The sequence below is a fragment of the Pomacea canaliculata genome, linkage group LG14 (assembly GCF_003073045.1).
Source record: "Pomacea canaliculata isolate SZHN2017 linkage group LG14, ASM307304v1, whole genome shotgun sequence".
Taxonomy (NCBI): domain Eukaryota; kingdom Metazoa; phylum Mollusca; class Gastropoda; order Architaenioglossa; family Ampullariidae; genus Pomacea; species Pomacea canaliculata.
This window is the reverse complement of record NC_037603.1, coordinates 972,374-1,116,552: the sequence shown is the minus strand read 5'-3', so window position 1 is coordinate 1,116,552 and position 144,179 is coordinate 972,374. Positions and strand designations below refer to the sequence as shown.

The following is a 144,179-nucleotide window of genomic DNA, read 5'->3' as shown; positions in this document are numbered from 1 at the left end:
TCTGTGTGTTGTGAGTCTGCTGTTTGAACACAACTTTGTGCTTGTGTTCTGTATGTGAACACTACTTTTAAAAGTTGTTTTTGTTTGTGTGCTGGTGTGTTTGTGTGTGTGTGAGAGAGAGAAGAAGAGAGAAAGACGTCATAACGTTTGCATGAATGTGTGTTTACAAATTTTTAAATATGTTTTCGTCTGATATTACAATACAAGAAAACTTGAATAAAAATTTATGAAATAATTAAATTCATTATATTTCCAATACAAAAACAATTTCTGCTATTTATTAACAATAAAATATATGGCAACATTATTGTGTATAACAGTATCATTCCAATAACTGGATTTAATGTCCTCTTTGACTGTACATGTAAACATCATTTTGGAAGATTGTAGATCCTTGCAGAAAGCATTTCATGCCATGGCTGACAAGGAAGAATGTAATATTGATAACAACAAAATTTACCAACCAATCAGTAATGTATGGCAAAGTCTGAGAACTCCGCAGATGGCTCTGACCATAAAAACAAATTAAGATGTCTGCACACAGTCTTTTACTCAAAAGCTTATCTCCTACCTTGAACCCTTTCCGATATATTTATTTAATTATAACCTTGTCAAATGTTTCATTCTCATAGCGGTGATCACCTGATATACTTTTGCTTTAAAGTCATCATCATTATTCAAGTAGCATGTTCAGTATGTCTTCAGTTGCTTATCTTGAAAACTGTTGTCTGGCGTCTAATATATACAAAACATCTTTATTATCTATTTCTGTTTAAAGCAGATATAGAAATTTTTCTTTGTTTGAAGCTCGCAAGCAATAAACTAAACAACATACAGTCGCATCATACACACCAGTACCATTAACACACACACCTCTGAAACAGACAAACTTGTTGACACTTGTTGTTTTGTAAACAGAGACACGGACTTCGTGATGTAAAAATCTGAAATGACGTCATATCTATTGCATCATAAGGTGATGACGTAGTGATAGACTGAGAGTAGAAGAGGACAAACACTAAAAGACAATTGTTGGTGTAAGAGACTGACACACGACTACAGCAGGTGACAGGTGTGTCAGTGTCAGTGTCAGTGTCAGTGTCAGTCACCTTCTAGCGGCTTTTCGTCAGGGGAGACAATCACAAGTTGTGACGTACAACGAGACATGAAGTCAAGTCGGGGAGAGGTAAAGTTGTACAGTTGTACCAACTTAGGTGTCAATAAACCGTAATCACGGTCATCCAGACAGACGACGACTTTTCTCTCCAGACCACGAACACGATGTCCACCCGCCACCCACACCACGTCACTGCGAGCCGTGGCCACGTCCTCGATGTCATCATCCTTCATCACCCGCACTGGGATACCCGCTTTTTGCAGTCCGGCGACCGAACCCGGGTGATCACTAACGTCATCCAAGTACAACACCAGCACGTCTCTCCACTGTAGACAGGGTGGTGTTGTGGCGCCACTGGTAGAGGTCAATGTTGTAGATGTTGTTGTGCTTCTCCCTGTGAACATGGATATAAACAATAGCATCGTGACGTCATCACGTAAACTGAGAGACACACGTGACTACCACAGTCTTATTTACAAGACTGTTTCTTATCTGTAAACAACGTTACACTACACAATACACACACCTACCTGTAACACCAACACGGAGACTGTGTAGGACGCTGGCCACCTCACGACCGCACGTCACACATTCACCTGGCCTGAGACCTGAGTGACCCTGACCTCGGTGATACAGTCGTGTGACTGGCGGGCCGTCTGTGTGGTCGGGCACACCTCGCTCACTGTACGGCAGTACAGTGCGGTGTGTAGCGATCCTCGTGTCCTGCTCGACTTCCCTGACGACGGCCGGAGGAGTGCGGAGGGGTCTAGTTAAATATCCCACTTGCCAGTCGGCGGGTGTGTAGTCATGGTAACAACTTGCCGCCCACAGATGGAGACGAGGAACTCGTGTCAGCAACAACTCACACAAAGTCTGGAAGATGCTGATTCTGTAGTCAAGTCTGTAACATAGGATGTAGCTACACGCGTTACACTGTGTACTATTAATAATGTGTGATTCTGTTTGTGTATCATGTGTCACATTGTTACCAATGATGTCATCAAGTAGTTGATGTCACAATAATGACACGTGTTGCAACACAATCTGTGTAACAGTCGATGCTTCAAAACAAATCTATGTTGACAACACAACACCTCCATCAGGTGTCACAACTGTTAAACACCAAATAGTTGTAATCCAGTAAATGCAGACAACATCTACCTGTGTGTCTATCATCACATCACATGCTGTACAACTCACCTATGCTCACTCGCTACTTCATCAGCGATGACGTACAACGACCCTCCGCTCGCCGCCTGTGACAAGTCGTTGACGGCCTTCTCCACGTCTTTACCGCCATTCAGCTCATACTGCAGGAGGTGAGGCTGACCGGGTGATACACCTGCTGACTGTTGTGTCTTTACTGTCTGCAGCAACAGGTGATACAACATGAAGCACGCTGCACGACTCCCCCTCCATGTACTGACAACGTAGACGTGGTGACCACATCGCAGCCACTCTATGGCCATCAGCAGCAGCACCACAGTTTTACCTGTACCGGGCGGTCCGATGACAAAGAGTGTGGGAGGCGCCGTGTGTAGCAGGTGAACTTGCTCCGGGAAGAGAGTTTATACAGCAGTGTAGCACTCTCCTGTCCACCACACGGCCTCACCCAGGGTCTTGACACTCACACGTGGAGGACATGTGCATGGCACAGTCACTGTTGTCGCAGGACCACAGAACCTACAACAAACGAATGTTGGATACTTGACCTCATCTTACTATTAAAATGACAAACCATATATATATATTGAATGATTTACATTATTTACTACAAGTGGCTTGTTACATTCAGTAATACCTTTTTCTGTCTTGAGGTACTCACGTACTTCTATCATAAGAAACAAAAAAAATTTGGAAGTACTAATTTTTGTCTCTATCTCTCTGTCACTAACGGTCTACTGTCCACTAAATGTTTTACATGTCGCGGTGAAGTATGACTTCTTCTCTCTAACTTTATTCTCTTCACCAATAAATACTGTCACCTCCGCAATCTAAGGCCAATCGGGAACAAATAGCTGTTGTTAACTCTGTGAAAATAGTTTAGCTGAGTGAATAAACAAAGTAACCTCACATAACTATTACAAACTGTACAGAATCTTCATAAAATATTTACAGTAAAACCTCGATCTCACGTTTCTCAAGGGACCGCCATAATAAACGTGACATACAGGAAACACTTTATTTGCTTCACGTGACATCCAGACATGGAGAAAGTATGACAGACACCGCATGTCACAATCCTGTCTAAACATATTACGATGTCAAAGTCCAACAGGTGAGCAGCAAGGTTGTGACCGTGTGTACACAAGACTTTATGTCGCCGTGGGGATAAACTCATCCAAGGTGGCCTGTCCTGTGAGTTTTGCTCGTATTTACAACATCACGTGTCCCAACATGTCGCTGCCCCCAGGGGCCTGAAGGCAAACTTCCCTCACGTGTCCAGCGCTGTGAGGGCTTCGGACACTTGTTGGTGGTGGACCTGTTGATTCTCAATAGTCGTCGTCACTTCCATCTCCACTGTGTGTCACAGACGCAGCTTCTTCGCAAAGTTCGTCAAGAGAAAGTTCACAGCAAGTTTCCAAGCTCTTGTCTCAGATAAAAAATAATAGTCGAAGTTGAATTTAGATGCACCAGAGGTTACTCCGTCCCAGTCGCCTCGGTTGATCACATTCTCGATACCTCTACCACTCACGTCGACATTTACCGCGTGCTCTCACACTGAACTGCTTGTTACACTTTTAATTAACTCGTCGAGCCCCTAGCACGCTTAACCCAAATAAACCACACAAGGTAATTTAGTATATTAAAGACAGCTATTAATCATTGAGAGCATTATACAAATTAATAAATGATTTAGGAATAAGAAAAGAACATGCAAATATGCAAATGAACTAATTCCCTATCTCGGCTAGTTATCGTGCCCCGTTAACACTAATTATTCTCCTTACTACTAATCCAGATTTCTAGTGAGTCAACTAATCTATTCTCAACTACCATACTCACAATGCTGTACACTCACTCACTCCATACAATACACATACACACACCACTCAGCTTGACCCAAGCGCCATTGCTGTGTGGTGTGTTAGTATCTGATGGACACACACAACTGTCACTTGAGATTTAGCACAACGGTTCTTACTGTATGGAAAGCTCTCAGACACAACGAAGAAAAGAAATGCTGGCCGATGACTTGGGTCTTCTGTTGTCCGGCACCGCGACGAATTCTCAAACGAATCGCCCCCGTGCACCAGTGTGCACATTGGTTCCATCACCATCAGGCCTGAAGTTTCTCCAAGTAGAAATCAGCACCGACTCTTGTGACCCGAGCAACTCTTCCACTACGCAACCAGGAGTTAGTCATGGATTCGGAGCGACAACAGTCACTCTCCCTTTGTGCTCAAGTTTGTTTAGCGGACTTTCATCTTCTTGGTCTGTGTCCCTGTTGCAACGTCTTCTGTCTGACTGGTGATTGCTGACACACGAGGTAGCGAGGACTTTAGTTGCAAGTTGCAACATCCTCTTCGATTCTTAATTTCCAAGGATCCCCAGCGACAAGCTTCGAACTTGGGTCTAAACCCAATATTAAACTCTGGCTTGTGGCCGTACTTGCACGCGATTGGTCAGTCGTACCGAATGACCGGCCACTACAACCAATCACGCACCACAGCTAGGTTTTTATAGTTCTTTACAAGCTAACCTTTCAAGTCCCAAAAAGCTTGATTAATGATCTTATCCTCGGCAGACACAATGAGGCAACAAGCGATTTTAAAGTAAAGAGACCAACAGAGCCAATGACTTCATCACGACCCATGTTGTTTTCTGGACAACAAAATACTTACAGACCAAAAATAATAAACTTTTTTTTATATCATATCATATATTTCTACATCTCACCTGGCTACCAGTGTCTTGTACACGTCACGTGTCATGTGACTGTCAGGTCCAGCCCCAGCCACACGTCGCTGCCACCAGTGTCCGAGTTCCCTCAGCACGTGACTACTGACGTCACACGGTGTCTTGGGGTCAGACAACTGATCACAGCACAGACACAGACCTGGGATGTCGGCGGGGTCTGTTGTTCCCAGACACAGACACAGGTCCTGTAATACAACCACGTGATCAACAGAGCGTATTCTTTGACAGTTGTGGTGTGTAAGCTAAGCAGCTTTTTGAAAATTATAGTATCATCTGATGTCACCAGCCAGGGCTATCCCCCTTGGCGGCTTGTAAGTGTGTATGTGTGTGTATGAGTAGCAGTGAGCACGAGTTAAGGAGGGACGTGTAACGGAATACAGTGTTCACTGAAGTCCAGGATAATGTGTGAACTTGACTGCTGCAATCTCGTATAAGCCAGCGTGGCCGAAGGACATTGTGTCGAAACTAAGAGTGAAAGATACCGAGAATGAGAGAAAATCCCTGCATCAACAAGGTACTGGTTGCAATAACTTAATTTTGTAAAAAGTTTCCAGAGGAATAAATTGATATGCTTTCCGGATATTTTTAAAATCATTAATTCATCAAATTACAAAATTAAATTTTACAGGGTTCAATTTGGACATCAGTTAAGGAGTAAACGTGTAAAGTGGTTTCACCGTTAGTGAACACGGAGAAGGAAAGGAGACCAGGTGCTCCTCCCTTACTAACCCTTTTTTGATTTTTGCCTAAGATTACCACAGGAAGTTAAAGTGTTGTCCCCATAGCCGAGGTGCCTGTCTAAACAGCACCAGCTCCCTTGCATGACAAGGGAGATAATTGTAAAAGAATGTGAGAGAAAGAGATGTGGCCATATCAGATTACTCCACAAACTCACTCGGGCTACTTCTGAACGTAAGTCGCTTACGAGTAAAAAAAAACTGTATTTAATTGGTCTGTAAAAAAGTGAAATGTACACAATATTTTAATTTCATGATGTGAAACAGTTTTTACTTGAGCTATGTTGGTGTCGCAGGAGATGGCCTGTTGAAGTTGACGAGCCGTGAGGTTGGGGAAAGCGATGGTCTTAGTGATGCGCAGACCGGGAGCGATGTCGGACACCAGGTGAGACAACATGGCCTCCGCTTTGTTCAACTGTGACACGGCGTCTTTAAGCTTTTTTCTGGTCTTGACAATATCCTCCTGTGACATTTTAAGGTCGTTTGTGATGTCACCAAAAGACATCACATTGCAGACGACAAGACCGTAATGTCGGTGAATAAGAAGCACATCAAATTTTCCCTGTTTCCAGTTCTGTGGCAAGTCAGGAGGCAGGCTGGAGGCTCGGGGTAACTGGGCAGCCGCCACAGTAAAACAAGGTTCACTCAGATATTGTCCGAAGCGGAGTCGTGTGATTCCAACTAACACTTCTCCTGTCTTTTCTGACCAGTTCTGAAGACATAAGAGAACTCGCCTCATGGCCGCATCATATCTCAAGTCACTGTCCTGAACAGCAGCAGGTGGAGAAATGGAAGCCGCAGCAGCCCTTTCACGTCGAAGCTTTCTTTTAAAAAAATTCAACATAACTGTGTCTCCTAGTGCTGGCAATTTTACTTGAAATTCCTGACCAGCAACTGTCTCTTGTGACAGAACTACGTGTACATCCTGACCAGCAATGGTCTGTCTAGTCATCGGCACGCGGTTGAAGTAGACAGGAGGCAGGAAGTAGGCGCGAGACTCGAGGTCAGGGTACGCGGCCTCAACCCACTGGAGCCAGAATGTCTGAACTTCTTCTGTGAGTATTGCCTGCACAAAGAGGACCTCAGTTTGTCTCACGGCAGTAACTTGCTTTATTTTACTTTTGCATTTTGTTACTTAGTCGCAAATAGCAAAAATGTTTTTTTTTTAATTTCTTAGCGTTTTGACGATCGTGTTACTTTTTTCTGGCAACTTGTGTTCACTGAAGAATAATCTTTGACAATTTATTTTAGTTTTTGCGTTATTTTTGCTGTCGATCACTTGTATTGTTATTTACTGTAATTATTGTTATGCACTAGAACAGCTCGTCATTAGTTGTTATTTTTGATTATCAGTTGTTATCATTCAATGTTACTCCTACTCACTCTTGCTGCCTGCTGTTGATTGCAGTATCTACTGTTTAGTGTTGATAGCTGTTTGTAACTCTCTGATTATATTGTAGTCACTACTGCACTAACCTGACTACCAGTCATCTGCCTGATGAGCCTGACGACCTCCTCGATCTGAGATGGGACACCGCGGATGATGACAATCTTCATACCTGGTACAGGTGACGGGCTGGGGTCAAAGTGTACATCAGCGCCTGTCTTCTTCTTGACCTCCTCCAGTGGACGTGCGTTCACTGTAAACAAGATTATTTGTCATCACTGTTCTGTCTTTACATCTTGACCTAAAACGGTTTACCTGTCAGTTACTGATTCTCTGACCACATTTAAGCCCAAACTCAAGACACAACATTTGAGAACGATTTCACCGTTACCCTGTCCTGACCCTACTGTATGAGTGTGTGTGTGTGAGAGTGAATGTTGTACAAGTGTGTGTGTTTCTGTCATAGGGAAGATGTGTGCGTGGTTGTTGGTTATTATGTTTAGTAAATCACTTCTGTAAGCACTGTGTGCATATTGTTGCAAAAGTACGATTTATATGCTCACTATAATGAATTATCTCAGTTATCTCCACTCTCTGACATTTGCTGTTGAGGTGGTGAGAGGACGAACTGTCTTACAAACGAGGAGAGGACTTATCGTCTCGTGCAAGACCTACCCACATCGCTAAAGACAGACACGTGTGACGGACCTTAACTACGTGTTTATCCACGTGTTGCACTAGCGACCGTTACAAGTATTGGGACGAATAAATAAATAAAACATTGCAATGAGCTCCACATGGCTACATTGTATTATCTTCTTAACTTGTTTTGTGTCTCCTCGTCATTTTCTTTTCTGCGTCCTTCTGTTGTTACTTTAGGAATAACACAATCTAAAGATAGAATGTACCTGTATCCATAAGTAGCGCAGCCTGTTCATCGGTCACGGCGTGTAGGTGAACTATGACCCGGCCACCGCCTCTAGAACCTTCTTGTCCACCTCCACCATTCCGGGGCTTTGCCTGTGATGGTGGTTACACAGTTACAGGTGAACATCAGAGAATGAACACCGTACACACAGCTTGTCAGGGTAAAAGGTACACAAGAAGACATGACAGAATTTTGTATAATTCATCTTTCACATTGATGATGATTGATGATTGATGATGATGATGATGATCTCTAGTATATCAATAGTAAAAGGCTCATTGTGCTGTAACAGTGACACACCAAATATTTTTTCACGTCAAACCGTGCACTCAACACACGCAAACACCAAAACCTCTTCTCGCCTACATTATCAATCACAAACACTAGTAAGTAATTTCTGTTTTTAAAATATAATTTATATCGTTTTTATAAAAGCTTAGGTTTAATAGCGTACCTGTTGCGCTCAGATTGTATGAAATAAATATTTGATCATTGTTATCTCTTCAGGAACAATTAAAGAAAGTCACGTGACAGAATTAAGCTGAATATTGTGCGTAAAATTAACGATGACTGATGACAACATTCTCAATGACAACACTGACATCACTGCCCTGGTGTGTGACAGGCCACATACTGACTTGTAAACGTGATTAAAGAACATTTGTAACTTTGGTACAAGGATTGACCTCCTTGACCTCTCTCCGCCTCACCCCTCCCCTAATAGTAGGTGTCTCCACCTTGTCTCACCTGTTGTGGAGCAGACGGTTGTTTGTCAGACATGGTTGACAGTGCTCTCCTCTGTGCAGGACCAAGTGTCTCAGAGGAATCGTCTGTCGTCTGCGCTTTCCTCTGGACGGGAAATAGACTGGTGTGTTCACTCAATGTGAGAATCTGGCTGTAACACAAGATTACACACTTGGTCGACAATAATTGTGTTCATATATTAAATATGCAAGATTATCCTCGGTGAGAGCGCCACCTTTAGAGGCAACTTACGTGGCTTAAAGATTTGCTTTGAGGTAAATTGTTATTGTTGTTATTGTTATTATTATTATTAATGCTGTCAGTTGCCCGTATCTTGTTTTTTTCTTTTGTACATATTTTTCACTTGCATACATCTTTTTAACGCTACACCTGATAACGAAATTATTTTTAACTTTTATTTTGTGAGTCGATGACCTTCACATGTTCAACTTGCCCATTGGGACAATTAAAGTTGGTCATTGTCATTACCTGTATACGTGCACGTATACAACAGGTGTTGATGTGTGTACAGAGAAGGGCCCATCATTTCCTCTCTACGTAATAGGCACGTAGCTGTCACGATAGTTACTGGCTGCTTAATAAACTTAATAAACAGTTGTTGCAAAGTGGGTCTGTGACGAAGGGAATCGACAACTGCTGATGACGACGATGATTCTAAGGACAGTAATCGTGGTCCACAATGTTGATAATCATAGGGATGTGCCCACTGGTGTTATTGATGTGCTACTGGCATGATGGCCACAGTCCTGACTACACACCCGTCAATAAAATCAGTTATCTGCTTTATCTACAGTTGTGTATGCATGACTATCATGATGATCTCAGTACTGACTACACACCTGCTACTAAAGTTTGAAATCACTCCATCCTTTTTACAATAGTTGACTACGTAGCTGTGTATTATTTCGCTCATTATCATCGAGTAACAGTTTGGGTTGACTAAAAAGACTTGAGTGTTGAGTGTCTTGAGCAAATATTAAATACTTACTCCTCATTTTTAACCACTACCCCTCCTCCATTACATGTAAAAGTAATTGACATAAATTATGTTAGATTAACAAATACATGTTTCCTCTCAGTGTTTTAAATATGAACCTCCTCTGTCCTTCAAAATCCGATTTCTAATATTTAACGCTGCTACATGAGAGCTTCATTGTCTAAAATAAACAGTTCTCGCTGTCACGCAAATCACGAACTTTAAACAGCAAAATCTTACAAACTAATAAAGATAGAGACTCAGGTTTTGTTTTGTTTTTCTTACAATTTGTTGTCGTTACATGTAAACGTACAAATTTAATCATGAAGCGAAATACTTCATTTTGTGTGCCGGTACTTATTAAAAGGGAAACAGCTGCATGCCGACCTGGACAATAGAGTAGGTTAGTGGTCGGCACGGATAAACTTATACACAGCTTGTCTCATAAAAATACGCTTAAGAGTATATTTTACAATAATTTTTACAAATCGTTAAATTTCTTTTTACCATTAAGTTGTTACCTCTTTCACCTTGACCCGTCTAACCCCAACAGACTCATAGTCCTGAGTTGACTACACCTTGTCTCACCTGTTGTGAAGCAGACGGCGGGGGACCAGACATGGCTGACAGTGGTCTCCCCTCAGCAGGACCAAGTCTATAAGAGGCAGCGACTGTCGTCTGCGGTCTGTCAGGACAGGATACAGACTGTCATGTCCTCTCTGTGCTTGATGATGGTAGACAGCTAGGATGTCAAACATGGGCGACACTAGATGTAGTGAGATATTTATTGTCCAAGGCATTCCACATTGTTAGCGGCACTTGTCAAAAGCACAATTTGTACAGGTAGAACTTGATCTTACTGCCAGCCCTATTAACCCCCTTTCTGTCCGTGTTGACTTTGTAAAGCAAATGTTAAAACAACCCGTAGTACATCCAGAGCTCTGCCACCCCGACCCTCACCCTACAAACCTCCTCGTCCACCAAAGCTGGCAATACCTGAGACCTGAAATCTCACAATGTGTCAACTGTGTTCTGTCGCCTTTGTCTGTGGTGGTGGTATCCTACTATACAGGTACATGGATAGAACTACAAGAAATAATATACACCTTTCTTTAAGTGAATGGACTGGGTTGTGTGTATAATATTCCGTAATTGTGGCAATATCTGACTTACCTCTGTTGCTCTGGTCATAAAAGAAAATGGAAAGATGGCGGATGAAGTCATTTCTACTCGATGTTTCTTCCGGGTGTCAACGAAGTCTACCGTAGCGGGTTGTTTATGCTTAATGTTCGTGTGATTTATGAAGTATGAAGCTAGCGTCCAATATCTATGGGACATTGTGCAGAGCATAGGCTCTGTGATTACCATAAAAAAGTGTATAAATTTGAATGTGATATATAAATTTTTTACATCGCACATGCTGACATTGCACCTGACACTAAAATGTTCTTTAAGTACGTACCGCCACACAAAATAACCTTTTTTTTAAATAAGTATTTTATGTTCACAATAAAGTAAAACAAAATGCAAAAAAACACAAAACAAAACTTGAGTCTCTATCATTATTAGTTTGGGAAATATTATAATATATATAAATATATATACTTTGTAATGTCTAATTTACTGAAAAGATTGGAATCAAATTTCAGACGCTAATAGAAAACACATGTATCGGTAATTCTATTTTAATTTATGCCAATAACTTTTACATGTAGTGCAATGGAGGTGGTTGTGGTTAAAAAAAAAGAGTATTTGATATTTGTTCGGGACACTCAAGTCTTCTAAGACGGAGACTTAACAAATAAACAATTTTATCAAATGAATGCCTCACCTTGTCAGTGTAAACAGTTCACTAACTTTTTTTTCACAGTAGAGCAAGTCAACACTCAGCGATTGCGGTTGATACTGTCAGACATGGTCAGACGTTCACAAGACACTGACAGTGAAGTCTGCTCCCTTAGCGACAACATAAACTTTCCCGTCGTCTACATGGTCACGTGAAGCCATCCATACACAGAGCTCAATGTGTCATTGTTAATACAGCCTTTCACAATACGACAGTTGAGCAACAAGTTACTTCGTGAAATTCAGTACAAACAGTTAGACATTTTGTGTGCCATGTGTAGATGTAAAGAATATTTAGCAAGAGTCCATATCTCGCCCACCTGCACTGTCTTGAAGCAAACTCCTGCTGTTTGTATCAAGCTCCATATTCAGTCTCTGTGAACACCCACCCTTAGCCTGTATGAAATACATGTTCAGTCTGCATGAAACACGCCTCGTGTTCAACTAGTAGTAAGTAACAAATGTAGTCGTTGTCAAACCCTAAAGTATATCGCAGGTTCACGCTGTGTCACATGACTAGTGAGCACACACCTGCACGTGAGTAGAAGGTACAGTGTGGCTGGTTTATGCTGCGTTGTGCACCCCTCAGCGGGTCAGTCGGGGTCACCTCCTATAGAGACTGTTACACAGCAACCACGGCCGCCAGGTAAAAATGCTGTTGGTGCTATTCGTTGCTTCCCGTCAGGACAGACATCAAAGCGTTTGCTTTGTCTGAAGTGAACATGCACTAGATGCAGAAATATTCGTGGAAGGTAGAAGTAAAAGACAGTAATGTTGATGACATTAACCTGTAATATCTTCTTTTGAACATTGTGAGTGTCTAAACCTTTCATCAAAACACTAAAGCTATCATCAGTGATACATTCACTAAGAGGCAGACTACTGACAGTGGGGTATACACGCGCACGGAGGTGATTGATACAAAGACCTAAAGAAACGTGCATAGGGAGCTTGAGATAGAACAGGTCCATAAAATAACAGCGTGTTGTGACCTCATTGACTGTCATCAGTAAATGGTGCATGATTCACCTGGTCGACCTCTGGCACAGGTAATTGTTCTCTGACCTGCAGCCTCAGAACTTGTGTGATGTGTGTTGAATGACATGTCACGGTAAAAGCATAGTGTGTGTTGTGACAAAATGTTAGCAAACTGTAACAGTGTCATGTGATCGTGGCGTAGGTATTGTATCCTGTCATTGCTATTTACTGGTTTATTTGCTGTCTGCTGTATATTTATATTGTCAGCCTGTTATTTGACTTTGTTGAAACAGTGGTCACGTGGTGCCTGTGGGTGACATGACTGTTAAAACTATTTTAACCACTTAACAACAGTCTGTACTTGTTTTAAACTAACAACAAAATTCTTTATTGAAACACTCATTGTAAAACGTGGGGCGACATTTATAAACGATTTGAAACAACATTTGTACATCGTGTGAATGTGTTTGTGCCCAACAGTTAAACTTGTAACATGTGTTGTATAAGTGAGCCGCTAGTGTTTGTTGTGTTTACATCAATAAATCTCTTAACTCAATGAAACGGGTTTTGATGGACAACTCGTGTCTGTATTTAGTCTCAGAGTTCTGTCCCCTTGTTTACCACTGGCAGTAAACAATATCAGACTGAACACTTTTGTGCACGACATTACACTAACATTACAGTCTGATGAGGCACAGATAACTTTGCCCTTTGACAGCACGTGTACAACCTCTTATACACACAGTGACACAGATATCACACTGGTAGACTGACGCACGAATATGCTGACACATTAACACACAGACTTCTGAAACAGACAAACTTGTTGACACTTGTTGTTTAGTAAACAGAGATAAGCACCTATTGATGTAAAAAATCTGTATTGACGTGATATCTAGTACATCTGACGTGGTGATAGAGTAGAAGAGGACAAACACTAAAAGACATTTGAACGTGTAAGAGACTGACACACGACTACAGCAGGTGACAGGTGTGTCAGTGTCAGTGTCAGTCACCTTCTAGCAGCTTGTCGTCAATGGAGACAATCACAAGTTGTGACGTACAACGGGACATGAGGTTAAGTCGGGGAGAGGTAAAGATGTACACTGGTAAATACTTAACTAACTGAATCGTAATCCGGATTCTCCAGACAGATGACGACTTTTCTCTCCAGACCACAAACACGATGTCCACTCGCCACCCACACCACGTCACTGCGGGCAAGACAATTGTTGGTGTAAAAGACTGACACACGACTACAGCAGTAGACAGGTGTGTCAGTGTCAGTGACTTTCTAGCGGCTTGTCGTCAGGGTAGACAATCACAAGTTGTGACGTACAGCGGGACATGATGTCAAGTCGGGCAAAGGTTAAATTCTGCGGTTGTAAAGAATATGTCAATAAGCCGTAATCAAAGTCCTCCAGACAGACGACGACTTTTCTCTCCAGACCACGAACACGAGGTCCACTCGCCACCCACACCACGTCACTGGAGGCCGTGGCCACGTCCTCGATGTCATCATCCGTCACTGGGATACCCGCTTCTTGCAGTCCTGTGACCACACCCGACTGATCAAAAACGTTATCCCAGTATGACACCAGCACGTCTCTCCACTGTAGACAGGGTGGTGTTGTGCCGCCACTGGTAGAGGTCAATGTTGTAGATGTTGTTGTGCTTCTCCCTGTCAGCATGGATATAAACAATAGCATCGTCACGTCATCACGTAAACTGACAGAAACACGTCACTAACGCAGTCTTATTTACAAGACTGTCTCTCACCCGTTCGTTATTTATCACATAGGTAAGTGTTTAACTGTAAACAACGTTACACTACACAATACACACACCTACCTGTAACACCAACACGGAGACTGTGTAGGAAGCTGGCCACCTCACGACCACACGTCACACAGCTAACTGGCCTTTCACCTGAGTGACCCTGACCTCGGTGATACAGTCGTGTAACTGGCGGGCCGTCTGTGTGGTCGGGCACACCTCGCTCACTGTACGGCAGTACATAATTGTGTGTAGTGATCATTTTGTCCTGCTCGACTTCCCTGACGACGGCCGGAGGAGAGCGGAGGGGTCTGGTTAAATATTCCACTTCCCAGCCGTCGGGTATGTAGTCATGGAAACAACTTGCCGCCCACAGATGGAGACGAGGAACTTGTGTTAGCAGCAACTTACACAAAGTCTGGAAGTAGTTCATTGTGTAGCCATGACTGTAACATAGGATGTAGCTACACGCGTTACACTGTGTACTATTATTAATGTGTAATTCTGTTTGTCTATCATGTGTAATATTGTTACCAATGATGTCATCAAGTAAGTCACATCACACTTATGACACGTATTGCAACACAATCTGTGTAACAGCCGATGCTTCAAAACAAATCTATGTTGACAACACAACACCTCCATCAGGTGTCACAACTGTAGAGGAAACATCACCTGTTAAGCACCAAACAGTTGTAATCCAGTAAATGCGGACAGCATCTACCTGTGTGTCTATCATCACATCACACGCTGAACAACTCACCTGTACTCACTCGCGACTTCATCAATGATGACGTACAATGACCCTCCGCTCGCGGCCTCTGACAAGTCGTTGACGGCCTCCTCGTAACCGTCATCCAGGTCATACTGCAGGAGGTGAGGCTGACCGGGTGATACACCTGCTGACTGTTGTGTCTTAACTGTCTGCAGCAACAGGTGATACAACATGATGCACGCTGCACGACTCCCCATCCACGTACTGCACGTAGACGTGGTGACCACATCGCAGCACTCTATGGCCATCAGCGCAGCACCACAGTTTTACCTGTACCGGGCGGTCCGGTGACAAAGAGTGTGGAGGCGCCGTGTGTAGCAGGTGAACTTGCTCCGGGAAGAGTGTTATTACAGCAGTGTAGCACTCTCCTGTCCACCACACGGCCTCACCAGGGTCTTGCACTCACACGTGGAGGACATGTGCATGGCACAGTCACTGTTGTCGCCGGACCACAGAACCTACAACAAACAAATCTGACCATGTGATGTTTAAAAATTCTGGATAACCAGGCAATCCGCGATTACTTTCACCTTTTTCTTTAGTATCTCTCTACACATTTAGTGCTCTTGGGTTATTTAACCCCTTGAGTAGACATTCCTGAAAGTTAGGAAGGGGTGACTTTTGGCAAACTTTCATTTTTTAGATAATACTCCTCACTTAGTTGCAACTTCTCTTACAGAATAGTGTTTACATAAAAATTAGCGCTTAAAAACAAGAACCAAACACAGCATAAGAGGGACAGGAAAACAAATAGCATATTAAGCAATAAAAATAACACACCCACTGCGAAGAAAAATCATAAGAAAAACACAAAGAGGCAAAGATAGAAGGGTGTGAAAGGGACTACAATTATGGGAAAGGTTGTTACAAGTAATGTTAACCGGAAGAGGTGTGTTTTCACGTGTAAAGGATTCAATAGTGGGTACGTGGCGGATATGGAAAGGGAGAGAGTTCCGTTGTTTCGCTGCAACAATAACTAAACATCCTGTGACCCATAATTAAGTGTCAAGGCGGCCATAATATCAGTGCTACAGGTCGACGCAGTACGACCAGGCTTCTGGCGTGATGGTTGTCGCTGTTTTTTAGCATTGAAGACCTCTTGCTTCGTGCTAATGATGCAAGGTGCGTGATGTGTGTCACTCGGGACAACACTCAGGGTAGGACTGTTTATAGGGCTACCTTGCATGCTGGTTAACGCAGAGACAGAGACTAAAACTGTTGCTAACACAAAGGAATAGACTGGCCACATTAATGAGGACCTGCTAACCGCTGCTCAAGACAGACCTCAGTCACTAGCCGCTGTGTCTATCCAGTAGCTACTCCCAACGACGTGTAGCGGTGACCAGCATAAGCTTTCACCTGCCCATAGGACAGGGTATGAATAAAGGAAAGAAAGAAAATGAACGAATTGACACTGTTTCAGATCCAGCAGTATCTGGACAGACATCTAAGATCCACTCAAGCTTAGTCACGTGATTAGCTCGACGGGCGAAACCATTTGAAAACACGCCCACTTCGACATCGGCCTTTAAGGGTACCTCTTAATAACAGCGTCACTTAAGGATCTTTAGACCTCCATACACGTAGTCATGCCTGAAGACCTACTGGTAAGAGAACACAGACATATATCTCAATATCCATAGAAACCCAAAAAGCTTGATTAATGATCTTATCCTCGGCAGACACAATAAGGTAACAAGCGATTTTAAAGTAAAGAGACCAACAGAGCCAATGACTTCATCACGACCCATGCTGTTTTCTGGACAACAAAATACTTACCAAAAATAATATACTTTTTTTTATCATATCATACATTTCTACATCTCACCTGGCTACCAGTGTCCTGTACACGTCACGTGTCATGTGACTGTCATGTCCAGCCCCAGCCACGCGTCGCTGCCACCAGTGTCCGAGTTCCCTCAGCACGTGACTACTGACGTCACACGGTGTCTTGGGGTCAGACAACTGATCACAGCACAGACACAGACCTGAGATGTCGGCGGGGTCTGTTGTTCTCAGACACAGACACAGGTCCTGTAATACAACCACGTGATCAAAAGAGCGTATTCTTTGACAGTTGTGGTGTTTAAACTGAGCAGCTTTTTGAAAATCATAGTATCATCTGATGTCACCAGCCAGTGCTATCCCCCTTGGCGGCTTGTAAGTGTGTATGTGTATGTGTATGAGTAGCACTGTACTATTCCACCGCTATAGTGGAGCGCCTTTCCCAGCAGCGCTGACCACAGAAGAGGTCATCCAGGGCATGACGATAGATTGTCATTAAGGGAGATAATTGTTAAAGTATGAGAGAGAGAGAGATGTAGCGATATAAGATTACTCCACAAACTCATTCGAGCTACTTCTGAACGTAAGTCACTTACTAGTAAAAAACAAAAAAAACTGTATTTAATTGGTCTGTTAAAAAAGTGAAATGTACACAATATTTTAATTTCATGATTTGAAACAGTTTTTACTTGAGCTATGTGGGTGTCGCCGGAGATGGCCTGTTGAAGTTGACGAGCCGTGAGGTTGGGGAAAGCGATGGTCTTAGTGATGCGCAGACCGGGAGTGATGTCAGACACCAGGTGAGACAACATGGCCTCCGCCTTGTTCAGCTGTGACACGGCGTCTTTAAGCTTCTTTCTAATTTGATTATCTATTTCCTGCTGTGACATTTTCAGTTCCTGTAGGTTGTCACCAAATGTCTTCACCTCAAGTACGACAAAACCAAAATGTCGGTGAAGAAGAAGTACATCAAAGTCTCCTTGTTTCCAGTTTCGGGGCAGACACGAACGTAAGACTGAGGGCTACAGGTAACTGGGCAACTGCCGGCTGAGTAACAAGGTTCACTCAAGTACTGTCCGAACTTTAGCTGACTACAGTCCTACCAAACTTCTTTGTTCTGTTTAGACATTGTCTGCAGACACATCAGAACCCGATTCAATGGTGGCATCGTCTCTGGTATCAACTGTCCTGAACTCCAGTTAGCTTTGAGGTCTGGAGCCTGACCAGCAGCAGGTGGAGTCATCGCTTGTTTGTTGCACTGACCGGCCTTTCCAGGTGCTGGCTGAAGGACCACAATACTCTCATCAGCAATGGACTCGCTGGTCATCGGCACGCGGTTGAAGTAGACAGGAGGCAGGAAGTAGGCGTCAGAGTCGAGATCAGGGAACGAGGCCTCAACCCATTGTAACCAGAATTGTCTGGGCTTGTTTCTGAATAATGTTAACTGCATCAAAGCCGCTGTAGTACATGAAACTGAAAGCTTGACGTATTACTATAAGTCAGTTTATTTCAACTTTTGGTTGACAAACCTTTATCATTTACTTTTGCATAAAACTATTCCAGTTTTCGGAAAGGAAATATTTGTTAAAATTACCAATGGCATTATTGTTTACCACTTAGTACAGTTTATGTTCAAATCGCTTTTTTCCAAATTGACACTTTTGCTCATATAGTTCTTATTTAAATAAAAGTGTAAAAAAACAAACAAACCTTTTTATTGATGAGCTTGACTGCTTCGTCGATCTGAGATTGAACACCACGTATGGTGACAAACTTCCTACCGAGTACAGGTGACGCGTTGAGGTCAAAGTTTACGTCAGCGCCTGACTTTGTTCTCACCTCGTCAAGTAGACATATGCTTTCTGTAAAAATAATATATTTTTGATTGTTGTTTTTTTTTTTACAAAAATCTAGCCCTCAATTGCATTTCAAACTGTAATTAGTACAGCAAACTAAGTGGTAATTATAGTTTTAATGCCATGGGCGCCTAGGGCATGCGATAGAGAACTTTACCATTGAATATGGTGTCGTCCACACAATTTATCATACACACAATGTAGAAGACCTCAACGACCGCGACAATTCTGAATAGCCTAATGGCAACTATCTCTGCCCCGACAGTCATAGTCCGTCAAGGGCGCCCCCTAGTGCTTGAGTTTTTCAACATTTTCGGGAGAAAAAAGGTGCGCATGCAAAAATTTATATCCAGAACGTACATCTAAAAACATAAAAAGAATTGCCCTTTCTCTCTCTCTATCTTTTCACTCCAGGAGGGACAGAACTGTAGCGACAACAGTAACACACACACTTTGAAGAGAGCTGGAAGGTTAGCTGGAGGGAGGATGTCAGCTTTAAGGCATTTAGATTGTAAGTGTAGGTGTTTAAATTATAGTTATTTGTTTGCAGTGAAATTCATAAAGCAGTGATGAAGGAAAAGCAGTTTGCATGTTATTATTCTTGGTTTTTTATCACCTGCTATCTTCTTCGCCTTTATCTGTCTGCACTCAGTCTTAGACCGTACTTGCCGACATAAGTAGAATAAAGGCATTTGACATTTGTCTGAGGAGAAAACCAAACTCACCTGTATTCTGAAGTAGTGCAGCCTGTTCGTCGGTCACAGCGTGTAGGTAAACTTCGACTCCTGCTCCGCCTCTAGAACTTTCTCCTCCAGGGCCTCCTTTCCAGCATTGTCCCTGTAATATTTATTACAAATTTACATGGTAACATCATTGACTGAACTCCATATACACAGCTTGTCTGATAAAAATACGCATAAGTGTATATTTTACAGTATTTTTTACAAATCGTTAAATTTCTTTTTACCATTTATGCAAGTTGTAACCTCTTTGACCTTGACCCGTCTAACCCTAACAGACTCACAGTCCTGGGTTGACTACACCTTGTCTCACCTGTTGTGAAGCAGACGGCGGGGGACCAGACATGGCTGACAGTGGTCTCCCCTCAGCAGGACCAAGTCTATAAGAGGCAGCGACTGTCGTCTGCGGTCTGTCAGGACAGGATATAGACTGTCATGTACTCTCTGTGCTTGATGATGGTAGACAGCTAGGATGTCAAACATGGGCGACACTAGATGTAGTGAGATATTTATTGTCCAAGGCATTCCACATTGTTAGCGCCACTTGTCAAAATATATCACGTGACTAACTGTAGTAATTAATACAGTTCCCGTGTACCTACACCTATACAACAAAAGTCAATAGGTCTGTACAGCGCGACACCTAACAATACTTCTGTACGACAGGGAAATAAGTATAAACTCCTGGTTTGCATGTAATAGTACTGTTTATACCTGATTATAACACAGCAGCAGGTGTTATAGCGGGACAACACAAAGGTAGATAATTGACTTACCGCCTGTACAGGTGAGACGGCCTCGCTCTGTCACTAACGGCGTCTACACCATTTGTACAGGTAGAACTTGATCTTACTGCCAGCCTATTACCCCATTCTGTCCGTGCTGGCTTTGTGAAGCAAATGTTAAACCAACCCGTAGTACATCCAGAGCTCTGCCACCCCGACCCTCACCTACAAACCTCCTCGTCCACCAAAGCTGGCAATACCTGAGACCTGAAATCTCACAATCTGTCAACTGTGTTCTGTCGCCTATGTCTGTGGTGGTGGTATCCTACTATACAGGTACATGGATAGAACTACAAGAAACAATATACACCTTTCTTTAAGTGAATGGACTGGGTTGTGTGTATAATATTCCGTAACTATGGCAATATCTGACTTACCTGTGTTACTCTGGTCATAACACAAAATGGAAAGATGGCGGGTGTCAACGAAGTCTACCGTATCGGGTTTTCCCAAATCATACAACAAAACTATAAATATCTGTGGTGGTTGGGTAAATAGGCAAATCTGCTGAAATGTTGAGCTAGAAATAGAAACATTAACGGAAATATTATTAACAGCGGGTAATTTCAATATGGAATAGTGTGTGTCCTTTGTGCAGGAAGTCCTTTAGAGCTGCTCAGGCTGATTAAAGCAGATGACTGCTTATGGCCCGAGAATGAAGTTATTAATATCAAAATTGCCCATAGAGGGAAACAATCAGGGCCGCCGAGAGCCAGCCCGGGCCCCGGGACAGACGACCTCTCCGGGCCCCTTGTACTTGTAATCGTAAATTATTTTCCCAGTATGTTTACAATTCGAATCTCAATATCTACACTTCATTCAGTAATGAAATATAGACTGCAAACATTAGGACAAGTGCACTAGGATCTACATCACTACTTGAACATAAAGTTGTTTAATGCGAGTGGTTAGTAAATGAGGACAAATGATGTTAAAGGATCAGACTTGTAGCACCCGCTCCACAGACCCCCCCCCCCCTTAGTAAGGACTGTTACGTCAGCAGCGATGTCAAAACCTCGACAGATTAGAACAACTGCTAGAGGTATCACATCGCCTTTTGTTCTAAGTGCTGCGAGTTTGTACTAAGCTCACTGACGTGCAAGGAAATGTTCTCTATGTAAGTGATTATACTTCTACATGTAAAGAGGAAGAACCGAAAGAAGTAAATGCCTAAACAAGTCTTCATCGAGTGTCTTAATAACCTCATTAAAAAAAGTGTTTGCTGCGACGAACAGCAGAGCACATCAGTATCATTTTATCAACTTACATAACAAACACGCAGACCTATCGAAAGTCCCTTCCTATATTATTCCTTTAGCAAACCGCACGCGCGGCGCACACATCACACACACAATAACTACACACACGCATGCTGGTTACACGTAAAACACATATCTGAACTGAACTGTCGCCTTCAGACTCTTTAAAGCAGAAATTTTGAATTCATCCAACTTTTTACGAAGCATAAACTCGGTCGACTTCAACCGCCATCAGTCACTAGCCGTTAAAATACCTGCTGAGTTTTAGAAGACAAAGCAACTGTTTTTAAAGACTAGTTAGCTAGTAAGTGTTAATACTTTTAATATTTACGGAGATTAGAAGGTTTTGTAAAAAATGACAGAAAATAGAAATGTTTAGCATATTTTAGCTGAATCGTAATAGTTCATAGAACAAAGTTATACAGTACTAATATTGTCATTTTTACCTGCTGACTAAAAACTTTATGAGCTTTCTCACAACTTCATTATTGTCAGTCAATTTGAGACGCTAGTCACTCTCATTGACACTGATGTTCCTGCCTTGTCAAATGTTATTTGCCAATAAACTCGATTATTATACTGTATGGTAGTGTGCGACATCGCAGTTAGTGGGGATGGAACATAGCACGCACACAGGGAGGCTGGCAATGTGGGATGGTCGCTGGCCGGGTGGCAGTCACGTGACAAAGGGAGAGCTGGAGGGAGTCTGTTACGACTGTAGCGGTAACTTGGCTCGTTTAAAGATCTGAAAATCTGCGGTGTCACACTTTCCTGTACAAAGTCACTTCAGTCATCCGTTGAACAGAGAATAGAACACGTATACAGCGGCTCACACTGTAATATTTCTCAGTATTATTTCAATGTTCAACAACTCAACGTTATAACCACATAATCAGCGGACTGCCACACAGGCTACTTACATTCTCTTACTTCCAACTCACACAGAGTAATTCCAACTCAGAAAAAATCGAATAACGACCACCTAGGTCTACCCCAGCATTTTTTATAGATCCCTTCTAAAATGCTAAAAAATACAAAATAAAAAAAAAATATTAAAAAATATATAAAAAATTAAGACGCAGTACGCCCTGACCTTGACATCGCCACTTCCGCCAAGGCCCCGTCAAACTAAGAATACTCAATTTCGTAACAGAGTCGACTAGCGACAGGATGCAGGTGCGCGGATGTGGTTGGGAGGGGTGGAGGATGAAGAGGCGAGGGGGAGAATGAGAGGAGACAGCTAGCGCCAGCCGACGATTCTTGAGAGCATAGGACTGACAAGTAACTTGAGCAAATAAAGCCGTTTGTACGAACCCTCGCTACTATGCCACTTTTGCTCGGTCCCGGTAGTAGCGAGATTTGACTGTATACAGCATCATATATGACAGCTTCCTGAAGACAACTAGCGCACAATAAGAAAGATTCCGAGGTGGCTTTGGGACGGATGGTGGGTAGATAGTATCTCCTTTTTACCGGGGGCTTTGTCGGCAAAGAGCAAAAGAAGGTCGGAGGCCGATGTGTTGTTACAGGGCGATGCTGGTACATCGCCGGATGTCGTGCGATCGTCCCACACCTTTAGTTACAGTAGTCCGAGTCCTCCCCTTTCCGGTGACATAACTCTCCTCCCTACCTTTATCCGGGCCATCCACCCACCGTGCGAACACTGTCTCTACACTTAAATTACCTTTCTCATGCTAGCCTCCTCTTTATCATCCTCCTCTTTATCATCCTCCTCCAGCTCCAAACTTCCCGCGACACTACCGTGATCAATTTATAAGTCTAATATTTGCGGGACAGCAGTTTTTAAAATGTTTTGCAATAATGTGTTCTATTTTGCTGGCTGCGATACGTATTACAGGATAAAAAATAGTCTCATTGTATCAAGGATCTACTGTGTAGACTAATGTAGTTGTTTGTTTTTTGGTGATGGAGATACGGTTAATAAAAAAAGTCTCAGTGTTGCTTAGTAACTACGAAAAAAAGCAGCCTTGATGTCTCTCGCTTACAGGCTGCAGCGCCCAGGGGCGGGCCCCCACATGTTGGTTCACAGAGTGCACACATCAGTAAAATACCTGCCTGATCTCCACTGTTAAGTCCGATTTGCTTGCAGGGCTCGCCCCCTCCTCCACCCCACCCTTCCCCGTAGTGGCACCTGTAGCCAGCAATCTCATGGCACTAACGTTCTTCAGGGCGGTTCACACGCGATAAAATCTTTGGTGTCCAGCGGCCGTCACCTCTTGGCTTGTCCAGCGAGAATATGATAACCGCTGACTACACTTCTCACGACAGGCCCCAGCACCCCGAAATTGTATTCTACAGACTTGAAACTCAACTTCTGCATGTGTAATGCTTGGGTGAATTGTCCTTAGACCTTTCTTTAAAAGAAAAGGAAAAGGAGCAGAAGAAAAAAAATCCACTGACCAAGGCCGGGCCCCCTTGACAGCCGCGGGCCCGGGTACACCAGACCCCCTGTCCCCCCCTCTCGTCAGGCCTGATAATGACACGTGTTTCAACACAATCTGTGTAACAGCCGATGCTGCAAAACAAATCTATGTTGACAACACAACACCTCCATCAGGTGTCACAACTGGTGAGGAAACATCACCTGTTAAGCACCAAGTAGTTGTAATCCAGTAAATGCAGACAACATCTACCTGTGTGTCTATCATCACATCACACACTGTACAACTCACCTGTACACACTCCATACTTCATCAGCGATGACGTACAACGACCCTCCGCTCGCCGCCTGTGACAAGTCGTTGACGGCCTTCTCCACGTCTTTATCAAGGTCATACTGCAGGAGGTGAGGCTGACCGGGTGATACACCTGCTGACTGTTGTGTCTTTACTGTCTGCAGCAACAGGCAGGCCCGGTTCTACCTATTAGGCAAACTAGGCAATCGCCTAGGGCGCAGCGACCGAGGGGGGCGGAAAAAAATGGCCTGCTTTTTTTTTTTTTTTTTTTTTTTTTAATGAATAATTTTAGGGAAAAATGTCATTTTCACAAAATGATATTAGCAGGACACTTTTCCTCTGCTTGTAGACTGACCACCACGCTAGTTTCTCAGTACATGTATGACAGGAAAACCCCATTATCGCATTATCCCAGGGCGCACCTGCAGTGACCACAGCTAACCGGCAGGCAAGTAGAGGGCGGGAGAGGGGCGGCGTTGGTGGAAGCCACCTTTTCCTCTGCTTGTAGGTTGACTTCACCACCGAGTTTGTCAGTTCATGTAGTGATGTAGTACAGGAAAACCCATTATTACAGGGCGCACTTGAAGTGACCAGCTAACCAGCGGGGAAGAAGAGGGCGGAGGATAGACAGCGGAGGGGCGGGTTGGTGGATGGGGCCTGGTCAGTGCGGACCCCTACGATGGAGTGGACCGCATTCCACTAATACCAAGCTCACCTTTCTCTCTTCTATCCTACTTTAGAAGAGGTTCCACACTTATGCATTGAAAACACTGCAGCTGAGATCAGGGACAACAACACTGACTTGAGTTTGCTACGCGAGTTTCTCTGTGGTTATGACAACTGTTTTATCCTCAATATTGATTACACTTACGAACTTTCAACCCGAAGGAACTTAGCTAATGTCACGAACGCGTTCTTAGTTAATAAGAGTATTAAAGTCTTTAGCAGACAAACATCAAGGTAGAGCCATTTGAAGTTTATAGCATACAGTGTATCTATTTACTGACACTGATGGCCTATAGTCTTGTACTTACTGTTGTGACTCATGGTCGTGAATATTTAACTTTCTTATTAATTATTAAATTTCTGTTCGTTTGGTGTATTACGCTTAATTTAGTTGTCAAATTGTAATGTTTATTTTTATTATCTAAGAGTGCATCTGTTTGTTTACAGTTTGAATGGCTAGCTTGTTGTTATGCTCCATTGACAGAATATTTGAAATTGGTTATTAAGAGATAATGCGTACTAAGACCTACAGTCTATATACTTCTCTTGTTTTCAACAAACCCTATGCTGGACACCACGCAGTGTTGATCACTGGACTGTGTGGGGAGCTGCCCTGACACCATGATTTACAACTTTGCATTGTTAGTGTCCAGAAGACTCTCTTGACAGACCTTGCTCCCCGCCCACCTGTGAGGTGTGACTGTGGTGTGACTTTGGATGGGAACAAAGTAGCTGCTATCAGGGTGGTCTAGATGCTGGAAGCTGTGATCAGCTTGAGTTTTAGACCACACAGCAAAATAAGACCAAAGCAAGGTGCTACACATTTCTTGTCTCCATCAGTGTGCACTCCATAAAACCTTTTACACGAGTGTTTGAAATCCCGCTACTCATAAGTGTAGGTCTGATTTGGGAGGCATGCAAGCATCCATGTGTGTTTGATGCACGCCTGCAATTGAAAAACAGACGTACCTTTTCTTGACAAAAAGTAGTTCTTACTTATAAGTTATTAATCAAATCTGACGGAAAATTCTCGAAAAAGATTTAATTTTAATAAGCCATTCTTTGACACTTCTGGGTTCTAATGCCTCTGGTCGTAATGAGTTCTTGTAGAAAACCACTTTTCTACTATTTTTAAGCAGCAAACATGTAGACAGTTCGGTTTTACTTGTTAGTTCGTCTGTAAGATGAGAAAGAAGAGAACCATTGAAAGGACTTGCCGATGGAGGTGCTACAGGTGGACAGGCCCACAGGTAGCGATAAATCTGTCACAGTTAGTGACCAGTCGGATCAGACTAGCAGACTGGACAAAGGTGGTGTGATGTCACTTGATAGTTGTCCATGAGATGAGAAAGAGAGAAGAGAGAACGATTGAAAGGACCTCAGTGGGGTGGCTTAGTGGAGAAGGGTAGAGATAAATCTCTACCACTTTAAAGAAAGTCAGATCACATTACCAGGGCTGGACAGCCAGAGACTGGGGAAGAGGTAGTTTGAACTTTTAACTTAAAACCCACAGGACGATGTACAAACCTTTTCTGAGCGGCTGCAGACATCTCGTGCTGCTGCTTGAATTTACTTTGTTCGGGTGCTTGGAGCTATCATCCTTCCACAGCTGAGTCAGTAAAGGTTGTGAACTGCATTTAGCCGTGCCAGACTGAACAGAGCTACTGTCCTACAGCCACTTCATGAGAGTTTGTAAAGATAAGTTCGCATGAATTTTATACACTGTGACATAGCTGTATATAGTTTATTAACACGATTTATGTCTTTCTTTACATTAATTTCATTTCCTTATTTCTTATAGTGCTTATTTTGATTGTGTGGATGCAACTGGTTGCGATAGCGGTGGTGTAACTTTTTGCAAAACTTTTCATTGCACAAACGGGTCCGTTACAGTCTTGAGGTCTTTAGCACATCACAATCGCGTTGAGTTCTGAGACAGACCGCCGCAACCATTACTAGCTTTCTTGTTTGAACTGCGTCCATTGAAGACAGATTTAAACAGATTCAGGAGCACAGTGCATTATTTGGATTTCTTTATGATATCCAAAGCATTTCTGAAAAACCAAGGAAGGACATCCTACTATCTTGCGAGGTCTTGGCAAAGGCACTAATGCACAGAGACAGCAAAGACACTGACGCGGAGGAACTCTGTTCTGAATTACAGGTTGTGGCTAGAAGACTTCCCAAACCTAAAATGAACCCCAAAGAAGTCTTAATATTCATAATCCAACATAAGCTATTTGATATTGTGCCGAATGTTGTAGTGTCTCTCAGAATTTTATTGACCCTTCCAATTTCTGTTGCCAGTGCAGAACGGAGTTTCCCAAAATTAAAATTAATTAAAAACTATACGAGATCAACAATGTTGCAAGAGAGACTGACTGGGCTGGCCACCATGTCTATTGAGCATGACTTGGCAAATGCACTCAATCTGAAGGAACTGATAACTCGTTTTGCACAACAAAAAACAAGGAAAGTGAGGTTTTAAGCATCAATTTCATGACCAGGACTACATAAATTGCAAAATAAATGATATATCATGGTTCACTTTTTGTGAGGTGGGGGGGGGGGAGGGGCGCAGAATTTTTCTTTCGCCTAGGGCGCAACACAGCCTAGCGCCGGCCCTGCAAGTAATACAGTCACGTGACATCAACACCTACGTTTCTCTTTTTATGTCAATACCTTAATGTTCACATCATGTCACTAACGCTTTTATAAAAGTTTACATACATAGTGTCCTGATTATAATTTCTTTCTCCTGTGTCTAACAACAGGTCAAACGCCAGAAGGCCGCTGGTGGATGTCGGGTCAAAGTTTACCTACACGCCGTGACTGATGCACAGGCTGCACATCTTACAGATGTTGGTGAGTTGTGTTTATACACATGAGTTCTTACTGCTATTGGTAAGCTGTGTTAATATACAGTTGTGATCGACATGCAAATGTGCTTAAAGGTCCCAGTGAGTTGTGTTCATTTCACGTGTTTTAAAGGACTTCACGCAGTAGTTGTCTCGAGAAAGCAAAACTATAAGGACAGTGAAGAAAGTAAAGACGAAAAAAAATGTTCAGTAGTTTTATGATGAAAATACATTTAACTTTGGATTTGGTTTAGTAAAGTGACACAATAAGTAGTCATATTAAGAGTGATAAATTATTTACAATTAAAATGCATCCCAGGCTTCTTAGGAAGAAAACGTCCACTTGAAGAGATCAGTAAGAAGACAGGCACTGATATAGAATTCGACCCTCACACCTCACCTGTACCAGGTATGAAGATTGTCATCATCCGCGGTGTCCCATCTAAGATCGAGATGGTGGTCAGACTCATACGTCAGGTGACTGGTGCTCAGGTTAGTGCAGTAGTGACTATCATGAGTAGACGAGGTCCATAATAAGCTGTTAAAACATACCTGTAGAAACTACAATCAACAGCAACAACTTCAATTGAAAATAGTAACAATGGATGATGATAGCTAACAGTGAACCAAGGTAGCTAACAATGAATGGCTGTAGCTACAACAAAAGATATAACATTAGAAACAATGATCAGCAATAAAAACTCTAATCACCAAAATACCGAGAAACTTAAAGAAAACAAATTAACAACAATTATCATTACTCAATTCATGAGTGGGAAGAATGTAGTAATATTGTGTTAAAAAGGCTAGAAAGCTGAAAGATGTCAACAACTTTTTAAAATAAAATTGTTTGTATCTTGTGAACTGAGTTGCTATTGGGTTGTCGGAAGAGTCATGAGGCAGAGTTGAAACCGATCGACTTAATTTATTTTCGGAAGTACGAGAGTCGTTCACATCTCTGTCAGTGTTTCTCATTTGACATCCGACAGTTCTTAAACATGTTTATTCGATAACAAAAATTGAGCGATTTGGTTGAGTTTTAAAGATTTTACAACAAGCTGAAGATGAAAGACCAAGCTTTGCATTTTCGCCATATTTTACTGTTTTACTTTCGTCAAAATTGCCGACATTATGATTCACATCAGACATCGAAAGTAGACTATCATCATGGCGATGTGTGGCGGACTTTTAAAGTTGCCGCGTTTTTTTCAAGCAGCTAAAATTTGGACAGTTTGAACGAATCTATCATACAGCTCTCGTTAATCGTAAAGAAGTCGTGTTCCTGCACAACAAAGCGAAATCACACACAAGATTGAAAAGCAATCACAATTTATTGGAGCTTGGATGTTACGTGTTGCACACCCACCATACTCGCCTAACCTTGATCCGTCAGACCTTCACTTCTCTCTCCTTTCAAAACTCTTTGTGTGGCATACTGTTCAGTTGAAATAAGGCTGTAAATGAGCACCTTGTTAGTTTTTGGCCGATAAAGACAGCTCCGTCTATGAGCAAGAAAATATTAAGTCTACTAAAAGATAGCAAAAGGTTGTCGAGCAAAACGGCCAATATATCATTGAATAAACTTGATTCTTATATAAATAGCTGTCCTCAGACAAATATAGATGTATACATCACTTTTCATACAACCCAATGACAAACGCAATTTATGAAAAAGATACAAAGTCAACAGTGTTGACGCCAAGTAAACTGTTCTTGCTTACATACAGGACACACTGTCAGCACAAGTTCAGACATTCTGGCTCCAGTGGGTTGAGGCCGCGTACCCTGACCTCAAGTCTCGCGCCTACTTCCTGCCTCCTGTCTACTTCAACCGCGTGCCGATGAGTAGACAGACGATTGCTGGTCAGGATGTCATGATTCTTGACTCCCCATCTGAAAAAGCTCGTGAACGAAGGGGTCTTCTAACAAAAATAGTATCTTTACTGAAGTCATCCAAAACACATGAACCACAACATCAAGCTGTGTTACCTTCAAACACGCAGGTGATGACTCCATCAGAAACAGATGAGACTTCCATTTCTCACCCTGCTACAGCCCAGGACAGTGACATTAGAGATGACACAGCCATGAAACAAGTTCTCTTATGTCTTCAGAACTTGTCAGAAAAGACAGGAGAAGTGTTAGTTGGAATCACCCGACTCCACTTCGGACAATATCTGAGTGAACCTTGTTTTTCTGTGGCGGCTGCCCAGTTACCCCGAGCCTCCAGCCTGCCTCCTGACTTGCCACAGAACTGGAAACAGGGAAAATTTGATGTGCTTCTTATTCACAGACATTACGGTCTTGTCGTCTGCAATGTGATGTCGTTTGGTGACATTACAAACGACCTTAAAATGTCACAGGAGGATATTGTCAAGACCATCAGAAAGAAGCTGAGAGACGCCGTGACACAGCTGAACAAAGCGGAGGCCATGTTGTCTCACCTGGTGTCTGATGTCTGTCCCGGTCTGCGCATCACCAAGACCATCGCCGTCCCTAACCTCACGACTGACCAGGTACAGCAGGCCATCTCTCACGACTCACAACTCACTGAGGTAACGATCAGTCTCCCTATTTTCAAAAGAATATATGCGATTGTTTTGATATTATGTTGAATATTGTACATACAGTGGATCTATTTTATAACTGATTCGCTTTCGTTTTCGTACTGCTTTTGAATTTAGTAAAGTGGTGTCAGTGGTTTCGGACTTACGTTGATATTAGCAGACGACAAGAATGAAAAAAAAAAACCATTTTATGCCACCTGGATAATAAAGTTAGCTTGTGTAGTAGGTGGCCATAAACTAGTTTGTTAGTCGCTTGCCGATAAGCATCTTAAATGTCTGGTACCAGGGTAGATGCACTGAGGTTAGATAAGTAGCGGCTGCGTGATGAAATACCGAAAGTGAGAGAGAAACTTTGGTAACATCCAGTCATTAACGCAGACAGCATCGAAGGTGGAAATTTACTGTTTGTCGTTGGCACATCATTCTGAGGGTAGAGAGAGAAAGTGTTGGTGAAAAGGACCCGACTGACCTGTGCAGACCGAGCTGATAAGTGTATCATCTGTACAGACATAGTAGGTACCCGGATGTTGGTGGAATGTAGCGATACTCCACCATCAGCCATACCATAAGTGGTGGTGACGCGGTGCTGACCTCTGATCCGGGTGGCTGTCAGTGCGATGCTGCCTTTAGCATCCATCACCAGCATCATCCGCATTGTTAAGCAATAAATGGATGGCTCTTTTTTTATCGAAAACGGCAGAGGAGTGGAGCACGTGGTCACTTATTCATGTCCAAGCACGATCCGCAGACATGTCATTGAACTAAAATGTTACATTTACAGGTGTGAAATATTTACACTATTTACAGTACAACACAGTATGTCTACGACATCTATAAGCAAATGGACATTTTCACAGAAATTAAACCTAACTATAATAAGACAATCAGGCATAATTTCTTACCAAGAAACATTAATTATATACATATACAGGCATGTTCGTTACACTTCTACCTACATACATAAACATATCTTTACCTGTTGAATAGCATCTTATGTACAGTTACATTTAAATATACGTAAGCAAACTATCTAACATTCAGATCCAGAGAGGTTGTTAAGGAATATAAATATTTTTATCTCTTTTATGTTAAAAACTTGTAGTGACCTGATCTTTTGACAACCTGTTTTCGAAAAGTTGTTAATATCACAAATTCTGTCAAAGGACCTGCATTACTGTCTAAAAACAACTGACCCCGCCGACATCGCTGGTGTGTGTCTGTGCTGTGATCAGTTGTGTGACCCCAAGACCCCGTGTGACGTCAGTAGTCACGTGTTAAAGAAACTCGGCGAATGGTGGACACGATGTGTGACTGTGTCTGGGCCTGACAGTCACATGACACGTCACGTGTACAAGACACTAGTAGCACGGTAAGATACACTGTGTACAATTAGTATCACAACATCAACTAACACTGTACGAGTGTTTACGTGTAAATAACATGTTGATATCAAATGTACGTGTGGTGACATTCAGTGGAAGACTGACATTGATATTGAGATGACAAGATGTTAGGTCTACTATCATCACAACCTCCCACAACCTCCTCCATCTGACCTTAGTCGTCACTAAACACTCTTGAGCTTTGAGCCACTCACCATCTATTTATGTTGTTTATTTCTTCAGTAGCAGGTTGTTGTATACGCGCTGTAAATAAACATGTTTATAAGACACAAGAGACACACAGACTGAACAAGTCTCACACACAGTAAAGTATTCAAGAATGTCTGTCTACTAGTCTCCCGTCACCTTGTGAGTGTCTGTCTCACCAGCTTAAATATTTACTGTTCATTATAGTCCCTAATTAACCCCTTGTCTCCCAGTGTTCTGTCTAGATGATTACAGACCTCTCATTACAGAACTCTCGTTTTTGTAAACAGCCAATCACGTGACGAGGGCCACAAACAAGGAGTCTGTGAGTTGACTGTTGTAGTCATTGTGAGGAGTTTGCCATGTGCCATGTACAGTGTCATCGGCAGCTTGTGGTTTGTGGCTTTGAAGTCAACTTGTGAAATTCGCTACAGGGGACTGCGTCTACACGTGTAGTGATTGTAGACACAGAGAGTATACACAGTAAGGCATTCAAGAATGTCTGTCTACTAGTCTCCCGACACCTTGTGAGTGTCTCTCTCACCAGCTTAAATATTTAATGTAATATACAGCTTGTGATATGTATAGACACCTTGTAACATTGGCTACAGGTGACAGCGTCTACAAAATGTGCGAAGAAGCTGCGTCTGTGACACACAGTAGAGATGGAGATGATGGTGACGCCGGAAGTGACGACGACTACTATTGAAAATCAACAGGTCCGCCACCAACAAGTGTCCGAAGCCCACACAGCGCTGGACACGTGAGGGAAGTTTGCCTTCATGCAGCGACATGTTGGGACACGTGCTACGTGCGGAACACGTGATGTTGTAAATACGAGCACAACTCACAGGACAGGCCACCTTGGATGAGTTCCTCCCCACGGGGACATAAAGTCTTGTCTACACACGGACACAACCTGGCTGCTCACCTGTTGGACTTTGACATCGTAATATGTTTAGACAGGATTGTGACATGCAGTGTCTGTCACATTTTCTCCATGTCTGGATGTCACCTGAAGCAAATAAAGTGTTTCCTCTATGTCACGTGTATTATGGCGGTCACTTGAGAAACGTGAAATCGAGGTTTACTGTAAATATTTTATGAAGATTCTGTACAGTTTGTAGTAGTTATGTGAGGTTAGTTTGTTTATTCACTCAGCTAAACTATTTTCACAAAGTTAACAATAGCTATTTTTTCCCGGTTTGCGTTAGATTGCGGAGGTGACAGTATTTATTGGTGAAGAGAATAAAGTTAGAGAGAAGAATTTATGCTTCACCGCGACATGTACAACTCTTAGTAGACAGTAGACAGTTAGTGACAGAGAGAGAAACAGAATTTAGTGACTACTTCCAATTTTTGGTTTTGTTTCTTATCATAGAAGTACGTCAGTACGTCAAGACAAAACATATTATCATTAAATGTTTCAAACAACTTGTAGTAAATAATGTAAATTGCTCAATATAAATATAGTTCGTCATTTTATTAGTAAGATGAGGTGAAGTATCCAACATTTGTTTGTTGTAGGTTCTGTGGTCCGGCGACAGCAGTGACTGTGCCATGCACATGTCCTCCACGTGTGAGTGTCAAGACCCTGGGTGAGGCCGTGTGGTGGACAGGAGAGTGCTACACTGCTGTAATAACACTCTTCCCGGAGCAAGTTCACCTGCTACACACGGCGCCTCCCACACTCTTTGTCACCGGACCGCCCGGTACAGGTAAAACTGTGGTGCTGCTGCTGATGGCCATAGAGTGGCTGCAATGTGGTCACCACGTCTACGTTGTCAGTACGTGGTGGGGGAGTCGTGCAGCGTGCACCATGTTGTATCCCCTGTTGCTGCAGACAGTAAAGACACAACAGTCAGCAGGTGTATCACCCGGTCAGCCTCACCTCCTGCAGTATGACCTTGATGACGATGAAGACGTGGAGAAGGCCGTCAACGACTTGTCACAGGCGGCGAGCGGAGGGTCGTTGTACGTCATCGCTGATGAAGAAGGGAATGAGGACAGGTGAGTTGTACATCGTGTGATGTGATGATAGACACACAGGTAGATGCTGTCTGCATTTACTGGATTACAACTATTTTGTGCTTAACAGGTGATGTTTCCTCAACAGTTGTGACACCTGATGGAGGTGTTGTGTTGTCAACATAGATTTGTTTTTAAGCATCGGCTGTTACACAGATTGTGTTGCAACACGTGTCATTATTGTGACATCACTTATTTTATGACATCATTGGTAACAATATTACACATGATACACAAACAGAATCACACATTAATAATAGTACACAGTGTAACGCGTGTAGCTACATCCTATGTTTTTAAAATTCAGCCACTTCCAGACTTTGTGTGAGTTGCTGCTGACACGAGTTCCTCGTCTCCATCTGTGGGCGGCAAGTTGTTTCCATGACTACGCACCCGCCGGCTGGCAAGTGGAATATTTAACCAGACCCCTCCGCTCTCCTCCGGCCGTCGTCAGAGAAGTCGAGCAGGACACGTTGATCACTAGACACCGTTATGTACTGCCGTACAGTGAGCGAGGTGTGCCCGACCACACAGACGGCCCGCCAGTCACACGACTGTATCACCGAGGTCAGGGTCACTTAGGTGACGTCTCATTTGACTGTGTGACGTGCGGTCGTGAGGTGGCCAGCTTCCTACACAGTCTCCGTGTTGGTGTTACAGGTAGGTGTGTGTATTGTGTAGTGTAACGTTGTTTACAGTTAAACACTTACCTATGTGATAAATAACGAACGGGTGAGGAACAACCTTGTAAATAAGACTGTGTTAGTGACGTGTGTCTGTTTCCCTGATGACGTTACAATGCTATTGTTTATATCCATGTTGACAGGGAGAAGCACAACAACATCTACAACATTGACCTCTACCAGTGGCAGCACAACACCACCCTGTCTACAGTGGAGAGACGTGCTGGTGTTGTACTGGGATAAAGATAGTAATCAGTCGGGTATGGTCATTGGACTTCAAGAAGCGGGTATCCCAGTGAAGGTGATGAAGGATGATGACATCGAGGACGTAGCCACGGCCCGTAGTGACTTGGTGTGGGTGTTGAGTGGAGATCATGTTCGTGGTCTGGAGAGAAAAGTCGTCGTCTGTCTGGAGAAGCTTGATTATGATTTATTTGGACATCAGTATTTACCACTGTACAACTTTACCACTCCCCGACTTGACCTCATATCCCGCTGTACGTCACAACTTGTGATTGTCTCCACTGACGACAAGCCGTAAGAAGTTGACTGACACTGACACTGACACTGATACACCTGTCACCTGCTGTAGTCGTGTGTCAGTCTCTTACACCAAGAATTGTCTTTTAGTGTTTGTCCTCTTCTACTCTCAGTCTATCACCACGTCATCACCTTATGATGTAATAGATATGACGTCATTACACACTTTTACATCACGTGGTCTGTGTCTATGTTTACCAAAAAAAAAAGTGTCAACAAGTTTGTCTGTTTCAGAGGTTTGTGTGTGTCTGTTAATAAGTCATCATATCCGTGTGTGTGTCAGTCTATAAGTGATATATCTGTGTCACTATGTGTATACTGTGAGGCTTTACACGTGATGTCAAAGGTCCTCGTCAGACTGTAATGTCAGTGTCGTGCACTAAAGTGTTCAGTCTGATATTGTTTACTGCCAGTGGTCAACAAAGGGGGCAGAACTCTGAGACTAATTACAGACACGAGTGGTCCATCAAAACCCGCTTCATTGAGTTAAGAGATTTATTGATGTAAACACAACAAACACTAGCGGCTCACTTATACAACACATGTTACAAGTTTAACTGTTTGGCACAAACACATTCACACGATGTACAAATGTTGTTTCAAATCGTTTATAAATGTCGCCTCCACGTTTCACAATGAGTGTTTCAATAAAGATTCTTGTTGTTGGTTTAAAACAGGTACAGACTGTTGTTAAGTGGTTAAAATAGTTTTAACAGCCACGTCGCACTCAGGCACCACGTGAGCACTGTTTCAACAAAGTCAAACAACAGGCTGACAATATAAATATACAGCAGATAGCAAATAAACCAACTAACATGACACTGTTACAGTTTGCCAACATCTTGTCACAACACACATTATACCCTGGCCGTGACATGTCATGATAGAAAATCTCACAATCAGCCATTGCTGACGAGATGTTAGCCCTCAGTGACGTAATGTAGATGGAGGATGAAGGTGGACAGCGACTGTCGTCTGTCAGGAAAGAGATGATCAGGGCGAAGATAAAACTAACGAATGTACGGTGACTATATCTTCCCAGAAAACTACAGAATCCCAAGGAATAGAGGGGCGACAGTGAGAGAAGGCAGCCAATAAAATGTAAAAGCAAAGTAGACCTCATCCAGCAAACAAAGACACGTGTTTGTTTTCGATAGTTCACATCACAAGAAGTAAGATTACAGACTGAGTACTAAACCTAAAGAAAGAGGCGCTGCTACCGATGAAGATAACACCGCTCACTCAGGAAGCAAGCAACAGAAGGTAATCCCTAACGAGCAGTGTCTTTCATCTAAAAAGAAAAGCTGACAACAACGATGTGAAAAGTACGGTAGTCAACGTTTCACTAATAATAAAATAACTAAGTGATAACCAAACAAATAACCAAATAACTTGCCCTGGCTGCCTTACAACGATCAGAAGGAAGAGAGTTGTGGAGTCAGTGAGACACACCTGTAGGCTACCTGGTGATAAAACATGGCTACCCTTCACATTCCTGTGTATGACATCTTTGGTATGTAAGTATTCCCGAGCATGCACTACACCCCGCAAGGTATGTGTGACCACTAGCTCTATTATATATATATACAATCACTAGGTCTATACACAAATAATATGTGACCACTAGCTCAATGCTTTGTTGCTGATTTGTCTGACATGACTTTTGTTAGTCTTTAGACACAATGGTCCACACTGCTCCATACTGGCCCACTCTGGTGTACAATAGTCCGCACTGGTCCCCAATGCTTACACAACTACAAGTGTCAGTGAAGGAAACACAAAATCAAGTTCACTCTTAAGTCCAAAGATGGAAGAAGAGGAGACAGTAGCCGTTAGTGGAGGAAGATGTCTGTTGTAAGAAATGACGCACCACAAGAACTGATAAACCATCCTAAACAGAGGCAAAAGGTGCAACAAACATCACAGATGAGTAGGAGACAACAAACATCAAAGGATCACAGATGAGTAGGAGTACCTCCATTAAAACTCATAACCACGAAGTTTCTATACGTCTTTTGCTGTCTCACTCTTACATGAACATTTAAATAAACGTGTGATAGACAGAAGGAAGAATAGGAGAAACACAGAAGAAAGTGCTCTCGGCTTGTGTCTTTAGCCAAACACATGTCTGATCGGCAACCTGTGCTTCCAAGATGGAGAACTTAATCCCAAAAATAACTCTCAGATATGTACCGATCAGCACCGCAGAGTGGTCTCCTGTACCTACAGTTGCCTGTGAGAATAACTTACGACATAGAACATTTTAATCTTTGCAAAGGTGTTTTTACAAAATTCTATTCTTATCAACTTATAATTATTTCAGATTCAAAATGTTATGATTTCGGAAAAAAAGCTCTACAGTGGAGTCTAGTCGTAAATAAAAAATTCACATTAGTTATCTTGAGGTATGTTTTTAATAATAAAATGTTTCCAGCAAAAGGTCTATGTGGCCTATTTCAGCTTAATTGTAAAGGTACGTAAAAACAACAACAACAACAAACAAACAAAGGTATGCAGTACCAATGTTATCATTGTATCTACAGACTAAGGACTTCGTACGCTGTACTTATAAGCGTTTCTCACATACACTTGGTTCTTTTCAGTCAGTTTGAGTCGCTTGATGGTCACTGTCATTAACACTGATCTTGATGCCTTCTCAGATGCTATTTGTGAACAAAAACTGGAAATCACAGAAACATATCAAATAGATTTAAATAGAACATAATACTTTATATACCATACACACAAAATGCAGCGTTTTTCAGCTTTTTGTCAAGAGCGCGATGTGAAAAGATGTTAAATTGTCCTCCTCCGATTGTTGGGGAAAACTCAAGCGTGTACTACAAGTTGGTTTGCGCATGCGCACGCGTGGATTTTCCTCGGTGTTCCCTCAAGGTCGGGGTGTCAAGGCCGCGTATGCAAATGTCGACGGCCCGTGAGCTGCGCTGCGGTGAAACGGGTGACACGTGACACAGCTCACCTGGCGACAATCTTGGTCGACGATAATCTTGCTTGGTGCAGTCCCTATAGCTTGGTGTATGGGACCGGTCCTAGCAACCTCAGATTGTGGCCAGATTACCATCAATCCTCTGATGCCAATGCTGTCAACAGTCAGCAGTCGGATTGTTGTCGACTGTCATATCGTTGTCGGATCACTGTCGACCGTCAGATTGTGTTCAACTGTGAGACTGTGTTCAATCGTCAAACTGCTCTACACAGTCGTCCTTAAAATCTTCATCTCGTCGAAATCATGGACTCGTCATCGACCTGTCACCCGAGCGCTAAATGAAGTGGTCGCGAGGACAGACTGTGGGACAGTGGACGGGGGCGTGACGTAGTTAGTGGGCGGTGGTGGGGTTCGGGTTTCCCCAGGCAGTGGTCTGGGAGGGGGGAGCTTTTGTTGTCTTTAGTTGAGATTCTGTGTGGTGCTGGATTAGGAGGCACCTATTAGTTTACTTGTATTACGGAAGTTGCTACTTGTAGGTCGTTTTATATTTTTTTATTTGGCAGTGTGGTTATTCATTGCCTTATTATTTTTTTTTATTCTTTCTTTGATTTTTTTCCCCTGTGAGTTGTTCGGCCACACTTTTTTCGTTACCACTGTGAAATATATATTTTTTGTCTGTCTCTATGTGTGTGTGCTTATCTGTTCACTGAGGTGTGATTGGCTTGTTGCTCGCGTCAGGTGTGTGTTTGCTTGTATGACTGTGAGCGCAAGTCACGCGACGCCCGATCACATTACGCAACATTGCCCTCCCAGGACTGTAAAATTACCGAGCTTTGCTGACAATAGGCAGGGCATGTATGTTCACTACATGTTCATTCTGCCTTGGCAGTTGGATGTCCCACAATTGCAATCATTTTTTTGAGATTTCAACGACCACATTTGCTTGACTGCTGTACACAGCACGCACAAGACCAAACTGTCATCAAACTCACGTTGACTGTTGACATACACAACAAATTAACTAAAAAGATTTTTAAACAATTGCTCATTGTTGGTACAGACACGACTAATAAACTTGTAAAAAAGAAAATATGAAGGTGGCCTCTCCATTGTTTTTAGCACACGGACTTCACTCAGTCTCTTACAAAGATGTGTTCTGTTGTTACTTTGCTTTCTGTTTGCTAACATATACAGTGTTAATCTGTCTACTAAGACATACCAGTGGTGTGTGATTTAGGATCTGTTAACATGTACAAGTGACACGTGGTCTCATCTGTTTGTTAATATGTACAGGTGGCTTGTCGTGCTCGTTCAGTGTTCACTGACCGTGGTGTTTTCAGTCCCTACACGGTCAGCAATATTTTCTCCATGACGGTGAGTTTAAATCCTTGACATTTTCCTTTTTGTTTTTCGTATCACATCTTTCTCTTTCATTCTGTCGTTCTTTCTGCTTATGTCATTGATGTTTCTAGTCTGTATCTTCTACTCATGTATCTGTATCCTGCGTCAGACTGACTACAAGAAAAAGTTAATATTAATTACCTCCTATCAAAAGACATTTATAATTCCCGTAATCTTTCTGTGTTTTGTCAGGAGCCCTCAAAGCAGGAGGAAAGCCGTCACAAACAGCTTATATATATATTTTATGTCTCCCAAACTAATAAAGATAGAGACTCAAGTTTTGTTTTTTGTTCATTTGTATTTTCTTTTACTTTCATGTGAACATAAAATACTCATTAAACAAAAAGTTATTTTGTGTGGCGGTACGTACTTAAAGAACATTTTAGTGTCAAGTGCAATGTCAGCGTGTGTGATGTAGAAAATTTATCTATCGCATTCAGATTTATACACTTTTTATGGTAATTACAGAGCCTCTGCTCTGTGCAATATCCCATAGATATTGGACGCTGGCTTCACACTTCATAAATCACACGAACATTAAGCATCAACAGTCTGTAAAAATTAAATCACAGACTAAATATTCAGTTCTAAAAATCTAACAATTATTCTGGCGTCAAACTTCCTAAATATTACAAATAATAATTTATCATTAATAATTTATAATATATTTATTATTTATTATAATTTATCGTCTTTATCAGTCAGTTAAAGTCTATTCCATATTGAAAATACCCGAAAATAATAATATTTCCGTTAATGTTTCTATTTGTAGCTCAACATTTCAGCAGATTTGCCTATTTACCCAACCACCACAGATATTTATAGTTTTGTTGTATGATGTGGGAAAACCCGATACGGTAGACTTCGTTGACACCCGGAAGAAACATCGAGTAGAAATGACTTGATCCGCCATCTTTCCACTTTCTTTTATGACCAGAGTAACAGAGGTAAGTCAGATATTGCCATAGTTACGGAATATTATACACACAACACAGTCCATTCACTTAAAGAAAGGTGTATATTATGTCTTGTAGTTCTATCCATGTACCTGTATAGTAGGATAACACCACCACAGACAAAGGCGACAGAACACAGTTGACAGATTGTGAGATTTCAGGTCTCAGGTATTGCCAGCTTTGGTGGACGAGGAGGTAAGTAGGGTGAGGGTCGGGGTGGCAGAGCTCTGGATGTACTACGGGTTGTTTAAACATTTGCTTCACAAAGCCAGCACGGACAGAAAGGGGGTTAATAGGGCTGGCAGTAAGATCAAGTTCTACCTGTACAAATGTACAAACACCACTAAAAGCACTTGACAAGAACACATTTCTCATCAAATAAGAGACTTTGTTTTGAGAAAATCCGATAACATAGACCGCACTGATATTCCGCCATTTTTTCATTCAACCGTGTGCTCAGATTAACAACTGTTTAAAAGATGGTCAATAGTATGGACACATACACGGTTTATTTTCCCAATCTACATATTCAATGAAAGTTGAGTATGCATTACTTTGAGTTGTGATATAGATTTTCATTCGCACTAGTTGAAGTCTTCATTTTTTTTTTTTTTTTATATAACATTTATTTTGTCTCACAGATACATGAAATAGAAATTACAATATCTTGCAATATAATACAATCATATGCACATAAGGTATCAATCATTCGTTCGTTCCAGAGGTTGAAAAGAAATCGCCTGCAGGCAGTCCATTAGTACAAGTACAAGTACATATTGATGATGATTACGAGGATGATTATGAATGATTACGAGGATGATGATTGAATGATTGATTTACTGGCTGAAGGATTAGCAAAACAAGTATTTAGATTACAATAAACGCTTGGAGACATCACAGTGCAGACTCAATCATGCTGTTGTGATTGCAAAATTTTTAACAGAGAACCTCCATCTTCATTGGTTGCATACCACAAACTGCAAAACAATTTCCAGAAATGTGCAGTTTGTTCCAGCATAACTCAGAGTTTGACTGACACAAAAACTGCAGCCATACTGTTCTCACAAAAACTTGTTTCTCCTTTGTACAAAAATTATCTTTCACACAAGTTCAGCAAATGTATATATATGTATATATCAAAAGTAGAAAAAGCTTTAGTAAAAAGCTGAAAACAATTGTTCGATCTAGTCATTACACGACAGTAACTACACCCTCACTATGTCGGAACGTTTGCATAATAGAAATTTACAAATTTATTTAATCTCGAGGCAACAGCAACAAACTGTTATTCAGAGCAATAATAGCAAGACCCATTTTTGTTCACAGCAGCTAACCATGAAGAACCAAAATATTTTCTATATAAAACAGCAATTTTTAAACAATGAAATATCACACAAATTGTTCAGTTATACTTTACTTGTAAAACTGTACAGGCAAAGTAATTTTTTTTTTATTATTAAGCAATACATATATCAAACATAAACAATGAACATGTGCACATAAATTCAACAAATTCAACAATTTTAAAAATACATCTATCTGCTAGACAAAATCCATAACTGAAGAGAAGAGATAGAGCGGGAAGGAAAAAAAAAAAAAAAAAGAAAGGTGTCCACTTGGCTAGTGTTAGATTAATATGTTGCACCATGCAATTTACATTAAACAACATAGTCGTGAAATTATATATTTCCAGATAAACTCATAAAATTCTTATAATCAGCCCAGCTTATTATAAATTCATGCAATTTCATATTAACAAGTGCACTAAATTCCTCAATCTTGTATTTTCTATTTAGCTGTAGCATAAAAACTCTTAAGTCTGGCTGTTTTCTTCTCTATTTTACATTTATAGATAAACCACTTTGCTTCTAGTAGTATATTCTCTAACGTCTTATCTATTGGACAGTTTGCTTCATATCCAAATAGTATTACAGATTCGTTAAGTGCTAATTTATTATTTTTAGGGCATTTTCTCTTATTGCTTTTCTAAGCTTGTCCAAAATAGTTTGGTTGCCTTACAGCGCCAAAATAAATGTTCAATTGTCTCCCTTTCCTTGCCACAGAAAGTACATTTATTATTAACTTCTACCCCCATATATTCTGCCAGGGAGTTTGTACCTAGAATTCTGTGTGTAATTCTGCACTGAAAACCATCTCAGTTTAATATCTTCTATTCCTTGAACCTTTGAAAATATTATTTTCCAGGGTAATTGAACCCCCATTTTATTTTCCCACTTTTCACAACATTTGGGCCTGATTGTACTTTCTGTCAATATTCGTAATAATATTTGGAACCTTCTTTATAGAATTAATTAGTTTAATAGCTTTTGAAGTTTCTTGTGCAGTGTTGTTCCTAATTGTAATGCCCACTGACTGTATAAATTTTTTAATTATTTTTGCACATCCCATATATGTAACTATATCTATTGTTGTTCCATACTTGCATTAATTCCATCCAGGGACAGAAGTACACCAGATTCATTATAAAAATGTTTGAATTCTATATAACCCTTTACTAACCCAGTTTTTAAAGAAAATAACATTCTTGCCAAGCTGAAATCTACTGTTTAAATGTATTGGTTCTGCCATCACCTCCTCTGATGTCTCTGGCTTGACATAATAATAGAATTCCCCATAAGCATTTAATACATCTTTCCAGAATTTATTTTTATGTTGTGTGTCAAAGTACACATTTGGGCCATATTTATCAATATCTACGAGTTTTGGGTATGTCTTTATCACTACATCTTTCCATTTATGTTCAGTGACATTTAGCTTTTTAATCCACATCAGCTTTAGCGCTTTATATATTGATAAATGTTGGGTATACTTAACCCCCATTACGAACAGTTTTCACTACAACTTTCCTGTTTATTCGATCAGGTTTTCCATCCCACACAAAGTTAAAGCATTGCTTTTGAAGTTCTTGTATATCTTGGATAGGGGGATTGGGTAGCAGTATCCATAAATAAATTAATTTTGATAGTATTAATGATTTTAATACAGCCACTCTTCCCATTGGAGTAATAACTCGTTTAAGCCAGGATTTCATTAAATTCCTTGTTTCAATATATTTTTCCTTAAAGTTTAGAGTGTAACATGTTTCTAACTTAGTGCTTAGCCATATCCCTAATATTTTAAATTCTGATGGATTCCATTTAAACTTCAGGTGTGGGGCATATTTTATGGGTGAATTTTTTCTATTTCCTAGCCAGATAGCTTCTGTTTTTTCAAAATTTATCTGTAGTCCTGACATTCTAGTGTATTTATTTAATGTAATCAAAGTCTTATTAAACGATACTTCATCGCCCTCCATAAAGATTTGTGTGTCATCGGCAAACTGTAATATTTTATGTTCTTTTTCATTTATTCTAATACCTCTTATATTAACATTCTTCCTTATCATTACTGCTAGGACTTCAGCACAAAGTATGAATAGGTACGGTGATATTGGATCCCCTTGCCTACATCCACGTTTTATTTCAAACCAATCTGATAGTCTTCCATTACCCATAACCGCTGACTTAATGTTTTGGTAGAATGTTTTTATCCAGTTACAGATATCAGTCCCAAATCCAAGTGTCCTTAATACTTTGTGCATAAAGGACCAGTCTATGGTATCGAACGCTTTCTCATAATCCAAACTAAGCAATAAACCTGGTAGATTTTTGTGGTCAAGGTAAACTATCAGGTCATATATGAATCTAATATTGTCCCCAATGTATCTATTAGCCATAAATCCTGTTTGGTCATCCGCGACCAGTAATGGAAGTACTTTTTTAATACGCGTGGCTATACATTTTGAACCTATTTTATAGACTACATTTAAGAGCGATATCGGCCGCCAGTTTTTAATAAATTCTCTAGCCTTGTCACCCTTAGGTATACAAGTAATGAGTCCTTCCTTCTGAGGATGTGAAAGTTCCCCATCTCTGAAAGCCTCGTTAAGTGACCTTATGATAAATGACCCTAATTTCTTCCAAAAAAACTTAAAAAATTCTGCTGTAAACCCATCTGTTCCTGGACTTTTCCCATTTTTCATACTCTTAAGGGCATTTCCTGCTTCTTCTATGGTGATTTCTCCTTCCAGAGTTTCTGCCACCATGACGGGCAATTTAGGAATATCATTAACAAACTCATCTATTTCACACTGTTCTATTTCTCTCTTTTGATAAAGCTTTTCAAAAATAATTTAGTTTCAGTCCTTATTTCCTCTGCATCTGTAATACAACTTCCATCATCTTTAATAAGTTTCATAATTCTTTTATTTACATAGTTTCTTTTCTCTAGGCTACAAAAGTATTTATTAATTTTTCTCCCTCTGCCAACCATTTTGCCTTTGCCCGTACTATGATCCCCTCCATTTTCTTTTCTCTAAGGGATCTCAGTTCTATTTCTTTTTCCTCCAACATTTTCAAAACTGAGTTATTTTTATTTTGTTCATTTTCTAGCACTTTAATTTCCTTTTCTAAATTTCTTTCTAACTCAGATGCTTTTTTTTTTCATTGTTGAGTAGGCTATACTCTTTTCCTCTAATTTCCATATGTAGTACATCGAGAAACAATTTATCTGATATTGTTAATTGTAGGTCTTGGTCTGTAACTTTAGATAAGCTGTTTCTATTATAAGGGAGAGCAGCATATTGTTCTACAACTCTGTCAATGGTCTCATGTACTTCCTTTACATAGTAAGTTTCCTTTAGGAGAGAGGAATTAAATTTCCATAAAGTGTGAGGTATTATTTTATCCCCAAACTGGAGAGTAAGAGTAATCATTGAGTGGTCTGATCTATATCCAAATTCGATATCTGCTCAGCTACATATTGAAGTAAAGATTCTGAAATAAGAAAAAAGTCCAGCCTACTTTGTTGTAAAGGGTTGGATCTTTTCCAGGTGTATTGCTTTATTTCTGGTTCAAATATCTCCAATATATCTATTAGTTCTAAATCGTCTATTAAAGTTTCTACCCTTACGCAGGCTTTCGGATTATTTTTATGTTTGTAATTATGGTAATCTATGTTAGGGTCCATAACTAGATTCCAATCACCCCCTATTATTACTTTACTAATCTGCGTATCTTGAATTAAGTGTTCTAGTTTCACATAAAATTCCGGGTTATCTTTATTTGGTCCATAAATGTTGACTAATAATAGGTTCTCTCCATAGTTTCTATCATTGCCAAAAATAAATCTCCTTTCTCATCTTTATACACTTTATTAACTTTAAATTCAAAATTATTTTTAAATAAAATTCCAACACCTCTAGATGAGGTATTGTTGGATGCAAAAAGGCAGGTGTACCCCCATTCAGATCTAATATACCTTTCTTGTTTAGGGTCAAAGTGTGTATCTTGTAGGAATATATTGAATAATTTTTTTGTCTAATATAGTTAAATACATCTTTTCTTTTCTGTAGGTTACCCAGTCCTGACAATTTACTGAGCAAATCTTAATGCTTGTCATTTTTAATTTTGTTTCTAGGCAGCAATACAGTTGTCATATTATACCATTTTATTGCTAACAGTCTCTCTACTCTTGGTCTGACTATTAACTGTAAACAAAGAACAATGCATTTGGTGTCAAAAAGCAAAACTAGGTATGACACATGTGGACAGAAGTAGACACAGTACAAAAGAGCGAAAGAAAAGTAACAAGGACATAAGCAAAGGTAAAAAACAAAAAGAGGCTGGCACGGTGGCGCAGCAAGGCCACAGCATTTTGCCATGAGCGGTATTCACCGATGTATTGATGTCGATGATGCATATTGTTACAGAAAGGGATGACATAAAAGTCCCACTGTGCATCTATGTTTACGTCGGTGAGCTTTTTGCTGTGCATAAGCGCTACCTTTATTTACGGCTGCGTACTTTTTCTTGATGCGAGTACATGGGCGGGGGGAAAGAAAGCACACTGGATTCTAAGTAGTAAGAATTCGTGCAGTTTAGAATTTAAATGCGCTAATAACTGTCTCTTACTTTTTTATTTAATAGAGAGAATCTCAAAAAGGTGGGTTATTTAAAAAAAAAAAAAAAAAGGTAACCCATCCTTGGCTCTGCGTATTCCTACTAGCTTCTTCACTACCCTTATTAAGGTTCAAAGAGTACAGAACATATATATATGAAAGTTACTTACCAGTACACACTGGTTTTTGAGGGGAAATCAAATATATCCATGAATTTTCAGTTTCTACATACCGAGTATCTACTGCTTTTTGTCATTAGTGTTTCACAATTACACAAGTGGATTATCCAATGTTCTGCTTGTGTTTTGCATATCAATGTTGCTCACATCACTTGCGGAAGGCTGCTGTTCCTTGTTAGAGTCATGCTGATGGAGGACCATATCTGTCTCTAACACAGGTTTCGGCGCATGTACCCAGGTAGTTGAAGGCGTCGAATAGTGGTAGGGGAAAAGTGGGAACGTGACGGTGAGGCCCCATGACGGTCGTCCCCCATCCGTCCTGACTCTGATGGTGTTGTCTTTGGTCTTGCTGCCGTCGTTGCTCCCCCTGACGATATCTCTGTTGTCTATTTGGTTCCCTGCTTGGTCGCTGTTGCTCTCTTGTAACCCCCACCAGTTTCTTCTCTATGGGGTTGGTGTCTCCGTTCTTGATTTCCATTATGGATAGGTCTATTAGTTTAACGAATAAACGACCTCCTGCCGCTGACCAGGCATCTAACACTCCATCGTGTTGCCGCAGACGATTTAGTCTTTGTAAATTTAATTTAGTCAGATCTTCTGTGATGACAACATTTGACCCCTTAAGTCTGTTTCTTGTTTTGATGACCTGATCTCTGTCCTTGCGCGACACGAATTTTATGATCACTGGTCGAGGTTTGTTTGTCGTCACTCTCCCCACTCGATGAAGTGTTGAAATTTTGGCACTATCAATATCTGTCAGACCAAGCACATGCTGAATCATATGCAGTATTTTTTTTTCACATTCTGCAGGTGTTTCTTCTTTTCTGTCTCCCTGTATCCCGAACACACGTATGGATTCACGTCGTGAGTACTGTTCCAGCACGTTGATTTGTTCCTTCTGCTCTGCACATTGTATTCTCAAACTTTGTGATTCTTCCTCCAAGCTGTTTACTTGTTTTTGCGTTTGTTCTAAGATTTTTTTAGCAGATCGTTTTCAATTCTTAATTCAAACAAAGTGCTTGTAAGAATTTCTATTTTTTTATCAATTTGCTCAGCAAGTGAACATCTGCTGTTTTCTATCAGTTGTTTCATCGAATCGTCGTTTTCTGTAAGGCCTCGAGTCTTTCTACAATAGCAGCACTGTCGCCTTGTTTGACGACAAAGGCCTGTGTAAGTAGCGTTTGTTGCCTGTCTCTAGACTGCGACGGCCTACCTTTTTTGGACTTACTATCCGATCTCTCACGAAGACGGCCTGTTCTCTCTTCTCCGTCCGTTATTTTGGAGCTTTCCATCGCACTTTCTTCAGAACTTGAAGCCTTCTTTCTTTTTTTGTCCTTTTGTTTCATTGAGGCCATAACCTGGCCCGTGTTCACCAAAGCTTAGAGTTGTTTACGAAGTCGGCAGAAGCAGAACTCACCACGTCTCACAATCGGTTATTCTTTTGTAACACAGCGGGTGCAGAAATCTTTCATTTGTACATTCCCTGATTATTTTTTACTATTTTTTACTATTTTTCACACATCTTCAACATCGATTGAAGCAGGTTTAGGGAAAATTTTTCCTCCCATTACACTTGTTGTTTTGTAAACAGAGACACAGACTTCGTGATATAAAAATCTGTAATGACGTCATATCTATTACATCATAAGGTGATGACGTGGTGATAGACTGAGAGTAGAAGAGGACAAACACTAAAAGATAACTGTTGGTGTAAGAGACTGACACACGACTACAGCAGGTGACAGGTGTGTCAGTGTCAGTGTCAGTGTCAGTCACCTTCTAGCGGCTTGTCGTCAGGGGAGACAATCACAAGTTGTGACGTACAGCGGGACATGAGGTAAAGTCGGTCAGAGGAATAGGCACTGATAAAGTTGAAGCGTTGTGACATCTTAGATCTAAAAAATCCGTAATGAAGACAGACGACGACTTTTCTCTCCAGACCACCAACACGATGTCCACGCGCCACCCACACCACGTCACTGCGGGCCGTGGCCACGTCCTCAATGTCATCATCTTCCATCACCCGCACTGGGATACCTGCTTCTTGCAGTCCTGTGACCATACCCGACTGATCACTATCGTCATCCCTGTACAACACCAGCACGTCTCTCCACTGTAGACAGGGTGGTGTTGTGCCGCCACTGGTAGAGGTCAATGTTGTAGATGTTGTTGTGCTTCTCCCTGTCAACATGGATATAAACAATAGTATCGTGACGTCATCACGTAAACTGAGAGGCACACGTCACTAACACAGTCTTATTTACAAGACTGTTTCTCACCCGTTCGTTATTTATCACATAGGTAAGTGTTTAACTGTAAACAACGTTACACTACACAATACACACACCTACCTGTAACACCAACACGGAGACTGTGTAGGAAGCTGGCCACCACACGACCGCACGTCACACAGCCACCTGGCGTGTAACCTGAGTGATGCTGACCTCGGTGGGACAGTCGTGTGACTGGCGGGCCGTCTGTGTGGTCGGGCACACCTCGCTCTCTGTACTGCAGTACATCACGGTGTGTAGCGATCCTCGCGTCCTGCTCGACTTCCCTGACGACGGCCGGAGGAGAGCGGAGGGGTCTTGTTAAATATTCCTCTTGCCAGCAAGCGGGTTCGTCTCCATGGAAACAACTTGCCGCCCACAGATGGAGACGAGGAACTCGTGTCAGCAGCAACTCACACAAAGTCTGGAAGATTCTGATTCTGTAACATAGGATGTAGCTACACGCGTTACACTGTGTACTATTATTAATGTGTGATTCTGTCTTTGTATCATGTGTAATATTGTTACCAATGATGTTATCAAGTAAGTGATGTCCCAATAATGACACGTGTTGCAACACAATCTGTGTAACAGCCGATGCTTCAAAACAAATCTATGTTGACAACACAACACCTCCATCAGGTGTCACAACTGTTGAGGAAACATCACCTGTTAAGCACCAAATAGTTGTAATCCAGTAAATGCAGACAACATCTACCTGTGTGTCTATCGTCACATCACACGCTGTACAACTCACCTCCGCTTACTCCCTACTTCATCAGCGATGACGTACAACGACCCTCCGCTCGCCGCCTGTGACAAGTCGTTGACGGCCTTCTCCACGTCGTCACCGTCATAAAGGTCATACAGCAGGAGGTGAGGCTGACCGGGTGATACACCTGCTGACTGTTGTGTCTTTACTGTCTGCAGCAACAGGTGATACAACATGGTGCACGCTGCACGACTCTCCATCCACGTACTGACAACGTAGACGTGGTGACCACATCGCAGCCACTCTATGGCCATCAGCAGCAGCACCACAGTTTTACCTGTACCGGGCGGTCCGGTGACAAAGAGTGTGGGAGGCGCCGTGTGTAGCAGGTGAACTTGCTCCGGGAAGAGTGTTATTACAGCAGTGTAGCACTCTCCTGTCCACCACACGGCCTCACCCAGGGTCTTGACACTCACACTTGGAGGACATGTGCATGGCACAGTCACTGTTGTCGCCGGACCACAGAACCTACAATAAACAACAGAACCTGGTGTAAAAAAATGCATCACATACATTGTTTTTATGTAGTAAATACACAATCAGGAAAAATAACAGTGTACAATAAATAGTCATCTTTGTCTTTCCTAGACAAAGTAGCCTTGTGGCATCTGAGTGTCATAAACCTGCTATTTGTCCAAAATAATTTGTCTATTTTTAAGAAAATTGAAGGGAAAGGGAAAACGTAGTAACAAGCGTAGGAATGCAGTGAAGTGTGTAGGTAGTCTGCGTGGATGGAAGGTTTTCTGTGATGTACCTGCACATAGTAGTGTCGTATATTGTAAGTGAACATCGCATTTTTAAGACGATATATTTGTTGCCCAGTTGTTTCTACCTTATGTTTTTAAGTGTATTTTTAATTTATTTTGGTCCCTTAGGTCTTTATGGACTCAAGGTGGGACAGCAGTCCTGACAGGTCTGTTTTGTTTGGGTTCATTGATCTCGAAGCTTAAAGTCTGATAGCAGAGGCTTCAAGACAGGATTTTCTACAGAAGTGACTGCTACGTTACACTTTCTACAGAAATGACTGTAATGAGAGATTTTCTACAGAAGTGTCTGCGAGAACAGAGTTTCATTTTTAAAGACAAACTGCATGTATGTCTGTGAAATTGGTTACTAGTTTCTTCGGTTTTGTTTTTTTTTTTTTTCCTTAGTAGACTTTACAAGTTTGATTTCAGTTTTTACAAACTAGTGTTATCAGTCCTCAATGCCTGACTGCTGACTTTCTCCATGGCTGAGACAGTGAAGGAAGTAATAGTTTTTAAGGAAAAAAAAACTAAACCAGCAAGTTTATCACGACAGACGTTTTGTCCGGTACATCAAAATATTTACACAAGTTGACTTTGTGTCATCATATTGCACTACAATTCTTGTCTTTACCTGGCGACCAGAGTTTTGTACAGCTCGCTGGTCATGTGACTGTCAGGTCCAACCCCAGCCACACGTCGCTGCCACCAGTGTCCGAGTTCCCTCAGCACGTGACTACTGACGTCACACGGTGTCTTGGGGTCAGACAACTGATCACAGCACAGACACAGACCTGTGATGTCGGCCGGGTCTGATGTTGTTCCCAGACACCGACACAGGGTCTGTAAAACAATCCCGTGATCGATTGAAAGAACATATATTCCTATGTTTATCAAGTGTCAGCAAATTATTTTTTAACATGGCAATAAAATCGTAATTGCTGTTATTTGGTGTATCTTGGGTAAACGTTTTACTTCCAAAACAGCAATAGCACTGTGTATGTATTTTGTTAAAATGAAAATATGTTTTACTTAAATGTGGAAAATATTTTTACTTGAGTCAATTGTGTGTCGCCAGCTATAGCCTTCTGTACTTGACGAGCCGTGAGGTTGGGGAAAGCGATGGTCTTAGTGATGCGCAGACCGGGAGCGATGTCGGACACCAGGTGAGACAACATGGCCTCCGCCTTGTCCAGCTGTGACGCGGCGTCTTTCAGCTTTCGTTTTATATTATTATCTATTTTCTGCTGTGACATTTTCAGCTCCTGTAGGTTGTCACCAAATGTCTTCACCTCAAGTACGACCAAACCAAAATGTCGGTGAAGAAGAAGTACATCAAAGTCTCCTTGTTTCCAGTTTCGGGGCAGACACGACGGAAGACTGAGGGCTACAGGTAACTGGGCAACTGCGGCTGAGTAACAAGGTTCACTCAAGTACTCTCCGAACTTCAGCTGACTAAGTCCTACCAAAACTTCTTTGTTCTGTTTACACATTGTCTGCAGACACTTGAGAACCCGATTCATGGCGGCATCGTCTCTGGTGTCACTGTCCTGAACTCCAGGAGGTTGAGGACTGGGAGCCTGACCAGCAGCAGGTGTAGTCATCGCTTGTTTGTTGGACTGACCGGCCTTTCCAGGTGCTGGCTGAAGGACCACAATACTCTCACCAGCAATGGACTCCCTGGTCATCGGCACGCGGTTGAAGTAGACAGGAGGCAGGAAGTAGGCGTCAGAGTCGAGATCAGGGAACGCGGCCTCAACCCATTGTAACCAGAATGTCTGGGCTTGTTCTGATAATGTTAACTGCATCAAAGGCGCTTTAGTACATGAAACTGAAAGCTTGACGTATTACTATAAGTCAATTTATTTCAACTTTTCTTTCACAAACCTTTATCATTTAGTTTTACATAAAACTATTACAGTTTTCGGAAAGGAAAAATTAATACAAATTACCAATGGTATTATTGTTTACCACTTAGTATAGTTCATGTTCAAATCGCTTTTTTTTCAAAATGACACTTTTGCTTATATTTATACTGTTAGATCCTCACGTAGTTTTTATTTAAATAAATGTGTAAAAAGTCAAACAAACCTTTTTATTGATGAGCTTGACTGCTACGTCGACCTGAGATGGAACACCACGTATGGTGACAAACTTTCTACCGAGTACAGGTGACGAGTTGACATCAAAGTCTACGTCAGCGCCTGACTGTTTGCTCACCTCCTCAAGAAGACTTATGTTTACTGTAAAAAATATATTTTTGATTGATGATTTTTATACAAAAATCTAGCCGACAGTTGCATTTCGAATTGTAATTAATACAACAAACTAAACGTTAATTATAGTTTTAATGCTCCTAATACCTTTATACATTCACTACCTTTACTCTTCACCTCCTCTCAGTTATATTATCTCTTTTGGTTATACGCCATTCTCTAGAAAGTACGAACGATCAGAATGTTGACAATAAAATACTATCTTCTTTTGTTTGCTTTCTATTCAACTGTTCTAGTTTGTTCCTCGAGGAAGATCAGCACCTAACAAATAGTACATATCATAAACGGGCTTTGGTCAACAGAAGACCCCAGTGATCGAAGACAACAACATCCTTTCACAGCTGTACTCAACCGCTGGAAAAAATGTTGCAAAGAATATAAATATTTCCAGCTGAATATAGACGCTAATATCCTTCACTATGACAAAAAGAGAATATCAAATCCCTATTCCTACTAGTTCGATGGGCAGAAATCAAAAGGACGGTAGAAAGTTCTTCAGGGTGTTACAACAAAGGTTCCACCACGTAGTGAAATTGAAATGAATTGTTTCTGACACCAGGCCCGTTACCTTGAGATACACCTCGTAACATCATCAGGATACCTGCGAGGTGGATTTTAAGAAGTTGCAACTGAAGACACATTTGGTAGATGTAGAGGACCGGTACGCCAGCATTGTTGTTAGTTTTGGCGGGATCTGCTAGGGCATGGTGAGAGATGGCAAATAGCGGTGATTGGCTATGGGAGATGCCAAATAGCGGTGATTGGCTAGGGTAAAACGGCGTATGGTTCCGACCGTATCAGAGCATCGCAAAAGTTTACCCCTTCCCAGAGGTATATAAGGGCAGAGCTGAGACGAAAGATCAGATCAGAGTCGGCGGAGACAGCGCGCACAGCTACACGACGAAGAAGAGACAGCTCCGACCTCTAGCGCCTCGGGCGATTGACGCAGCCGTGACCATCGTATAAGAAATAAAGGGTCGCACACCTGCTGACTGTTCCTGCCTTTTTGGTTCGAGTGTTGAACTGTTGTTGTCACCATACAGTCCACCTTACCACTCGGTTACATCTTTGGCGCTGCGAGCAGGATCAGTGTCAGCAGGTGGACACAATGGCTGCAGAGGGCGACAGTACAGCAGAGGCTGTACGAACGTGTCATCTATTCCGTCTTCAGAAGTTTGACGGAGGGCCAAGTGTCGACGAGTTTGAAAGAGAGGTCGAGATAGGTCTTGCCCTAAGCCCGATGCCTGAGAGTGCCGCGTGTGTTTATATTCTGAACGCGCTGGAGGGACCTGCCAGACGGCGAGTTCTGATGTTCCCTCATGACATGATAGACACGCCGGAAAAGATTTTGGATGTGTTGAGAGAGGCATACGGCGAGCGGAAAGATGTTATAGACATTATCACCAGTTTTTATAACCGCCGACAGCAGAGTGAGGAGTTGGTCATCGAATATGCTGCGACACTGAGAAATTTACAGGCGGAAGCAAATCGCCTGCTGAGCGACGCCATATCCAGTACACACCTGGCGACACGCTTTGTGAAAGGACTTAAACACAGCCAGGTCCGACGTGAAACATCCAGACAGCTGGCCGACCATGGGTCTTCTTTTGTCGATCTCCTTAAGACGGCACGACGGGTAGAGACAGAGGAGATGTGTAATGACAGGGAGGATGAGATACACCGTCTGACTGCACGAATAACACAGTTGGAGATGGAGGCGGCAACCCGACTTCACACGACACAACAAAGTGATTTCCCCTCCGAGGCTGATCGTCATCACAAACATAAATATTTGCGACGACAGCAGACAAGACAACGGAGCGGCCAGCGACCAGCAGCCCCCCCCCATGACAGCGATGGTGGAGGGGGCAGAAGGCGAGGTTTCTGCAGGTGGTTCAACGTGGCAAAGGGATGGGGGTTCATCACACCTGATAATGGCGGTCAAGACGTCTTTGTCCACCATTCAGTTATTCACAAGGCAGGCTTTCGCAGCCTAGGCAAAGGTGAATTGGTGGAATTTGAACCCAGACTGTCATACAAGGGCATTGAAGCCACGTTCGTCTGTGGTATCGGAGGAGTGAAATGCCGAGGCAGTGATCGCCGGCAGATTTCAAGAGAAAAGTTTCAAAACAAGCCAGTGGTGCAACTACAACAGCGGCAACCACAACGACGGCAGAGCGAAGCAGAAGTGCAGCGGGACAGATTCCACGAGCGGAGTGGCCGGGGTACCTGTAATATCACCAGCCAGCCAGTTGTTGATGACAGTGCTGTGTACACAGTCAGGCCCCTTGTTGACGGCCCTGCACGTGCCCGCAGAAACGACATCAAAGCAGCGAAGTCGTCTCCGCAGTTAGAGGACAGTCAACTGCCGGAGACACAGAATTGTCAGGAATACGACAGTGACGAAGAAACTCCGTTTTGGTATACTACTGTCCCACCCCGTCAAGCCAGAACTACAGGGATACCAGAAGTGACTGTGCCTGTGGTTGCAGAAGTGACAGTACCTGTGGTTCCAGAATTGACAGTGCCTGTGGTTCCAGAATTGACAGTGCCTGTGGTTCCAGAAATGAAAGTGTGTGTGATGCCAGATATGACAGTGCCTGTGGTGCCCGATATGACAGTAACTGTGATTCCAGAAGTGACAGTGCCTGCAGAGCACAGCAAATTGCAGCGGCTTGCTGTGAGACAGGCATAAACTCAGATGCATAGAAAAGTGGTGTGTGACACTATTCACTGACACTGTGGATAACACGTACATATGTTGTAACCATTAGTTGTCTATGTTGCTATTCATTTCATTTTGCTACGGCTGCGTCTACGAAATGTCATGACACACGAGACAGATGGACGGAATGCCTGCCCTTATATACACCTCGTGCCCATGCAGCAGTTATTTTGGGAAAAGAATAATCAGTCGGTCAGATTCAGCTGTTAGGCGTAGTACAGATATTTTGTTTACAAGGCAAATCTTTACTCTACTAGGTAAATAATACCAGCGGCTGATATGACTAGGCGTTGCTTGCGGCAGCAACAGATCTTCTTTAGAGGTTTAAATATTGAAGTCCCCCCGAGGCCAGCATAATTAGGTGAGCTTGTATATCAGCCCTAGTGTTGCTAGCTAAAGCTCATCAGCGAGGACGCTGTTGGAGAAAGAGTCGGCGGGGATGTAGAGGACCGGTACGCCAGCATTGTTGTTAGTTTTGGCGGGATCTGCTGGGGCATGGTGAGAGATGGCAAATAGCGGTGATTGGCTATGGGAGATGCCAAATAGCGGTGATTGGCTAGGATAAAACGGCGTATGGTTCCGACCGTATCAGAGCATCGCAAAGTTTACCCCTTCCCAGAGGTATATAAGGGCAGAGCTGAGACGAAAGATCAGCTCAGAGTCGGCGGAGACAGCGCGCACAGCTACACGACGAAGAAGAGACAGCTCCGACCTCTAGCGCCTCGGGCGATTGACGCAGCCGTGACCATTGTACGAGAATAAAGGGTCGCACACCTGCTGACTGTTCCTGGCTTTTTGGTTCGAGTGTTGAACTGTTGTTGTCACCATACAGTCCACCTTACCACTCGGTTACATATACATGACAATGAAAGGCATCTATCCGTGTACGAGTTAAGGAACAAATAAACGAAATATTTCTCAGAGAATAACACGAAAACCAAACTCACCTGTATTCTGAAGTAGTGCAGCCTGTTCGTCGGTCACGGCGTGTAGGTAAACTTTGACTCTTCCGCCGCCTCTAGAACTTTCTCCTCCAGGGCCTCCTTTCCAGCATTGTCCCTGTAATATTTATTACAAATTTACATGGAAACATTCTAGACTGAACTCCATATACACAGCTTGTCTGATAAAAATACGCATAAGAGTATAGTTTACAACAGTGATGCCCAACCTTTTTCGGCCTGCGGGCCATATCCATTTCGGACAGCCGTGTCGCGGGCCACTTCACCGCAAAAATACAAAAAAGAAAAAAACATAGAACAGATACCATTTTTATTAGAAGCAAGTTGTACTTACCATTAATTATGTAGTAATTAGTGACATATTTGAAGTTGTCTTGTTAAAATAAAAGTTAGAACTTGTCTGAAAATACATTTTAATCGAGGTACCCCAAGGCGATCCGTCCTGTTTTCCACAGGAAAATGACGAAATTCAAACGCTGTTTCGGTATTGTTTCCTTATCAGAACCCCATTGTTTTATACTTTGCTAGAAAGCCCGGAGTCTGTATTTTCAATCTCTTTAACGACTGATTTAAATATTAATCAATCAAAAGATCACTAATCCCCTGTGGAATGTCGCGTCTCTCGTTCTCAAACACTGGTTTCCTCCCAAGACGAAAATCTAGAATGAAATCCATCGAAAGATTGAGAGACGCCCCTACGTAGAGATAAATACTTCTTCTTCCCTTTTTTTTTTTCGTTTTTTTTTTTCTAAGGTTTTCTTTATTACTAACATGCCGATTTCCTTTACTGTGGGCAGAAGCTTCGTTGGCCGGACGGCACCGTGTCGCCGTCCGGATATGGCCCGCGGGCCGTAGGTTGGGCATCCCTGGTTTACAATAATTTTTACAAATCTTTTAAGTTTCTTTTTAACATTTATGCAAGTTGTAACCTCTTTAACCTTGACCGTCTAACCCCAACAGAGTCAAAGTCCTGGGTTGACTACACCTTGTCTCACCTGTTGTGAAGCAGACGGCGGGTGACCAGACATGGCTGACAGTGGTCTCCCCTCAGCAGGACCAAGTCTATAAGAGGCAGCGACTGTCGTCTGCGGTCTGTCAGGACAGGATATAGACTGTCATGTCCTCCCTGTGCTTGATGATGGTAGACAGCTAGGATGTCAAATATGGGCGACACTAGCTGTAGTGAGATATTTATTGTCCAAGGCATTCCACATTGTTAGCGCCACTTGTCAAAATATATCACGTGACTAACTGTAGTAATTAATACAATTCCTGTATACGTACACCTATACAACAAAAGCTAACTATAGCACGTGTTATTTTTAATACCAACTCATTTATGAAATCCGAATCGTTTTTATTACATGTAATATTACTGTTTACACCTGATTATAACACAACAGCAGGTGCTATAGCGGGACAACACAAAGGTAGATAATTGACTTAACCGCGAAATAAAAGTTTGTCTACCTGTACAGGTGAGATGGCATCGCTCTGTCACTAATGGCGTCTACACCATTTGTACAGGTAGAACTTGATCTTATTGCCAGCCCTATTAACCCCCTCTCTGTCCGTGCTGGCTTTGTGAAGCAAATGTTTAAACAACCCATAGTACATCCAGAGCTCTGCCACCCCGACCCTCACCCTACTTACCTCCTCGTCCACCAAAGCTGGCAATACCTGAGACCTGAAATCTCACAATCTGTCAACTGTGTTCTGTCGCTTTTGTCTGTGGTGGTGGTATCCTACTATACAGGTACATGGATAGAACTACAAGAAATAATATACACCTTTCTGTAAGTGAATGGACTGGGTTGTGTGTATAATATTCCGTAACTATGGCAATATCTGACTTACCTCTGTTGCTCTGGTCAGAAAAGAAAGTGGAAAGATGGCGGATCAAGTCATTTCTACTCGATGTTTCTTCCGGGTGTCAACGAAGTCTACCGTATCGGGTTTTCCCACATCATACAACAAAACTATAAATATCTAGCTTCAGCATCGAAAAAGCGACCACTTGCTCCAGACATTATATTGTTATATTGAAGGTAAGTCACCTTGTGAGATAAATATAACTTTTTAGATTTCATAATAATTCGACTTTCCAGTGGTTCCAAGTATTGCTGTGCCAGACGAAAAGATTTAAAGTTGTAAAAATAATCGAACTATTAATCACCTAGTATAAACAATGTTTAACACTGCTGTTTTGAAACTGCTGAGTGCTGCATACGGTTCGCAATAGCGAGAGAGTGTGTGTGTGAAAAGAATAAATAACCTATTATAATATTTGCAGAAAATAGCATCAACCTGAAGTTGGGAGGGTGGTTTTAACACTATAACATCATGATCAATATTAATCTTGCACAAATGTAAATAAAGAAGATGATACAAAATTAATCAAAATATAAGGACATAAATATATATATTATGTCAACTTAGTCTGTATTAATTTCGTGACTACAATTTAAATTCTTATACTGTAGGTTTAATTGATTGTAAAGATATTTTAATTTTCATTTTACTAAATATGTTTGCTAATGGCATTTTCTTTTCACAGCAAATGTGTCTTTGATTTCACAGCAGGCGCAGAAGCTTTTGTTCTGGTGTCAGGTTGCTGTGTGAGTTCTTTTAAACATGAAAAAAATCATCTTTCTTATTATGAGAATTTAATTGCTCATTTTTTAACATGACATAGCACAATCCTCCAATATACTGTACAATCTCTATTTCCTCATCAGCCACCTCGCTTAAATCAGTTGCATACTGGTTATTAGCCAAGTTGTAGTTTTCCTTTTATCATCATTTCAAATACCATTAAGCAGATCCATATTGATGCGGAGATGGGATATGCCTTTCAATATCTTTACAATCAATTAAAAATTGCTTGTGAAAATTTCAATATGCTTTTTCTTTTGCAACAGTTTTCAACCTGCTCTTCTTCACTATACACAGGTTAAGAAACTGTAAATCATGAAGTAGTGCAGGTCCTGAAAATGTATAGATATACAATGTTATCTCATTTGAAATAATTTAAGAACAGTTTACTGGTGCCACATTATTGATTTATGAAAAGTGTATTTAAAAGAACAAAAATAAAGTTGAACTTAAAATAACTAAATGTAGGATCAATACCTTTCACATCATATCATTGTCTAGAGGAAAACGCACTAATAATATAAAGAAGAAAAAAATTGCTTCTACATACACTCAGTATTTGCTTCAAATTGCTGGTATCTTTTATACATTGTCAATAATGTACTCAAAACAGTGCAAAACTTTCCAGATGTATACTTACCACCAACATTAGGGATTATTTCCTATACATTGTCTTAAATGTTGTCATCTGACATCAAGTCCCATAAGACTCTTCCAAGACCTCCAGGCAGACCTGATCATGCCAATTATGATTAAGCAAACATTGTCTACAAATTTAAGTAAAAAAGCAAAAGAGATAATGAAAGAAAATGGCTAGTTTTCTAACTCTATATATTTTTATTCAGGTAGAAACTAAACTAAACAGTCCCTAAACGATTTGCCGTCTTGTGCATATTTATTTCACGGGAACTAGACACATATTTATTTATCAGGGCTGTGTAATTCGCAGAAAAAGATCTAGGTACCAAGAGAATGCAAATGCAAAGCCTATAGTCAGCACACAACAAAATGTTTGAAACTAAGTCTTTCCATCCGAAATACATTTATTTAAAATAACTAGATACATTTCTCATTTAGTTTTTGTTACAGGTGGTGAATCATTTACGCTGGTTCCTCCAGAAGTCTTTCATGATATTGGAGAGTAATAAAATAATAATATTGACAAATGTAGGAGGTGCAGTATGTGTACTTATATAGAACACTCCAGTTCAATCTTCATATTCAACAATGGAAATGCTTTTGTTAGAAGTATATGCAGATTTATTATTTTCATGCAAAACAAACAACAATGAATTGAACATTTCAGATGATTATGTTTTCAACTGGGAAATTTTAAAAATGTACTTTATATCACATAGATATTCATGATGGTATTTTTGAATAAAACATGAAATATTAAGGAAAAGCCGCCACGGTTTTTGTACTTTAGAGAAGGAAGCTACATATAATTTTCCAAAGCTGGCTTAAAATTATAAATTGTTTAATTCAAGTTCTAAACACAGACTATGACATAATTTGGGAGGTGTACACAGCAGGTTTGTCTTGACATCCACAGTCAATTTGGACATTTAACAAGTTTTAATGTACAAGTCTAATACATGTTACAGTACCAGTGTTCTACAGTTTAGATTCCAGTAGACACTGATCAGCTTCTGAATGACATGGAAGTGCAGTGTCTACATTCTTAAACAGTTGCAATTAAGATGTTATGAAGTTCTGAAATGGCTACACCTGGGTCCAGTGAAAAGTGCTAAATATTAACTCTAAAGAGAGAAACATGTCCGTCACAATCCCACCAGCAGCATGTAGTAAATATCAACATTACTGCTTTTTACTAGTTACTTGGCATCGCAAAAGAATAACAAGCAAGATAATAATCTATTGATATAGAAACCTTTCACAGAAGAATAATTCAAACAACACCTTTACATAACCTAATGCGATGGTAAGTACTCAGTGCTCGCTTGTCAAATTGTCATGAATCAATTGTTCTAAAAAATATTTCTTTCGTGCAGCATCAACACCACTGAGAGCCAGACAACAATATTCAAAGCCATCAAAGCGGCTTATGCCTAGACAGTTGCACATTTCTGAAAAAAATCTTTTTGACTGTCAGATAAAACACACCAGGTGATGTACCAAGCAGCCAGAATTCCATCCGTCATCTGAGTCACCTGAAGAAAACAAAATACCTGATGATGCAAAAGAATGCACAACAAAGATAAGACAACGAAAAACTTTGTAGCTCCTGGACAGTGAACTTGAATCGAGTTAAAAAAGAATTGCAATTCATGGAAATCAAAATAAATCTGGCACAGGCTGAGGTAGCAAATACTAGATGGAAAAACAGATGGAAAATGAATTGGTAATGCTGGCTGCTCAAAGTGTTGAGGTGGATGTTGCTATTCAGCTAAAGTCAAATTGAATACTAAATAATGTGACCATTCAGTTAGAAATTATGACAGCACACTGGAACAATGATTTTTGCTACTTTGGCAAGGATGTATCTGGTCACACTACATATTCTAAAGCATTGGATATTAAAGGGGAGGAGTTTATGTATTTCTAAAGCATGATGCAAACAAAAGGGTGCAATATATTACAACATGGAGTAAAGACACATACTAATAAGCCCACAAGCAAAACTTGTGCATTTTAAGTCTAACAAAGCAAAGACAGTATTTACCTTAGTTGTACCTGAAGAAAATGGAAACAATTTTTGAGAACATCATTGGTTCTCTCAATGGTGCTCCGTGTTGAGCTGTGGGCACATTTGAACTTTTCCTTGTCTGTATTTAAAAAAGGAGATACTAAGCAAGTCCCTCAGCTGGTAGCCACTGTCTCCCATATTCATCCCATGTCAATGCCAAAAGTGTCAGCCACTACAACTTGCATTGTGCATGTTGCATAAAATTGTAATGCCAACATCACCTGCAAAAGACATAGGAAATATTATTGACCTCAATGATTTATATATTTTAGTATTCACATCTCAACGAAACTGTCCACTTTTAGTTAATGACGATGTGAACATTAACCTATTATGATTATCTACCTCTTGAGCCACATGCTTACAACTTGAGACATACTGCAAGTGTAACCGGACTGACCGACCACACGCTAACACCATATGCTACAACCTTATCTTAGCGCCAAATCAGTCCTGTCCTCTTTGTTGTTCAAGGGAAGAGGACGGAAGTTCCCAAGGAGAATTTTCCACTCTATGAAAATCCTAGCTCTCGTTAGTCGGGTGAGTCGTCTAGTCTTTTGCCTCGCGTTGTGTTCTTTTTTACCTATCACTTACACGCACCCGAACTCAGCCGACCTTGGAGTCCACAAAAGACCCTGCTTTACTTTCTAACTAAAGTGTCTTTGCAATCGGTGCGTCAATTCCGCCGGACCTTCTCGTGTGTTCTTTTCTCTGCTGCTGTGTCATTCCCAGCGGACCACAGCGCCTCGCGGCACCAAGGTACTTCTCGCTAGCTGAGGTGTGGGGTGGAGGGACTAGGCACTGTCAGCTGTACCTGCTGACCTAAAGCTGACGTAAACAGCGCTCCCGCTACAGCAAGGAACTGCCTGTCAAATTGATAAACATGTCTTAAATCAAACTATATAAGAGATTCGGGTGCTCTGCTACTATAATCTGTGTTGTTTTACTTAAATACAATGCCATCAATTTTTAATAATGTTTACATACTCTAAAACAACACTCGGAGCACAGTGGATGGGCCAGAATCGTGAGTCTGCTCATATGACCCAAATACAGCAAACTGTGAATTTTCTTGGATTATTGTTGTCACCAGAGTAAAAGTAGAAAATTTTCGAACCTTTATTGCAAAGTTCAAGTTTTTTCCTTTCCAGATATGTATAGGTTTTGGGTCTCATGTTTACCTGAGAGCAGAAATAATAACAACAAACATAACCCAATGTCGTCAACACCGTTTAAAGTTATACGCCATTGTTTTATTATGTAATTATATTTTGATGTCATTCTAACATTATTAAATATTTTTAACGTACGTTTCCAATTTTGTGTAGAAATAGTGTGATCATATTTATTACTTAGATTACTATGATGATTTTATCATTACATCTTTATAATGAAGACAAGTACGACACTATTTTAAAACTTACAGAATCTTTATATTTCACATTTAATACTTTGCCTGATACTTTAGTTGACCCTATGAGAACCAGTGCTCTTAATTGCATGAGTACGTTTGTGAAGAGGATTCAGCTAACGGTCATTGTGTTGATCAGTAAAAACAATAGAATCAGCCCTTCACTCCTCCTACTCAGGACAATTAACCACGAAGCAACCAGGAACATAAAGTGCAGCAACAAATAGGATGAGTGATTCATCAGCGCAGTCAGCTCTGTTCTGTGCCATGCAAATATGTTTTATGACAATGTGCGAGTTTTTCTAGCAGTACATGAATCAGTCTGTATCTCAACAGGATTACATAAAATGCATGCTTGCTTTTGTATCCAATGATGCCAAAGTACAGGGTTGGGCGCTTGTTTATGCTCAATCCTTGTCGGGCCTCTTTAGGGATATACATATACCTCTTCTTTTGTACCCGCCTCCCGGCTCAATGCTTGAGACATGATTCTTCACAAAGTGCGAAAAAGGTAGAAAAGCCGAGAAAGGGAGAAACGGCAAGTCGTTATGTACGAGGGTAACAGAATAAGCAAAAAGTTATACTTTTTTACCTCTAGCCCTCAATCTAAAGAAAAGGAAACTGAAAGACTACTCCAAAACGAATAAAGGAATTAAGAACGGGAAAATTAAAGAGGGAAAGCACGATAGATGTTAACTCCGGCACCTTCAATCTCTGGTCAAAGTTTTGGTCAGATTATCATAAAGAAACAAGCTGATCTCGGAAGTTTTTTTTTATTATTTTATAACGTTCTTTAATATTATTATCTTTCAAAAACTATCTTCGTTCGCAATCCTAACTGATTTGAAATTCTAGCATTTATTGTAATTTTTATCTGCTTGCTGAGCAAAATGCCGGCTGACAGCGGGTCATGCGAATTGCTGGTCTTGAAAAATCGAAAAATGAACAAGCCTTTATAAGGATTAATAATGTTCTATCTGATTCTTAGTATAGCAGGAACATTTGTACATGGTCATGAGATATAACAAAAATAATTATACATAGATGTAAACAACAACAAGCAAACATACACCTCGTTAATACAAGTTCATGTTATTTTACACACGCTTACCAAGTTTATCTCAAAGCAAATCATTTTCTAAAGATAAAAAGATTAAGTATTAAAATATTTTAATGCATTAAACTTGGTAGCTCTTTTTTTTTTGGGGGGGGTGGGGGGAGGGGGCAGAGAACTATTACTAGTCTCGTGTTTGATGGACAAAAATTAAACCCCACAACTAGGATGTTGATCATGTTGCTGCATCTTAACTCAAGCACCTTCATTCCATCTCAGCTCATTGTTTCGGCGGATTCTCAGAAAAAAACACGGCAGTCCCGGATCTTTTTTTAACGTTCTTTATCATCACTATCTGTTCAAGAGTGATCCTCTCTCGCGATCCTCAGTTCTGGCAATTACCACAATTACCGTCTGCCTGCTGCGCAAAATGTCCGTCGACAGTGTATCACACAAATTGCACGTCTAGGAAACAGTCGATAGAAATACTGTTTAAAAGCTACTCAAAATGTAGAAGATTAATTATTTTAAAGAATTAACGTACTGTGAAGAGCTGCTACAGCCAGTAAGAGCGATGGAGCAACCCAGTTTGCTGTGTGTGAACACCACATGTCAGGATGTAGAAGCAAGCTGCGTGCTAGCTGTCCTTGGATGATGCTGTTGACGCGGAAGAATACATCGTTCGGTCAGTTTGCGGAACTAGATTCTGTTATGCCAAGAATCTCAGTGTGCAAGACCGTATTGTAACGACTGTAATGTATACAAGGCACCTCGTTAGCCAATTGTGCCAAAATATGTTTTCTAGATACGTTAGTATGTAGGAACACTTTGACAGGTCTCCGATAGGTATCGGCGAAAAAAAAAAACCGGGCAGTTCTAAAAATAGCTTCTGGGGAGTCCCCGATCTCAATGCGTTGCCTCACGTGATTGTCTACCATTTACTTCCTTGTTCTTGTAGGCATGGTAACAAGACGCTAGGAAAGCAAACTTTTGCCATTTAGAGATTAAAATTTTATAAGAAAAAATTGTCAAATGTAAACAGAGAGAGAGAATGAGCGATTGCCACTTTGGATTATTCGGACGTTCAAAGTCTGCAATTATCGTGTTAAATTACTTTTTAAAAACCATGATAAATGCAGACTGTCAGTGTCCGTTGTGTAGGCGAACACTTACACTAATTTGCTAGAAACAATTCTATTGACTCCAACCCCCAGCGTACGTCCCCAATAACGAACAGAAGGTAATTGAGTGTGTCAAGAAAATTATTAACAATCACGAGTTTTTACTACAGAATTCACTAAAGATGCAATGACTTGAAAATTGCATTTGTAAAGATCCAAAATCTGTAATGACGTCATATCTATTACATCATAAGGTGACGACGTAATGATAGACTGAAAGTAGAAGAGGACAAACACTAAAAGACAATTGTTGGTGTAAGAGACTGACACACGACTACAGCAGGTGACAGGTGTGTCAGTGTCAGTGTCAGTGTCAGTGTAAGTGTCAGTCATCTTCTCCGCTTGTCGTGAGGGGAGACAATCACAAGTTGTGACGTACAGCGGGACATGAGGTCAAGTCGTGGAGAGGTAAAGTTTAACTGTCCTATATACATAGGTCTAAATAAACCGTGATCAAGGTCATCCAGACAGACGACGACTTTTCTCTCCAGACCACGAACACGATGTCCACCCGCCACCCACACCACGTCACTGCGGGCCGTGGCCACGTCCTCGATGTCATCATCCTTCATCACCCGCACTGGGATACCCGCTTCTTGCAGTCCTGTGACCACACCCGACTGATTACTAACGTCATCCCAGTACAACACCAGCACGTCTCTCCACTGTAGACAGGGTGGTGTTGTGCCGCCACTGGTAGAGGTCAATGTTGTAGATGTCGTTGTGCTTCTCCCTGTTAACATGGATATAAACAATAGCATCGTGACGTCATCACGTAAACTGTAAGACACACGTCACTAACACAGTCTTATTTACAAGATTGTTACTCACCCTTTCGTTATTTATCACATAGGTAAGTGTTTAACTGTAAACAACGTTACACTACACAATACACACACCTACCTGTAACACCAACACGGAGACTGTGTAGGAAACTGGCCACCTCACGACCGCACGTCACACAGTCATGTATCGTGTGACGTAAATGATCCTGACCTCTGTGATACAGTCGTGTGATTGGCGGGCCGTCTGTGAGGTCGGGCACACCTCGCTCACTGTACGGGCGTACATCACAGTGTGTAGTGATCTTCGTGTCCTGCTCGACTTCCCTGACGACGGCCGGAGGAGAGCGGAGGGGTCTGGTTAAATATTCCACTTGCCAGCCAGCGGGTGTGTATCTATGGAAACAACTTGCCGCCCACAGATGGAGACGAGGAACTCGTGTCAGCAGCTCCTCACACAAAGTCTGGAAGTTGTTGATTCTGTAGTCAGGACTGTAACACAGGATGTAGCTACACGCGTTACACTGTGTACTATTATTAATGTGTCATTCTGTTTGTCTATCATGTGTAAAATTGTTACCAATGATGTCATCAAGTAAGTGATGTCACAATACTGACACGTGTTGCAATACAATCTGTGTAACAGCCGATGTTTTAAAACAAATCTATGTTGACAACACAACACCTCCATCAGGTGTCACAACTGTTGAGCAAACATCACCTGTTAAGCACCAAATAGTTGTAATCCAGTAAATGCAGACAGCATCTACCTGTGTGTCTATCATCACATCACACGCTGTACAACTCACCTCAAATCACTCCCAACTTCATCAGTGATGACGTACAACGACCCTCCGCTCGCCGCCTGTGACAAGTCGTTGACGGCCTTCTTTACGTTTTCGCCATCAAGCTCATACTGCAGGAGGTGAGGCTGACCGGGTGATACACCTGCTGACTGTTGTGTCTTTACTGTCTGCAGCAACAGGTAATACAACATGATGCACGCTGCACGACTCCCTATCGACGTACAGAGAACGTAGACGTGGTGACCACATCGCAGCCACTGTATGGCCATCAGCAGCAGCACCACAGTTTTACCTGTACCGGGCGGTCCGGTGACAAAGAGTGTGGGAGGCGCCGTGTGTAGCAGGTGAACTTGCTCCGGGAAGAGTGTTATTACAGCAGTGTAGCACTCTCCTGTCCACCACACGGCCTCACCCAGGGTCTTGACACTCACACGTGGAGGACATGTGCATGGCACAGTCACTGTTGTCGCCGGACCACAGAACCTACAACAAACAAATGTTGGATATTTGAGCTCATCTTACTATTAAAATGACGAACTATATATACATTTTTAGCGATTTACATTATTTACTACTATGATAAGAAACAAAACCAAAAATTGGAAAAGTTACTAAATTCTGTTTCTCTCTCTGTCACTAACGGTCTACTGTCTACTAAGAGTTGTACATGTCGCGGTGAAGCATGAATTCTTCTCTCTAACTTTATTCTCTTCACCAATAAATACTGTCACCTCCGCAATCCAACGCAAACCGGGAAACAATAGTTATTGTTAACTTTGTGAAAATAGTTTAGCTGAGTGAATAAACAAAGTAACCTCACATAACTATTACAAACTGTACAGAATCTTCATAAAATATTGACAGTAAAACCTCGATTTCACGTTTCTCAAGTGACCGCCATAATAAACGTGACACAGAGGAAACACTTTATTTGCTTCACGTGACATCCAGACATGGAGAAAGTATGACAGACACCGCATGTCACAATCCTGTCTAAACATATTACAATGTCAAAGTCCAACAGGTGAGCAGCAAGGTTGTGACGTGTGTACACAAGACTTTATGTCCCCGTAGGGATGAACTCATCCAAGGTGGCCTGTCCTGTGAGTTGTGCTCGTATTTACAACATCACGTTTCCCAACATGTCGCTGCCCCCAGGGGCCTGAAGGCAAACTTCCCTCACGTGTCCAGCGCTGTCAAGGCTTCCGACACTTGTTGGTGGTGGACCTGTTGATTCTCAATAGTCGTCGTCGTCACTTACGGCGTTGCCATCAACTCCATCTCCACTGTGTGTCACAGACGCAGCTTCCTCGCACATTTTGTGAAGAGAAAGTTCACAGCGAGTTTCCAAGCTCTCGTCGCAGATAAAAAAAATCGTCGAAGTTGAATTTAGATGCACCAGAGGTTACTCTGTCCCAGTCATCTCGTACAACTTCATCATTCAGCCTCACATCGCCAGTATCATCACCGTCATGTACAACGTCCGACACACCTGACTGAACATTGAAACGAGCCTTGGCGATACAGTCCTCGTGTTTGACTATATCTATCTATTCCTCTTCGTGCATCAGGCTGCACATTAGGCCTCAACCAGAGTCTGCCACCGATGTCGATCGGCTGAAACCCGCTCTAGGTGACCCCATGTCCAGCCCTTTCCCTTCATCTCCCTTTCCACTGTTCTTCTCCAAGTTACCTTTGGGCGGCCTCGTTTTCTTCGGCCGTCTGGAGTCCATCGTAGGGCGACTGTGGAGAGGTTTGCTGTCTGCTGGCGGAGCACATGTCCAATCCATCGCCAACGCCTTCGTTGAACCTGCGTGGGGATGGACTCGGTTTCAGTTCTTCGGTGGAGTTCTTCGTTGGTGATGGTGTTTGGCCAAAAGATGTTAAGTATGCGCCTAAGGCATCTGTTTTGGAAGACGTCAAGCTTGTTACTGATGGTTTTGGTCATCTTCCATGATTCTGATCCGTAAAGGAGGGTGCTGATCACATTTGACTTGAAGATTCTCAGTTTGATCTTCTGGCTGATGTTTTTTGCCTTCCATGTGCTCCTGAGTGAGGCGAAGGCCTTGTTGGCTTTCGCCAGTCGGGCTCGAATCTCTCCACCTCCGCATCCCCGGTGTTTGACATTTTGGACCCAAGATAGGTGAAACTGTCAACTTCCTCAATGTCTTCTCCATTTAGTTTGATGCTGTCTTGGACTCTGGCGTTCACTCTCATACTTTTCGTTTTCTTTGTGCTGAACTTCAAGCCAATGTTTCCAGCTGTTTCTGAGAAGGCCTTTGTTTTTTCCTACATGTCTTGGTGGCGGTGTGACAGCAGGGCAATGTCATCAGCAAAGTCCAAGTCTTCCAGCGTTGTTGTTGCTGTCATAGTCATGGTCCATCTGATCCCTCTCCTCTCACTGTCGGTGGAAGTCTTCATGATCCAGTCCATGGCCAGGATGAAGAGGAACGGCGACAGAATGCAGCCCTGCTTCACCCCGGTACTGACGTTGAAGGGGTCTGTGAGCTCTGTGTCACAGACAACCTGGGATTTGAAATCGCTGTACAGCATTGCAATGACCTAAACAAGTTTTGCAGGGACTCCATAATGCCTCAGGATCTTCCATAAGGATTCGCGGTGGATGCTGTCAAAAGCCTTCTCCAGGTCGATGAAATTGATGTACAGCGGTGTGTTCTATTCGTTGCTCTGCTCCAGAATCTGTTGCAGAATAAAGATGTGTTCAGAGCAGGATCGCCCAGGGCGAAATCCTGCTTGCTGTGGTCGGAGGTCTTTCTCAAGAGTTGCCGTCAGTCTTGACAAAACAATCTTGCTGAAGACCTTGCTGGTGAGGGAAAGAAGTGTTATGCCCCTCCAATTATTGCAGACTCCAAGATCTCCTTTCTTGGGTAACTTGAAGATGAGCCCCGTCTTCCACGCAACAGGGAGCTGCCCTGATTCCCAAATTTGCCTGAAGATTTCAGTCAGCTTGGGAGCTGTCACATTTATATCTGCCTTCAACATCTCTGCTGTTATTCCATCTGCCCCTGGTGCTTTGCCGCTCTTCATTGTCTTGACTGCTGCTGTCACTTCTTCCAGGCTTGGTGGGTCTGTGCAGATGTCGAGGTCTATAGCTGCTGGCTGGATGTCTGCAAGCTGAGGGGGATCTGGTCTGTTCAAAACCGACTCAAAATGTTCCCTCCAGCACTGTAGTTTTCCTGCCTCTCCCTCGATGACATTACCGTTCACGTCTTTCACTGGCACATCACTGTTCTTAAACCCGTTGTTTAGCTGTTTGTTTATCTTGTACAGTGTCTTCAGGTCATTTTTACTTGCTGCATTTTCTGCTTCATCTGCCAGTTTCTCTATGTGGTCTCTTTTGTAGGTTCTTGCCATCCTCTTTACCTCTTTGTTTAGTTTTGTATATCTTTGTGTGAGTTGTTCCTTCAGGCGTTCAGATCTGGTGCTGTTGATTCTTTGTTTGGCTGACTTTCTCTCTTCTATCTTCTTCCATGTCTCTTCTCTGATCCACTGTTCTTTCCTTTTCCGTTGGAAGCCCAGTATTTTCTCTCCTGATTCCTGTAAGACTCGATTGAAGTCGTCTAAGGTCATCTCTTGTTGGTCTCCTAGTGCCTGAAACCTGTTCTTTACTTCCATAGCAAAGGCCCTTTCGGTGGCTGGATTTTTCAGTTTGCCAGAGTCCACTCTCTGCTGACGTGCCTGTTTTCCTCGTGATCGACGTAGCTTCAGAGAAATTGTGGCTATCACAAGAGTGTGGTCACTGGCAATGTCTGCTCCTCTGTAGGCTCTAACATCCTGAAGTGAGCTCCTCCATTTTCGGTTGATGATGACATGGTCTATCTGGTTCTTTGTGATCCCATCTGGTGATGTCCACGTTGCCCTGTGGATGTCTTTGTGTGGGAAGAGTGTGCCTCCAATCAGTAGGTTGTTTTCTTCACAAAAGTCTGCCAGTCTCTCTCCGTTGTCATTGATGGTTCCGATTCCATGTGTAGCACTCTAGAAGTGTACTGAGTATGTAATTGTTGTTGTAAGGTCAGCGTCGAGTGACGCTGTCCTATTTCCCACGCTGGCTGCGTCCGTAGGTAGCCAACCTTGAACTGTCCAACCGCGACCACTGCCCTTTCCCACGCTGGTTGAGCTCAGGTTAGCCGACCTTGAACTGCCCACCCCCCGGCCACTGGTCTATTGTTACACCCGCCTGAGAACTTGGGTGGAAACAATGACCAGACAGGGCGAGGGGGGGCAGGGGATGGAGGGATCGACATTCTAGAATGTTCCGAGGGTAGGGAAATATAAGTAGCGGGGCGGACAGTGGTTGGCATGCTGTTGAGATTTTGAGAGAGAGAGAGGAGGCAGGCCAGCAACCGAGAAAAGAGTTGAATAAAGAAACTTTAACGTGAGAAATCCATCTTGTGTTTTCATGTACAACGTAGCTCAACCCTACGTAGCCATTGACGTATTGGTTACATTTCTGGCGCCCAATGTGGGGCTAGTTGTACAGGAGCAACTTTAATTCCTCGGCAGAACACCATGGCTGACTGCAGCACAAACAGCACCGGAGCAGCAGATAAAGACAGCATCATCGAAGAACTTCGCCGCCAGCTAGAAGAGCTCCGGTCTGAAAGTGCTAGGAACGAAGTGACAAAGGCAATACATGTGCAATTACTACCGCCCATTCCTCTCCCAGAATTAAAAACATTTACAGGGCTTCCGCCTACATCGCCCCAAGAGGTCACCTTCGAGCAGTGGAAAGTGCAGGCGCTCGAAATACAAGACGATGCACTGATCGAGGAGAAGTTCGCGTTCCTGAGACGAAGTCTGAAAGGAGCGGCACATCTCCACACCAAAGACAAACAGTATGGCACCGTCAGCGAATTGGTTGCAGACTTGCAGGCCCTGTTTGGGGGGCTACAAACTGCAGACGACATCTATATCGAATTGTGTCAGATGAGACCGACCAGAGAGCAGTGCCTGTCACAATTCCTTCTGCAACTCTCCACGAAGATGTCGGTGCTAAAAACATTAGGTGGCCTGACGGAGGAGGAATGCAACCGCAGGCTGTATTATATATTCTCCAAGGGAATCTTCGAACCTATGGTCGCCATGGACATTCGAAATAAATTTGGGATTCCTGGGGAAGGTAGACCCACCTTCCCTGAGTTATACCGCCATGTGCGGCAGATTGAGAGTTTGATCTCAAAATGTGATTCATCAAGTGAGAAGGGTGAGAGATGCACCAAAGCCCGTACAGAGGTGCGTGTCACCCATGTACAGCAGGACAGACCGACCCGTAAGGTGAGAAGAAGCAAGTACTGTTTCAAGTGCGGGGAAGAGGGACAGACGGGGGCATCCGTATTGCGGTGTTAGAGGTGAAATTCTTGGATCATCGCAAGACGAACAACTGCGAAAGCATTTGCCAAGCATGTTTTCATTAGTCAAGAACGAAAGTCAGAGGGGAATAATGGAATAGGACCTCGGTTCTATTTTGCTGGTTTTCGGAACACGAGGTAATGATAAAGAAGGAACCGACCTGACAGTGACGGGGCCAGAGACCAGGATATACGCCAGGGAGAGGAAGAGCCTGATGCTAGAACATGGTGTGCTCTACCGGCGTGTGTCTGACGCCACATCAACCCGGGTGCAGCTGGTGGTACCCCGCTCCATGCGACAGGAGGCGATGAGAGGTGTGCACGATGAGCTCTACCACACCCACTTTGACGATGCCATACGACACGCACGAATGCGTTTTTTCTGGCCGTTCATGGCGGCTGATCTCAAGAGGAAAATCCAGAGCTGCGAACGGTGCGTTCGCAGTGGGACGCACGCGCAGAAAGCACCCATGTCAACCATCGTGACATCACACCCACTGGAACTGCTGACCATAGATTTTCTCACCATTGAGGTCAAAGGGGAAAAGCAGAACATACTGGTCATTATGGACCATTTTACGAAGTTCGCGCAAGCAGTACTGACGAAAGACCAAACAGCAAGAACGACAGCCAGGGCTCTGTGGAACGAGTTCTTCATGACTTATGGATTCCCCGGCAGAATTCTGTCTGATCAAGGTCGGGATTTTGAGTCAAAACTCATCCAAGAACTGTGTAGCCTGGCCGGAATCCAGAAATGCAGGACCACGCCCTATCACCCCTGCGGAAACCCTGTGGAAAGGTGGAATAGAACGCTGATCGGTATGCTGCGAACTCTAGAGACTGAACAGAAGAAAGACTGGAGGAAACACCTGAAGTCTGTGGTGCATGCCTACAACTCGTGCATACACAGCAGCACGGGATTCTCACCCTCTTACCTGTTCTACGGACGGCACCCAAGACTGCCAGTCGACCTGGCATTTGGCCTGGACATAGGGAAGCGACAAGGGAAGAGTTGCAGGCAGTATGTGCAGGACCTGAAAGAGAGCCTCCGTAGTGCATACAGAATGGCCACAGAGCAAATGGAAAAGGCCTCACTTAAGAACAAGATAAGGTATGATGCAGGAGCTTTGGCAGCTACCTTAGAAGTGGTAAAGAAGATGGGGCCACGAATTACATCCAAAGTGGATGACCGCTGGGAGGAAGGAGTTTTTATCGTGATGGACAAAATGAACAATATACCGGTGTATGTAGTTCAACGAGAGGACGGCTCCGGACCAAAACGGACACTCCATCGCAATCTATTACTCCCAGTGGGTGCATTAGGCTGGGCACCACCTTTGGCCCAGGAAAGAACCACCAGAAACAACAATCCCAGACAGCGCACAGACGAGGTAGCAGCCACACCCCCCGACTGTGGGAATGGTGAGGAGGACGAACCGATGCAATTTCCAGACATCGAAGTGGGCCTAGACTTGAGGCCAGAGGCACCAGAGTTTATTCCAGCCGCGATACTTGCAGAAAACCGGGAGGAGGAAGTAGAGCAGGAAGATGAAACAGAGGAGATAGCAGAGAGCGACAGTGAAGAGGAAGATGAAAGTGAGGAGATAGCAGAGAACGGCAGTGAAGAGCAGCAACCTCTACGCCGCTCTGACAGAATCCGCCGACCGGTGGACAGACTAAACTTAATGCACCGATGTGCAAGTGGTAATCAGTCGGACAGGGCGAGGTTGCATGGTGTCCGACAAGAGATGGCAAATCTGTTAGCTTCTAGTCAGAAAGCTCCCCACCAGGTGATGCAGTCTGTATGGTTGGCCATAAACGATGTAATGGAAGTATTGGAGAGGTGGCTTAGCTTACCTGTAATTGAAACTGATGTGTGATCGGTCGAACCTTTTTTCTTCAGTAGCTTTATTTTGACAGACACCTTTAGGGGAGTTCTGATATTTTGTTGTATTGAATTGATGTACATGGATGTGTAATACTTGTTATGCTATGGTAATTAGGTATATATGCTGCAGTTTGACTGTAGAGATTTGTTCACGGGGAAATCTTGTTTTATGTTCGGGTTGATGTTTCCGTTTTTTTTCAAATGTAAATTGAAAGGAAACATTTTTTTTTCTTTCCCCGGGTAAGTGTAGCACTCTAGAAGTGTACTGAGTATGTAATTGTTGTTGTAAGGTCAGCGTCGAGTGACGCTGTCCTATTTCCCACGCTGGCTGCGTCCGTAGGTAGCCAACCTTGAACTGTCCACCCGCGACCACTGCCCTTTCCCACGCTGGTTGAGCTCAGGTAGCCGACCTTGAACTGCCCACCCCCGGCCACTGGTCTATTGTTACACCCGCCTGAGAACTTGGGTGGAAACAATGACCAGACAGGGCGAGGGGGGGCAGGGGATGGAGGGATCGACATTCTAGAATGTTCCGAGGGTAGGGAAATATAAGTAGCGGGGCGGACAGTGGTTGGCATGCTGTTTGAGATTTGAGAGAGAGAGAGGAGGCAGGCCAGCAACCGAGAAAAGAGTTGAATAAAGAAACTTCAACGTGAGAAACCCATCTTGTGTTTTCCTTTTCAACGTAGCCCAAACCTACGTAGCCATTGACGTATTGGTTACATGTCTAAAGACTGACAAAAGTCATGTTAGATAAATCAGCAACAAAGCATAGAGGTAGTGGTCACAAGTTATTCATGTATAGACCTAGTGACTGTATATATAATAGAGCTAGTGGTCACACATACCTTGCGGGGTGTAGTGCATGCTCGGGAATACTTATATACCAAAAATGTCATACACAAAAATGTGAAGGGTAGCCATGTTTTATCACCAGGTAGCCTACAGGTGTGTCTCACTGACTCCACAACTCTGAGGAGGAGACAGCGCGCAGCAGTGACCATCAAACATGTCTAATAAAGGTTCCCACACCTGCTGACAGTTCCTGAATTTTGTTTAAGTATAGGACTGTTGTCGTCACTATACGACCCCCACCACTCGGTTACATTAGATTTCGTACTCGGTCTGTAATCTTACTTCTTGTGATGTGAACTATCGAAAACAAACACGTGTCTTTGTTTGCTGGATGAGGTCTACTTTGCTTTTATATGTCGCCCTCTATTGATTTGGATTCTATAGCTTTCTCAGAAGATATAGTCACCGTACGTTCGCTAGTGCTGGTCAAGAGAATTGTTTTCATGTTTTTGAGACCTTTTACTTTAAACAAAAAAACCCAGAAAACACACACCACAAGAATAACCACCACCACAGCGCAGTTCACCGCTCTAGCAAAGTGACCCCAAGACACAGTACAGCTGCAGTCAAACATACAATGAAATGTCTAGTCCCAAGTTATACATGTGTTGACTCCATCAAACAGATCGGGAAAAGGTTTTCTTTAGTCAAATAGATCATCGACACACAGAGGTACAGACGCGTTTTATCTTCGCACTGATCATCGCTTTCCTGACAGACGACACTCGCTGTCCACCTTCATCCTCCATCCACATGACGTCACTGAGGGCTAACATCCCGTCAGCAATGGCTGATTGTGAGATTTCGTGTCATGACATGTCACGGTCAGGGTAAAGTGTGTGTTGTGACAAAATGTTGGCAAACTGTAACAGTGTCATGTCAGCAAAAGTCTTTATTGAAACACCGTGAAACCTGGGGGCGACAATTAGAAACGATTTGAAACAACATTTGTACATCGTGTGAATGTGTTTGTGCCAAACAGACATTACAGTCTGATGAGGCCCTTTGACAGCACGTGCACAACCTCTTATACACACAGTGACACAGATATCACACTGGTAGACTGACACACGCACGGATGTGATGACACATTAACACACACAAAAACCCCTCTGAAACAGACAAACTTGTTGACACTTGTTGTTTTGTAAACAGAGACATGGACCTCGTGATGTAAAAATCTGTAATGACGAAATATCTTTTACGTCATAAGGTGATGACGTGGTAATAGACTGAGAGTAAAAGAGAACAAACACTAAAAGACAATTGTTGGTATAAGAGACTGACACACGACTACAGCAGGTGACAGGTGTGTCAGTGTTAGTGTCAGTGTCAGTCACCTTCTAGCGGCTAGTAGTCAGTGAAGACAATCACAAGTTGTGACGTACAGCGGGACAGGAGGTCAAGTCGGACAGAGGTGAAGTTGAAAGGTCTAAATACACCGTAATCAGGGTCCTCCAGACAGACGACGACTTTTCTCTCCAGACCACGAACACCAAGTCCACTCGCCACCCACACCACGTCACTGCGGGCCGTGGCAACGTCCTCGATGTCATCATCCTTCATCAACTGCACTGGGATACCCGCTTCTTGCAGTCCTGTGACCACACCCGACTGATCACTAACGTAATCCCAGTTCAACACCAGCACGTCTCTCCACTGTAGACAGGGTGGTGTTGTGCCGCCACTGGTAGAGGTCAATGTTGTAGATGTTGTTGTGCTTCTCCCTGTCAACATAGATATAAACAATAGCATCGTGACGTCATCACGTAAGCTGAGAGACACACGTCACTAGCACAGTCTTATTTACAACACTGTTTCTCACACGTTCGTTATTTATCACACAGGTAAGTGTTTAAATGTAAACAACGTTACACAAAACAATACACACACCTACCTGTAACACCAACACGGAGACTGTGTAGGAAACTGGCCACCTCACGACCGCACGTGACACATTCACCTGGTCTGCGACTTGAGTGACCCTGACCTCGGTGATACAGTCGTGTGACTGGCGGGCCGTCTGTGTGGTCGGGCACACCTCGCTCAATGTACGGCAGTACACGCCGGTGTGTAGTGATCCTCGCGTCCTGCTCGACTTCCCTGACGACGGCCGGAGGAGAACGGAGGGGTCTGGTTAAATATTCTACTGGCCAGTTGGCGAGTGCGTTATCATGGAAGCAACTTGCCGCCCACAGATGGAGAAGAGGAACTCGTGTCGGCAGCAACTTACACAAAGACCGGAAGTTGTTGTTTCTGTAGCCAAGACTGTAACATAGGATGTAGCTACACGGGTTACACTGTGTACTATTATTAATGTGTAAATCTGTTTGTGTATCATGTGTAATATTGTTAACAATGATGTCATCATGTAAGTGATGTCACAATAATGACACGTGTTGCAACACAAACTGTGTAACAGCCGATGCTTCAAAACAAATCTATGTTGACAACACAACACCTCCATCAGGTGTCACAACTGTTGAGGAAACATCACCTGTTAAACATCAAATAGTTGTAATCCAGTAAATGTAGACAGCATCTACCTGTGTGTCTATCATCACATCACACGCTGTACAACTCACCTGTGCTCACTCACTACTTCATCAGCGATGACGTACAACGACCCTCCGCTCGCTGCCTGTGACAAGTCGTTGACGGCCTTCTCCACGTCTTTACCCAATTCAAGGTCATACTGCAGGAGGTGAGGCTGACCGGGTGATACACCTGCTGACTGTTGTGTCTTTACTGTCTGCAGCAACAGGTGATACAACATGCTGCACGCTGCTCGACTCCCCCACCACGTACTGACAACGTAGACGTGGTGACCACATCGCAGCCACTCTATGGCCATCAGCAGCAGCACCACAGTTTTACCTGTACCGGGCGGTCCGGCGACAAAGAGTCTGGGAGGCGCCGTGTGTAGCAGGTGAACTTGCTCCGGGAAGAGTGTTATTACAGCAGTGTAGCACTCTCCTGTCCACCACACGGCCTCACCCAGGGTCTTGACACTCACACGTGGAGGACATGTGCATGGCACAGTCACTGTTGTCGCCGGACCACAGAACCTACAACAAACAAATGTTGGATATTTGAGCTCATCTTACTATTAAAATGACGAACGGTATGTATATATTAAGAAATTTACATCATTTACTACAAGTGGTTTGATACATTGAGTGATAATGTTTTTTTCTTGACGTACTAACGTACTTCTATGATAAGAAACAAAACAAAAAATTGAAAGTAGTTACTAAATTCTGTTTCTCTCTCTGTCACTAACGGTCTACTGTCTACTAAGAGTTGTACATGTCGCGGTGAAGCATGAATTCTTCTCTCTAACTTTATTCTCTTCACCAATAAATACTGTCACCTCCGTAATCTCACACCAATCGGGACAAAATAGCTATTGTTAACTTTGTGAAAATAGTTTAGCTGAGTGAATAAACAAAGTAACCTCACATAACTAGTACAAACTGTACAGAATCTTCATAAAATATTTACAGTAAAACCTCGATTTCACGTTTCTCAAGGGACCGCCATAATAAACGTGACATAGAGGAAACACTTTACTTGCTTCACGTGACATCCAGACATGGAGAAAGTATGACAGACACCGCATGTCACAATCCTGTCTAAACATATTACGATGTCAAAGTCCAACAGGTGAGCAGCAAGGTTGTGACCGTGTGTAGACAAGACTTTATGTCCCGTGGGGATGAACTCATCCAAGGTGGCCTGTCCTGTGAGTTGTGCTCGTATTTACAACATCACGTGTTCCGCACGTTGCACGTGTCCCAACATGTCGCTGCCCCCAGGGGCCTGAAGGCAAACTTCCCTCATGTGTCCAGCGCTGTGAGGGCTTCGGACACTTGTTGGTGGTGGACCTCTTGATTCTCAATAGTCGTCGTCACTTCCGGCGTCGCCATAATCTCATCTCCACTTTGTGTCACAGACGCATCTTCTTCGCAAAGTTTGTCAAGAGAAAGTTCACCGCAAATTTCCAAGCTCTTGTCTCAGATAAAAAAATATTTGAAGTTGAATTTAGATGCACCAGAGGTCACTCTGTCCTAGTCGCCTACGCTGATCACACTCTCGATACCTCTACCACTCACATCGTCATTTACCGCTTGCTCTCACACTGAACTGCTTGTTACACTTTTAATTAACTCGTTGAGCCCCCAACACGCTTAACCCAAATAAACCACACAAGGTAATTTAGTATATTAAAGACGGCTATTAATCATCGAGAGGATTATACAAATTACCAAATGATTTAGGAATAAGAAAAGAACATGCAAATATGCAAATGAACTAATTCCCTATCTCGGCTAGTTATCGTGTCCCGTTAACACTAATTATTCTCCTTACTACTAATCCAGATTTCTAGTGAGTCATTTAATATATTCTTAACTGCAATACTCACAATGCTGTACACTCACTCACTCCTTACAATACATACACACGCCACTTGACTTGACCCAAGCGCCCTTCCTGTGTGGTGTGTTAGTCTCTGATGGACACACACAACCGTCACTTGAGATTTGGCACAATAGTTCTTGCTGTATGGAGGGACCTCTAGACTCGCCGCAGAAGAAATGCTATTCGATGACTTGGGTCTTCTGTTGTCCGGCACCGCGATGAAAGATGTACGACGTAGAGGATTGGGACGAATTCTAACACGAATCGCCCCTGAAGAGAGTGCACATTGGTTACGTCACCATCAGGCCTGAAGTTTCTCAAAGTAGAAATCAGCACCGACTCTTGTGACCCGAGCAACTTTTCCACTACGCTACGAGGAGTTAGTCATGGATTCGGAGCGACAAAAGTCACTCTCCCTTTATGCTCAAGTTTGGTGAGCGGACTTTCACCTTCTTGGTCTGTGTCCCTGTTCCAACGTCTTCTGTCTGACTGGTGATTGCTGACACACGAGGTAGCGAGGACTTGAGTTGCAACGTCCTCTTCGATTCTTACACTCAAAGGATCCCTAGCGACAAGCTTCGAACTTAGGTCTAAACACAATATTAAACGCTGGCTTGTGGCCGTACATCTATCTATCTATTCCTCTTCGTGCATCAGGTTGCACATAAGGCCTCAACCAGAGTCCGCCACCGATGTCAATCGGCTGAAACCCGCTTTAGGTGACCCCATATTCAGCCCTTTCCCTTCATCTCCCTTTCCGCTGTTCTTCTCCAAGTTTCCTTTGGGCGGCCTCGTTTTCTTCGGCTGTCTGGAGTCCATCGTACGGCGACTGTTGAGAGGTCTGCTGTCTGCTGGCGGAGCACATGTCCAATCCATCGCCAACGCCTTTGTTAAACCAGCGTGGTGATGGACTTGGTTTGAGTTCTTCGTTGGTGATGGTATCTCCACCTCCGCATCCCCGGTGTTTGACATTTTGGACCCAAGATAGGAGAAACTGTCAGCTTCCTCAATCTCTTCTCCATTTAGTTTGATGCTGTCTTGGACTCTGGCGTTCACTCTCATACTTTTCGTTTTCTTTGTGCTGACCTTCAAGCCAAGGTTTCCAGCTGTTTCTGAGAAGGCCTTTGTTTTTTTCCTGCATGTCTTGGTGGCGGTGTGACAGCAGGGCAATGTCATCAGCAAAGTCCAAGTCTTCCAGCGCTGTTGTGGCTGTCATAGTCATGGTCCATCTGATCCCTCTCCTCTCACTGTCGGTGGAAGTCTTCATGATCCAGTCCATGGCCAGGATGAAGAGGAACGGCGACAGAATGCAGCCCTGCTTCACCCCGGTACTGACGTTGAAGGGGTCAGTGAGCTCCGTGTCACTGACAACCTGGGATTTGAAATCGCTGTACACCATTGCAACGACCTGAACAAGTTTTGCAGGGACTCCGTAATGCCTCAGGATCTTCTATAAGGACTCGCGGTGGATGCTGTCAAAAGCCTTCTCCAGGTCGATGAAATTGATGTACAGCGGTGTGTTCCATTCGTTGCTCTGCTCCAGAATCTGTCGCAGAATGAAGATGTGTTCGGAGCAGGATCGCCCAGGAGTTGCCGTCAGTCATGACAAAACAATCTTGCTGAAGACCTTGCTGGTGAGGGAAAGAAGTGTTATGCCCCTCCAATTATTGCAGTCTCCAAGATCTCCTTTCTTGGGTAACTTGAAGATGAGCCCTGTCTTCCACGCAACAGGGACCTGCCCTGATTCCCAAATTTGCCTGAAGATTTCAGTCAGATTGGGAGCTGTCACATTTATATCTGCTTTCAACATCTCTGCTGTTATTCCATCTGCCCCTGGTGCTTTGCCGTTCTTCATTGTCTTGACTGCTGCTGTCACTTCTTCCAGGCTTGGTGGGTCTGTGCAGATGTCAAGGTCTATAGCTGCTGGCTGGATGTCTGCAAGCTGAGGGGGATCTGGTCTGTTTAGAACCGACTCAAAATGTTCCCTCCAGCGCTGTAGTTTTTCTGCCTCTTCCTCGATGCAGCTTCAGAGAAACTGTGGCTATCACAAGAGTGTGGTCACTGGCAATGTCTGCTCCTCTGTAGGCTCTAACATCTTGAAGTGAGCTCCTCCATTTTCGGTTGATGATGACATGGTCTATCTGGTTCATTGTGATCCCATCTGGTGATGTCCATGTTGCCTTGTGGATGTCTTTGTGTTGGAAGAGTGTGCCACCAATCATTAGGTTGTTTTCTTCACAAAAGTCTGCCAGTCTCTCTCCGTTGTCATTGATGGTTCCGATTCCATGTTTGCCCATAACATGCTCCCTGCAGGTGTTGTCACTTCCCACCTTGGCATTAAGGTCACCGATGATGAGCAGCATATCATGGGCTGGAACGCTTTCTGAGGCTGCCTGGAGCTGATCGTAAAAAGCATCCTTGTCTTCTGCCTCGGAGTCATTTGTTGGTGCATAGCAAGCTAGCACTGTCAGCTTGCTGTACTTTGAATGGAATCTTGCTCTCAAAAGCCTGGGTCCATAAGGCTTCCATTCCAGCAGTGCCTTTTCCGTTTTCTTGTTGAGGAGTAGAGCTACTCCTTCACAGTGCTGAGCGTCTGATCTTCCTGAGAACAAGATGGTATGTCCTGACACTAGTCTCCTCTTTCCTGTGCCGGTCCATCTGACCTCACTGACTCCCAGGATGTCCAAGTTGTAGTTGTCAAACTCCTTGACTAATTGGAGCATCCTGCCAGTCTGGTACAAGGTCTGGACGTTCCAGCACCCCACCCTCAACTTTTGCCTCGGCTTCAGTAAATCCGCTGTCGGGGCGCCAGCTACCTTTCGGGTTTGGCTGTCGTCCGTCATTAGTCCAGTCTCCTGGTGTGCTTCATTACCTCCGCCATCTGTGACGAGTTCTCTGGTTTTAGTTTCTGTAACATGATTTTTTTTTACATGGTGGGGTTGTTAGCCCTACCACAACCTATTTTACCTCTAGGTGAGGTATCCACCTTAGTCACCTCTTACGACATGCCTGGCTGGATGGCAGGGACCCTATTCTTACAATGCTTGCTAGGCAATCATACCCCGGGGTCCCACAGGGGTGTGGCCGTACATGCACGCGATTAATCATTCGTACCGCATTACCTGCCACTACAACCAATCACGCACCACAGCTAGGTTTTCCTAGTTGTTCACAAGCTAACCTTACAAGTCCCAAAAAGCTTGATTAATGATCTTATCCTCGGCAGACACAATGAGGCAACAAGCGATTTTAAAGTAAAGAGACCAACAGAGCCAATGACTTCATCACGACCCCTACTGTTTTCTGGACAACAAAATACTTACCAAAAATAATAAAAAAGAATTTATATCTTATCATACATTTCTACAACTCACCTGGCTACCAGTGTCTTGTACACGTAACGTGTCATGTGACTGTCAGGTCCAGCCCCAGCCACACGTCGCTGCCACCAGTGTCCGAGTTCCCTCAGCACGTGACTACTGACGTCACACGGTGTCTTGGGGTCAGACATCTGATCACAGCACAGACACAGACCTGGGATGTCAGCGGGGTCTGCTGTTCCCAGACACAGACACAGGTCCTGTAATACAACCACGTGATCAAAAGAGCGTATTCTTTGACAGTTGTGGTGTCTAAACTAAGCAGCTTTTTGAAAATTATAGTATCATCTGATGTCACCAACCAGGGCTATCTCCGTTCGCGGCTTGTAAGTGTGAATGTGTATGTGTATGAGTAGCAGTGAGCAAGAGTTAAGGAGGGACGTGTAACGGAACACAGTGCTCACCGAAGCCCAGGATTATGTGTGAACTTTATTGCTGCAATCTCGTATAAGCCAGCGTGGCAGAAGGACATTGTGTCGAAACTAAGAGTGAAAGATACCGAGAATGAGAGAAAATCCCTGCATCAACAAGGTACTGGTTGCAATAACTTAATTTTGTAACAGTTTTCCAGATATGCTTTGCGGATATTTTAAAAATCATCAATTCATCAAATTACAAAATTATAGTTTACAGGGTTCAAATTGGACATCAGTTAAGGACTAAGCGTTTAAATAAAGCGGCTTTACCCTGTCATTGAACACGGACAAGCAAAGGAGACCGGGTGTTCCTCCCTCACTAACCCTTTTTTGTATTTCGCTGAAGACTACCACAGGAAGTTAAAGTGTTGTCCCCATAGCCGAGGTGCCTGTCTAAACAGCACCAGCTCCCTTGAATGACAAGGGAGATAATTGTTAAAGTATGTGAGAGAGAGAGAGCTGTGGCCATATAAGATTACTCCAGAAACTCATTCGGTCTACTTCTGAACGTAAGTCGCTTACGAGTAAAAAGTAAAACTGTATTTAATTGGTCTGTAAAACAGTGAAATGTACAGAATATTTTAATTTCATGATGTGAAACAGTTTTTACTTGAGCTATGTGGGTGTCGCCGGAGATGGCCTGTTGAAGTTGACGAGCAGTGAGGTTGGGGAAAGCGATGGTCTTAGTGATGCGCAGACCGGGAGCGATGTCGGACACCAGGTGAGACAACATGGCCTCCGCCTTGTTCAGCTGTGACACGGCCTGTTTAAGCTTCTTTTTTATTTGATTATCTATTTCTTGCTGTGACATTTTCAGTTCCTGTAGGTTGTCACCAAATGTCTTCACCTCAAGTACGACCAAACCAAAATGTCGGTGAAGAAGAAGTACATCAAAGTCTCCTTGTTTCCAGTTTCGGGGCAGACACGATGGAAGACTGAGGGCTACAGGTAACTGGGCAACTGCGGCTGAGTAACAAGGTTCACCCAAGTACTCTCGGAACTTCAGCTGACTAAGTCCTACCAAAACTTCTTTGTTGTGTTTAGACATTGTCTGCAGACACATGAGAACCCGATTCATGGCGGCATCGTCTCTGGTATCACTGTCCTGAACTCCAGTAGGTTGAGGACTGGGAGCCTGACCAGCAGCAGGTGGAGTCGTCGCTTGTTTGTTGGACTGACCGGCCTTTCCAGGTGCTGGCTGAAGGACCACAATACTCTCACCAGCAATGGACTCTCTGGTCATCGGCACGCGGTTGAAGTAGACAGGAGGCAGGAAGTAGGCGTCAGAGTCGAGATCAGGGAACGCGGCCTCAACCCATTGTAACCAGAATGTCTGGGCTTGTTCTGATAATGTTAACTGCATCAAAGCCGCTTTAGTACATGAAACTGAAAGCTTGACGTATTACTATAAGTCAATTTATTTCAACTTTTCTTTGACAAACCTTTATCATTTACTTTTACATAAAACTATTCCAGTTTTCTGAAAGGAAATATTTATTACAAATTACCAATGGTATTATTGTTTACTACTTAGTATAGTTCATATTCAAATCGCTTTTTTTCACATTGACACTTTTGCTTATAATTATACTGTTAGATCCTCGTGTAATTTTTATTTAAGTAAATGTGTAAAAAAACAAACAAACCTTTTTATTGATGAGCTTGACTGCCTCGTCGATCTGAGATTGAACACCACGTATGGTGACAACCTTCCTACCGAGTACAGGTGACGAGTTGACATCAAAGTTTACGTCAGCGCCTGACTGTTTGCTCACCTCGTCAAGTAGATGTATGCTTTCTGTAAAAAAAAAAAAAATATATTTTTGATAGATGTTTTTAATACAAAAATCTAGCCGACAGTTTCATTTCAATCTGTAATTAAGACAACAAACTAAGTGGTAATTATACTTACGTTGTGTGCTAAAGTGTCTAGACACGAGCAGAATGATCCAAAAGAATGAAAGCAGTAATTTTTTATATTCTTTCTAGATAAAGGAACCAGTCTAATCATCCAACCAAGCAAACTCATGTTGAAAGCAACACAGAATCGTATCAGCACTGCGACAGAAAAACTAATAGAAACAGAACAGACTGGATTCATAGCAGGTAGGAGCACAGTCCTGATAGAAAAACATCTTGGGTATCAGTGGGACGTACATCACAACTTCATAGACTTTAAAAAGGCTTTTGAGAGTCTGCCATGGTGCCGTAGGGCATGTGATACAAAACTTTAAAGTTGAATATGGTCTCGTCCACACAATGTCTCATACAAACAATGTATCATACACACAGTGTATCATACACACAATGTAGAAGACCTCAACGACCGCGGTGCTCCCCAATAGCCTCATGGGAGCTATCTCTGCCCCGACAGTCATAGTCCGTCAAGGGCGCCCCCTAGTGCTTGAGTTGTTCAACATTGTGGTGAAGCCGCCCTTTCTCTTGTTGCAACTCTTGTCTTTTCATTTACAATGAGCGAAGTAAACGCCACAAAATCTCTTTGTAGACTTGCTTATTGACCAATATATCACGGTAGATGATAACAAAATCCTCGGCCAGGAACTGCTGGGTATTCAGGGTGTTGTGAGAAGCTGCACCCTGGCTGCTTCACAGCGACAATGCATCTGCTGACACCAACCTGAGCATCCGTTAGTTCATGGCCGTACTGGAAAAGCCACACTATTCACCTGATCTTGCTCAAAACGAAATATTTCTCAGAGAATAACACGAAAACCAAACTCACCTGTATTCTGAAGTAGTGCAGCCTGTTCGTCGGTCACGGCGTGTAGATAAACTTCGACTCTTCCTTCGCCTCTAGAACTTTCTCCTCCAGGGTCTCCTTTCCAGCATTGTTCCTGTAATATTTATAACATTTACATGGTAACATCCTAGACTGAACCCAATATACACAGCTTGTCTGATAAAAATACGCATGGGTATATTTCACAAAAAAAAATTTTTAAATCGTTAAATTTCTTTTTATCATTAAGTTGTAACGTCTTTCACCTTGACCCGTCTAACCCCAACAGACTCCCAGTCCTGGGTTGACTACACCTTGTCTCACCTGTTGTGAAGCAGACGGCGGGGGACCAGACATGGCTGACAGTGGTCTCCCCTCAGCAGGACCAAGTCTATAAGAGGCAGCGACTGTCGTCTGCGGTCTGTCAGGACAGGATATAGACTGTCATGTCCTCTCCTTTTCTTGATGATGGTAGACAGCTAGGATGTCAAACATGGGCGACACTCGATGTAGTGAGATATTTGTTGTCCAAGGCATTCCACATTGTTAGCGCCACTTGTCAAAATATATCACGTGACTAACTGTAGTAATTAATACAATTCCCGTATACCTACACCTATACAACAAAAGCTAACTACAGCACGTGTTATTTTTAACATGGAGAAACGCGCACCCGAAGCGACAACACAAAACTGGAAAAAAATAAAAATAAAAAATAAAAAATAAAAATATGGAAGAAAGGAAAAAAAAAAGAAAACAAAACCCCTTTCATACAGATGGCCAAACAAAACAAATAGGGGAGAGCCCCACCATAACACGCACGCACAAAAAAAAAAAAACCAAAAACAAACAAAAACACAAATCAGACACAATCCCACGAACATGTACACCCGCCCCTCTAGCTAATGGCGCCCACAACTGTCACCGCAGTTCAAAAGGTTATTCCCCCCTTCCAGGCCACTGCCTGAGTCACCCGCCGTTCACAGCCAAGGACCAGTTACACTGTTACAGTGTCACACCACGAACTAATATCCCTGGACAAGTGGCAGACGATTTTTTTCACATAACTGCTAGAACGAGGCTCGGAACCACAAAACTTCCGGTTTTTTTCACATTTCGGATTAGCTACTAAAAAGAGGCAGGAAACGACATAGCTTCCTGTTTTATTCACATTCTTTGTTACGGCTCGCCGAGACCAACAGCCGATCACTTCGCAAACGGCCGAGAGTGGGTCTCGGCATACAGACATCAGTCCATAAAGACACGTTCATGGTTTTGGTTTGTCTTGTTGATTTCGATTTACTTTTCGTTGCTCTGCGGGCTCCGGTGTTTGACCCGTGACGATGATGACCTGCCGGCCGACATCTTATTGCACGCGCCGCTGGTACATCGCCGGTGGTCGTCTGCTCGTCCCTCTTTAAGGTGTCAGCTTCTTGGGTGACGGTTGTCTGAGTTCACCCACTTCCCAGTGGCATTAACTTTCCTCCCTACCCTAACCCCACGCCAGCAGGTGACTACACACCAAACCTAGTGATAATGGATGGACAACAAATGAGTACATAATGGCTTTCACCTTCCGACTTTATTGTGTAAAGTGAAACTGCTTGAAGTCACTCACTTTCCTTTGAAGGCAGCCGTCCCCTATGCCAGCCTGTTATTATTTGTGATCTTTTAACTTTCTCTGTGTTAGAATGCTACAGACTGCCGATTTCTAACTCTGTTATACTTGATAAAATACATTTTTAGCAAATTAACCGAGGCCGATGTTTAAAAAAGTGAAAACAAGTGCATTTTACATTTTGGCAGACGATGCCGATCCAAAGGCATCTACAGGCCGTGTTTAAGCCCACCCCTGGTATAGAGTTGTAGACTAATGTAGTTTGCTGAGTGATGGAGAGACGGGAGGAGAAAGTTTCACGGTAAGGTGAAGTAACTACAGGAAACAAGTTCCTTTGATATCTCACTTCGGGCTTAGAGGTTGCAGTGCCAGTGGCGGGCCCCATCCTCTCCATTCACAGAGTGGCCATACATCAGTAACATACCTACCTCTTTACTGTCAATTCCAACTTGCTTGCAGGCCCCTTCAGTGGCACATTAATTCACAGACCTCAATGCACGAGCGTTCTTCTAGAATCTAGACCACACCTGGGCAAAGGGCGGCCCGCGGGCCGAATCCGGCCCGCCTCTTGTCTCTGACCGGCCCGCACGCTGGCCCGCTAGCCAGTATATATACTATATATACATTATTGGGTAAAACTGAGTTAACTATATTAGTCCGGCCCTCTAAAACCATCCCAATTTCTCATGCGGCCCCTTGGGAAAATTAATTGCCCACCCCTGATCTAGACGGTTCATGCACGATAAATCATTGTGTCCAGCGGCCCTCTGACACCTGGCCCGCTACCCCGACGGCCCAGCCTACCTCCGGCTTGGAAATTGTATACTGCAGACTTGAAACTCAACATCTGCAGGTGCTCCTTCTTCAGACCAGAAAAAGAAGATGGAAAACAAGATAAGGTAGGAATGTTTATATTTAAATTTTAAAAAACCGTTTTTCTTTTTAAAATGGAATACTGTAGTGGCGTGGACAGATCTGCCGTTGAAAGCATCACTACTCGGCAAAGTCAGAGGAAAGGTTTCCCACGCCGCCCACCACCACCACCACCTCTTTTTTCGGCGTTCTTTGTCGGGGACGACACCATCATCGGTGCGCATCCTGCTTTTGCTCCCGAAACATCTGGTCACCTTACCTGCTCTCACCCTTTACTCTCTCTCTCCAATCACACCTCTCTTTGTTTTCTTTTTTTTTTTAAACATCTAACTGACACGCAGTCCGGAAACGTCCATCATTCACACCCTTTCGCCCTCGCACGTGTTCAGTCGTATAGTACTTGGTGTAGGTCTCTGACACATTCATGGCTGTTAGTATGTCTGTACTTCTCTACTGACATGCTTGGTCTGTGTACGAATGTGCTTTAAGCATTTTTGTAGTTTAATATCTTTTGTTTGTATATATCGCACTGAGCTTACTGTAACTTTGGGAAAATGTGCTTTGAAAATTATTTGTTGTTATTGTTATTATTTACAGACCTTCAAACGCAGGGACTATAAACACTAAATTATAATAAAGATTTCACGAGCTGACCAACATGGTGTGACGAGTTGTCGGTTGCCAGATGTCTGGTGAAGACAATAAACCTCATCTTGTCATTGCCCCCAAGCATGTGGATACAGCGAGGTTGTGTGTTTATACACCTGTAATTTGTGGTACAAACCCTCGCCACACAAACACACATAATCTTTATAAACTCAAACTCACACACTTATTCGTTGCTACTCTTCACACACACACACACACAAATACACCCAAACGCCATATGCAGTAGGACATGTTTGTCCTTTATATGAAACAATACTTGTACTAACAAGTAGGTGGCATTTTCTTATCTTTCTTTTGTTTTTACAAAAGTGTTGAAAAATCTGTTAGCGTCTTTTCATCCCACAAATCTCGCAGGCCCGTATAGAAATACTTCTGGATTATGATTTGTTTATAAGACACCCAGACACCCGCTACAAACAGCGTATAACAGGGATGCCCAACCTACGGTCCGCGGGCCATATCCGGCCCGCGACGCGGTGCCATCTGGCCCGCGAAACTTCTGCCCACAGTGCAGAAAATCGGCATGTTAGTAATAAAAAAGAAAACTAAAAAAAAAAAAAACAGAAAAAAAGGGAAGAAGAAGTATTGATCCCCACGTAGGGGCGTTTCCCAATTTTTTTTTTCGATTAACGAACATTTCGATTCAGTGCTCTGACTTGGTGTCTCTACGATGCAGCCGGACATTCACAAGTTGGTTTCGGGTAAACAACTTCAAATATCCCACTAATTACTACATAATTAATGGCAAGTACAACTTGTTTCTAATAAAAATGGTATCTACTCTATTTTTTTTTTCTTTCTTGTATTTTTGCGGTGAAACGCCCGTGGCGCGCATGTCGGAAATGTGTATGGCCCGCAGGCCGAAAAATGTTGGGCATCACTGGCGTATAACAAGCGCGAAACATTTTTGAAAAAAAAGCAGTTAGGCTATCCTGCCTCCTCATGATAGCTAGAGGTGCGAAAACCAGCGGGAACTGCTGCAAAAATCCTTCTTATGGATTGGTCCATTTTTTTGATGACGTCACACGGTTTGCTGCGCTTTCCCCGAGAGCTCCGCCCGTGTCCCCATTGCACGCTGAACAGCGACAGAGAAAGGTTCAAAGAGGAAGGCATTAAAGAACGATAACTATTTTATGCATACAAAACAAAGAAAATAAAAGATTTGTGTATCAGGACTTTACAAAAATTCCATGAAGATGAGTAACCAGCAGCCAATCAAGGTCTGTCAAGAAGCCTTCCTCCGCTGTGCGCCGTGGACACCAGTTACCTTCAGACTGCAACAACGCAGGATAATACAACAAACACCAGGCTACAATAGACAATATATTGAAGCTATAAAGTGTTTGGAGGCTTTTGGTGTTCGCAGTGATATTGACTCTGTGTGCGCACATCTGACAACTTTTAAAGATTCTGAAATCGCCAAGAGAGTGTTCTGTAATATTCGTGAACGGCCACAAGAGCCTTGGAGCTTAACTGCTGCTGTCGACCTTTCTGTTTCCGTGGAGAACAAAGACAGCATGGCGTACCAAGCTAGAAAGCTCTTTAAGGAGTTCCTGTGTGTCTTCCTTAGTCTCTGCCACAACCTCATTGAAGATAATCAGTCTCTTGAGCAGAGACTGAAATGCGCTTTCATTGAAGTTTTCGAAGGACTGACAGATTCTAATTTCAGTCTTGAGCCTCACCGGAACAAAAAACTTATATGCAAGCAAAGTTCCATTTGTTATGCAATACATCTCATCCATCGCTACCACATGCAATTTCCAGAGTATTACAAAACGATGATCAGTGATCTGGCCATCCTTGCTCCTAAACAATGGGGAATGTACCAGCGAGGAAATAAGTATTCATGAGACTACACAAAGTGGTGGATACCTGAAACATTTAGCGGATTTGAATTGGACACCGAATCTGACACACCAAGGGATTGAGATGCCATGCAGGGAGAAAGGACAGCTGATGCTGAGAGATCTACATTACTGTCTCCTGAAAAACATACAGTGGAACCTCGGTTAACGAACTTAATCCGTTCTGGAAAGCTGTTCGTTAACCGAAATGTTCGTTATCCGAAACAATTTTTTCCATAAGAAATAAAGGAAATAGATTTAATTGGTTCCCAGCCCCTGTTGACTCGCTATTTGAAAGTTACAGGCTGTATATATATATAGGTATTTGTTTTAATGAGACAGTTATAATGCAATATAAACGGAGTTAAATAAACATAAAAACATTAACGAAAGCATTTAAACAGAAAACTTGCCGTTTGGACGGCGTGGTTGGAAACAGGTGTGGGGAGGAAGGGGTGGAATTACTGCTTTGAATCCCCCTCCATGAGCACACGTGACATTATAAAATCGGGGAGACTTCCCTTTTCTGTAGCTTTGAGGTTGAAGAAAAAAACTTGTCCAGTGTCTGCTTCTTCTGCCTTTTTTTGTAAAACTCTTCGGTAATACGACATCACATATCCGACAGACGCATGCCACCTTCATACTTTGAAATCATTTCCTTTTTCAATTCATTTGTTGGCCGCGTCCTTGTCATTACCTCCCTACTATTAATTGCTCTTAATCTTCTTTGGAGCCATGATTGAGGATTATCTTATTAAAATAAAGCACAACAATCACTAAATAAGAAGGATGCGCACAGGTAAGGAACGACTGATCGTAACTGTCTCGAGCGCGAATGATTACATGCTGGTCGGTCACGTGTGGTTCACGTGGCTGTTCGTTATCCGAAATTTTGTTCGCTATCGGAGACAAATTTTTAACGAAATTTTTGTTCGTTATCCGAAATTTTGTTCGCTATCCGAGACAAATTTTTAGCGAAATTTTTGTTCGTTAACCGAAAAATTCGCTATCCGAGGCGTTCGCTAACCGAGGTTCCACTGTACAAGATTGGCGGATTCGTCGTGTTCGGAGGAAGAAGGATCGTCCTTACCTAAGATGAGCCGCACAGAGCGCTCAAACTTGACATTGCGACAATCTACACCACCTGACATTGTCGATGAATCTTCTTCCTCCTCTCCAGTGTCATCACCATTAGAGGAGGAAGAGTTTAATTATGAAGGACTTGACAGAGAAAGTGGCGGTACCGAGGACGAGGTGGTGACGAGAAATACAGCAAACATGGACACGGCTAGACCGCTGACCTTTAGTCCTCAGCCTTCTACCTCTCGTGAAGAGGAAGAACCGTCGACTTCTAGACAAGCAGACGTCAGGGACGTGGAGACAAATGATATAACCGTTTCTTTTCGTTCTTCTACAGGAGGCATCAGACAAGCATCTTTTACAATGGATAATGCTGGCGTTTTTTCTTGTTCTTTTACAGGAGGCATCAGACGAGCATCTTATGCAATGGATAACGCTGGAATATTGAACAAAGCAACACAGACGCCTGATGTTCCCTGATTTGTGGATAAATGTCTTGAAGAACTGATTTGTCAGAAATGCAAGGATGTGTTAGGGAAACGTGGCCTAACTAACGATTTCACAGAATGACTTTAACAAAGTTTATATTGTGACTGATGACTTTGTCAGAAGTGCAGTGTCAAAAACTCATTTTGTGAACACGGCTACAGCTCGAGCAAATGGATTTTTACTCTGTTACGAAAATGGTAAACTTTATTCCTTTGACATTTTTCGTGTAATTCAAAACTTGTAGAGGCCATTTTTACTTTTACATTTTTGTCTTCTTGATACATTTGGTACCGTTGTGGCTATTTCTCGACTTTCAATCATTTTTCTAATATTCGATCTTCTTCAATAGTCTCTTGCAATAATCTCTCGTAAGCACTGATTTGTGCTCTGATCTTTCAATCTTTCTCTGCCTGTGTTTATTATGTGCCTGTAACCTTGACATATTTATCATATGCTTTTGGTTTTTTTTCCTTTTAAAATGAGGGTTCAAGTAACGGACCAAAACACATTATAGCATCTCTTTAAAATGCGTATTCTTTTTTCATTTTGTTTTCACACACACACACATTCATTTAGTTTCCTGCAAAGGAACCGGTTAGCATAATGATAATATATAACTTACAATATTTTGCTATTTTTCTATATTTTGCTTCTTTGTATACGGTGCTGGTGTAAAGGTATTGACAAAATGCTTGAAGCTTTCCTGTTTGTTGATCACAAATAGAAGCTCAATCCACCATTTCAGTTGCCTGCAATGTTTTCTTAACAACACAAAAATTATCCATTGTGCAACCCACAATTATGATCAAATATGACTCAGTATCATCTACCACTGAAGCACTTATTACCAATATTACCAGTTGGTTTGTTTTATCTTTCAATCTACATGTCGTTTCGATACACCTATCTTGGTCTCTTTAATACTTTAAGCTATCTTCATATTGATTACAATAAGAACAACTATCTACATGTTCAACAGCTGTTACCTCACAACCGTGTCTTTATTTAATCAGTTCCTCTCAATAGATAGTTCATGTTGTTAGCAATACTTTTGTTTTTTACTTAAAATCCACTATTTACTATTTTTCTACTTCAGCTTACTTCACGTGTCGTGGTAATTCGTCCTGCCAGGGAGAACTACTGTGGAGGATGTAATGCCGAGTTGCATGATGCCAGCGGTGAACGCATCCTTGACTGTTAATGATGTCTGATGATCTTGTAATGTTTTGAAAGTTCGATAAGGAGAAAACCATGTCTCTCTTGTTTGAAGGCGTCTGTTGAAGCTTAAGTTGAAATTAATTCCTTTTAATCGACACATTAAAAATACTACATACCACAAAGAGATTAAAGCGTTTCATTTGTGTGTGAGTTGGGGGGAGGAGGAGAAGAAGAAGGAATCTCGGTAACAGTGAGGGTGTTTAACAGTGCTGATGATTTGAAAAATGATTTAAATGGTGATTAAAATATTCTTTACGAGGTTTTCATCCTGTGTGTATTAAATGCACCTTTGTGGGGACGCTGTACATACCTGGGCTGGTGTGCACAAGCGAACTTAAACATGAACTTAAGCTTAAGTTGGCTGACTTAACTTTAAATACAGTAACTCGGTGTGCACAAGACAACTCAAGTCCGCTAAGTACAAAATTTCTTACTCAACTTTAAGACTGCCCTCCCCCAGGTATAAACCCTTACTTAGCTGAGTCGGGCGACTTAAGTTAGCACATTTCTGATTTCTTCGTGTGAAGAGTGACAGAAGATGGCAGCGAGACGACTTGAGAGCTCTCTGAGACGACTGTGCTTTACAATGATGATAAGAAGACATTTGAGGAGGGAACGTGTTATGGTGGGGCTCTCCCCTATTTAATTAATCCATAATTTTGGCACTGGTGTTGTTTGGAAGACCATTTTCAGGGATTGGTCACTCGAAAGGTCGCAAAGAGAATTCCCTAACATTGTCTTAGACGCTAAGCACATATCATAACTACACTAATAAAAATCCCCCAAAATACAGATTCAGCACCTGGCCCGCTACCCCGACGACCCCGCCTACCATAGGTCTGGAAATTGTATACTGCAGACTTGAACCTTAACATCTGCAGGTGTAATGCATGGGTCAGCACGCTTCCCCTCATCTCTCGGCATTTCGTCCTCCCGCGTGTTTTCCGCTGAACTAATGTCGGGGACGATACGAACATCGCCAGTGAGTATGAAGTACGGTTTGGGGGCAACAGCCCCGCAAGATGACGAAGGTGCCGGACCATTATTAGCACGATAATTTACACAGCGCCTCACCTGACGTCCGCAAAGTTGGCTGAGCGGGAGATAAGACAAGAATATTTTAATTTAAATTTTAAATAATAACAAGCAGTTTATTAAGTTATTGTCACCATATTATTTCGCTTTAAGAAAAAGCCGCTACAGTCACAAACAGTGGGAAAGGTTACAAACAATTAAAACACTAAATTCGTGCGTTATTTCCCGAAATTGATCCAGCGTATCTAACTGTATATAACTCAGTGCTTCCGGCATCATATCAATAGGGATATTGATACACGTACTCCATGACCCAGGCCCCGCGATGATGGTCGGCCCCAGGCCCCACGTGGTCCTAACTCCGCTTCTGACGGAAATATTATTATCAGCGGGTATTTTCAATATGGAATAGACTTTAACTGACTGATAAAGACGATAAATTATAATAAATATATTATAAATTATTAATGATAAATTATTATTTGTAATATTAAGGAAGTTTGACGCCAGAATAGTTGTTAGATTTTTAGAACTGAATATTTAGTCTGTGATTTACTTTTACAGTCTGTTTATGCTTAATGTTCGTGTGATTTATGAAGTATGAAGCCAGCGTCAAATATCTACGGGATAGTGTACAGAGCATAGGCTCAGTAATTACCATAAAAAAGTGTATAAATCTGAATGCAATAGATAAAGTTTCTACATCGCACATGCTGACATTGCACCTGACACTAAAGGGTTCTTTAAGTACGTACCGCCACATAAAATAACTTTTTATTAAATAAATATTTTATGTTCACATGAAAGTAAAAGAAAATACTAAAAACACAAAACAAAACTTGAGTCTCTATCTTTATTAGTTTGGGAGATATTATAATATATATAAATATATAAGCTGTTTGAAGCTCGTAATTCACATGACAGCTATGACTATTGACTGTGGACCATGTTTGAAGCTACCATCTGTACATCGCGAAATCTTACAATTCCCCAAAACTTTGTAATGTCTAATTTACTGAAAAGATTGGAATCAAATGTCAGACGCTGAAAACAAATGTATCGGTAAAACTGTCTTAATTTAGAGTATTTGATATTTGTTCGGGACACTCAAGTCTTCTAAGACGGTGACTTAACAAATAAACAATTTTATCAAATGAATGCCTCACCTTGTCAGTGTAAACAGTTCACCAACATTTTTTTCACAGTAGAGCAAGTCAACACTCAGCGATTGCAGTTGATACTGTTAGACATGGTCAGACGTTCACAAGACACTGACAGTGTGTACAACCTCTTATAGACACAGTGACACAGATACAACACCTGTAGACTGACACACTCACTCATATGATGACACATTAACACACACACACACCTCTGAAACAGACAAACTTGTTGACACTTGTTGTTTTGTAAACATAGACACGGACCTCGTGATGTAAAAGTCTGTAATGACGTCATATCTATTACATCATAAGATGATGACGTGGTGATAGACTGAGAGCACAAGAGGACAAACACTAAGAGACAATTGTTGGTGTAAGAGACTGACACATGACTACAGCAGGTGACAGGTGTGTCAGTGTCAGTGTCAGTGTCAGTGTCAGTCACCTTCTAGCGGCTAGTCCTTAGGGGAGACAATCACAAGTTGTGACGTACAGCGGGACATGAGGTCAAGTCGGGCAGAGGTAAAGTTGTACATAGATTCAAGTAAATCCTCCAGACAGACGACGACATTTCTCTCCAGACCACGAACACGACGTCCACCCGCCACAAACACCACGTCACTGCGGGCCGTGGCAACGTCCTCGATGTCATCATCCGTCATCACACGCACTGGGATACCCGCTTCTTGCAGTCCTGTGACAACACCCGACTGATAACTTATATCATGCCAGTACAACACCAGCACGTCTCTCCACTGTACACAGGGTGGTGTTGTGCCGCAACTGGTAGAGGTCAATGTTGTAGATGTTGTTGTGCTTCTCCCTGGCAACATGGATATAAACAATAGCATCGTGACGTCATCACGTAAACTGAGAGACACACGTCACTAACACAGTCTTATTTACACGACTGTCTCTCACCTATTCGTTATTTATCACATAGGTAAGTGTTTAACTGTAAATAACGTTACACTACACAATACACACACCTACCTGTAACACCAACACGGAGACTGTGTAGGAAGCTGGCCACCTCACGACCGCACGTCACACAGTCACCTGGGAAGTAACCTGAGTGACCCTGACCTCGGTGTTCCAGTCGTGTGACTGGCGGGCCGTCTGTGTGGTCGGGCACACCTCGCTCACTGTACGGCAGTACATCACGGTCTGTAGTAATCATCTCGTCCTGCTCGACTTCCCTGACGACGGACGGAGGAGAGCGGAGGGGTCTGGTTAAATATTCCACTTGCCAGCCGTCGGGTGCTTATCAATGGAAAGTACTTGCTGCCCACAGATGGAGACGAGGAACTCGTGTCAGCAGCTCGTCACACAAAGTCGGGAATATCTTGAACCTGTAACATAGGATGTAGCTACACGCGTTACACAGTGTACTATTATTAATGTGTGATTCTGTTTGTGTATCATGTGTAATATTGTTACCAATGATGTCATCAAGTAAGTGATGTCACAATAATGACACGTGTTACAACACAATCTGTGTAACAGCCGATGCTTCAAAACAAATCTATGTTGACAACACAACACCTCCATCAGGTGTCACAACTGTTGAGGAAACATCACCTGTTAAACACCAAATAGTTTTCATCCAGTAAATGCAGACAACATCTACCTGTGTGTCTATCATCACATCACACGCTGTACAACTCACCTCCACACACTCACTACTTCATCAGCGATGACGTACAACGACCCTCCGCTCGCCGCCTGTGACAAGTCGTTGACGACCTTAAACACGTCTTTACCGCCATCAATGTCATACTGCAGGAGGTGAGGCTGACCGGGTGATACACCTGCTGACTGTTGTGTCTTTATCGTCTGCAGCAACAGGTGATACAACATGGCGCACGCTGCTAGACTCCCCCACCACGTACTGACAACGTAGACGTGGTGACCACATCGCAGCCACTCTATGGCCATCAGCAGCAGCACCACAGTTTTACCTGTACCGGGCGGTCCGTAGACAAAGAGTGTGGGAGGCGCCGTCTGTAGCAGGTGAACTTGCTCCGGGAAGAGTGTTATTACAGCAGTGTAGCACTCTCCTGTCCACCACACGGCCTCACCCAGGGTCTTGACACTCACACGTGGAGGACACGTGCATGGCACAGTCACTGTTGTCGCCGGACCACAGAACCTGGTATAAAAAATGTATCACACACATTGTTTTGATATAGTAGATACACAATCAGGAAAAATAACAGTGTACAATAAATAGTCATCTTTGTCTTTCCTAGACAAAAGTACCCTTATGGAATCTAAGTGTCATAAACCTGCTATTTGTCCAAAATAATTTGTCTATTTAAAAAAAAATTGAAGGGAAAGGGAAAACGTAGTCACAATCGTAGGAATGCAGTGATGTCTGTAGGTAGTCTGCGTGGAAGGAAGGTTTTCTGTTATGTACCTGCACATAGTAGTGTCGTATATTGTAAGTGAACATCACATTTTTAAGACCATTTTTAAGCCAAGTTGTTTTTACCTGTGTTTCTAAGTGTACTTTTAATTTATTTTGGTGTACTAGTTCTTTATGAACTCAAGGTGGGACAGCAGTCCTGACAGGTCTGTTTTGTTTGAGTGTCTGCGAGAAAAGAGTTTCATTTTAGAAGAGAAACTGCCTATATGTCTGTATAATGTTTTTAGTTTCCTCTGTTGTTTTTTTTTTGTTTTGTTTTGTTTTTTATATAGACTTTACAAGTTTGATTTCAGTTTTTACAAACTAGTGTTATCAGTCCTCAATGCATAACTGCTGACTTTCTCCATGGCTGAGACAGTGAAGGAAGTAATAGTTTTTAAGTAAAAAAACTAAACCAAGAAGTTTCTCACAACAGACGTTTTCTCCGGTACATCAAAATATTTACACAAGTTGACTTTGTATCATCATATTGCACTACAATTCTAGTCTTTACCTGGCGACCAGAGTTTTGTACAGGACGCTGGTCATGTGACTGTCAGGTCCAGCCCCAGCCACACGTCGCTGCCACCATTGTCCGAGTTCCCTCAGCACGTGACTACTGACGTCACACGGTGTCTTGGGGTCAGACAACTGATCACAGCACAGACACACACCAGTGATGTCCGCCGGGTCTGATGTTGTTCCCAGATACTGACACAGGGTCTGTAAAACAATCCCGTGAACGATTGAAAGAACATATATTCCTATATTTATCAAGTTTCAGCAAATTATTTTTTAACATGGCAATAAAATCGTAATTGCTGTTATTTGGTGTATCTTGTGTGAACGTTTTACTTCCAAAACAGCAACAGTGTATGTGTTTTGTTAAAATGAAAATATGTTTTACTTAAATGTGGAAAATATTTTTACTTGAGTCAGTTGGGTGTCGCCAGCTATAGCCTTCTGTACTTGACGAGCCGTGAGGTTGGGGAAAGCGATGGTCTTAGTGATGCGCAGACCGGGAGCGATGTCGGACACCAAGTGAGACAACATGGCCTCCGCCTTGTCCAGCTGTGACACGGCCTCTTTAAACTTTTGTTTTATATTATTATCTATTTCCTGCTGTGGCATTTTCAGTTCCTGTAGGTTGTCACCAAATGTCTTCACCTCAAGTACGACCAAACCAAAATGTCGGTGAAGAAGAAGTACATCAAAGTCTCCTTGTTTCCAGTTTCGGGGCAGACACGACGGAAGACTGAGGGCTACAGGTAACTGGGCAACTGCGGCTGAGTAACAAGGTTCACTCAAGTACTGTCCGAACTTCAGCTGACTAAGTCCTACCAAAACTTCTTTGTTCTGTTTAGACATTGTCTGCAGACACATGAAAACCCGCTCCATGGCAGCATCATCTCTAACATCACTGTCCTGAACTCGAGGAGGTTGAGGACTGACAACCTGACGAGCAACAGGTGGAGTCATCGCTCGTTTGTTCCACTGACCAGCCTGTCCTGGTGCTGACTGAAGGACCGGAACATTCTGACCAGCTACCGACTGTGTAGTCATCGGCACGCGGTTGAAGTAGACAGGAGGCAGGAAGTAGGCGCGAGACTCGAGGTCAGGGTACGCGGCCTCAACCCACTGGAGCCAGAATGTCTGGGCGTCTGTTCCCTTTAATAAAACCATCGTACAATTTATTTGAAAAAAGGAAAGCCGATACTTCAATCACTATATTTCGTTTCTTAAAGAATTTTCGACATGTTACAATTAAAGGGTAAAAACATAGTGGAAAGGAAAACTATATACAGTCAACCCCAGGTATTCACACCAAATCCTGAAGAACCAAAACGAATCCCATTGCATAAGCCTAATATTATTCGCTTATTAGGACCAAAAATCTGTTTAATCGGACCAAAGAACAGGAGAGCAAATTAAAAAAGCCACAAGCCGCCATTGTAAAGCGGATGTAAATGGGTCAGCGATATATCAGACTACCTCCGTGTTCCCCGAGAGAGTTTTGACTATGCAAGGTTAGCAAGTCCACAAAGTTGTGTTGACAAGAACAAAACTCATGGGAGGTAAACATGTCATCCACGATAAAGTTTACACCAGAAAGCTATCATTTCACCAACCCTTTGCTTCAAAAAATTAAGCTTGGTGTCTGTTGGATGCTTTTAGTTCCGAAGCTTTAACTGCTGAACATTTTGTCTTTCTCCTGACCTTCATATCGTGACCCCAAAAGTTCAGGGCTTCCTTCGAACACTTTAGTCAGCGAAATGTGTCTTTTGTCTCCTACCAACATGCCACTACAGGACGATTTTAGCTATGGGTGAGAGAAGAATGGGCACAATGTGAACGACGATGAGGTCTGTTTAGAAAGTGTAATTCGTTAGTGTGTCATGTTTTCGACTGAGACTTCAGTATGTTCTTGCATCGTACTTTATGTATTTTACACTCAAAATCTGTTTTTGTATATATCGTGACTATATATTAAGGAATTCTTTTTATTTAAAAAAATTTGAGCTTTTTATAGTGTTGATAACGAATCCCATTTGCTAGAAAAGCTAAACTTTTCTAAGATGCTCTTGCTGTCATTCCTTTGCACATCCTTTTATCAGTCAGTATTCAAATGATCGCGGTCTTGTCTCACCTGTTGAGTCGCAGACGGCGGAGGACCATCCATGGCTGACAGTGTTGTCTTGTAAACAGGGTGACATCAGTGGGAGTCAGCACCTGTAGTCTGTGCTCTTCCTCCACACATGGAACCCATCTGTTTCATTCTGCAAAACATTGGTTATTGGTTACAAGGACTCGGCACCAAAGACATTTCTTCTCTTGTGATTGTTTGTATGCAGCAGTCGACAGGTGAAAACACATTGTGCAAACTTCACCTTTTCAATGTCGTGTTTACTAACGAATAAAATAGTTCTTGATTTAGAAGTCCGGACCAGAGCTGATTAAATGATTCGTGCTTACAATAAACAAACTAAACGCAGTGCTTGTTTTCCACTGGTTTGCAAACTAGTAAAACATGTTAATTAAAGTGGCTATCATCTATGAATATCGCGTGGAGTAAGCATATTCTGCATTTTGTCAATATGTGAACAGGTGCTAACGGGAGAATTTGTGTTGTTAAGTTCAAGTAAATATAGCATGCCTGTGTGTAGAAATAACAGGTATATCAATTTGTTGTGCCATCTACATACAGTGCAGCTGCTAAATTTTTGTATGTGTGTGTATTTGAATGATCTACATTTAAGTTGTTTTTTTTTTTTAAGGTTGCTCAGATCTTCCCCTCTTCCTCATATTTCTCACACTTGCTATTTTCTTGCTGCTACTTTGTTTTGTTTTTGTTTTACTGGTTCAGTTTGTTTGGTTTTGTTTTGTTGTGTTTTTTTGTTTTTGTTTCTTTTTTGGTTTTTTTTTTTACCTTTGAACTTATTTTTAAGTAGAACTACATATATAATAACGGAACACTGTTCCTATGTTTCAATTACCCATTGGGATAATAAAGTTACTCATTATCAGCTAATCATCGCGATCAAGAGTTTTCTTTTAATCAGCAAAACTAGTTTGACTTTACACCTGTGGTTATCTCATATTACTGATCCCAAAACAACTAAAATCACATTTATTATTGTTCCTCTTCGCCATAGTTATCAAAAACTGTCACAACTAAATCTTTAATTAGTTAAATTACTGCGTGTGATAATGGGCATAAAAATGTTTCGAAATTCTAAATCATCAGTGGTGAGGAATTGTTTTCTTTCACTGAAGTGTTGACTGTTTAACAGTTTTGGTTTGTCTTATTGGATGGTGCCTACTGTACCATCGAGTTTCAACATACTACTTATGTTTCAGGGTTATTGATGCTGCCCCGGACAAGAGCTCATCATCATCATCATCATCATCACCATCATCATCATCATCATCAGCAGCAGCAGCAGCAGTAGCAGCAGCAGCATAATGTTAATAATAATTTGTGCGTTAGTAAGTGTGAAAATTGTGGGTTATCTGATTTTTCTGTAAAAGATTGGGGGATAGTTGATGTGAGGGTGGTTCATATTCGTGTCTATACACGTTCGGCAGAAAACATTTAAACACCTTTTGTTAAAACATTGCATCACAAGGAAGACACATTAGCCTTCTTCTTTATTAAAAGTAAGAAATAAAATCCAATCAAACATAACTCTTTGTGATGTCACCTGTAAGGTGAAAAACAGAGTAAGCAGCATTCACGTCGATAGAATCAAAATGTGAAAGTAAAACACAACTTACCTGCGCTTGTGAAGCTTCAGGAATGAGTGAAGACGCCCCCTAGTGATATCAGTGTGGAGAGATATGCTACAGTATCAGGTGTAGCATGCATGATGGTACAGTATCACATGACACGTGCACGTGACACTCAGGGGAGATAAAGGTGTGCGCGCGCATGTGAGGACATTTTCGGAAATTAAAAGAGAACGAGAGATAGCGGTAGTCAGCATGATATCAAGTTATCAAGGACCAGTCCTGCTTGACTATGATATTCACTGAAAACCTTTTCTCGATTAGTGTGATGTGACCTAATATAACTTCAACAACATGTCACCGTTTGTTTTACTGAGACATTTAAAGCGATAATGCTCGGTCTCTTTTTTTTTTTCTCTCTGTTTTAATGATCAAGCTTAAAAGTTATTTTAGGATGAGAGAGAATTCTAAGTGTACCTTCAAAATTATTTTGTTTTCTCTGTATTTATCTCTCACGCACACGCACAAACAAACAAGCACGATCATTCATCAGTTGCTATCATCGTCGTTGACTATGAAGTTTGTGCCATCAGGCAGTGACGTCACGTGTCTACAGTCGTTAGGGAGGCGCTGGTGTCGTGACTTTGTGCCAGACACTGTCCGCCTTGTTTCACTGAAGTCAACATTAGTAGACGTGTCCTGTCACATGGTTGTGCTTTTTCTTGCTCCTGATAAGTACAAGGGAACCAGGTGTAAAGCTGTCTTTTAATAAACTTTCTAGAACTTACAGAAAGAGTGCATGCACACAGCAGTTAAAATCTGGAGGTGTGTTTTTCTAGGCGCAGCGGTAAATGCCCGCGAATGAAATTTCGACCGGTACTTTGAAAAAAATTATATCTATTAACCTACAACAAAATTCCGTTTTAAAGATAATTTCTAAAACATTTCCGTGATGTGAATGTTAAGAATTATAGGTTTTTTGTTTTGTAGTAAAGTAAAATTAAAGACTCTAACTATATGAGGCAAAGAATTCACAAATTGGGAAGTATGTTAAAAGCCTTTCTTTATTCCAGGTTATGGTTTAGAAGCATTGCATGACAACCTCCATACCTGGTAGGGGTCATGGTTTAGAGTCAAGTACTACAAGAAAATCTTCATGCCTACTACCAGGGATGGTTTGGAATCAAGCATTCCATAAGTGTCCGAGCTTTTCTTTATCTCCCAACGTGGTCTCGTCGTTGCTAGGAAACATATTCAGTCAATTAATCGTCTTCTCACTTTCACCGGCAAAAGTTTTATATCTTGTTTTGCTGGTGATCATACCACCACCGAGTCTTGCTGTCTCTCAATTCTCTGGGATTCTCCTACCATTACTAAAGAGCAGTAGTCTCCCTCTCATTTTCTTCAGCTGATGTCTCCCTTTGTTGTTTTGTGCTTTTGACCAATGTCTGTCACTATTCAGCACACTTCTACCCGTAAGAGCAAAGTTAATAAACTACCCGTGTTAATAAAATGAGTTTACTTTCCTTTGTTCACGGTTTGTAGGTAATCTTTAACGAAAAAAAAATTGTTGCCATCAGGAGATAACTTACAATCGCTTTAAAGCAACGACCTGACAATGTAGAAACTGACCTTTTGTCCTCTTCTTGCCACCCTTGTCATCCAGTGAGGGTAGGGATGTTTCACGATGAGCCAACAACTAAACTTTACATCAATAAATCTCTAAACTCAATGAAACGAATTTTGACGGACGACTCGTGTCTATATTTAGTCTCGGAGTTCTGTCCCCTTTGTTTACCACTGGCAGTAAACAATATCAGACTGAACACTTTAGTGCACGACACTGACATTACAGTCTGATGAGTAACTTTGACAGCACGTGTAGAACATCTTATACACACAGTGACACAGATATCACACTGGTAGACTGACACATTTACACGTACCTCTGAAACACACAAACTTGTTGACACTTGTTGTTTTGTAAACAGAGAAACGGACTTCGTGATGTAAAAATCTGTAATGACGTCATATCTATTACATCATAAGGTGATGACGTGGTGATAGACTGAGAGTAGAAGAGGACAAACACTAAAAGACAATTGTTGGTGTAAGACACTGACACACGACTACAGCAGGTGACAGGTGTGTCAGTGTCAGTGTCAGTGTCAGTCACTTTCTAGCGGCTTGTCGTCAGGGGAGACAATCACAAGTTGTGACGTACAGCGGGACATGAGGTCAAGTCGGGCAGTGGTAAAGTGGTACGATTGTAAATACTTAGATCTAAAAAAACCAAATTCACTATTGTCCAGACAGACGACGACTTTTCTCTCCAGACCACGAACACGAAGTCCACCCGCCACCCACACCACGTCACTGCGAGCCATGGCCACGTCCTCGATGTCATCATCCTCCATCACCCGCACTGGGATACCCGCTTCTTGCAGTCCTGTGACCATACCCGGCTGATCACTAACGTCATCCCAGTACAACAGCAGCACGTCTCTCCACTGTAGACAGGGTGGTGTTGTGCCGCCACTGGTAGAGGTCAATGTTGTAGATGTTGTTGTGCTTCTCCCTGTCAACATGGATATAAACAATAGCATCGTGACGTCATCACGTAAACTGAGAGACACACGTCACTAACAGTTTTATTTACAAGACCGTTTCCCACCCGTTCGTTATTTATCACATAGGTAAGTGTTTAACTGTAAACACTTCTTTTTATTAATATATACTAGATATATAAGTATTGGAATATCATTGACCATTTGACTGAGATACAAACTACCATGACAATGTATCTTTACTCCTAACTGTGTATATTAAATGTCTGTGTGCCTGCCCTTTTGAGCAAAAAGAAAAAAAGTCTGTCTTGGGTCTCCTCGACTTGATTTGATTTGAACAACGTTACACTACACAATACACACACCTACCTGTAACACCAACACGGAGACTGTGTAGAAAGCTGGCCACCTCACGACCGCACATCACACAGTCAACTGTTAAGCCTTCTGAGTGACCCTCACCTCGGTGATACAGTCGTGTGACTGGCGGGCCGTCTGTGTGGTCGGGCACACCTCGCTCTCTGTACGGCAGTACAACACGGCGTATAATGATCCTCCCGTCCTGCTCGACTTTCCTGACGACGGCCGGAGGAGAGCGGAGGGGTCTGGTTAAATATTCCACTTTCCAGCCGACGGTTGGTGTGTTTACATGGAAACAACTTGCCGCCCACAGATGGAGACGAGGAACTCGTGTCTGCAGCAACTCATACAAAGTCTGGAAGTTGTTGCTCCTGTAGACATGACGGTAACATAGGATGTAGCTACACGCGTTACACTGTGTACTATTATTAATGTGTGATTCTGTTTGTGTATCATGTGTAATATTGTTACCAATGATGTCATCGAGGGTGTGATGTCACAATAATAAATAGTTTTGATCCAGTAAATGCAGACAGCATCTACCAATGTGTCTAATATATTGATAACACGTTGTACAACTCACACTTCATCAGCAATGACGTACAACGACCCTCCGCTCGCCGCCTGTGACAAGTCGTTGACGGCCTTCTCCACGTCGTCACTGTCATTAAGTTCATACTGCAGGAGGTGAGGCTGACCGGGTGATACACCTGCTGACTGTTGTGTCTTTACTGTCTGCAGCAACAGGTGACACAACATGCTGCACGCTACACGACTCCCCCACCACGTACTGACAACGTAGACGTGGTGACCACATCGCAGCCACTCTATGGCCATCAGCAGCAGCACCACAGTTTTACCTGTACCGGGCGGTCCGGTGACAAAGAGTGTGGGAGGCGCCGTGTGTAGCAGGTGAACTTGCTCCGGGAAGAGTGTTATTACAGCAGTGTAGCACTCTCCTGTCCACCACACGGCCTCACCCAGGGTCTTGACACTCACACATGGAGGACATGTGCATGGCACAGTCACTGATGTCGCCGGACCACAGAACCTACAACAAACAAATGTTGGATCCTTGACCTCATCTTACTATTAAAATAAACATCAACTGCTGCGACGAACCCTGTATATTTAGTTATTTACATTATTTACTACAAGTGGCTTGCTTCATTTAGTAATAACTTTTTCTGTCTTTACGTACTCACGTACTTCTATAATAAGAAAAAAAAATTAGAAGTAGTTATTAAATTCTCTTTCCCTGTCACTAACGGTCTACTGTCCACTAAGAGTTGTACATGTTGCGGTGAAGCATGAATTCTTCTCTCTAACTTTATTCTCTTCACCAATAAATACTGTCACCTCCGCAATCTAACGCCAACCAGAAAAAATAGCTATTGTTAACTTTGTGAAAATAGTTTTTCTGAGTGAATAAACAAAGTAACCTGACATTACTGTTCCAAATTGTTAAGAATCTTCATTAAATATTTAACAGTTTTAACATCAGAGCTGAGTTGTAAAACTGGACGCTTGATGAAAGTGGCTTCATATACAGAATAAACAGAAGTGGGCCGACTACTGAGTCTTGGGGGACGCCACAAGAAAGTGGAGCAGGGCGAGATGTTTGACCATCAACAAACACAGTCTGCATCCTATCAGTGAGGTAGCAGTTGAACCCCGCTAGTGCAGGTCCAGAAATCCCGTAGAGGGTGTGTAGTCTATGAAGGAGCAGAGAGTGGTCCATAGTGTCAAATGCAGCAGACAGGTCCAGTAGAGTTAAGGTAGAAACATCACCACTGTCAAGGGCAGATAATATGTTGGTGGTCACTTTAATTAAAGTAGTTTCAGTTCTGTGAAAAGGTTTATATGCTGACTGAGCATGTGGGATGAGCTGGTGCTCCAGTAAGTAGCCCACAGCTGTGTTAAACCAACTTTCTCTGTGATCTTTGAGAGAAAAGACAAGTTGGAAGCTGGGCGACAATTGTTCGACACATTGACATCAAGCATGGATTTCTTAAGAACTGGCTTCACTAGAGCATTTTTAAACAAAGATGGGAAAACATCTGATCACAAGCTGACAGTGACAATGTTTGTGATGGAAGGAAGTAAAATATGTAACTACTCAAGAAGAAGACTTGTGGATATTTGATCTAACTGGCAAGTTGTTGGCTTGGCTTTCAGAATAACCGCCTTTATATCAGCATCACAGGCTGGTTGAAATTCGGCCAGAGAGTGTCCCTGGGAAATATCACAAGAGATGCTGTCAGGCTCTGATATCGAGTACAAAAATGATCGAATGTCCGAAATCTTGTTAGCAAAATAATTTCACAACACTTGTGGCAACTGTGAAGCAGGATAGTGGGTGGGCAGTGCCATCGCCTTGCTATTTCTAGTCATTCGATTTTACAAGTCGAAAAGTGTCTTGAGGTGAGTGCAATTAATTATTTAGCCTGAAGATATGATGTTTTAACCTTGTTGATACATTTTCCAAGGTTTCGCTTCGCATGCCAAGACATGTTGCCATGTCAATTGTCTTTACTTTTGGGTTATTATCAACCTCGGTAATTATATCCACCTTTTCTGGAAGCGAAAACATTCTCCTTTCAGTTGCCATGGTTATAGGGCTGTTTACCACAAACAACAAAACGGGTGCGACTACATACAGGTCTCGAGTGGAACCCGTTTTAGGATGAGGGTAGAGAGGTGGTTGTGGTCAGATGAATAACACGTTCGCTGTAGGTAACTGGAGTGGCGGTACATGTACACAACACTGTCATAAAATACAGGTGAATGACTCTGGTCAGCCTTGTCTTTAACGAGGTGACTGTTAACAGGCGGCGATGTTAAATGTCAGGATTCTCTCAACAAGAGACATGTAAACAGTCTCCAGAACCCAGAGCTGACGTTGAAGCTGGGAGTTTCTTCAAAAGGTGCAGTGTTTGTTCGGCCTTTTGTATTGGTGGGGAGAGAGATTCTGCCATCTGTTCCATCTCAAAGGTCATCTCCTTCCTTTTCTTAACATTCAGCTCCAGGAAGACGCGGTCAAACCAGTTCCCCCACGCAGGCCAGGCACTGTAACAGGGACTGAGGATCTGCTCGTCTGACAGATTCATTTCTTCCACTGATAGTGTCGTGAAATTCTGGGGTAGAGCACGTGGAGATGGTCAGAGGTTGTGATTTCTGTCGCCTCGGCTGATCACAATCTCGATACCTCTACCACTCACGTGGAAATTTACCGCGTGCTCTCACACTAATCTGCTTATTACACTTTTAATTAACCACTACAAGGTGCTCAAGCCACCCATCACACCACTACAAGGTGAGTTGCACCAGCTGGTGGTGGGGCCCAGGGGCCTAGACCCTTCCTAAATTGAAAAAATAAATGTATAGAAGAGAGCGAGCCACGTGTTTTCGCTGTTTCATAAACAAGACCTTGGATATCTCTTTTGGCACGTCCACTCTTAGTCGTCCTTCCGCTGACTGACCAACCCATGCAGACCGCGTAGTCACGTGATCAGCTCTATATGGCTGAGTGCACCTCGTGATACAAAAGTAGAACGTAAGCTCAGACTTTGGGAAAGACAATCCTGCAGACCTCTATAATGTACTCGTGCGTGAAGACCCACTGGGAAAAGACCGTACTTACGTGTCTACATTACTTTATCTATATACGTGTCTAAATTACTATATTCTTGAAGTGTCACTGGTAAGAAGACACATGTGTATACCTCGTTGTGTATGTACATACATCTGTACGTACATATCTCTATATGTGTATACCTCTATATCTACATACCTCTACATCTACATACCTCTGTATGTACATATCTCTATATGTGTATACCTATATAACTGTATATACCTCTAATGCACGTAGAATAATTGAATATTTAAGTAATCTACATATACATAAGCAACAAAATTTACACATAATAGAAATAACAAATAACAAGACAATATATCTGCTATAATATAGGAAAACTACACAAATCAAATCAGGTTTTAACATTTGCTGTATGTGGCAGTTGTCTCGATGCTCCTCAGTTACTGTAAAAGTCACTTTTGTTTACAAATAATACCGTTATTTAAGAACTGACATGACTAAATGGCAGCCACTGTTTCCAAACATATTTCATAGTTGGTCACAAAATTTGTAACTAATGGAAAGTGCCAGACTATGTGTTAAAGGTTTTCATTGTCCTGATTACAAAAGACAACACAAAGGAGATATAGTGAGCTTACAGTGAAAAAAACGATTTTGTGGGTAGGATCTGAAGTAAAATTAAACCCTCTTAATGGGGTATCTATAGTCGTATAGAGAGGTTTTAGAAATGTATCAGCCCAGTTACATTGCAGATGGAAACACTTTATTATCTTCAAGAGATTTTTTAAAAATTTTCTTTAATCCCTTCTAGCACTCTAGAAGTGTACTGAGTTATGTATTTGTTTGTAGAGGGTAAGGGTTGAACAGCACTCTGAACAGGACAGTCCCTTTCTCACGCCGGCTGAGTACCTAACAACCGGCCTTACACTGTTTACCCGCGGCGACTTTTTTTTTTTGGTAATGTTAATCAGAACAAGTAAGAACTTTATCTTTTAATTTAACCATCAGTCTTAAAGCACATCCATCTCGGCATTTTTTACTCTTATACTTTTTGTTTTAAATGAAAGCTTCGGTCACGCGAGCTAGCGTTTCTTTCGCGAGGTCGAGGTCAAGATTTGTCAGCTTGGTAACCACGTGTGGCAGTTCGCGCATGCGTACAACAAGTCAGTGCAAAAATCATGTGCAAAAGGAATAGTCGCCACCCGCGGCTACTGGCTACTGGACCTGTTGTTACACCAGAAGTTACAAAGTTGCCTGAGCTACTTGGGGAGACTCTGACCAGACAGGCTGCATGGTGGTGACCACTGGCGCCACGGGGGAGGGGAAGATCGTGACGAGACCATGGGAAAAGGAGATGGATGGTTCTGGAACGTTCGACGGGAAGAGAATAAGTCATGAAGCCTTAGGTTTGAAGTTTTTTGCTTTTAAAGTCAGACACGACAGGCCTGCTGCCAACTCAAACTCTGAATACAACCTACAGTTGTTAGGCGATTCCCATCTTTCTTGTGTTCTTGTACGACCAGCCCACCCTACGTAGCCATCAGCAATCGACGTGTTAAATACACATTTTTCTAATAATATTCAATCCACTAGTACAGGTTCACTCTGAGACACTAACAGACAATTGCACTTCATTTGATAATATTTTGTGGACTGTATCAGGCCCATGTAGATTAAGAGAGTAGTGCTATTTAAGTCGGGATACCTAACATAATTCTTCAAGAGTCAGAAAAGTACCATTAACATTAGTAAAGTCTCCTAATTTTTTAAGTTTTCCATCCAACCGTTTCTTAATATATAAAATTTTTCTGCCTCTATTAATATTATAATTAAAGTGTATAGGCTCCCCGAGAAAGTCTTCTCTACATGTTGGAATGCACTTGCTCATATAATTTTTATAATGCCTCATCACATCTTGCCAGAATGTATTTTGAACGTGTTTACTTACCATATTCACCACCACAAGTGTCAAGCTTTGCTAACTCCGGTGAAACAACTGACATCCAGCTAGTAAGACTGCTACTGTTAAGTTTCAGACGACTTAACATCTAATGTTGAGTGTTACTATGAAAGAGTTAACACTGAACACTGTTAGTCCTCCTTCCTGATGTTGCTTACAACTCACAGCTCTTTTAATTTGTTTACATAACTTTATACATGGTTAGGGAGGTAAAGGAGCGACAGAGAGGAACTTATCCTTAGTCACTTAAAGCTGGCCCCGAAAGAAGTGAGTTCTCTAGCACCTCACTCTCCAAAGTCACAAAAACTATATGACCTTTACCTTTATATATACACATGAGAGTTTGTGTATGTGAGTAAAAACAAAAATATATTTTTTTAGTTATGTATGTGTATGAAGGGAGAAATATCGCCTTACTGACTTAGTGGCAAAGTTGATGTCACTATCTGCATAGTAACATGAAAGATTTACCGAAGAGAAAAACGGGGAAGGAATTGATCATCAGCATCAGCGATCTAGTGTGTATCCAGCGACATTGTCGCACACCACAGTACTTACTCCCATAATCTGTTGACTACAAATAATGTTTAGTATTTACCTTGCTATTAATGTCCGGTAAACATCAAGTGTCATGTGACTGTCAGGTCCAGCATCAGCCACACGTCGCTGCCACCAGTGTCCGAGTTCCCTCAGCACGTGACTACTGACGTCCCAAGGTGTCTTGGGGTCAGACAACTGATCAGAGGTCAAACAAAGACCAGCCGCGCCGGCAGCATCTGTTGTCTGTGGTTTTCCAAGGCAGCGACACAGGTCCTTTACAGAAATAAAATTCACGATCAGCAGCGAAATTCGCTAAACAGAGGTTTCCGGTACACGGACTTTTCGCCGATGGACGTTTCGCCACGGACGTTTCGGAGCCGGACGTTTTGCCGACCGGAATTTCGCCGCCGGACGTTTCGGCGCGGGGCACTTCATTTCGGCATTTCACGCGGGACCTTTAGCCGAAGTCAAGTGTGGGACGCCCCTTAGCTCACACATTTCTCTCGCCATTGTATCAATGTATCAGTGAACTCTCTCTCACTATCCCTCCTCATGTGAACCGTTAGCTCACACATTTCTCTCGCCATTGTATCAATGTTTTTTCTCAAAGCTATTGCGCATAATCTGTGACAATCAAAGCGAACTGTCTGTGAAGTCTGTGTGTAAAATTTGTTTGAAATAAAGAATTATTGTGTAATCTAGTAGTTACTTTCATTCTTTGAGAAGTAAGTAAGCTCTCTCTCTCTCTGACATAATGCGGCGAAACGGCCGGCGGTGAAACGTCCGTCGGCGAAACGTCCGCACACGGAGGTTTCCAGCTGATAGTTATGATGCCTCATACGACCTTTTGAACTACATGCTCTTCACCCCTGTCTTAGCCTATGCTCTGCTGAAGATTGGAAACTTTCCATAGTTCTTACAAACTATACGTTAAGGTCTTGCTAATTAGTTGGGTAAAACTGTTGACACCACCTCTCTACCCATCGACACTTTTCTTGTCAAGTGAGACGACCTGAATTACACATTAAGGAAACATAACTACTTCTCATTCTTTCGTGGAAGAGTACGCAGATAAGGTCCTGATTCGGCTTAAAACTGTTTTGAAACAATAGACTCTGATACTTGTTTTGACACCTAAAGTAATAAATTTATGTATTTTGGAACTACTATATCTCCCACATAAGAGTTGTCATTCTTGTTTATCATTAACACATCTATCAGACCTCTATCATTGTCACGGACTAGTCCGTGCCTCCAGTGTTTCTTCACCTGGTAGAAAGAGGTGGAGGGGAGCAGGGTGGAGTAGCCCGCCCTGTGTGTCGCCCTCTGCCATGTAATTGTCAACAGTGTAAGAGAGGACGGATGGAAGGTTGAGAGCGTGATTGTCCTGTTATAGTTTGAAATCGTGGGTCTCTGGACACCACGTGTATTTCGGGCACCACGTGAGTTGTGGACCCCGTGAGCGAGGCATGAAGTGCTCACCCTGAGTGGGGTGTGACAGGAGTATATATAGACGAGAGTTGAAAGCCTAAGGGGGCGATCTTTGGATTAACACAGACGGTGTGTAAACGTGAAGAAGCTGTTTTGGAAGTTGCTAGCGGGAGCAAGGTGTGTCGTGAGACAAGAAACGAGTGGGACCAGAGAGTCTCGCTGCAGTCTCCAAGAAGCTCTGCGATTGTCTGCGGAGAAGTGAACTCTACTGCTGTGTGCTGGGAGGAGGCGCCGCTCGAGACGGCTAGAGGTTGGACAGCCGGAGTCGGTGCGACGACGACGACGACACCTGCAACTGGAATGATGGTGGCCCGAGTAGAGGAACCCCCCCCCCCCCCACCATCCCAAACAGCTAGAGAAGGCCTGTCTTCAGCATCTCTACTGCTGAGTGCGGGGAGCGGGGACAAGAGCCGCCGAGAGGTAGTCAGCAGAGACCTGACTACACTGAAGCAAGTGCCGAAGGACTGAGGCACCATCGTCACCAACGTGGAGGGGACCGTGAGTCATTCATACTCCTTTGAAGAATGATCAGGGTAAGAGCCCATGTTTGAACTGTTTAAGAAGACAGAGACACTGTGAGACGCGAACTGGTAGAGCGGGACATTAGTAGTAAGTAGCGGTGCATGTGCACCCTTACTCCTTGATTTGTGTTGCCGAATATTTGTGCACGTGGACCTTTCGTGTGATTTGAAAGGTGCTCTTTAATACGTATCTTCACCAGTGCCTTGTTATTGACAGATTGTCGTAGCTACCAGTGGATTTAAGTTAACAATTGTGGAAACTGCTGTTCTCCTGTGTATGCTTGTTTATGTTTTTATGTGTATTAGTAAAAGAAACGTCCCAACCTGAAGTGATCTCATGTCGTTTTTCGTAAAAGAATGCGCAAGTCCGACGTCAGGTCGTGACAATCATCAGGACAACGGTTTAGAATTAATATCGACAAATTACACCTACGAATATTACCTGAGTGAGTTGTTTGTCACCAGCGATTGCCTGCTCTACCTGATGAGCCGTGAGGTTTGGGACAGCGATGGTCTTGGTGATGCGCAGACCGGAAGCGATGTCGGACACCAGGTGAGACAACATGGCCTCCGCCTTGTCCAGTTGAACGATGGCCTGTTTTAGTTTCTTTCGGATGTTGTTGTCCATATCCTGCTGTGACAGACCAAGCTCTCTTACGTTGTCACCAACAGCCTTCACCTCACAGACCACAAAACCGTACTTCCTGTGAATAAGTAGCACATCAAAGTCGCCCTTGTCCCAGTTTTTCGGCCGAGGAGGGGGAAGACTTCTAGCTAAGGGCACCTGGGCTGCTGCAGCAGCATAACAAGGTTCTCCCAGGTACTCCCCGAACTGAAGTTGACTCATTGCAACAAACACTTCACTGTTCTGTTGAGACATTTTCTGCAGACAAAGGAGAATGCGCTGCATGGCTGCATCATCTCTAACATCACTGTCCTGAACTGAAGTAGGTTGAGGAATGGAACTTTGAGCAGCGGGAGATGGATTCACCGCTACTTTGCAGGACTGACCGGACTCTCCAGATGGTTTCTGAAGGACAAGAATATCCTGACCAGCAATGGTCTGTGTAGTCATGGGCACGCGGTTGATGTAAACAGGAGGCAGGAAGTAGGCCTGTGAGTCAAAGTCAGGGAAGGCGGCCTCAACCCATTTTAGCCAAAACTCCTGTGCTCGCTGTAAAACATCTTCCTGCATCAAAGTAATTTTTAATGAAAATGCTTACAAGACTAGTCGGATTATTCTTGAATTGATATGTAATTTATTTACTATGCAAAGAACACTTGTTGGTTTAGTTGTTTTTCCTACACTTTAGATAAGAAAGTAACAGAGTGTAAAAATACGTCTTTTAATTTTCTTGGAAATAGTATATTATTTTAAAATAACCATTTTAAAGGGATACTCAAGGCTTGTGATAAAGCTCTGGCGACGGTCAAACGTTTCAAAACTATATTTAGTTACAATTACAGAGCACGAGAGCAATACAGGAGAAATAAAGGATTCGTTTCTCACTCAATTACCACTTATTAGCACTATGTCGGTTGCCAATGTTTATAAAAATTGAAAAAATCCAGTGAAATCGACCCTTGTGTCCTTCCGCCGAGAAACCACGATAGCTTCCCGAGATAGTCAAGCAGACTTGTCTTCTTATGACATCAGTCTCCTTATGACGTCAGTCTCCTAAAACGTCAGTCTCTGACAGGAAGTGTTTGTGGTCATTGCAAAGATTTGACGTCTGTTTATTCTATGACGCACTCTGTGTGTAAGACTCTATCTTTTGGAAACTGATGAAAAGAAAATTTTGAATCTTTTTCCATCTTTTCGTGGCAATCGGGTGGAGCATATTCTCGAGGCATGGTTCTCACTATGGAAACCACACGTCATAGGGTCACGTGACGGAGGACGAGACTTCGTGGAAGAAAAAAAGAGTCCCGTGTAATTTTTCTTATTAAACACAACATTCTACTAAAAACCTTCAACGTTTTCCACATGAACACACCTATAAATAGACGAGATTCAAAGTGATCCTACTCTTTACGCGATTCTAAGCAGTTTTATTTTGCCTTTAGAATCCCTTTAATAGTCTTAAATTTAAAATGACATTAATTATTAACATATAAGCTTTCTTAACTAAAAATATGTGACTTGATTTTTTTTACAGCTATTAACCGGAGGACAATTACTATTAGCATGAATTTTCTGATCAACACAATAATTATTGCCGATTACGAAAAAAGAGCTAACTTTGCATTTTGATTAAATTTGTGTTAAATACATAAAAATAGACCAGAAATGACTAATTTTATTTCAGTAACATGACTTTTAAAAAACATTGCTGACCTGTGTATTTGCGTGATTTTTTTTATTGACAATAATGACTTTATCCATCGTCACTTCGTGGACATACTAATAAAATACTTTGATGATTTTAAACTTCACCGCTCCTTAATGTAGCTACTACACCTGCGATCCAGTCATCTGATTGAGGAGCATGACAGCATTGTTGAATTGTCTATGGTCACCCTTGATGATGACAGTCTTCCTGTCAGGTACGGATGATGGGTTGGGGTCAACCTGTACATCAGCACCTGACAGAGTCCTGACCTCCTGGAGTCGGCGCGCGTTACCTTCAATAATGTAAACTATATGAAGTATGTTAAAGGATTACAGTACAGTAGTACAGATTATCGTTTGTGTCTTCATATTTTGTCACTTTTGTTTAAAATTTACAATGCTGACATGACAGTAACTTGTTTTTCACGAACTCTACAAAGGTGTTGCAATGATCTACTGTCTTGGTCCCAATGGGCAATTTAAACATGGCGAGGTGCTCTAGTGACAGTAGGTTAAAAATAAAAGTAGAATACGTTCACTGCAAGCTGCATCGTTGAGATGTACAGTGAAAGGAAGGCAAATTATATATACTAAAAATTATATATACTATAAAACAAAAAACAAGTTGCATCAAGAATAATCATGTGCACACCACCAACATCACACACACACACACAAACGATTTCAGGTGTCTGTTACTATTACATATTGGCAAGCAATACGTTTACCTGAGCCAGAAAATACAAATTGTCTCGTTAGTAAATGTTCAGGTATATATAAAATTTCTGAAGCTTTCCTGTTTGTTGGTGGAGAAAAGACGCTAAATCCCTCTGTCCGACACCAATTATCTATTAACAGATGTGGACAATACTGTTCAGGCTCTTTCTATCATGGACAGAGAGATTGCAAAACCAGCATACAAATGAAAAGGATAAAAGACTCAATAAACAACTGGTAGAAACCTGGTACAGTTATACAAATGTAGTATACAGACCAATATGTACAGATTTATGTCAACACAATCCACCCCGTGTCTGTAAGACTTACAGCCTGTCTGCTCACAATGCCACTTGTCTGTATTTGCAAGAAATACAACTCACCTGGGTCTGCAAGACAAGCAGCCTCAGCATTAGTCACGTGGTGCAGGTAAACTTCGACTTTCCCTAAAGCTCCTGTACCAACAGCCGCCTTCTTTTTATGTTTGTCCTGTTGGTGAAAACATCAGGTGTGACAATGAGAAATTAAATACAAACATATTCTAGATGTGAGGTGTACGTGAGAGGAGACCTGCTGAAACGGGAAACAATTTGATGATTAGAGTAACATGAGTGACACTATACCGACCTAGCTGACGTTTTGTCACGTGTAGAGCGACACAAAGTAATGAGACTAAAAATAGAGAATACTAGTGGCGGACTAACTAGATGTCAGAATGTCGGAAATTAACTTTAAAGGATTACGGCCATACGACTGTGTGTTAGTGTGAGAGAGAGAGAGAGAAAGAGAAAGAGGAGATGGCCAAAGCATACCATTCTCTTCAGCAGCTACAGCGACTGTCCTCTCTCACAACAGGTAACCAGACAGGTAACAGTCGTCTGCCCTCAACAGGACCCAGTCTGTGGGGAGCATCGTCTGTCGTCTGCAGGAAACTCAATGTAAGCTGTTCGCTGAATGAAGCAGATTCTGAAAAACAGCCAGGATGTCTCCCCACTTACTGTCACAATCAAACACAATGCTTCACTTACTCATAGACTTTTGTATGTTGCATGTACTTTGCACAAGCAAACTTTTTTGTAATTAATAATACTTTGATTTCTGAGCTCTAACTTTATACGCTGGTGGTGCGGCAATTTAACCAGCGGTTAGGAACGTGGGTTGTTCCCCTTCTTGGGTTGTCACTGTCATGTGATAACTAGTATAGTGCTATAGTGTTGGTGTCGCACTCTTGCTTTCCCGCCAGTCGAGCAGACACGCAGCCGGACGGACAAGCGCAGGGTAGATCAGGTAGTTCAATGGCGGCCTATCCTTCTGTCCATCAGAGGAAAAGGACGGTCGGTGTCGGGTCGCTCAAGGAGGGAGAGCGGCGATGCACTGTAGACCAAGCCCCGTATGCATGTAGCCCGGAGAAGCTGTCCGGTCTGGCGGCTCGCGTGTAAAGTTATCGGCGGCCTTCACTGTGTTCACTGGCAACAACGTCGATTGTTGAGAAGAAATCGGGTGTTTGGTGACAGATCGCACCCGCTTGAAGTGTTGGATGACTTAAAACTGTATTCAAAATTTATTTTAGACGAGAGAACATTCTAGCGCTGACCGCTGAAGTGTCATGCGAGATCGCTGTCACCAGTCGGCAAGACACACTAACATCTCTACTACAAGTGCTCATCTCTTTACGATATTATTTCACATCAAACTTTCAAGAAGTATGGAGAATTCACTGATGTAGACAAATCGACTGTTAGTCGTACTGTGGCGAGAGTCACCGATGTTTCGCATCAGCGAGCACCTAACGAAATTTCATTGCCGGATCAAGGTTGTGCTGAAAAGACAAAGATATGCAGACACATCGGGCTTGTGAATTTCCTAAAGTAGTCGGATTTATAGACAGCAACTGGATTTCAGACTCCAAAGGAAAATAAAGTAAGTTTTTATATAAAATATTGATAATTGAATTTGTAGGGCGCTTGTACATGTGTAAATATTTGCTCAATGCATCACACGCGAAAGGATTGCAAAACAAACCTACAGTCCAGTACATGTATACAAGAAACATGTACACAAAATGAAACCTTAGAAATGAAAGGCTCTACATACTTAATTATCTTTTAAATTTTAAAAAATTTGTTGACCAGCATACAAATAATTTATCGCCTTACTATACTCACAATCCTAATGCCTAAAAGTTCCATTCTTTATGGACATCAACAAATGGAAAGACCCTTATTGGATGAGATGGATAAAGATGTAAGGAATGAACCAAATAGTGCTACATTACACACAATATTTCTTGAAAAATTCTTAAAGTAAAAGGTTATAAAATCAAATCCCACAAATGCAAACATTGGTTAAACATGCCAATTGATGTGCTTGTCTGTCTATGATAGGAACAGTTTGAACACTATTGCCCATGTTAGATATAAGATCATTGGTGTCAAGCAGAGGAATTTGAGTTTTTGTTGCAATTAGTAACTTTTCAGGAAATTTGCATCTACTCAATATCTGTTCATGCCACTGCAGGAGAACTTGTTTTATTGAATTCATGCAAACCTTATGCTGTTCTAAAAATGCAGAAGGAATATATATATACCCAAACACAAAATCTTTTTTTTTAATTTCAACTGCTAAATAGTAAGTGAAAGATGTGTGTGCAAAGGGTATTGTGGTAGATGTAGGAAACTAGGAATTTTTTTTATCACCACTTTGTTTTGTAACTAAGCACTTGCTGTCTAACTTAGCAGATTTAATTACCTCTAATATTAAAAATGTTTGTCATTTGTCAATGACATTATACTTTGTGTGTTCGAATCACCATATTCAGTAAATGTATCAAGCAGTTTTTAACAAATACTACAATGTTACCCTCTCCTTATGCCACTCTATATGTTTAGCATGTGCGTAGACACTTTATAAATGCAATGAAGTCTAGCTAGATGTGTATGTAATAAATAGTAAATTGCTTTCAATCATTAAATAATGCATCATCTGGGTTATCAGTTTAATGATGTACAGAATTTAAGACAACGTTTGGCTGAACAAAGCAATATTTGTAAATATTTACATTTCAAGACTCTTCATTTGTCTTTGATTTCAGGGCACTTCAATGTGCAAACCTCAAGAATTTACTTTTTGTGTAAATTACCATGACTCTCCATAAAATCTCTTTTTTTTTAAAGGTTGAGTCACAGTAACACCTGTCCACACGGCTGGGCGTCATGGTTTTTTTTTAGGGGGGGGGGAGGGGTCTGGAGCACTGGTTTCTTCAATCTCTCTCTCTTACCTATAACAATAACATTCTCCAATTCTCTTACTTTTTGTCTCTCCTGCACTCACACATTTTCTTGCATCTCTCGCTCTCATTCTCACACAGGCATGCAAACAAAACTCCACTTTTACTCCTGCTTCTCATTATATTCAACAACACATCAGGTTCATCCTATCTTTCACTTTTCTAGGGACATTATAACTATAGCAATAAGTGATTACAGAAAATATACTCCATGCTGGCATTTTCAATAATATAGATTAGAAGTGTGAGCTGTATGAGAAGAAAAATGCAGATTTTCTGAGGTCAGATTTACTAGGATAGGTTTGTGTTATGAGGTAAAGACGGTGCTCCACAACAGTCCAGTGTGCAGATCCTGGGCTAGGGTACTTTGCTGTGCAACTTCACCCCCTCTTCCCTTTTTTTAAACTTCTATTGTATTGTTTTAATTATTAATGATTTCTGTCAATTTTTTCACAAAACATGTACAACACAGGCAATGATACACAATTTATTAAGTCCATAAAACTACTAAAGGCCTTGATGTTGACATTAAACGTTTATTATATAAAGAAAGCACTTAAAAGGAATATGTAAACCCTGCTCAAAACTACTTTTCTAACATATTAAAGACTAACATATAAGACTATACACAGCTTGATTAACATGATTTTTCTCGGCAGTCAATTGGTTTTCGCGAAAGGCTTGACAGAAAATTGATCATATTAGAGAACGAAAACATCCCAAAGCAAAGCACAAAAAAACACTGCAAGTTTTGAACCCAGCAACTGTCAATCTTCAGACTTCGCTCGTAACCGCCACGCTACAGAGACGTAGCTCACGAAGCGCTCTAATCTTACTTACTTGTAGTTTAACATCGTCTCGGATCTTTTGGGTCTTCATTTATTTTAAATTTACCTGTCATCAGATTTAGGCCTTGAGTTATTTGGCATGTTCCAATCAACTTTATGCCGCCCTTCATAGTGTTTAAAAGTTATAGAATTAGCCCCACAACAAGTTTCAAAGCTGGCAAAGAGTGAAGAGGAGAGTTTGCTTTGTACGGAAAAGTCGCTGACGTCACTCTTCAGAAGGCTTCCGAAGTTTTTCCCTTCACTGGAACCTTGAGGGAAAAAAATAAGCCTCCCGTCAAGCAAAAAACTTCGGCAGCAGTTCTGAACGCTTGCAATTTAATAATTCTTTAGCCGTTAGCGATAACTGAATCAAGAAGTCTGGTCTCAGAGTCTTGCATGATTGCATCTATATTTAGTCCATCAAATCTGTTTGAGTGTTCTGATCATTTGAACAGGAATCTTCTATGCCGCCATGTAAAACTCTTCGCAAGCACTTGAGCAACCAAAATCACTTTCACACAATTTGTCTTCCTGGCTTGTCTCACTGCTGATTGATTTTTGCTTATTGCTTGCAGTATGTAGAGTAGGGACAGATGCATTACCCCTTGTCACACAATAGCATCCAAAACACAGCCAACACTCTTTCCTTTGTTCTCTAACAAAAATAATCTATCAACACTAGATTAAAAAGGCCTGCCGGCCGGCCATCTTTGGCGCGGCACGCCGATAAACAGACAATCCCACAAATTCTTGTCTTTCAAATTGCTGTCTCCCTCCTCCAGCTACATTTCCTGTCCCCCTCCCGGCTAAAAAATAACATTATAAAAATATAACACAGAAGGTTTGTGACAACGAGAAAGCTAAATCAGCTCAGACAGCACAGGAAATGAAGAACTATAACATCAAGCTCCTCGGCCTCTTCGAGACAAGTTGGAATGGCAACGGTCAGACCAGACTTTCGTCAGGGGAAACCATCATCTACTCTTGACATGAAGACCCTGACCATGACCACACACAAGGAGTAACAGTACTGATGACACCAGAGGCTGCAAGATCACTAATAGCATGGGAACTAGTTTATCCAGGACTCATGTCAGCAAGGTTTAACTCCAAAAGAAAAAAGATCACCATCATCCAGTGCTATGCAATTACCAACGCAACTAAAGATGAGGAAAAAGAAGACTTTTAAAACTCCCTACAAGCACTGGTTGATTGTACTCCAAAACGAGACCTAAAGATCATAATTGGCGACATGAATGCCAAAGTTGGAGATGACAAGACAGACAAAGAACACATAATGGGAAAGCGCGGAGTGGGCAACTGCAATGAAAATGGTGAGCTGCTCACAGTCTTCTGCTTCTTCAATGACCTTGTAGTCGGAGGCACAGTTTTTCAGATGCGGCCACAGACCACCACCTGCTTGTGGCAACCATGAAGATAAAGCTGAAGTCCTTCCATGACTCATCCGAAAGATCGCACCACAAGTTCAACGTGCAGTTTCTTAGAGATCGTAGAAAACAAGAAGAGTTCAACTGTGAAGTTAAAAACAAGTGTGCAGCATTGGAGGGACTCCTGGAAGAAACAGTGGCCAACCTGTGGACAGGATTACAAGAGACGTGGAAGACTGCTTGCACACACGTTTTGGGAAAAAAAAGTAAAACAGCAAAAGTAATGGCTAACTTTCAGGACCTGGCAAAAGATAGAGGAAAGGAAAGAGCTGAACAGAAGACCAACCAATGTCAAGACCAGCAGCAAAAAGAAGAGCACAGAGCAAAATACTGGGAGATAAACAGAGAAGTGAAGAAGAGTGCAAGTGACGATAATAGACAGTTCGCAAACAGGATGGCAGAAGAGGCAGAACAAGCAGCTGGGCAAAATAACATGAGGAGACTATACGAAATTACAAGAATTCTGTCAGGAAGGAAAAACACCAATGCGTGCACACCAGTAAAGAATGCAAATGGCAGTGTCATCAATGGGGATGCAGAACAATGATCTCACTGGTGGAACATTTTGAGAAAATACTTGAGCGACCACCACCAACAACCACTTTGGACATTGTCCCAGACGCCGAACAGCTCCAAGTCTTTAACATCTTTAACACCAATGTAAAGTCAGTCCTTCTGTATGGATCTGAGATAAGGTGAGTGACAAATGCCATCACTAATACGATACAGACATTCGTCAACAGTTGTCTGCGCCACATCCTCAACATCAGATGCTTGAGAAGACTTCCAATATAGACCCGTGGGAGAGAAACAACCAAAAACCTGCCAGCCAAGACATCAGGAAGCGGAAGTGGGGCTGTCTGGGACGCGTACGGATCACAGCGCCACGAATCACACGAAGTCACTGTCTGCACTATCTACTCACATCCCCACACGTGTTCTTTCGCACCAGATACCACAAAGAATTGACTTGGGCAAACAAACAGCACATCAACGGCATAGATGTTTCTTTCAACCGGCTTAATTCAATTAAATTACTCGACTGTTTTTACGAGTAGTTCCCAAAATTCTTACTTACAGTTTTGATTCTGTACCGGGAGATTCACAGCTACACACATCCAAACTTCCGGAGTAATCGTTTGAGAATAACCCTTCCGGAACAACTCACACGTTCCAAGTCTTTGAACTGTAGGTGCTGTTTCGGCAGACACCTGGCTGGCGTCCTCGAATAATCCTTCTGGAATAACTGAAACGTTCCAGAGCAAAACCAAGCGGTCCGGTGGCGCAACGGTTAGCGCCTGTCACCAATACAGTAAAGGCTGGCTGCCCAGAGTTCATTTCTCGTCTCGGGCACGCTGCTCTTTCTCTGCACGTGGCATCTGTTTACAGGGCTGGCTGCTTGCCGTGATATAGCCTCAGTTGCTGGCACGGCGTAAAACACCAATTCCCCCCCCCCCCCCAGAGCAAAACATTCGCGCACTCGGTCCACCGCCAGTCTTTTCTTCTCTGTCGTCTACTCCACTCATTATTCTTTTTTTTTTTTCAAAAACGTAAAATAATATCCAAAATTGCGTCAGATTATGACGTTAGATTATGACGCAGCAACCCCCTCCTCCCCTCGCTCACGCACGGGTAAGGGTGATAATGCCTACCTAACAACAGAAAGAGGTGACAACCCCCTGTTCCTAACAATCGGTCACACCTTGCGATAGCCAGCCGACAATTTAACGAAACAAGCTCTGGGCTGGAACCCACAGGGGAGGCGCAAGGTTGGGAGAACCAGACAGACGTGGAGGAGATCAGTCCACAGAGAGGCGGAGACAGCTGGCATGACATGGTCCCAACTGGAAAGGGACCATAGAACTGGGTCCGATGGCGGGGAGTGGTTGCGGCGCTAGGCTCCAGTGGGGGCGAATAGGAAGAAGAAGAAGAAGAAGAGGAAGAAGAAAAAGAAGATGAAGAAGAAGATGAAGAAAAAGAAGAAGAAGAACACAACTTACCTGCACTTGTTAAGTTTCAGGAATTAGTCACTAACGACGCCCCCTAGTGATATCAGTTTGGAGAGATATGCTACAGTATCAGGAGTAACATGCATGATGGTACAGTATCACATGACACGTGCACGTGACACTTAGGTCAGATAAAGGTGTGAGCGCGCATGTGAGTACATTTTCGGAAATTAAAAGAGAACGGGAGATAGCGGTAGACACGCATGATATCAAGTTATCAAGGACCAGTCCTGCTTGACTATAATAATCACTTAAAACCTTTTCTCGATTAGTCTCATATGACCCAAGTCTGTCATAAGCTCACGTGACGGAGAACGAGACATCGTCTAAGTAAACGAAAAATGTAATTTATCTTATTGAACACATCATTCTACAAATCCTTCAACCTTTCCCATATGAACAGACGGGAAAATAGACGAGATTCAAGTGGATCATACTCTTTACGAGATTCTAAGCAGTTTTATTTTGCCTTACAATCCCTTTAAGACTAATTGAGTTCGTCGTGGAGGGTCACATTGACACATACATTACCAATTCTATTCTATCCTACCCATACTAATTCTTAGCACTCCATCTTAAAAGCCAGTTTTATGGTTTCTAGATGATCGTCACCCATTATTTTTGTCCAAACTTTTCGATAACCAAATACAGGCAGTCCTCGACTTACGACGTTGATCCGTTCTTACGAGGCGTCGTAAACCGAATTTCGACGTAAGTCGGATCATACGTTCATACAGTACTGTCTGTACCATAATAACAGTACAGTACTGCAAACACTTAGCCTATCCAAACACCTATCCTAACACAGTACCCTACATAATTATCAATAAACATAAGTACAGTAAAATATTGTGCAGTACAATACGTTTAATAATGAAATACTGTACTGTAAGTGCAGTAAGAGTAATAAACAGTGTACGACGCTAAACCTCGTAAGTCGGAATGAGTGTCGTAACCACAAAACGACGTAACTTGAGACCGTCGTAACCCGAGGACTACCTGTATATGTACATACACAAGATACATTCCATGCTGGCTTAGACTAACTCATCTCCCTACAAATTGTGTATCTAGGAAAGCACTAGTAATATTAGAAAAGTTACTTCAAAATAATAATACAAACTGTAGCTGAACCATATAATGATAATACTGTACAAATTTAATTTTGGTATCGTTTGGAAAAATCAAGGCGTTGAGAATGTCAAATTTTTGTTGAATGGAGTTCAAACTCAGGCTAATAGACTGTCATCAACAGGACTGACACGATACACTCACCAGTAGCTTATGTTTACTGTATATTCTTTTAAAATAACTTTATCGATTACTCCATATCTCTCGCCTCATAAATAAAAACTGTGAAGACACCTTACATTTACATCAGGTATAATGAATGTTCAGTGTCACAACCTTAGCTACTTTAAACAACAGTTCTCAATGCAATGTCCTTCTAGTTACAGTGACGAGACTAAAATTCACTTTGTGCTTGTTTGCCCTACGTATATCACATTTGAGAGAAAAGACTATTCCACCAAAGTTTTATAATTTTTATCTCACTTAAGATTTTCTGTACTCACGGTCGACAATAATCCAGACACAAGATGTCGCCTCGCCATTTACCTGTACAAAATGGAGGAATAAGGAAGTGACCCACTAGTCTTTACTTGCCCGGTGCTCTATTCTCTATTATCTGTTATCACAAGGAAGTGGTGCAAAGTCCAGAAGAGATAACATTAGCAGTGGGTTTTTTTATTTCTTGCTCGCTGCGTCATTCGAGATAAGAGAAAATGTCAAGAAGAAAATTATTGCACTGAGCTGAACACAAACACTAACAGTAACAAACAGACCCACTAAAGTAGACACTAACACATACAGACACGTTTGCTCACACACACACTAACACTAACACACTAACACTAACATACACCTAAACAAGCACACCACCACACACTAACAATAACAAACAGACCCACTTAAGTAGACACTAACACATACAGACACTTTTGTTCACACACACACACACACACTAACACACTAACACACTCAGACACTATCACCATGTAGCACACAATGCTAAATGTAGCCTTATCGTTTTAACCAATGGTTTTACTGCACAAGATTTGCAAAAGACGGAATTTCGTTAGACCATGAGCAGAAGAAGAAGGTTGCTGGTGTCATTTGAGGAGGCTTCTTTGTTGGCTTCATAATTAGGGGCTGTTTGTAGACATTTAGTTTATTAAAGTAATAATTACCTTGATTTACCCAGTGACAATAATATGTGCCTGATTCGGATTCATGGTATTTATGTGAATAAAGCACAACTCATTGGGTGTAATCATTCTGAATTATGCTATCTATCTATTCCTCTTCGTGCATCAGGATGCACACAAGGCCTCAACCACAGTCCGCCACCGATGTCGATCGGCTGAAACCCGCTGTAGGTGACCCCATGTCCAGCCCTTTCCTTTCATCTCACTTTCCACTGTTCCTCTCCAAGTTTCCTTTGGGCGGCCTCGTTTTCTTCTGCCATCTGGAGTCCATCGTAGGTCGACTGTGTAGAGGTCTGCTGTCTGCTGGCGGAGCACATGTCCAGCTCATCGTCAACGCCTTTTGTGCTTTTCTTTATTGTTGTTACTCTTGCAGACTTTGCTGACATAGCCATTGAAGTTCTTCGCTAAACCATGGAAGGCTGAACTCCGAGGTTGACAACAACATTTGGCTGGGGCTGAAATAATAGCCAGCGCCGACACCATCGGACACTTTCATCTCCAAGCTTTGCTCCACAAGAAACATGCGCACAAGGATAGAAGAGGCAATGGACAGCCAACAGCCACACAAGTACGTTAGAAACAGCGCTGAGCAGACGACTGGTGACGTCAAACACAACAAACGTCAGCTGATCTTTATCTGCCCTATCCCTCTACAGCAGGATAAAAATAGCCTGCGACACTGACGCTGAGGTTCGTCTGCTACGAGCGCGTCCATCGTAAAGTGCCTGGATTACATTTCACGGGAAATTACTGTAAAAATAGCAAACAAATGTCTGTTGACGACAATGTAGAGAAATAATATACTGAGACCAGCTGACAGTTAAACCGACAGTGATGTCCATTCGCCTAACTGACTTAAGGGGACTGCACTCTCTTGTTCTTCGATCTAAGTCTCCTCTTGATCTGTGTTTTTGTTGTGTATTTACACTCATTTGTGTTGCTCTTTCTTTGTCTGCACCACACCGTGTCAACCTACACACAACTTACTATTAACTGCCTCCTTATATCCCGCCATAATGATTTCTTCATACAGTTCGCCGGTGAAAAAAATTCACACAGTTGATACAGTGTCACATGTCAAACTAACTGTAGTAATCAATACAATTCCTGTATACGTACACCTATACAACAAAAGTCAATAGGTCTGTACAGCGCGACACCTAACAATACTTCTGTACGACAGGGGGACATAACTATAACTCCTGGTTTGCATGTAATATTACTGTTTACACATGATTATAACACAGCAGCAGGTGTTATAGCGGGACAACACAAAGGTAGATAATTGACTTAACCGCGAAATAAAAGTTTGTCTACCTGTACAGGTGAGACGGCATCGCTCTGTCACTAATGGCGTCTACACCATTTGTACAGGTAGAACTTGATCTTACTGCCAGCCCTATTAACCCCCTTTCTGTCCATGCTGGCTTTGTGAAGCAAATGTTTAAACAACCCGTAGTACATCCAGAGCTCTGCCACCCCGACCCTCACCCTACATACCTCCTCGTCCACCAAAGCTGGCAATACCTGAGACCTGAAATCTCACAATCTGTCAACTGTGTTCTGTCGCCTTTGTCTGTGGTGGTGGTGTCCTACTATACAGGTACATGGATAGAACTACAAGAAATAATATACACCTTTCTTTAAGTGAATGGACTGGGTTGCGTGTATAATATTCCGTAATTATGGCAATATCTGACTTACCTCTGTTGCTCTGGTCATAAAATAAAATGGAAAGATGGCGGATCAAGTCATTTCTACTCGATGTTTCTTCCGGGTGTCAACGAAGTCTACCGTATCGGGTTTTCCCACATCATACAACAAAACTATAAATATATGTGGTGGTTGGGTAAATAGGCAAATCTGCTGAAATGTTGAGCTAGAAATAGAAACATTAGCGAAAATATTATTAACAGCGGGTATTTTCAATATGGAATACACTTTAACTGACTGGTAAAGACGATAAATTATAATAAATAATAAATATATTAGAAATTATTAATGATCAATTATTATTTGTAATATTAAGGAAGTTTGACGCCAGAATAGTTGTTAGATTTTTAGAACTGAATATTTAGTCTGTGATTTACTTTTTACAGACTGTTTATGGTTAATGTTCGTGTGTATTATGAAGTGTGAAGCCAGCGTCCAATATTTATGGGATATTGTACAGGGCATAGGCTCTGTAATTACCATAAAAAGTGTATAAATCTTAATGCGATATATAAATTTTCTACATCGCACATGCTGACATTGCACTTGACACTAAAGGAATCTTTAAGTACGTACCGCCACACAAAAGAACTTTTTGTTAAATGAGTATTTATACTCACATGAAAGTGAAGGAAAATACAAATAAACAAAAAACAAAACTTGAGTCTCTATCTTTATTAGTTTGGGAGATATTATAATATATATATAAATATATAAGCTGTTTAAAGTTCGTAATTTACATAACAGCTATGACTATTGACTGTGGACCATGTTTGAAGCTCCCATCTGTACATCGCGAAATCTTACAATTCCACAAACTTTGTAATGTCTAATCTACTGAAAATAATGGAATCAAATTTCAGACGCTGATAGAAAACACATGTATCGGTAAATCTGTCTTAATTTAGAGTATTTGATATTTGTTCTGGACACTCAAGTCTTCTAAGACGGCGACTTAACAAATAAACAATTTTATCAAATGAATGCCTCACCTTGTCAGTGTAAACAGTTCACCAACTTTTTTTTCACAGTAGAGGAAGTCAACACTCAGCGATTGCGGTTGATACTGTTAGACATGGTCAGACGTTCACAAGACACTGACAGTGAAGTCTGCTCCCTTAGCGACAACATAAACTTTCCCGTCGTCTACATGGTCACGTGAAGCCATCCATACACAGAGCTCAATGTGTCATTGTTGATACAGCCTTTCACAATACGACAGTTGAGCAACAAGTGACTTCGTGACATTCAGTACAAACAGTTAGATATTTTGTGTGTCGTATGTAGATGTGAAGAATATTTAGCAAGACTTGTTATTAATCAATCTTTGATATGCGATGCATTTGTATCGTCAAATTGAGATAAACATTCAATAATGTAGCAGTGTTTGAAGTACACACTTTACACGATTCTGTCTTTTATTAACCTTTTACCTTCAATAGAATGCAAATTCCGTAAGACTTTACAGACGACTCTTCAGCGACAAAATGTTTTGAATGAACAAGTAAAAGTCTTTTTCAAACTCAATATTAAACCATAGTCAAGTCAAAACTTCAGAGTCCATATCTCGCCCACCTGCACTGTCTTGAAGCAAACTGCTGCTGTTTGTATCAAGCTCCATATTCAGCCTCTGTGAACACCCACCCTTAGCCTGTATGAAATACATGTTCAGTCTGCATGAAACACGCCTCATGTTCAACTAGTAGTAAGTAACAAATGTAGTCGTTTTCAAACCCTAAAGTATATCGCAGGTTCACGCTGTGTCACATGACTAGTGAGCACACACCTGCACGTGAGTAGAAGGTACAGTGTGGCTGGTTTATGCTGCGTTGTGCAACCCTCAGCGGGTCAGTCGGGGTCACCTCCTATAGAGACTGTTACACAGCAACCACGGCCGCCAGGTAAAAATGCTGTTGGTGCTATTCGTTGCTTCCCGTCAGGACAGACATAAACGCGTTTGCTTTGTCTGAAGTGAACATGCACTAGATGCAGAAATATTCGTGGAAGGTAGAAGTAAAGACAGTAATGTTGATGACATTAACCTGTAATATCTTCTTTTGAACATTGTGAGTGTCTAAACCTTTCATCAAAACACTAAAGCTATCATCGGTGACACATTCACTAAGAGGCAGACTACTGACAGTGGGGTATACACGCGCACGGAGGTGATTGATACACAGACTTAAAGAAACGTGCATAGGGAGCTTGAAATAGAACAGGTCTATAAAATAACAGCGTGTTGTGATCTCATTGGCTGGCAACACTGTCTTCAGTAAATGGTGCATGGTCCACCTGGTCGACCTCTGGCACAGGAAGTTGTTCTCTGACCTGCAGCCTCAGAACTCGTGTGATGTGTGTTGAATGACATGTCACGGTAAAAGCATAGTGTGTGTTGTGACAAAATGTAGGCAAACTGTAACAGTGTCATGTGATCGTGGCGTAGATATTGTATCCTGTCATTGCTATTTATTGGTTTATTTGCTATCTGCTGTATATTTATATTGTCAGCCTGTTGTTTGACTTTGTTGTAACAGTGTGCACGTGGGGCCTGTAATTTCAATATGGACTTTGACTGAATGACTACTCAATATTGCTGTGCTGACTGTAAAACTTGACGGTTTGTGAAGAAGGTCCAATGTTTGCTGACCATGTTTATGTTTATATGCCATGAAAGGTGGAAATCAAACCCGTCAGTACGACTTCCAAGGCTACGTGGAGCAGACACTTGTTGTGCACCTGGAAGTCTGTGTAAACATCTGCTCAATGGTCAGACCGAGTGCTGCCGGCAGATGGAATGTTTGAGCAGAACTTGCTATTACTTTTGTAGCAGTGGTTTCGGGAAAATGCCTTCAAGTAGTTAAGAGAGGAACCTGCTTTGTGTTGCTATTAATAACAGCAGATTAAACTTTGTTTGTGAATTTGTTTAGTACACATTATTAATGCTGTAGTCTAGACTTTTGTATAATCTGGTAATATGGCATTTTAGTTCATAATAGACAAGACAGTTGTATGTGACTCGAGGCAACATGTAAAGACTGTACTTTGAGAAAGTTTGCACCACAGCCCAGTCACGTGCCTTCGCAAATCATATCCAGGTAAATAAAACTCGTCACTGACATGGTGACAAACGTGATGACATGGAGATGGGGCATCTCCTGAAGCTAACACGTGAGATTATGTAAACACATCAATCATATAAGTTATGCTTTAACCCTGAAGTCGCAAGTCTTCTACATACAAAAGTTAATTATCAAATTCCACGTGAGTCCAACTTTAAATTTCTACAGTATCCCAAGTATAGACCGCAGCTAGTAATACTGTCGTCCCGGATCCGTGTCGCAGTGCAAACACTTTAAATAATAATTGGTCAACACTTAGGTTCAAGCAAAGTCCGCGTCCTTCCTTCAAATATCTCCTTGACAGCTGGTGAGACTGTACAGACAGGCAGACAGACGACTTCTATTCTCGCCTCTCGCCTCGGTACTAACTTGTCTTGGCAAGGAATCACTGGCATTCGCAGTCTCTTTGACACAGAAAATGTTCACACAGTCTTTCTACCTCGACGACTACTTTGGGAATCAATAAAATGATTTCTTAACAGCTACAGGGGCTGCAGTGAACATTTTGTTCAGTCATGCTCTCTTCTGTGAACGATGCTCACTAACACTACACAAGAACCACTTAGGGTGGTTACTCTGAAAGTGTCTCACTGACCTCCACAACTCTCTTCCTTCTGATCGTTGTAAGGCAGCCAGGGCAAGTTATTTGGTTATTTGTTTGGTTATCGCTTGGTTATTTTATTATTATTTAAAGGTTGACTACGGTTCTCTTCCCATGGTTGCTGTCAGCTTTTCTTTTTAGATGAAAGACACGGGATGAGCATACAATGAAATGTCTAGTCCCAAGTTATACATGTGTTGACTTCATCAAAACAGATCGGGAAAAGGTTTTTTTAGTCAAATAGATCAATGGTTCTCAAAGTATTTGGCACTGTGGACGACTTCACTAAAATAAAACTAGGGCGGACCACTGAGGTCTAAAATCCTTCTGTACGTGAATTTCAAATTTAAATTGCCGTTTTTGTTTCAGTACAATTCAAAACTAAATGTGCTTTTGTTACAGTAGTATAGTAATAGGTTTACATATCATGTCACACTTCGCAAAGTACACATAACAATTAAAAAAAAGTACACTGTGTTACTAAGAGTAACGGATGACGAGGTTAAATGATGCAATGCTCGCGCTGTGACGTAAAGACTTAGTAAGCGAGTGTTTTATGTCAACGAGCATACAATTAAAACTCGTGTGAAATCAGTACTGGACTAATTAGCATATCTGGCGATTTAAACATCACTTTGTTGATATATGATGACTGTCAGCCACGGACCAACTGACAAGCGTTCGGCCCACAAGTGGTCCGCTGCCCACACTTTGAGAACCACTGAAATAGATCATCGACACACAGAGGTACAGACGCGTTTTATCTTCGCCCTGATCATCGCTTTGCTGAGAGACGACAGTCGCTGTCCACCTTCATCCTCCATCCACATGACGTCACTGAGGGCTAACATCCCGTCAGCAATGGCTGATTGTGAGATTTCGTGTCATGACATGTCACGGTCAGGATATAGTGTGTGTTGTGACAAAATGTTGCTAAACTGTAACAGTGTCATGTGATCGTGGTGTAGGTATTGTATCCTGTCATTGCTATTTATTGGTTTATTTTCTATCTGCTGTATATTTATATTGTAAGCCTGTTGTTTGACTTTGTTGAAACAGTGGTCACGTGGTGCCTGTGGGTGACATGACTGTTAAAACTATTTTAACCACTTAACAACAGTCTGTACCTGTTTTAAACTAACAACAAACATCATTATTAAAACACTCATCGTGAAACATGGGGTAACATTTATAAAGGATTTAAAAAAACATGTGTACATCGTGTGAATGTGTTGTACCAAACAGTTAAACTTGTAACATGTGTTGTATAAGTGAGCCGCTAGTGTTTGTTGTGTTTACATCAATAAATATCTTAACTTAGTGAATCGAGTTTTGATGGACCACTCGTGTCTGTATTTAGTCTAAGAGTTCTGTCCCTTTGTTTACCACTGGCAGTAAACAATATCAGACTGAACACTTTAGTGCAAAACACTGACATTACAGTCTTTGACAGCACGTGTACAACATCTTATACACACAGTGACACAGATATCACACTGGTAGACTGACACACGCACGGATATGATGACACATTAACAAACACCTCTGAAACAGACAAACTTGTTGACACTTGTTGTTTTGTAAACAGAGACACGGACCTCATGATATAAAAATCTGTAATGACGTCAAATCATTACATCATAAGGTGATGACGTGGTGATAGACTGAGAGTAGAAGAGGACAAACACTAAAAGAAAAGTGTTGGTGTAAGATACTGACACACTACTACAGCAGGTGACAGGTGTGTCAGTGTCAGTGTCAGCTTCAGTCACCTTCTAGCCGCTTGGGGAGACAGTCACAAGTTGTGACGTACAGCGGGACATGAGGTCAAGTCGGGGAGTGGTAAAGTCGTACCGTTCGAAATGCTCAAATCTAAAAAAACGGGTATCAGGGTTCTCCAGACAGACGACGACTTTTCTCTCCAGACCACGAACACGAAGTCCACGCGCCACCCACACCACGTCACTGCGGGCCGTGGCCACGTCCTCGATGTCATCATCCGTCATCACCCGCACTGGGATACCCGCTTCTTGCAGTCCTGTCACCACACCCGACTGATTACTAACGTTATCCCAGTACAACACCAGCACGTCTCTCCACTGTAGACAGGGTGGTGTTGTGCCGACACTGGTAGAGGTCAATGTTGTAGATGTTGTTGTGCTTCTCCCTGTCAACATGGATATAAACAACAGCATCGTGACGTCATCACGTAAACTGAGAGACACACGTCACTAACACAGTCTTATTTACAAGACTGTTTCTCACCCGTTCGTTATTTATCACATAGGTAAGTGTTTAACTGTAAACAACGTTACACTACACAATACACACACCTACCTGTAACACCAACACGAAGACTGTGTAGGAAGCTGGCCACCTCACGACCGCACGTCACACAGTAAACTGGGAAGGAACCTGAGTGACCTTGACCTCGGTGATACAGTCGTGTGACTGGCGGGCCGTCTGTGTGGTCGGCCACACCTCGTGCACTGTACGGCAGTACAACATGGTGTCCAGTGATCCTCGCGTCCTGCTCGACTTCCCTGACGATTGCGGGAGGAGAGCGGAGGGGTCTGGTTAAATATTCCACTTGCCAGCCGGCGGGTGTGTAGGCATTGAAACAACTTGCCGCCCACACATGGAGACGAGGAACTTGTGTCAGCAGCAACTGACACAAAGTCTGTAAGTTGTTGATTCTGTAGTCAACACTGTAACATAGGATGTAGCTACACGCGTTACACTGTGTACTATTATTAATATGTGATTCTGTTTGTGTATCATGTGTAATATTGTTACCAATGATGTCATCAAGTTAGTGATGTCACAGTAATGACACGTGTTGCAACACAATCTGTGTAACAGTCGATGCTTCAAAACAAATCTATGTTGACACCACAACACACCTCCATCAGGTGTCACAACTGTTGAGGAAACATCACCTGTTAAGCACCAAATAGTTGTAATCCAGTAAATGCAGACAACATCTACCTGTGTGTCTATCATCACATCACACGCTGTACAACTCACCTGTACTCACTCCCTACTTCATCAGCGATGACGTACAACGACCTTCCCTTCGCCGCCTGTGACAAGTCGTTGATGGCCTTTTCGTAACCGTCATCCAGGTCATAGTGTAGGAGGTGAGGCTGACCGGGTGATACACCTGCTGACTGTTGTGTCTTTACTGTCTGCAGCAACAGGTGATACAACATGCTGCACGCTGCACGACTCCCCCTCCACGTACTGACAACGTAGACGTGGTGACCACATCGCAGCCACTGTATGGCCATCAGCAGCAGCACCACAGTTTTACCTGTACCGGGCGGTCCGGTGACAAAGAGTGTGGGAGGCGCCGTGTGTAGCAGGTGAACTTGCTCCGGGAAGAGTGTTATTACAGCAGTGTAGCACTCTCCTGTCCACCACACGGCCTCACCCAGGGTCTTGACACTCACACGTGGAGGACATGTGCATGGCACAGTCACTGTTGTCGCCGGACCACAGAACCTACAACAAACAAATGTTGGATACTGGAGCTCATCTTACTATTAAAATGACGAACTATATATATATTGAGCGATTTACATTATTTGCTACAACTGGTTTGATACATTTAGTGATAATGTTTTTTGTCTTGACATACCTAAATCCTCAAGACCATGCTCGACTGTTATTTTCTGATTTCTCGTCGACCTTCAACACTATTCAGCCACATATCCTAGCTAGAAGACTCCTAGACGAGTTTTCCCTTGACCATCAGCTGGTGTTATGGATCATTCACCCCCTGTTGGATCACCACCTTGCCGCGGTCGGCTTGCGTGTCTCGATGACCCTAAGAGCTATGCCGACAGGAGCATCAGCTCCTTGCAGGGTCACACATGTCGGACAGGTCGAAGGGTAGAGAACAGACAGAGTGGTCCATGAGTGCTGAAGTCGGAGGTGGTGGGCCGCAAGGCGCACTCTGAAACAACCACATCACCACGCAACACAGCCTATGTCACTTGGAGAAAGTAATGACAGAAATGGTGCTCGCCGTGAAGATCCGCCAGGCAGGTGCAGTGCCGTGCTCCGTGCCTCAAAGGAGCCCACCCTCAGCTACTGGAGGTCCCTTCAACTCGTCTCGTGGAGCCAGGGGACGAGGAAGGAAAGCGACTGGCCAGCGTACCACCAAAGCCAAGGACAACCCCAACATTAACATCATGCATTGGAATACAGAAGGGGTTACCAATAAGAAGACAGAACTAGAACAGTTCCTGCACCATAACAGCATTAACATCTGCTGTATACAGGAAACTCACCTACAAAAAGAAAAGCCCTTCAAGATCAGAGGGTACCAGACCTTCAGGAGTGATCGTCAGGGGAGAAAGAAAGGTGGAGTGTTGACCTTAGTCAGAAACAACATGAATGCAAGCGAAACGAAAAGATACATGGACGAGGCAGAGTACATAGAAGTCAAGGTCACCATCACAAACAGCGTCCTCCATGTCATCAACTACTACTGCCCCAGTGACAAGATGCTGTCCCTTGACACTATCCAGGTTCCAGACAGCGGCTTCCTCATCGCTGGAGACTTTAACAGCCAGTCCCAGAGTTGGGGATACAACAATCTTGACAAGCGAGGAGAAGATTTTGAAACTTGGCAAGACGAGAACCATCTAATCCTTGTCAACGATCCCACAGATCCACCAGCCTTCTACTCGCGCCGCTGGCACACAACAACAAAACCAGACCTGGCTCTCTGCACAGACGACATCCACAAGAATTTGAGCAGAACAGTCTTAGACCAGCTGGGAGGAAGTGACCATCGCCCAGTACTCCTTACCATCACAGGAAGTACGACACCTGAACCCCCGCAGCACGCCAGATGGAATCATAAGAAGGCACAGTGGGGGCTGTTCAGAATACGAACAAATGAGCTCACGAAAGACATCAAGGTGGAAGGACTAAACATCAACAACGTCGTCAAAGATTTCAATGCCAGTTATCATCAAGGCAGCCAAAGAAACTATCCCACGAGGGGTGCGAAAGGACTACACTCCGTACTGGACAGCAGAACTTCAGAGAGCCCATGATGACCTGACAAAAGCCAGAGAAGAAGCAGAAACCAACCCCAGTCAAGAAAACAACATCAAGCTGCAAGAAACAAATGCCAAACTGCTAAGAACAAAAGCAGAGTGCAAGAGAAGAAGCTGGAGAGAAAAGACAGCAGGGCTGAATATGGAGAGAGACACCACCAAGCTGTGGAGGCTGACCAGGGCACTAAATGATGAGGGTAGCAAGGGACAGAAGATCACCCTTGAAGAAGATGGACCGACATTGACAGATAAGGCAGCAGCAAATGCATTTGCGCAAGCATATGCAAAGGAGAGCAGCATCACCATCCCACCGCCGTGTGCGGACGTTTCGCCGCCGGACGTTTCGGAGTCGGACGTTTTCCGCCGGACGTTTCACCGCATTATGTCAGAGAGAGAGAGAGAGCTTACTTACTTCTCAAAGAATGAAAGTAACTACTAGATTACACAATAATTCTTTATTTCAAACAAATTTTACACACAGACTTCACAGACAGTTCACTTTGATTGTCACAGATTATGCGCAACAGCTTTGAGAAAAAACATTGATACAATGGCGAGAGAAATGTGTGAGCTAACGGTTCACATGAGGAGGGATAGTGAGAGAGAGTTCACTGATACATTGATACAATGGCGAGAGAAATGTGTGAGCTAAGGGGCGTCACACACTTGACTTCGGTTAAAGGTCCCGCGTGAAATGCCGAAATGAAGTGCCCCGCGCCGAAACGTCCGGCAGTGAAACGTCCGGCGGCGAAAAGTCCGTGTACCTCCCACCGCATCTGCAAAAAGAATTCAGAAAAGAAGAGAAAGAAAGAACAACAAATGTGGATGTCCATGAGTCGATGCAGCAAGATATCACCATCCAAGAACTGAAAAATGCCATCAAACAGCTGAAGAAGAAAAAATCTCCAGGTCCAGACAACATAACGAATGAGATGCTGCAACACCTTGGCAGCACAGCCCTCACTAAACTACTGGACATTTTCAACCTTAGCTGGAGAGAAGGCCAGGTACCTCAGTGCTGGAAGGAAGCCAGGATGATCCCTGTTCTGAAAAAAGGGAAGAACAAGTCACGAATCTTGAGCTACCGCCCCATCAGCCCTGATAAGCTGCGTCTGTAAAACCATAGAGCGCATCATCAATCAGCGCCTGCAGTGGTACCTGGAATCTGAAAGCATCATCATCCCAGAGCAAGCGGCTTCAGAAGAATACAGAAGCACCGAAGATCAGACAACGCACCTAGCGCAGGTCATAGAGGATGCTTTCCAAGCCCAGAAGTCACCCTAGCGGTCTTCATTGATATGTAGAAGGCTTTCGACAAGGTCTGAAGGATGGACTCCTGGTCAGCTCCAGCGAAGCAACATCAGCGGCAACATGTACCGGTGGATCAAGTCCTACTTGCACAACCGAAGAGCCAGGGTGCTTGTAGACGGACACTGTGGCCGTAAGGTGCTGCTACGACACGGAGTACCACAAGGGGAGTACTCTCGCCGACCTTGTTCATACTCTTCATCAACGACCTGGTACCAGAGCTTCCAAGGGGAGTCCAAGCAGCACTGTATGCAGATGACCTGGTCATATGGTGCTCAGAAGAGTATGCAACAACAGCAACCTACAGGATGCAGCTTGCACTAGACAAAGTGGCAGCCTGGGCAGACAACTGGTGCGTTACCATCAACCGTGACAAGACAACAGCCACTCTTTTCTCTCTCTCCACCAAAGCGCAAGCTGGCAGACTAAAGTTGGGAGACACTCCACTGACACTTGAAGACCAGCAGACGTACCTGGGGTCACTTTTGACAAAAGATTGACATGGAAGCAACACATCCTGAACGCAGAAGCAAAAGCCAAAAGAAAGCTGAACATCATGAGAAAGCTGGGCAGGAACACACTGGGGCGCCAACGAAAAGATCCTGAAGACCGTGTACCAAGGTACTGTAAGACCACACCTTGAGTACGATCAAGCACCTGGATGACAGCAGCCAAGTCACACCTTCAGACTTGGACAAGGTGCAGAACCAAGCACTGAGAGTAATAACAGGCGCCATGAGATCTACGCCAATAGACAAGATGGAGGCAGATAACAGGCATACCCCCATTAAACAAGAGAAGGGAATGCAAAGCACTCGTGCAGGCCACCAAAGTACAGGCACAGTGAAGACCACCTGATGAGTGCCAGAACAGAAACAGCTGTCCTCGGGAAGGCTGAAAAGATCCAGCTTTGTGCGAGAGACGCAGGCACTACACAGAAAAATACAAACAAAGCTTCCTGCACAGGTCCAGGTACCGACTCTCTACCTCTATCCTCCTCCTTGGAAAGACAGAACAGGGAACATTACCATCTGCACCACAGTTCCTCACCTCACAACAAAGGATGAGCATAGCGACGTGAGCAAGAGAGCCCTGACGCTAGCCATGCTAGAAGAAAGGTACCCCCAGAATCATGATAAGGCCTACACAGACGGGTCAGCCACAGACGCTATCCAGAGGGGAGGGCCGGCGTGTACATCCAGTTCCCAAATGGACAGTGGCAGGCAGCAGCAATACCAACTGGCCTCCACTGTACAAACTATAGAGCAGAAGTAGAAGCCCTGGTCCACGCAGCAAGCATCATCAGCAGCAGAGCAGACCATGACAGCCAGGTCGTCTTCCTGACCGATGCTCTGTCGTGCTGCAGCAGTCAACAACAACAAAACTGCCAGACCTGGAAGCCGCGCTGCTAAACATCAAGTGCCTCAGAACGGCTCTGCAGTGGATCCCATCACACTGCGGATAGATGGGAATTAGGAAGCTGACAGGATGGCTAAGTTGGGTGCAGAGGACGAGCAAGAAGACAATGCAGTCACATGTCAGAGATGAAAACCATCATTAAGTCTCTGTACAGGCCACAGCAACCACTGACAGTTACCATCAGCTGTCCAGACCGGACCAGGTCGCTATCTTCCGCCTCAGACCGGGCACAATAGGCTGCTTCACCACCTACATAGGAATTACACCTCGTGCCGTCCCGAGATGCTCATGTGGAGAGGCCAGACCAGACTGTAAACACATCCTACAGGACTGTAGGAATCTCCGTACCCTGAGGAAAGAGATGTGGCCACAGTCGGAGACCCTGCACAACAAGCTGTACGGGCCAATGGAGACTCTACAGAAGACCACCAATATCATATCAAAAGCTGGTCTCCAAGTGTGAAAGAGGCGAACGACAAAAAAAAAATCAATAATTAGACGCATCGTTATGACAATGAATTATCTCAGTTATCTCCACTCTCTGACATTTGCTGTTGAGGTGGTGAGAGGACGAACTGTCTTACAAACGAGGAGAGGACTTATCGTCTCGTGCAAGACCTACACACATCGTTAAAGACAGACACGTGTGACGGACCTTAAGCTCGTGTTTATCCACGTGCTGCCCTAGAAATCATTACAAGTATTGGGACGAATAAATAAATAAAACTTTGCAATGAGCTCCACATGTCTACATTGTATTATCTACTTAACTTGTTTTTTGTCTACTCGTCATTTTCTTTTCTGCGTCCTTCTTTTGTTCCTTTAGGAATAACACAAACTAAAGATAGAATGTACCTGTATCCATAAGTAGCGCAGCCTGTTCATCGGTCACGGCGTGTAGCTGAACTTTGAACCGTCCACCGCCTCTAGAACTTTCTCGTCCACCTCCTCCTTTCCGGGACTTTCCCTGTGATGGTGATTACACAGTTACAGGTGAACATCAGAGAATGAACACCGTACACACAGCTTGTCAGGGTAAAAGGTACACAAGGAGACATGACAGAATTTTGTACAATTCATCTTTAACAGAGATACTTTGATGATGATGATGATGATGATGATGATGATGATGATGATGATGATGATGATGATGATGATGATGATGATGATGATGATGATTGTTTTTAAAATATAATTTATATCGTTTTTATAAAAGCTTAGGTTTTATAGCGTACCTGTTGCGCTCAGATGGTATGAAATAAATTTTTGATCGTTGTTATCCGTTCAGGATCAGCTAAAGAAAGTCACGTGACGGAATTAAGCTGAGTATTGTGCTTAAAATTAACGATGACTGATTACGATCAGGTCCCCGGGTGTGTGGGGTGCCCAGGCGTGCGTGTGTACAAGCATCTCACGACGGTCACCTTCTCTTTGATGTAACAGCTTCGTTGAAAGGCTCTACCAGTATAAATTGTGAATCTGCAGTATTTACTTTCGTACTGGAGTAGTCTGACCATTGACCCAGTTTAAGTTCCTGAGATTTCCTCGTGTTCTGATTGTGACCAGACTTGTTTGGAGGAAGGTGATCTGCTTAATATTGTGTTGAGTGTGTCAGTTATTGCTTTCATTCAGCAAATCTTTAAGTTTCGCGTCTTCAGATATGTTTTGCCAATCTTGTGAGTTGTGAATATTTATGTTCTTTGTATAAAGTAAATGGCTGAGTGTACATGATAAGTTGGGGAATATTTTTCTCTCAGTAAATGTTTGCACCACCGCAGTAAATTCTCTTTAATTACTTTTTGTCTGATTCCTTTACAAACACTTGTCCAGCCTCAACATATCGTCTGATTCGCCTGATAAACAGAGGACTGTTGTTACAACATCTGAAATCAGAGTCTGATAATGCTGTTTAATGATGAATACATAAATTATTGCTCAGACTCCGGCGATACTAGTCAGTAGAGGCTGTGTGGCTGTCATCACAACATACCCGCCAGTAGATAATGTCCTCTTTGTCTCACCTGTTGTGATGAAGGTGGCCGAGGTCCAGACATGGCTAGAGATGGCTTCCTCTCATACAACAAAGTAAGATAGAGACACGAAACCCATTTTGCTTCTCCTCAGTGAGTCAGATGGAAACCTGAGCATCATGTACCTGTTTACAACAGAGATTTCATTGTTCTCCAGCAATGTAGTCTAATGTCACTGCTGTATGAAGCATGGTCATGTAATTGCAACTTCCCTTCCCTTCCATTAATTTCTAGAACCCGTAATTTGATAAACTGACCAGAAAAACTTACTTCATTCAAATTTTAATTCGACTTTAGCGACCTCGGAAGATCGACAACCTTCACCTCAATCAACAATCGATGTACAGTACCACAAACTCTGAGGTGTTGCTATCGACAACACTTTTCACGGTCCTAACACATTTCTGCCACAAACAAATGCATTTCCAATAAAACTTTGAACATGTCAAGAATCAAATACTTCCTGGACCTTCACACACACAAATTTTGTATACAACCCATATTCAGTGTCAAGGTTGACCTTGTGGACGGTTCGTTTCCTCAGCATGTGTCGGCGAAGACAGTATGAGCTCGTGAGAATGGAATGAGTAGGTAGTTGTGTGAGCGACTTAAAGTTTCCGGAGAGGAAAATTCAGTTAGAACTAAAGCTTCAAGTCGGTTCAGGACTTGTTACAAAACATTTGTCATGTTAGGACACACTGCGAACACCGAGGAGATTGCTACTTGTCCCCCTCCCGTCAAGCAAAAAACTCCGTCACACAATGACATCCAAAACACAGCCAACACTTTTTCCTTTGTTCTCTAACAAAAATAATCCATCAACACTGGATTAAAAAAGGCCGGACATCTCTGGGGCGGCACGCCAACAAACAGACAGATGACACCGACAACCCCACAAATTGCTGTCTTTCACACCTCCCTCCTCCAGCTACATTTCCTGTCCCCTTTCCGGCTAAAAAAAAATTTAAAAATATAACACAGCAGGTTTGTGACAACGAGAAAGCTAAATCAGCTCAGGTAGCACAGGAAATGAAGAACTCTAACATCAAGCTCATCGGCCTGTGCGAGACAAGGTGGAATGGCAACGGTCAGACCAGACTTTCTTCAGGGGAAACCATCATCTACTCTTGACATGAAGACCCTGACCATGACCACACACAAGGAGTAACAGAACTGGTGACACCAGAGGCTGCAAGATCACTAATAGCATGGGAACTAGTTTATCCAGGACTCATGTCAGCAAGGTTTAACTCAAAAGGAAGAAAGATCACCATCATCCAGTGGTATGCACTCGCGACTTAAAAATCATTTCGTCGTGGAGGTTCACATTTACAGAAAACAGTCTGTCTCAGTTGGTAAGCAGTCTTCGTCATATGTCATAAGGTCACGTGACGGAGAACGAGACTTCGTCTAAGTAAAAGAAAAATGTAATTTATCTTTTAAACACAACGTTCTGCAAAGCCTTCAACTTTTCCCATATGAAGAGACGGGAAAATAGACGAGACTCAAGTGATCCTACTCTTTACGAGATTCTAAGCAGTTTTATTTTGCCTATAAATCCCTTTAAGACTAATTAAGTTCGTCGTGGAGGGTCACATTGACACACATTACCAATTCTAATCTATCCTACCCATGCTACTTCTTAGCACTCCATGTTAAAAGCAAGTTTTGTGGTTTGTAGATGATCGTCACCCATTATTATTTCCCAAACTTTTCGATGACCAAATACAACCAATTCTGTTAAATATCTATGAAATACGGGGACTTATTGCTGATATCAACATTATAGAAAACGTTTATCTGTTTGCCATGAAACGTTTGGTGGGCGTCACTTCTCGCACTCCAAATGCTGTAGTTTAGGGTTAAGGTGGAAGATGCCAGCCTTATATATGTACATACACAGATACATTCCATGCTGGCTTAGACTAACTCATCTCCCTACGAAGTGTGTATCTAGGAAAGCACTAGTAATATAAGAAAAGTTACTTCAAAATAATAATACAAAATGTGGCTGAACCATATAATGATAATACTGTACAGATTTAATTTTCGCATCGTTTGGAAAAATCAAAGCGTTGAGAATGTTAAATGTTGGTTGAAGGGAGTTAAAACTAAGGCTAATAGACTGTCATCAACAGAACTGACACGATACACTCACTTATGTTTTCTGTATATCCCTTAAAACAGCTTTA

General features: G+C 42.5%; 6 protein-coding genes across 6 annotated transcripts; 2 read left to right on the top strand and 4 right to left on the bottom strand.

Moving 5' to 3' along the window:
* Positions 1-12,812: 12,812 nt before the first annotated feature.
* Positions 12,813-15,412, bottom strand: LOC112554939. Its single transcript, XM_025223017.1, has 3 exons — positions 15,194-15,412; positions 14,506-14,876; positions 12,813-14,335 (listed from the first exon to the last, which is right to left on the bottom strand). The coding sequence occupies exons 1-3, from the start codon at positions 15,400-15,402 to the stop codon at positions 13,938-13,940; spliced, it is 978 nt and encodes a 325-aa protein (XP_025078802.1). The 5' UTR covers positions 15,403-15,412; the 3' UTR covers positions 12,813-13,937.
* A 12,339-nt stretch (positions 15,413-27,751) lies between these two features.
* LOC112554934 lies at positions 27,752-31,990 on the top strand. Its single transcript, XM_025223012.1, has 4 exons — positions 27,752-27,917; positions 28,239-28,402; positions 29,638-30,465; positions 31,641-31,990. The coding sequence occupies exons 2-4, from the start codon at positions 28,322-28,324 to the stop codon at positions 31,848-31,850; spliced, it is 1,119 nt and encodes a 372-aa protein (XP_025078797.1). The 5' UTR covers positions 27,752-27,917; positions 28,239-28,321; the 3' UTR covers positions 31,851-31,990.
* Positions 31,991-48,475: 16,485 nt separating this feature from the next.
* On the bottom strand, positions 48,476-50,010 carry LOC112554936. The gene is made up of 3 exons (XM_025223014.1): positions 49,787-50,010; positions 49,111-49,469; positions 48,476-48,940 (listed from the first exon to the last, which is right to left on the bottom strand). Exons 1-3 carry the CDS (start codon positions 49,999-50,001, stop codon positions 48,528-48,530), a joined length of 987 nt encoding a protein of 328 aa, XP_025078799.1. The 5' UTR covers positions 50,002-50,010; the 3' UTR covers positions 48,476-48,527.
* Positions 50,011-52,816: 2,806 nt separating this feature from the next.
* LOC112554926 lies at positions 52,817-56,330 on the top strand. Its single transcript, XM_025223000.1, has one exon. It carries the CDS (start codon positions 53,929-53,931, stop codon positions 55,513-55,515), a length of 1,587 nt encoding a protein of 528 aa, XP_025078785.1. The 5' UTR covers positions 52,817-53,928; the 3' UTR covers positions 55,516-56,330.
* A 19,410-nt stretch (positions 56,331-75,740) lies between these two features.
* LOC112555487 lies at positions 75,741-128,631 on the bottom strand. Its single transcript, XM_025223921.1, has 8 exons — positions 128,430-128,631; positions 117,701-117,854; positions 117,272-117,377; positions 116,301-116,479; positions 114,282-115,028; positions 111,886-112,100; positions 78,231-78,286; positions 75,741-75,778 (listed from the first exon to the last, which is right to left on the bottom strand). Exons 2-8 carry the CDS (start codon positions 117,701-117,703, stop codon positions 75,741-75,743), a joined length of 1,344 nt encoding a protein of 447 aa, XP_025079706.1. The 5' UTR covers positions 117,704-117,854; positions 128,430-128,631.
* A 5,132-nt stretch (positions 128,632-133,763) lies between these two features.
* On the bottom strand, positions 133,764-135,409 carry LOC112554942. Its single transcript, XM_025223021.1, has 3 exons — positions 135,186-135,409; positions 134,496-134,866; positions 133,764-134,325 (listed from the first exon to the last, which is right to left on the bottom strand). The coding sequence occupies exons 1-3, from the start codon at positions 135,368-135,370 to the stop codon at positions 133,934-133,936; spliced, it is 948 nt and encodes a 315-aa protein (XP_025078806.1). The 5' UTR covers positions 135,371-135,409; the 3' UTR covers positions 133,764-133,933.
* Positions 135,410-144,179: the final 8,770 nt, after the last annotated feature.

Bases quoted from the DNA above. Each gene is read 5' to 3' on its own strand.
- LOC112554926 (XM_025223000.1), top strand. From the start codon at position 53,929: ATGGCTGCAGAGGGCGACAGTACAGCAGAGGCTGTACGAACGTGTCAT.
- LOC112555487 (XM_025223921.1), bottom strand. The intron at 116,480-117,271 runs GTGAGTTGTATT...TACTTCATATAG, and splicing joins TGCTTGTCTTGCAGACCCAG to TTTACATTATTGAAGGTAAC. The intron at 75,779-78,230 runs GTGTCAAGACCC...GTTTGACTGCAG, and splicing joins CACATGTCCTCCACGTGTGA to CTGTACTGTGTCTTGGGGTC.
- LOC112554939 (XM_025223017.1), bottom strand. From the start codon at position 15,402: ATGGGGAGTCGTGCAGCGTGCATCATGTTGTATCACCTGTTGCTGCAG. The intron at 14,877-15,193 runs GTGAGTTGTTCA...CCTATGTTACAG, and splicing joins GAAGTCGCGAGTGAGTACAG to TCATGGCTACACAATGAACT. The intron at 14,336-14,505 runs GTAGGTGTGTGT...CCATGCTGACAG, and splicing joins TCTCCGTGTTGGTGTTACAG to GGAGAAGCACAACAACATCT.
- LOC112554942 (XM_025223021.1), bottom strand. From the start codon at position 135,370: ATGTTGTATCACCTGTTGCTGCAGACAGTAAAGACACAACAGTCAGCA. The intron at 134,867-135,185 runs GTGAGTTGTACA...CCTATGTTACAG, and splicing joins GAAGTAGGGAGTGAGTACAG to TGTTGACTACAGAATCAACA. The intron at 134,326-134,495 runs GTAGGTGTGTGT...CCATGTTGACAG, and splicing joins TCTTCGTGTTGGTGTTACAG to GGAGAAGCACAACAACATCT.
- LOC112554934 (XM_025223012.1), top strand. From the start codon at position 28,322: ATGAAGATTGTCATCATCCGCGGTGTCCCATCTAAGATCGAGATGGTG. The intron at 28,403-29,637 runs GTTAGTGCAGTA...GCTTACATACAG, and splicing joins GTCAGGTGACTGGTGCTCAG to GACACACTGTCAGCACAAGT. The intron at 30,466-31,640 runs GTAACGATCAGT...ATTCTGTCAAAG, and splicing joins ACGACTCACAACTCACTGAG to GACCTGCATTACTGTCTAAA.
- LOC112554936 (XM_025223014.1), bottom strand. From the start codon at position 50,001: ATGGAGAGTCGTGCAGCGTGCACCATGTTGTATCACCTGTTGCTGCAG. The intron at 49,470-49,786 runs GTGAGTTGTACA...CCTATGTTACAG, and splicing joins GAAGTAGGGAGTAAGCGGAG to AATCAGAATCTTCCAGACTT. The intron at 48,941-49,110 runs GTAGGTGTGTGT...CCATGTTGACAG, and splicing joins TCTCCGTGTTGGTGTTACAG to GGAGAAGCACAACAACATCT.